At 42.3% G+C, this 144179-nt stretch overlaps 4 protein-coding genes across 4 annotated transcripts; 2 read left to right on the forward strand and 2 right to left on the reverse strand.

Annotated features, from left to right (window-relative positions):
• Nucleotides 1-25949: 25949 nt before the first annotated feature.
• lingo3a (leucine rich repeat and Ig domain containing 3a) lies at nt 25950-57992 on the forward strand. The gene is made up of 2 exons (XM_062394723.1): nt 25950-26130; nt 55831-57992. The coding sequence occupies exon 2, from the start codon at nt 55892-55894 to the stop codon at nt 57716-57718; it is 1827 nt and encodes a 608-aa protein (XP_062250707.1). The 5' UTR covers nt 25950-26130; nt 55831-55891; the 3' UTR covers nt 57719-57992.
• A 14954-nt stretch (nt 57993-72946) lies between these two features.
• si:dkey-172o19.2 (NFIL3 like protein) lies at nt 72947-75471 on the reverse strand. The gene is made up of 2 exons (XM_062395938.1): nt 75349-75471; nt 72947-74705 (listed from the first exon to the last, which is right to left on the reverse strand). The coding sequence occupies exon 2, from the start codon at nt 74699-74701 to the stop codon at nt 73700-73702; it is 1002 nt and encodes a 333-aa protein (XP_062251922.1). The 5' UTR covers nt 74702-74705; nt 75349-75471; the 3' UTR covers nt 72947-73699.
• A 7691-nt stretch (nt 75472-83162) lies between these two features.
• Nucleotides 83163-103005, forward strand: atp8b3 (ATPase phospholipid transporting 8B3). Its single transcript, XM_062395673.1, has 27 exons — nt 83163-83187; nt 83538-83623; nt 83773-83886; nt 85587-85685; nt 86317-86378; nt 87340-87412; nt 87515-87585; nt 88259-88350; nt 88438-88596; nt 90222-90310; nt 90404-90588; nt 91089-91297; nt 93168-93199; nt 93297-93453; nt 94521-94709; nt 94849-94961; nt 96165-96332; nt 96555-96666; nt 96752-96827; nt 96914-97037; nt 97799-97985; nt 98103-98326; nt 98416-98499; nt 98584-98808; nt 100114-100252; nt 100531-100661; nt 101687-103005. The coding sequence occupies exons 1-27, from the start codon at nt 83163-83165 to the stop codon at nt 101921-101923; spliced, it is 3462 nt and encodes a 1153-aa protein (XP_062251657.1). The 3' UTR covers nt 101924-103005.
• Nucleotides 103006-109218: 6213 nt separating this feature from the next.
• onecut3a (one cut homeobox 3a) lies at nt 109219-126170 on the reverse strand. Its single transcript, XM_062396001.1, has 2 exons — nt 125138-126170; nt 109219-109511 (listed from the first exon to the last, which is right to left on the reverse strand). Exons 1-2 carry the CDS (start codon nt 126168-126170, stop codon nt 109219-109221), a joined length of 1326 nt encoding a protein of 441 aa, XP_062251985.1.
• Nucleotides 126171-144179: the final 18009 nt, after the last annotated feature.

Below are 144179 nucleotides of genomic sequence, written 5' to 3' on the forward strand. Positions count from 1 at the left end.
TGTACAATTAAAACATGTGGATCACTAAGTTTTTAATATCCCTGATGTGTATACATAACTCTTCATATATAATCTGCATAATGGGGATGCTCTTCATATATAATCTGCATAATGGGGATGTAGTGTGACAGTGGATAAACTGGAGCTATTTTTGACTTGAATCATGTGACCTTCACTTCATCCGCGCTTGCGTTACATTGGTGTGAAGCTGCTGCTTGTGTTTAATGTCCATGAGTTGCGTCTCCTGGTCATCTGCACTCACTGACTTCCCTGTTCACTGCCCAACCAGAGCTGTTTGAAAGAAGGTGGCAGGATAGTGAAGAGCCCCAACATCCTCTTGAATAGAAGTGAACCTGCACCCACTCTCCCACACAGATGAGAAGCATGAGCAACCTGATGGAAAATGTTCCAATTGTCTATTGTTCTCCAGTCGTGTTGGTCTTTCTCCATCCCTGCAGCCCATTCCTCTTTCACTTCATCAGCATCCTCCCTGGCTACTGTCAGCCCTATGAAGTAGATTACACACAGGATGTTGCACCAGGTCTGCTCTGTGGTGGTGATTTGTGATGAGACTATAATCTGCTGGCCTACATCCATCAGTATTACCCAGTCTCGGACAGGATATAAAGATATATGCAGTTAATGGATGTTAGTCAAGATGTTTAAAGTCTGCTTTTCAGGGGAACTCGGCCTGGAGTAATTAGCTCTTTTTATTTATGTATCTTTGGAGTAAAAAAAAATATATTTTAAATATATAAAACATCTCGACCTGAGCTTTAAAATAGGAAAATCCAAATCCAACACATGTTTTCAACGTACACTTGATCTTTGTTTCATAGCCTGTTCATTTGTCCACTCTATATTTGATGCAGTGATAATCAAATGACAATGTTTACTTCAAAATCCATTCTACAGTAAATGGGAAGTGTTTCAGTGTTCTGCACCAACATCCCGCTGCCTTCAATTACTTACTGAAAACACTGAAGGATGTTTTCCAGTGAACGTTGTGACTTCCTTTTTTCTTTACCTCCCAGATGTTTTCCACCTCCTGATGTTTGGGTGCAGATCCAGCTGACACCTCACTGAACAAGTGGAGCACACTGCTATGAATTTAATGCTTGATGATTTCTCTGTGTTTGTGTGTGTGTTTGTGGAAGGGGCAGCAGCAGTGAGAGCTGGATACAGAACAGGACCTGGTGGTCTCTGGGTTCTCGTGGCTGTCTGATGATTTAAAGGGTAGATTTCTCAATGGAGGCGGTGATAGAGAGCATCGACCTCTATCTCTGGCGTTGGGAAGCAGCTCGAGACTGCTTTCAAACCAGGAGCTCTGTCTTTGACTTTCAGCTGAAAGGTGAAAACGCACTGTCTGGAGTGGGTTATAAATTTCATGAGCAGTCCCAGGCGTGATGGAGAACAAAAGCGGCCTGCCTCATGCTGTGAGTAGTGGTGAGCTGCATGCAGAGTGGTTTGTTGAGGTGATCAGTGAAGATGCAGGGTGGTTGTGTTTAGACAAAATGGCGAGGGCACTGATATTAGGGAGTGTGCAATTTGGTGCAGATCCTATTAAAATCTGAATGTTGTGAATTTAAATGTGGTTCCATAAGGGGACTGTTTGGCCTTAGAGGAGGTATTTGCCAGTTTCTTATTGTTTTTTTTTACCTGATTCACAGGAGCAGGTTTAGTGCTAATGCAGAACAGATTGTAACAAAACCTCACACACACACAGACACAGACTTCCTGCCAGAGGCGCAACTCTCTGCAGAGCCACAGCTATAGGACTGGGTGACATCGTCTTATTTTCACCTTGAATGACTGGCAGCAGGTGCCGGCTGCTCCCCAGGCACCACAGTCCGACCTGCTGGCTATTATCTGCTGCATTCAAATGTGGCTCTCTAATGTCAGCCGACGAAAGTGCTCCAACCCCTCTCCCCTGCCTCCTCTCACCTTCTTCTCCGCCTCTGCTGCAGCCTCCCACCACAGAGCTATGCAGCTGCAGTTTCACTTTTACCCCCGGTCTAATGACCAGCTGTCCCCACAGATTTCAAGAGCATCCGTCATCTCCAGAGAAGCAGAGCAGAAAAAGAGGCGTGACAAATTAAGCAGACAGATGCAGCCCTCAGACGGCGAGGGTTCCTCAAAAACTTTCAGAGGGAAGAGAAACTGAAAGGGAGACAGATTTTGCGTAATCAATGTTGATCTCAGCCCTCTTGAGCGAAAAGAGGACCAACTGTTGGTGGATGAGCAGCTGCTTCCTCTGGGCACTGCCGCAACATACATCATTTTTTAGAAACATAACAAACGTTTTTACATTTCCTTAATCTTGGTGCATATTCTCCTCAGATAGTTTGCATGATGTCCTGAGGTATCACATCTTTATAGTTCCTCCCTGAGCTGCAGGCCAGCGTCACCTCAGCGCCTCTCCTGGATGAGTGTATGTTACATCTCGCTGTGCTCTTTGATCAATCCAGCAGGATGTAAAGGATTTCCCGCTCTCTGTGAGTGAGTTTGTCCTTGTCCGTCCCCAGGTCAGCAACACCTCCGACTCACAGCTGAGACGACCAATAAAACGCGTGCAGGTCAGCCCCTGCCGAGGCCGGTAGGCAAATCCGTTCACACATCCAGGATCGTCTGAGGACAAAGAGCGGAGAGATACGACATTCAGACAGAGAGAGGGACAGTGAGAGTGCTGAGCTCGTGTTATTTCATGACAAGATATCACATTGTAAATCTTATCACTATCCTGATTGGAGTTTCTGGCCATATGTTTGGCCAAGATTACACAATCTTAACTGAACAGATTTCCAAGAGGCTTGGTGGAACAACGAGACATAGGCAAGGGACAAATCCAGTCAATTTGCTGCTGATCCAGACAAAAGGACAATTTTATTAAATTTTTTACACATTTTCATTTCTCAGAGAATAACTTGATCTTGATATAAAAATCTATTTATGAGTGTGTGAAATTAGCTGCAGATTCAAATATAAATATGGATTTGGAGAATTAAAATGTCATAATGGTGGAGGTATAAGCTTTACCGAGCGTCATTCTAATTTTTTTTCTGCATTTTTCAAAACCCAAAGGCCAATGTGAGACTAGTCTTGACAGGCGGGGTCAGAATAATCCGGATTAAATGAAACGAAGCCCGTTTTGAAGACTATTATCTATTTGTCATGTTCGGTTGGATACAAGCTTACATGTTGAATATATATCCCTAATGAAATAAATGTAGTTTCTTTCTCTCTCTTCTCTCTCTTTCTGACATATTAGTTCAATTCATTAATACGTGCTGGAGGTTTCCTGCCTCGTCTTGTTAACAGCAGGTTTGTCTTATTGTGATAGTTTGACAGGTCAAGTGTCAAATGTGTGGTGACACCAAAACGTTGTTACTCCTTTACTAGAGTCATGATTGTTGATGTAAGGATCAGGAGAGGGAAACACGTTTATTTATAATCAAGATAATTGGTGTTCTAAATCTAAAGTTTTTTAGCAAAAGGTTTGTTCAAAAACTGATGCCACTATTTAAACTTTGAGCTCATTCTTGCCCTCTAGTGGAGGTTTGGATGATAGTTCGGACACTTGCTGTTTTTAACCCTTAGTTTTTGTAATTGAGTGATTCTGCTGCATCTCTAAGAATTCAATATCTGTCTGTATGTTCTGGCATTTGATGAACAACATAGATAAATACAAATAAATTAGGAATACAGACCTATACAAAGTTAATTAGCTAATAAAGCCAAAGCCAAGACTCATGTTCACTTGATCTTAATCAGGAATACTTTGCAGAACTATAAGCTGCTTTAGAACATCTGCCAATTGCTGCCAATGTATAGTTTGTTAATATTTAATGTTTGTGTTGTACCTATCACCAGAGAATAGGAGCTTTTCTACTAAAATAGAGGATTTTATTTCTACAGTTTTAGCTTAATCTCAATAAAGTCATTCCGTGATGTGTTTTTTTAGCACTGATTATAATTAACAATGGGAATTATTGTTTATTGACTAAATCTTGGTGATTTATATAAATAAATCGTTTCAAAATTGGAGTTGCCATAGACTGAGGTGAATTGTGAAGTTAATCACAGAAAAATGTTAGTATTAAAATGGAAATATAAGTACTGCGACAGGTAGTTCAACGGCCTAAGTATATGATATAGTGCAATATCATCTAAACTTTGAGTGAGAAAAAGTGGCAAAGTCAAAGAGTTCTTGTAGCTTGAAATGAAATCCCAGTATCAGCACATCTAAACTGTACTGACAGTAGCTACAGCAGTGGAATAAAAACACTGAGAGGTTCCACCTCCTGTTATCTTGAGCCGCAGCAGAGGTCGTGTCTGCGTACACGCTCCTCACTTCTAGATTTCAATTCCCCAGCAATATTTTAATCCAAAATATCACTTCACCTGCTCCGTTTGCTGAGAAGAGGGGAGAAGAGATTGTGGGCGAATCTGTTCGGTTAACAGTTTGTATTGCGATATTTTTTGTTCACAGCAGAAATTGTCCGCTTGACATTAAACTGCTGCTCTGAAAGGATCTGGTCAAAAAAAACAACATGTCACTTTGTGTTTGGGGCAGTGAAGTGAGTGGACCCTCACAGTTGTCACAGTGCATCCATGGTCCCCAGTGTGACCCTCAGTGAACCCAGCACCGTGGAGCCAGTCGACCGTGTACAAACGAGCACGAGGGACTTATTCCTCAAGTGAAGACGTCTGCTTCCTCTGATGCTGCCATCTCAGCAGCCACCTGTTCACACATACTGCACACAGACTCTTCAACAGTCACTTATAGCTTGATTCATGACACTACCACGTTAAAAACAAACAGCAGATTTTGTGGGTTTATTAACATTAGTGGCTTTTAGCTGCCATTCAAATGTGCTGCTTTTAGAACACGCTGCATTACATTACAGTATGTGATACTTTGAGGAACAAATATTTGGTCTGACAGGTTTAAACTCTTAATTCCTTCTGACAGACCTCACTTACACAACAGGTTATGTTGTATTACTACAGTGTAAAAATATACACATACATACTTTCTCGGGAGTACTATATAAACACATAGTGAATAGTTGCGGGGTTAGCTAGTTTTGTTTTTAAGCAGACACGTGTTTATGAATCTACTTTTTAACAACTGTATCCTACTGAAGCAGCCATAAGTGGAGGCAATGTATAAATACAACTGTTCGTCTCAGTTACAACATATTTGTCAAACAACAACAACGTAGCAATGATCGCAGAATGTTCACATTTAAAACGTTAGACTCTTGTTAAATCTTACGGCTGCTGCACAGTGTTGTCACTGGTGTTGTCTCTTCTCAGGACAGTGTGTGTGTGTGTGTGTAGCAGACTGAGCTCGGTTGACATTTCTCCTCACACACCTGCAAATATTTGTTTACAGACATTTGTCAGCAAAGCAGAAGAAAGCACAGGGATAGATGTTGACATTTCAAATTTCCGGATTCTATTTATTTAAAGGTCGATTGTGTAGGATGAAGCAGACCAACCAGCAGAAATATAATATGAGTGTCCTCATGTTTTCATTAGTGTATAATTAACTCAAACAAACAATCTTTGTGTTTTCATTAGCTAAGAATCAGCACATTATATCTTTCTACAGTAGCCCAGAATGGACAAACGCTTTCTTGAGAGTAAGACTTTTGCATTTTTATTTGACCTTAAAGCCGATGTTGGTTCATCTCCATGCTTGGAAGCAGAGTGTGAGGCGATATGCACCCTTACCACTAGATGCCACTAAATCCTACAAAGTGAACCATTAGGCTAGTTTCTGGCCCTGGTATTGTACAGATTACCTGTCATGTCTTAGTGTGACTCTTTATAATATCTGATCTCACATCTGACAGTGATTTAATCACTCCAGAATGACCTGAAACACTTGTGTGGGGCTGTGATTACTATATTAGCTAAATCTCTGTTTGATTTTTGTCTCGAATTTGTGAGAATCGAAAAGTTAAAACATATCTGCTTTTGATGTTGATGGAAAACATTAAGAAGTCAAAGAATTCAAAAGAAAGTTGTAGTGCAAAGAAAATCCAACTTACAATAGACTTATGTGACGCAGATGTTATTGATGTGGATCACTTTAAATGTTGTTGCTGCAGGGAATTATGGGATGGCATAAAACGTGGTCCAGTAAAGCTTCCTCAGCATTAAGCGAACCTGACGAGCTCATCTTGGCTGCCTGCATTAGAAACTCTATCCTCATCTAAGTCCTCTGTACTTAGCATGCTTGCTAACCTCAGCCAATAGTCAAGAAGCCAGTATTAGATTTTGAGTGTGAACCCTGTCACTTACTGTGAGGACACTGGTTCTGATGGAGAACTGCAGCTAATGTTAAACCTGCAATAACAGATCTTTATTGACACTTCTACTACAGTAGGAACTGTTTTCTCAAATTGATATTATTTTCATTAATCAGGTCATGAGTCAAGTTTATATTTATTAAATAAAATTTGATTGACAAATGCTGTAAATTGTCCATGGAGCCATTTATATTGGATTTATTTTTGAAAGTATTCAATTTTAGAATAAGACTTGACTCCAAAATAATAATACAAATAATAAAATAAAAATACTAGTTCAAGGTTTCACAAGTGACTTCCTTAGTGCAGAGGGTTTGGTGCAGAGGTGACACATACTAGTTTATCAACCTGAATAGATAAAACAATAACTTTAAACAAACAACATGATCATTAATAAATCCAATATAAGTAGCCTCATATACAGTGTGTTATACAACCACTTCAGATTTTAAATGTGGCATCCTTATCCTTGCAATTGCGACTTATTTTGTGTGCACATGAAGAATCGGATGGTTACCTCACCGCAAATTCTCTATTGTGGATTGTTTTGTGAGTGATATCTTGTTGCCTGGTTTCAGAGATTTGTGGTATTTACACAGTGTTGTGGCTCCATGTTACACACGGGTTTGCTTCCGTGCAGCTCTTCACAGTCTTCATGATTTTTAAATCTGAAGTGCGAGCACTCATCTGCCTTTAGGCTCGGTGGTGCCTTCAGTGGAGGAGCAGTGGTTTTAATCTCTCACATGGTAAAATCTCTTAATGGGAGAACACTGGTAACTTAGCCTTTAAGATGGAAATTATTAAAAGATCAATAACTGCATTTAATAAATCATTATTATTAATTCTGACTTAAAGTCAAATGGGAAATCACTCATTTTAAAACTAACCCGAGCAAAAAAAAACAGCTGTAAACACAATATCTTTCACCTTTTAGCTGATAAGGCAAACAGCTGCTTATTTACACATGCAGCATTTAGTAAGCAGCCTCCTCATTGATGTGGAGCGGTGTTCCTCATCACTCTTCTAACCTTGGGTTCGGTCCGTGCCAGCTCCTCAGGGAGACATCTGGCTCTTTAGCTGCCAAACGCTCCGCTGTGTTTACCAGCTGGAAAACATGCCTCTATCCCAGGTGTGAAAGACAACATGTAACCACGTCTCTGCCTCTGCATTTCAACAGAAACATCCGTTAGTATGACGCATGGTATCGTGTGAGGACTGGCCTTTTTTAGTTTTAATATTACAGCATCGTTTTAAAGGTCACACTTACTAACATAGTTTACTCCTCATCACACCGGAGCGTTTTTAGGCCACGAGCATCCAGCGATTCTCCCAAATCCCCCACAGCAAAGAGAATAATGTGATCCAATTACCATCTGCCCAATTAACTCATGTTCATGTAGTTGTGGTCAAACATTTTTGTTATATGAGTGGAGTCAGTACTGATGATGCTGTTTGTGGAATATAACACTGATAAATAAAAGCAGGGACCGGCTGTGATGGTAAAGACTTCTGCTGGGGGAGGCTGAACATCCACGGTAGAGGATTTAGCTGGAGCCTCAGAATTCCTTGTTTATGAGAACAGCATTTATTTTTTGTGGTGAGATGTATCCTGCAGATATTACACATTTTTTTAAGCTGCGTGTCTCCTCGATGTCAGGGTTGTTCGGGGACGTTGTTCCCTGTGGTTCGCTGTCTGCTGTCGTTTTGTTTGTTATTATATTTTCCCCTGAAGCGCCGTGTCGTCCTGCACTTTTTGAGAATGTGCCAGAACATCTGAGTGACAGTGGAGATAATATGCAGAGTGATTGTTAAAGCTCCCTCTTAGTCACAGGGAGACCTCGCCGAGGAACACGCACACAAACACACTCACACATACACACACTCACACACACTCACACACACACGCACACACACACACACGCACGCACACACACACACGCACACACACACACACAAAACACAAGGAGAGAGTAAAATCCTGAAAACTGTGTGTTTGATGTGCCCACTGGCACTAATGATATTTGTCTTCTTTTCAAACCGAATTACTGCACTTCTTGTTCACACACACACACACACACACACACACACACACACACACACACGCACACACAAACACAAACACACAGACACACACACACACACACAGACACACAGACACACTATAACATTAAGGAGATGATGCACACTTAAATGTATTTTTGAGCTGTGTAGTATTGTATAGTAGTTTTTCATAACTCTTGAGGGTTAAAAGCAGAGGATGTCACAACTTGTTAAAGCCCTATGAGAAAAATTGTGATTTGTGAATACGATCTTTACAAGTACAATTTAATTGATTGATTGAAACTAAACCATATGACTATGTCACAATGAAACTATTAATGGTGGTGTTTATATACAAACTGTGGTTTGATCTAATTCCACTAGTGTGGTGTTACCTTTGCGGGCTCCCTAAAGGTAGACAGGCGACTGCATTGCCCGCACACACCTGGGTAAAGAACGTTATCTGGATTATTCAACAATTATGGTAATTACATAGTTTTACAATTTATTCAAACATTTACTGTCATTAACTTTCTAACCAACATGTCATTACCCTTCTGCCCCATCCCTCTCTCCCACTTGCATATCCTCGACGCTGGCTTTGGAAATAACTGACCTGGGTCCAATCCACCTCACTGTAGCCCTCTATAGCCGATTTGGGATGGGAAAAGTCCTCCACTTCAGAAAAGCCCTGTGAGGCAGAGGTGCCTTGCAATTCTGTGTCACGTTGAATTTTTTATGGCCTGAAAATCTCCAACAGTGATACTGTCACTCTCACATTCAGGCTCTCAGTCCACTTCCCAGTCATTAGCATGTTTCAAAAGTTACGTTTTTTGCAAAACATTTTGAGTTTTGTTTTCAAAAAAATAAATCCAAAAAGTGGACATGGTAAGGCCGAAAGCTGGATGTGAAGCTACTTCAACCATGACCAATTCATGCCGAACCCTACCCTTGAGCTAACCACATTTCACATGTTACCACTAACCTTAATAGGACCTTAGATATGATGATTTGTCTCATTCAGACCAGCTCTTGGTCCCCATGAGGTCTACTGGTCATGACAAGGTCAGTGTTTGTGCTCAAAAAAGTCCCACAGAGGTAACAAAATGAGCGTGCAAACACACGCACACACACGCACGCACACACATGCACACACCCACACAAACACACACACACACATACACAGAAAAGGAGACTCAACTTGTTTCATAAATGAATTTCCGTCAAAGCATTGGACACCATTTTCTTGAAAGAACAGATGGTGATATGTGGACAGAAAGGTGTGTGTGTGTGTGCGTTTGTGTGCTATCGATTTTAAGCACCATAATAATGTAACTCCTCGGGCTCCTGCTGGTGTAGATGACATGTGTGATTGGTGAGTGAGCAAGAAATTTTAAAGGGGGGGGGGGGGGGGGTGACACCTCCCAGTGCTTCTAGGTTGGGACAACTCAAAGGACCTGAGGTGAGATGTGCTGATTTCACCGACACATCTCTGTAGAGAATCCTTGCATGTCTAGCTTCTGGTTATGGCAACAATGAGTTTATACCACAGATCTTTCAAAAGGTTTTTCAGTGATGTGATTGATTTGACTGTGGAAGGCCATGAAGGGCAATAGCCCATTTGAACCCTTCACGGCTGTGTGCACCCACACTGATGGAGCTTTAGAAAAGGGTGTCAGTCTTGCCTAAGTGTTTATTATTTGAATTTGAATATTTTGTGGAAATGAGGAACACACAAAAGAGGAAAGGATTAAGGGTGACCTGGAACCTGTAAGGTAGCAAGCGTGTGTTTTAAAATACCGTCCCAAAGAGGGAGAGTGTGATGGAGAGATTTGCGTCAGATCAGCTTTTCAGTATTAGCAGCAGGAAGAGAACCTGGCAACTGAGGATGAGCTGCTTGGCTCCAGCCTCCTTACATAACAGACACAGCACGGAGAGAGTAGCCAGAGGCAGGGGAGCAGGACTGAGGAGCTGTCGGGGCACGGAGCTACTCCTGGAGGCAACAAAGCAGAGGCCATTCTACTCGTCTAAAAATAAGCCAGACATGAGAACAATGTGGTGACAGAGTGAGTGAGTGAGTGGGAGGACAATGGGAACACGTTTGCTTTCTTTTCTCCCATCTCCCTGAAATGTATCAGGGGATATCAGCAGTCTTTTGTTTGGCTTTGATAGTAGCTGGAAATAATCTGATACCAGAGTGGCTCCAGGTGACTCACCACGCTGAGTTTAGTTTGCTGCAGCCTCCCTGTTTCCAATTTACCTGTGGCGATTGCTTTACTTTTTGTTTACAGGCGTGGATCTCCTCCCATCTCTTTTCCACTCTTGAATCCCCCGCTCCTCTCCCTGAGCACCCTCTACCTCCCCCTCACACTTCCTGACATTTGTAGCAATGTTTATGTGAACTGTGAGCATTATAGCGCTCTGCTTAACTCAGCTGGCCACCCATACTAATCGGCTCTCCTGGCCTGAGCACTAACAAGCTTAAAGCAAAAAAACGAGCAGTGGTGTCATGCAAATGAGAAGCCTCGCGGACTCCTACTTATCCATAGGAATATTTCTCCTGCTGCATATAAGTAATGTAATGTAAGTACATGTACATGTCATATATATATATATGAGATGTAGGAGTACATTGTGTGAGCCAGGAGTAAAATAGCAGAGGCCAATGGAAGAACTATGATCCCTCAAAGTAAATTTTAAAAATCCAATTTCTGAAATGTACTCTCACTGAACATTTCTTTTCCCACGTTGGCAAAGCCCGAGCATGGGAGATGTGTCCTTTTGTGTCCATCTAATTGGTTTTTATTGTATCTAACGTGGCACATTCGCTTGTATCATCCACTGCAATTTTGGATTCCTCTTGTGTGAGCTGCTAAAATGGGCTTGAAACCACAGCAAAGAGACACATAACCAGAGAGCTTTCTAATCCTCCCACTATCCTCTGCTCTGCTGGGATCTGCATATGATGTGGGAGGCTATTGTGTGAACTCACTGATCTGATGCCACAGAAAATATAGACAACACACACCGACAGGTTTCAGCTAGCCTTGTTAAGACTTTGCATAGAATTCAATTCATTGTGGACAGTCTAACCAAAACCTTAACCCTAACCCTCACCATGACAAATGTATGCCTAACCCTTACTTTGAAAAGGGCCTCAGACAGAATGTTTTGCTCTGGCAGGCTTATCGTTCTGTGGTTGGACCTACTTTAAAAACATGCTTACAGGAAATGAAAAGTATTTCTTTTCATTTAATATGTTAAGCAAATAAGACCAGATTCATATAATTATAATAATAATAATTCATGGATCCTGATGAAAAAAAAAAATCAAAAAATTATTGATAGGATCACATTTTAAAGACATCAGCAAAAAATATTGGCGAATATTTAACTTTTTAATAAAAGTTCCAAAGGTTCTGAACTTTCTTAATGTGGTACCCATGTTTGCCCATTCATCACCGTTTAGAGAAGTGAAAATATAGTCGGTAACAGAAAGAACACATCTCATGTGTACCTTCAAAAGGGATATTTTGATTATGATTTTTTGGGGTTAAAAAAATCCCAACATGTTTAGGACTGATATTTATGATTGTGCGCAATTTGGTACATTTACAAATACAAATTAGGATGTAATGAATTTAAATATTGTTTCATCAGGGGACTGTTGGGCCCTTGCAGAGTTATACACTCTATTGAGCGACCCTCCCTTTCTGTTTTGTTTTATTTTGACATGTGGTGCTTTTCTCCACAGGCTTAAATGGAAGCGATGGAAAGCTCAGAGTAGGGTCTAAAAGCTGTTGTTGCCTCCAGCTGCATGTGAGCTCTACATCCGATTTTGTGTGTGCATTTACATATCACGCTCGACCACACGCATTTAAATATGAGACCACAAAATGCTAATAGTGAAAAAAATACAGTCTCTCATACCCAAGCTTCCCCTTTTTTCTCTCCCCCCTCCCTTTGCTAACTTACTGCTCAATATCACTATGACCAAGCTCCCATAATCCCCGCTGACACTTTCCACAGGCAGCATATTTTTCATCCGAGCTCAAGTTATTTTAGTCTTGGCTGAGAAGTTGCGCAGGGTGACATCACATCACATCTGCGGCTGATTCTCTGAAAGAGGAAACGCAAATGCACGAGCTGGAAGAAGATGCAGGTGTCTCCGCATAATAATCCATGTACAGCCCATCGGTTTCCATGGCAGAGTCTCACGTACCGAACGTGTATATTTTTGGTGGCTTATCCTTCCTCTTGCTGGCATTAAGCACTTTAAAGTCTTTCACTCTGGGTTGTCCTCCAGTAAAGGTGGAAATTAGCTGCAGCGGAGCGGGGCTCAGTAATCCTGCCCTCTGCTTCTCCGCCACATACTCCTTATTTACTCCTGACAGCTTCAAATTGAAACTGTGATCACATTTTTCACAGTGTTCCCTCAGCCACGGTCGCTTTCAGAGCCGACCAGCTTTACACAGTGAAGTGAGTTTACTTTTTTCTCTCTCTTCCTCCTGATATAACTCATTCCCCCCGTCTCTCTGCAGGCCTAGCTTTGCCAGCTGCCATCGGGATTCATCAATAGCCGACCCTGACATTGTTTAGTTTCTTTTTTTGTATCTGCGAGTTCCCCAGCCTCTCTCCCTCTCTCTCTATCTCTGCAGATTGGACTTTCCATTTGTTAGGATGAAGGGTTAATCAAGGCCGGCGTGTCTCTGTGGGGGACAGCTACAGACACTTCTGTCATTATAGTCTGACTGGATGAGAGCAAAAAAGCTCCTGAGCTGCTGAGTAAATTTACGCTCTCTCCTTGAAAAACTTCTTCTTTGTACACTGACGATAAAGCCGTGTAGATTTATCTAAGGATGCCTCTAGGAGGAGATTATAATATTTCAAAAATGCATCCATACATTCCCTCATTTCAATTTATACATTCCATGCAGTTAGTTTACTGGCGCGGTTGAACATAATTTCCCTGTGGAAAGGCAGATGTTTTAAGAGTAGATCATTTATTAAATCTATAGACCTGAACCAATGACTCTGTCAGAGGACACACAGTGACACACACACACACACACACACTGAAAGGGCGGCAAGATCTAAATCCAATCAGTTTTATCTGCGTTAAACACACAACAGATTGTCTCATGACACTCCGAACACACACTTCACTAGGCAGGATTTGTCTCGCTGCTGTTTCTTAACACACCGTTCAAAGCTCAGAGAGCGAGAGATGACCGGTGGTCGAGGGAGCCGGAGAGAATTAAGAGACGCAGCTGAACAAAGAGATGAATCAAAGAAACACAACAATATTTACTGTAGTTTCTCCTCAGGTACTTTCTAGAGCACTGAAACGCATGCCAGCATTTCCACACAACCCGACAAGAAGTGCTTCTTCCTGTTCACTGTGGCTTTTGCGTGTGTGAGTGTGTGCGCAGATAGCGGAGGATAGATACTAACACAGATTTAAGCTGGTTGGAAAGTTTTTCTGTCCCACCTTCAGACGTCACCGCACCCACTGCCCAAAGGTTCTTGCCCAGAAATGTCCCAGAAAATAAAAGATAATTAATTAAAACCCACTCTATTGGGAATGTGAACCCTTAGACATACATCATTGTGATAAGAACTATATTAAATGACAGAAACCATCTTGATCGTTTGTTTGGTCAATGACCCATCGGCAGGATTTATGTTTCAGCCAGCGACCAGGGGGCAGCTGCAAAGTTTTAGCTTTACTTTTGGGGAACTGTCATGTCGTCCATCTTTATATACAGTCAATGGTCCAAAGTCAATGGTGCAATCATTTTAAGTTTGCATTTTCAAGATAATATACACTTGCATGCTTGTGTGCAGAGTTAAATGTTTTTCTCTGTAGTGAAGCGTTCTAACTAACTGGTAATTACACAAGGGGGCAAGCACAGAGACTGGGAGATGGCACTCTGATTGGTTAATTGAATGTTACACCCTAAACAAACTCATCATTAATGATAAAACAAATTACAACCAATCAAAACCATGCTAACGGCTTAGTTAGCTTTAATCTTGCTGTCAAAATAGCGGATTGTGGATTTGGACTCATGAACTTTCACCACGTGCTTTCGACCAGGCCCCAAATGTTTCCTGTGTCTATTCACATACTTGGTCTTAAAGGGTTTAACAGAGAGCCCACCTACACAGAGGTGGCCGTGACAGACAGCCACTGTCTGAGTCCTGGCATTGTGCCCAGACTGGCTCTGCCGTGGTGTTGTGGGCAGCAGATTGAGCTCCTGGCCGGGCTTCACATTGCTCATTAGCTGCCCCAGTAGCACACAGGCCGGAAAAACAAGAGATGAACGTGGGAAGTCATGCTCGCACCCAAATGAACAACATGACTCCTCAACCGCTCATGCGCTCAGCGTGTCCATATGTCCTTGTTAAAGTGTCCTTCAGCAAAATCTTGAATCCCCCATTGATTTCCGAATCGGAACAAAATAATAAAACAGACCTCTGGTTTAACATAGTTTAGTAAGACACAAACAAATGGTGTCTGCCAGTAAAGTTCATCCCATCAGGGTGTGGATAAAATGGTGGATCTAGGATTTTTCCACATCAGGGGCCATAAGGTGGCCACAATTTACACAGAGGGGCCAATTATATGTGCAACATCCATGCCCAATCTTGATTCATTCCTAGTTTTCTGTTATCTCTATAGCTTTGAGCAAAGCCACATCATGTCATTGTTCCAGAACATTTTGATCTTCAAAAAGGCTTACAAAATGAGAATGTCTTTAAAATTTGTTTGTAAGTGACTATTTTAACAATTGACAGGACAGGGGCGCTTTAAGGGCCAATCAGATTTCAGTGAATCACTTTGACCTCATTCTTTATGCAGGTAAACATATACAATACGTTTTTCAAACTCATATGAGAAAGATAAATAAGAAGAAAAATAATCCAGCAATTACTGGTCCGGTCAGCCTCTTTAGCAGTATTACACAGGTTTACGGATATATATATATATATATATATATAATTGGTGTTTTTCTCCCCTAAACCTCAGAAGCCATCTGTTCCTTTTTCATGGTGCTTATCACTCTGTGTATGTATAATCACCATGCCATCCTCCCCTCTCATACTTGTGCTCGTTGGATCCAAGGAATCTCTGTCTCTCCTCTGATTTCATATCATCCTTGATTTCACGTAGCTCATAAATACCCAGCTGTGCATTGTTGACGGGACCTGTCTAACTGAGTCAGCCTAATCCAGTTTCCTGTGCAGATAAAGAGTCATATTTGCTCAGCGTTGTTGTGCAATAATCGGAGCCATTTTCAATAGAAATAAATGCCCGAGCTGCGGCTCTGGCATGTTTTGTGTGAGCGTGCGTGTGTGTTTTTGTGCGTGTGTGTTGTGTGTGTGTGTGTGTATGAGAGAGAGACACAGGGATGATTATGACCTGGAGCTGTCGGCCCGTTGCAGCAGTGGACAAATAGTTTTTGACATGAAAGTGACCTTGTATAATTAAGTGTAATTCAATGTTCTCTGTACTATGGCTGTTTATTCTGTTGCTTCTACTGCCTTCATGTTTCTACAGCTCACTATGTGTCTTCCTCCTCCTCGGGTGCAGCCGCATTTCTGCCAACCTCAGCTTTATTGAGGCCCAAATCCATGACTGAATTTCACTTGCATCTTTTATTTGCTGCCTCAGCTCGGTGGAGACTAAAAGCTTTTATTTGATGTATGATCTCAGCTGTTGTGTATCATCCTTGAGTTATGGCCATGTTCGTCCTTTCGTGTATCTCATTTATGTTGCCATCATGCACAACTGTACTGCCCTTCACTGGTGATATTTTCTTGTTTCAGTGTGATAACTTTATAGCTCCCTCACTCCAGTACTTTTCCTCACTTTTTCTCTTACATACATGCACCCCTTTGAAATTAAACATTAATTTGACTTTATGAAATAATTGCTGTGATTTAATTAGTGAACCTACCAAGGGAATATACTCACATCCAGAGGGTTTGGACTAGTCCTGAAGCCTCGACTTAATTAATGAATTCATATGCTGCTGCAGTCAGAGTCATACTGTTAGCAGCGTGCAAACACACACACACAGAAACACACACACAGACCTAGACACACACACAGGGACACCCACACAGAGAGAGTTGTCCTTATTTGGACTATGCATTGACTTCCATTCATGGTGGACAGCCTAAAAGCAAAACCTTAACCCTAACCTTAGAGAGATGCTGCACGCTTAAATATATTTGCTGCTACTTTCTTATTGCCAGGCGACAATCAATTATTTATGGTTCTATTGAAGCTGCCTGCATGACTCTGGATCTGTGGAGCTCAGCTCAGCGTCCCACCGTCTGCTCCACAGACTCACTGAAAAATTCAGCAGTCTAATTGTATGTCTGTGTTCACCAGGGATCTGTCACAAATGTGTCCTCGTGCGTCTCTTGGTTCCTCTCTCAGCAGTTGCTGTGGGTGTTTATATGCCCCGTGTGTCCCTGACATTGGCAGGGAGCTGCCGGGATTATTCATGTGATGCAGCGATGTATGCAGGGAGATGTCCCACATTCTGTTTTGGGCAGCACTGACCCTCAATACCAACGCCAATGGGATGTTAAGTGCAACCTCTCACTGTAATAGGACGGACATTGACCCAGAAACACAGCTCACAGTCGATTTTATTTCACAGTTTTTTGTCTGTGTGTGTGTGTGTGTGTATGTGTGTGTACATGTTGGCAAAGTGTGGGCAGGTCAAATTTCCTCCTTGAAGGGTTGGGCCTTTTTATTTTCAATCCCTTCAGGCTGATCTGAAGCTGTGACGTGATGGACAGAAAATCTAGAGGAGGAGAAACTAGGTTAGGCAAATATACTGCATGGAGTAATATTTATTGCTGACTTGAGTTTGAGAAATTTGGGCTCACATCGTTTAATTATTTTTTTTCCAAACAGCCTCATTTGCACAGCTTTGTACACAGTGCTCAAGTCATGTAAACAGTAAGATCTATTTTGATGTATACAGCGTGAGACTGTAGTTGAATTAGTTTCTTATTTTAATCAATGCAAACAATTAATACTGTGTTAGTTCTCTGTTGATGACTTCTAGCTCATATATTAAGATTTTTTTTTAGCTGTGCTTCAGGAATGGAACATTTATTGTGGCAGGTTTTATTTTTATTTTTAGTAGAAAAGGCAAAATATTCATACATGAAATATAATACACATATTGGACACTGTGTATGACACAAAAATAGAAATAGAAAGATGAAAATAGAAAGAAAAACTGTTGTTCACAGTAGTTTTCTGAACCCACATCCTATGTCTTTAAACTAATTATTGCATTATTGCACCGATTATTAAAGTCTCTTTCACTATTTTTTTTAAAACTATTAGAAGCTGACATTTGAAGTTGGGTGCTGGAGCCACATGGTTACAGTGCAACAAAATAAAAATATATCTCTGCCATTCACAGCGTTCCAAGACAGTTTTTTGTTAAGAAGCCTTTTACAGGAATTGTGAGTGCTGTATTTCTACCATCTACCTATAATCATGTCGAATTCAATAAACACTTCATAAAACATTTGTAAAACCTGTTGTGCAGTGTTTTATAAAATGTTAGGCTTCTGATCTTTTTTTCCTTGTTCTTCATCTTCATCCCAACCACTAACTGTTGGTTAACATGACTGCCACAGAAATCCACTCATCCGAGCTCCGCACCGGAGGTTAAAAAAGAAACAAACCCACAGGGGGCTTTTCAGAGGGTGTTAAGACCTCACACCACAGAAGGAAAGGGAAGTCAGTCTGTTTAATCATCTGGTTATTCTCTACGGAAACAGTTAGGCTACGTATTTTTCTACTTCTGGCTGCAATCATTTGGAAAGGAGCCTGACATAATGCAAGCCGTCAGAAGCTCAAAGTCTGTAGCCTCTGCAGTCCCTGATTTCTGTTTAGATATAAAAAGCCTCCTATCATCGCTGTAATACATACACACAAATACTTGAATTTATATCTTTGTGAGGACGCTTTTGGACATCCCTCCCTACCGATCGTGAACGATACAAAGGCAGTACAATGTCATGGTATGGGGCAATTGGAGATTTTCTGGACTGTCACACTAGAATAATATTGCCCCCTGAAAAATATTTTGCACAGCTCTCCTTGTTAAGATATTGCACTGACTTCTATTCATTGTGAACCTGTAACCATAAGCTATTCACACCCTGAACCAAGACCTCACACGGATTGTCTGATCAGGACCAGGCTTTTGTTTTCATGAGGACTTGTCTCCACAAGGACCTAAAAAGGAAAATAAAATACATTCTTGCACACAAGTGCTTTTGGGCAAGAGGCTGTATTTGCTCGATTAAATAGAGAAACGACCGGGAAAGAGAGTGTGCATGTGTGTATTGTTGTGTCTATGTGTGGGTATATGCCTTTAGTCTCCAGAGTTCCTCACAAGCTGTCTCCTCTCTTCCTCCTAGCTGCTTTCCTCAAAGCCCCCTTGGGTGGTGCTTAGCCTCCCCTTTGGTCTCTCTCCGTCAATTATTTATTTACTTCTTCAACCTTCCTTCACTCCACATAGAGGAGTCTTCAGGGAGAAGCAGACGTCTCCTCTTTGCTCCTCCGCCTCCTTCTAGTATTTACTCACACATTTCTTCTATCCCTTGGGTCTTTGGCCTCCCTGCAGACATCCATCCATCCCTCCAAACATGATCCCCTCTCCTCTCCTCTTCTCTCCTCTCCTCTCCTCTCATCTCCTCTCTCTCCACTCCTCTCCTCTCCATCACTGATCCAGTCCCATGCCTTCTCTATATCACTTTATTTCTTCCCCCTGCTTCGTCTGAGTGTTGGTGAGTCACCAACCTTTGTCCAAGGTACTTGTTGTTTGTCCATTCAGCCTACACTTACACACACACAGACACACACACACACACACCAGTTACTCAGCCTGCCTCTGCCTGGAACACTTCACTTCAAGTCATCACATTACAGAAAAGTTTAAAAAGTCAGTTCAAATCCAGTTGCAGTCTACAGTTTATCAGAACCCACAGTGAGTTGGTTGTTTACTGCCACCATATTTGATTGCATCATATTCCTTGCTTGTACATAAAATGTCTTTCATATCTCGTTTGATACCGTCTCGTTTTCTGATGTGTCTTGAGTAATTTCCCAATCGCACCACAGATATCACAGAGGAGAAATGAGCAGCTCACAAAACCATCAGAGACCGATGCCTCTTGTCTCGTGTCTCTTTGTGTTTGTGTACATTCAGGCTGTGGCGTGAAGAATGTCGTCGTTGCCTGAATGTGTATTGCACTGTTGTTGAAGTGCATGTGCCACCTCTGAGCTCGCGTCACCCGGAGGGAGTCTGAGACGAGCTGAGCAGCAACGATTACTCACGCAGCCTTTTTCACGGCTGCAGCGAGAATCTAAGATTGAGCTTGCATGTCATCTCTCTCATGTGCACACGCAAACACACAAACACACACACACACACACACACACACACACACACACACACACACACACACACACACACACACAGCTTCCGTGAGATAGGTGGTTCAGTGCTTCAGCTGGGACTCTCCTGCCATGTCTGGTCCAGCAGCAGCCAAAGGCCAAATGTGCACAAAAAGCAGGTATGACACACATGAGTGCACAAAAATGCCTCATGTACTGTGATATAATGTAGTGTTGATGCTCAGTGAGTGAAAACATGAAGACACAGAAACAAAACAAAACAAACAAATTCGTGCAAGTTAACGCCTCAAGGTCCAGTGCAGGGTCCAAACCCAGCTTCATGTGTTGGTTACTGTCGTATATTCAGCTAACAGATCTTTTGGAATGATCTGTGACTTAGGGAATGATCTCTGACCTGCTAATGGATGATGTGCAGAAGGAATCTACTTTAGGATACACCTTCATCTTTAGGTACAAACATGTCTTTAGTTAGTTACTTAAGTCATGGGTGGAACCAATCTCTCTATATATATTGTGTGTTCGACCCCTGCACGTTAGACTTTCACTATCTGGCTTGTGTTGTCTCCGTGTATACCATGGTGCTCATCTGACCTGTAACTTCTGTGTAATAAACATATTACACAAACAAGAAAGAGGTCCGCGGAGATTTCTTCATCAGCATCGACTTCATCAACAACATCGACATCTCGGCTGCATAGAATATACCATATTACATTGTTTACATTTGATGTGGTTAGTTTTCACATTTCACTATTGTTTGACAAACGTACGTCCTTTCATCATCTGACAATGATTTGTACATAAATAAAACAGACAAAACTGCTAGCATGGCTGTTTATAGAGGTACTGAAGAGTTTATGTCTTCAACTCAGTGAAACAGTTTGTTCATGGAGCAGTTTCTGAACTTCTCCCTTCTCATACACATTATGGTCATAAATTAATTCATTTTAAGGTCACAAACCAAAACGTTTAGAAACCCATGAATGAGCACTCCCTGACCTTGATGTTAAATGTGAATGTTAGTTCTCAGAGTCACTGAAAGCACTTGAACACAAATACTGTACAACATAATGAAATCCTTTGTGCTCCATGTTTTCGTCTATTTGGATACTCTCAAACCATCTCACTCACACACTCTGCAGAAGCCTATCGTCGGCGTGCACCACATCCCTCTGCTGTGCTTCTCTTTGTCTTCCATTCACTAAATTCTGCACCTTCGCTTATTGCTTTGTGTTTATTTTTCTAGCGAGTTGCTAGAACTGCTCTAAGATGTTCATTGCCACGAGCCTGTTATTTGTGTGTATGTGTGGGCAGGTTTTAGAAAAGTCAATAGGCAGAAGAATGTGGTGAGTGTTTACTAATGGATGTAGTCGATGTGAGCTGTGGCTGTATCTGATAAAGGGTAGGAGCGACAATTTTATAGTAAAAAAAGGTCTGTGGATATCTACTTGAAGTCAAGTAGATATCCTTGTTATCACTTTGCTCTAACTTTTTTGTCACACCTGTTCTGAGCGCCCCAGGGTTATTCCCCCTTTCCATGTTCAGAATCAGAATCAGAATTCTTTTAGTTTATATAAGTATATTTTCACATACAGGAAATTTACTTTGTGTGATTGGTGCATAGGACATAAAACAACAATATAGATTTATACATGTAGAAAAAGCATTAACTGAAAATTGGCAAAAGAGCAAATATTAACTAATAGCAAAACATTTTAATAGGAGACCAATGTTTTATGAAATAGAAAGATAAATTATAGAACACTAAGTTATTTGGGCACGTTTGGTACTAAGGTGCAGTGATTTGGAAGTAGTTTTTCTCCTTTCCACCGGTGTGTGCCACCTTTCTACGAACCAGCCATTGTGAGAAGCAGTTTCATTTCTATATTTCTTTCTACATGTGGAAGCTGCATTGTATTGGGTCTAAACCTACTTTAGAGGATGATTGTCAGTTGCTCACGAAAGCTTTGTGTTTGTGATTTACTTTGGTCACTGCCTGAAGTCCTTGTGCATCCTGCTGCAAGTTTGCTGTGGTAAATAGAAACAAATTTAATCCACATTACAAACTGTGGCCTATAACATTTATTGACAGTTCATATCCATTGGGTTGACCAGGGTCTCTTTGTGTGGAGTTTGCATGTTGTCCCTGTATCTGTCAGTTTGGGGTTTGGTGAAATTTGAGACTCCATATGTGGGAATGGGAGTGTGAATGGTTGTGTCTGTATGTTGGCCCTGTGATATGTTGGCGACCTTTCCAGTGTGTGCTCCACCTTTCGCCCAGTGTCGGCTGGGATTGATTTCACCTCCCCCGTGACCCACAAAGTATAAAGCCCCATTACCAATGGTTAAAACGCCCACTTCAGGTTTTTGTCCGCAACTAATGAATCTGCAGTTGACACAGGGTTTTATCGGTTACGGTTGAAATCTGGTTCTCAGATCCTTTAAATTGAAAGTGATCAAGACTGCAGGTACATAGATTTCATTGAAAGTAAGTGAATATAAAGTTTTATCAGTATTATGCTTCTACAACAAAGCTCCCGAACATTACAAAGACTTATTGGCAGGTGGAAGTAAACAACACCTGACCTGCATAAAATTACAGTCACATAATCGAGCTGTAAATCCTGCTGGTGCTCGACAATATGTTTTTTTGTGTCTGAGGACTGAACATTTTTTACACACTCTCTACAGCTCCTCGCACGGACACTGCAAATGTGAGGGTATAAGCAGCAGCATTTTTAAATTGACAAATGAGTGTAGAGTCCTGGAATTGATGTAGCGCCTTTTCAACCCGCACAGTAGGCAGGAACATTGCCTTCATGTTTTATGTATAACATATTTATCAACACCCCCCCCCCCCCTCCCAATGGCTGAACATTTACAAAAATGTTCAGCCAGAAAAGCTCCTGGATGCCAGATGGTCTTCATTTCACCGCTGCCCTCAGGTATGAACCACAGGAGGGGAGGTATGGTGATTATTACAATTCTACCTTGTGGTATTATTATAAAGCTGCCACAGAGCACACTCAGCTAAGTGACACAGTATTGTCAACCTCACATCAAAGCTTCCCCCATAAGCCTCTCAAGGAAATGGTTGAGGGGAGAAAAATGACATTCATGAAGGTCGGTGTAACTGGAGGCGATTGCAGTGCTGCAGTTTGGGCTCAACAATGCAACAACCAGCAGCCGTTTTCACATCGTGAACAGCAACTCACTTGTGTAATAACCCCATTAAAATTTGTCTCACTCTACCGCGTGGAGAGTGACAGCGTAGCGTTCGGAGACCGCACATGCACAGAGGCCGCAGCACAGATGGAACCAGCACCGGGAAAACCTGTGTCTTTTGAGGACAGCGACGCAGACTGCAGATAGAACGAAACATGCCACAGCCTCCATTTTCACCGGGATGTGACACTCCTGCAGCGCCTCGGGGCTCAGATTTATGCTCAGTTAAAAAGCGGCAGTGAAATGTAAAAGATGTGTGATAATGCCTGGAGGAAGAGCGCCAGCTCAACCCCTACTCCTCCTCCTCTTCTTCTTCGGCATCTGAGTCACAGTTAACTGGACTTAGAGCACTGTAGTTAAGAATGAATGGAGAGGGAGTAGTGCCCAGTCGGCTTAAAAGAACATATCTATATCTTTTGAGTTCAGAGCCACACGATATGGTAATGTGATCTTGTGTGCTGTTTTCGATGCTGTGATGGAGAATGCATCACCAGCGCGTACAATTAGTTCCTTCCTGAATATTTATCCGTGAGGAACATGTTTGCTCATTGAGTTACTTAACAAATATTTTTTCATTTATCTAAGATAGGTCACGAAATGAAATTAACCTTTGAAAAGAAAAATGACTTGGTTAAAAACACCCATCCATAGAAATGTTTTCCAGCTCCTCCTCAGGGATCCGAGAGGCTTCTCCTGACGTTGGTGTTCATATAAATATCTTGCCATGTTTACAAGTTGCAGCCTGTGATGGCATTTCATCTCACTGGCCTAAATACAATATATTACATAATATTTTCTGGTGCACCTACAGTACTGTGCAGTTTGATCTGTCTTGTTTTTTAGAGCTATACAACGTCAGTGGTTAAACATCAGGTTTCGGCTTCAGCAGTGATGAGATTTAAAGAGCAGTAGCCTCTTTCTATCCTCACTGTGAAATGAAATACCCTGCTTCACTTAATGCTGTATTATAGCTTCAACTTCTTGGCACAGCTTCTCTCTCTATCCACTCTACATACAGGAGGATGAAATGAGACAGACGAGAGAATAAAAATAGAAGGTTCACCCAACTGAGCTGGATAGAGGGGTCCAGCCTTTAGTTGTTATGTGGCTTGATCCCTGGCTCCTCCTGTAGGCTTGTGTTGTTGAACATGACAACAGGAGTATTGCAGTAAAAGCTATTATTTTACCCTGGCTACAACAAAAGTCAAATCCTTCTAAAGCATCCAAGGATCTTTCCTTTTAAAAGTATTATCAATGTTTTATTTAAACCCTTTTTGTCTTTTTACCTTACAAAAGGGCAGTTAAAGAAGCGAGAACATCCTTCTTTTCCAATTGATTTTAACAAATCAATCTAAACCCAGAAGGTTATTTAAGGTCATAGATTCTATCAGATCTCGACATTTTTATCAAAAGTCTTAGAGAATGTGGTTTCAACCCGACGTTCTGCTTGTATGTGTCATAATAACCTCTTTGAGAAATTTCAATCATGTTTTTTAGCATTACACAGAACAGAAACTGCTGCCTTCAAAATAACCAATGATCTCCTTATAGCAGCTGACAAATAAAAAATTGAAAGCGCAAATTTTAATCTCTCTAGACCCAAGGCTTTGATACAGTAGATCATACCGTTCTAATTGATCATCTTAGAATATGGGTTGGCATCATGGACACTGATTCAGATTTTTGGTCCAATTTTATTTTCCATTTATATGCTTGATCTTGGCCAATTCATCGGACGCCACAATGTCTCCTTCCCCAGCAATGCAGATAACACACAGATATCCCTTCAGCCTAGCTGTCTAAATTATTTCAACTGTTGGATGGCACCAAACTAACAACTCATATCATGGCCCCATCAACCACATTGAAGGTAACCTATAGGGCCCTGGTCTATCAATGTGAAGCCTGCAAATTGGCCGGAGACACACATACAGCCACTCTGGAGAATCTCCAGACATTCACTGGAGTTTAGTGCATGTCTGAAAGCAGCTTATTAGAGTCACATTCACACCAATTATGTCTTATTGTGATAATAAAGCTAGTTTTTGCTGCCTGCAAGTGGCTAAAATCCACCTATGAAGGCATAAATTCCATTAATCATTAAACCGAACCATACGCAGGGAGTTTTGTCAATACCTGTATATTTGATGTCAAACATGAAATAGCCCTCCATTCTGAAACGAGATCGGGAAATTGAGATAAACTTTTATATTCAGAATTAACTTCTATAGTAAATCTGTACATGTAATATTTTATTATAATTATCCATCTGCTTCTGTATTCAGTTCCCTGTGTTTATTTATTTTACGCTCCACGTGGATCTGTCCCTGCAGAGTACTTTTGAGTATCCACCACCTGAGAGCTAAAGCGAGGCGGAATTTTAGAGCAGGCAACTCGTCTTTCCTTTTCTCCCACAGGACGTGAAGGCAGCGCACCACAGTCAGAGTACGAGGGAGAGAGAGTGAGAGAGAGATATATAGAGAGAGAGAGAGAGAGAGAGAGAGAGAGAGAGAGAGAGATGAGCCCCAATGAGCAGCAGCCGGGTCTGCTTTGAAACAAACACACTCGCACACAAACACATACATAATCGCACACACACACACACATACATACACAAATGCCTGGACACTTCTACACGCACACACAATCCAGCACCAACAGCATCATCAGCAGAGCTGCCTGCCGCTGCCACTGGTTCCCCTCATGCAGAGACACGGAGCCGGGAGCCCGCCCGGAGACGATCTACTGCTGCTGCTGCTTCCACAGCACAAAGGAGGAGAGTGGAGGAGAGGAGCCAGGCTGGAGAGGCACATATAGATAAACTGGGAAGGAGGAGGGGGGGAAACAGAGGGGAGGGAAGGTGAGTGAATGCAGCCCAGTCAAGTTGCTGTTGCTGCTGCCTTCCCTGCTGGAAGAGGAGGAAGAGGAGGAGGTGCAGAGGCTGAAGAGGCTGGAGCAGCAACAAAAAACAAAAAAAATCAGCCGGCAAAGATCCAGAGATCCAGGCAGAGCAGCAGAGACCAGAGAGACTCCAGGGTTGCAGATGTGGATGGAGCGGTGTGCACGGTCTAGTCCTGGGTGAGCCAACTTCCCTTATTTTACGCACACACGCGTAATGGTCCATCTGATCCCCATCTGATGACACCTCTGTCATGCACATGATTTTAGGGGTGTTGTTGTTTTTCCTCTCCTTTGCTTCTTCTTTCACGCCCACTTCCCTGTGGTCAGCTCTCACCGGCAACGATGACCCGGTGAGCGCAGGATTCACCTGTGGTCCGTGTCCATCCTCTCATGGTGCAGTCCCGTCTGATCCGTTTGGAGCTTTGCTTACACGGACCTCTGGTCTCATTATTTCACACTGCCTGTGCTTTCCTGTTGTCACCCTTGAAATGTACAGTCCTTGTGTATCCATCCAAGCACGGCCACTGTTTTTGTGTGACTGTGTCTGTGTGTGTGTGCGCGCGTGTGTGTATCGTCTGTTACCAGTCCTCAATTAGGTTTTAATGGTTTAAACGTGGGGTAGAAAGGGGGGATGCATTTCCCGATCGATCCGTGCTGTCGTCCTCAGTGTGAGGGGCCCGGTGCCTGATGTCTGTGTGACACATCTGAAGCTTCTGCCTTGTGTTTGCTCAGCCTTCTCCGCTCTCCTCCTGCATTTATTGTGCCTCTATTCACTTTCCAAAGTGCAGCTGTGGAAATCCCATGTTTTTATTCATAAGGAAGGTCGGTTTGCTTTTTTATTTGTTTCTCAACTGACACTTTGTACATTTAAATATGGAGCAAGCTGCATATTATAATTGTTATTGCATATTCATCCGGTATTTACAAGATTATTGAAAAGTAGGTATTTATTTATGATATGATATTTACCAGAGTGTGCCCCCCCCCCCCCCCCACACACACACACACACTATAAACCTAATTATTTGTTGGGCCTTAAGCAGAGTTGGCAAGAAAGTATAGGGGAGACTGAAATGTGGAATGACATCAGTCAAAAGACCATTGCACAACACATAATCATTTTTCGAGACCTATATACCTGAGCTAAAACCCCCCAAATCTCACAGTATTGCAGACTTGTTATGTCTTTAGTGAGTTTGACCATCCAATTAGACAGATCAGACTTTTATCCTGTGAAACTGTCCAGCAGAGAGGTAAAGGACACTGCAGCTGCAGGTACACATAGTTCCAGTAAGTTGGCGTGCAAAACCTCACGGGGACAGGGTCAATACTTTTGGACAGCTGTGCCTGTGTTGGAACAGAAGGTTACTCAATAATTGTTTGGGGGGTTTTCAGTCCTCATTAACTTGAACTGTGCTTGAGCAAACTAATAAGCCCCAAAGAGCACATGATGCCCCGCACAGCCTTTACTGGTGTGTGGGAGAGGGGGTGAATGAGAGGCACAGTCTAAAATACTTTGTCCTCCAAGGGAGAACGGGTCTAAACAAGTGCAGTGTCTCATCCAATCGATATATATGGAGTTGTATTTTTCTTGACCTACATCATGTGTCACTCGTCCTGTGAATTTCGATCATGTGGATCCGCCATCGGCCAATATAGAGAACAAAAGCCAAGATATCCTCGATATAAACACAGTAGGGATCAAGGGAAGGAGCTGCTGTAGTAAGAAAATGGCTCGACCAGTTCAAGTCAGATTCAGCTGTTGTATATCATAACATTTCAACCCATTGTTATACCATCAAATAACCAATTAAAACCAAGCTTACTGGAAAAACTTTAAGGGGACGCGGAGGAAACATACCTCCGCCAATCCCACCATGTTACTGAAAGCGAATAACAAAATCCTGGATCCATCCATTTATGCAGATCTGCTCCATTGAATGGGTCCTTCTTTGGGTCAAGCCCAGTCCATCCACAACATTTCATAGAAAACTGTTAAGAAAAAAAACTCCCTGGCAGAGATAACAAGCTCTTAAATCCACACTGGCGTGATAAGAACTACCTGGAATGAGAGAGACCATTTTTGAGAACTCTGTACTCTTTAATTTGATCCATGTCCCATCCAATAACATGGCAGAGGCAGGATTTAAAACCTTTAGTGTAGCCAACCACCACAGGCGAACAAGGTACTCTGGCTCTACCTTCGGGGAGCAGTCATGTCGTCCATCTTTAAATACAGTCTATGGTTTCATCCTGCTTGTACAGTAGCCATAGAAGCGGCATCAAAGTGAACATAATTATGTAACAGCTCTTGATGGTACTCGAGGTGCCACTTAGCCCCCCCCCTGTTTGACGGATTTGTGAGTCAGTAATGAAATGTGTGCTGACAGGTCCGTGCGCTCCTCGCAGGGCATTGTAGATTCAGGCCTGTTGGCCCCGTCCATTACTACGCCTACACTTACCTTCTCATTTTGTCGCTTTCTGTCGCACATAAAACTGTCAGCCGCGCTCAATATTGACACTACCTACTGCCAAAGCCCGGCCTGATTGTTTCCAACTCCTAAGTATTTATGGGGGCTGTAATGGGATGCATCGGCTGTCTGTGTGATGAGTGCATTGCTGCTCTTGCAGAGAGGGCCGTGCAGAGCGAGGTGGAGGGAAAGAAAGGGGGGAGGGATGAAGTGGTGGAGGAATGCAGGAGGAAAAGTAGAGTAGTGCCCCTATGAGAAGCTGTCAGCTCCCCGCAGGAGCATGTCAGCTGTGACATGGAACGATGACGGGCATGTGTGTGCTGTTCTCGACTCCCTGACTACTTTAATGCAATTTTTATTGTTCAGACAGGGCTTTAACCTTGATGCAGAGCTTAGAGGGACTCAGGGATTTACAAATCTTTTATTTCAAAACATTATTGCTTCATGTGTCGCAACAGCAAAGCCTCGCTGACCCTGTTACCTCAGGTTCAGTAGAACCACAGCCCTGTCAACTGTAAACAGTACCTCTCTGTCCACTCCACCATGCTCTGTATGTTCATCTGAACAGATTTCATGTACGATAAAAACACAAATGAATACAATTATAGATGATACAGACATTTGTATGCATTTTGTCTAAAAAAATTTAGGTCAGGTTATTTCTTTGATGGCGCCATATGCTCATATTTTTTTATTTTATTAGGGTTATTACTGGAAAAGGTGCACATGCTCTAATGTTCAGAAAACACATCACTTTCCTCATTCTGTCCATTGCTGCAGCTCCTCTCTTCAGCCTCTGTTTGAAACGCTTAATTTTGGCTCCTGTATCTTTAAGACCCCCCTCCTGATAATGCGCAGACTCCCCTGATTGGCCGGCTGGCTCGCTCTGTTTTGACTGTTCAACCAATTGCAGAGCCTGGTGGAAATGTCGGCCTATGCTCTTGCTTTAGCTGGCTTTGTTGGACTGTGCAAGACGAGCCGGTCTCAGTATCTTGCGGGCAAGATACTGAATCCCTGAACCCCATAGTGCTGCCCACTGGGTGAATGGCATCCCCTGTAATGTAAAGCACTTTGAGTGGTCATCAAGTCTAGAAAAGCGCTATATAAATACACACCATTTACCACCACAATACCCAGGAAGTAACGGCCGGACTACTGATGAGGTGTCTCAAGGGCAGTGTCTTTTGTTGGGATTGAGGAGCTCCCTCTGCAACAGACTTTTGAATTTCCTCTCTACTATTAAAACAACAACTTTTTACACTGTTGAAGTTTTAACTTTTTCAATCATTTATCCATTAGCCATCTGACAGATATTTATTATTCATCATACCTGTAGCGGTTCCAACAATGTTTTCATTATTTGTACTTAATGTCAAGCATTTATCAACCCCTTTCTTGTCAACTTAATGAGCTGGGGGAGTAATGAAGCCCTGCACATGGCACTTTGTCACTGTAATGCCAATTATTTCATTGACTGTAATGGAACCCTTTGTAACTAAAGGGCTCTTTTGTTTTTGAAGCCAACATGATAAAAGCCAAAACAATAGGTCAACCCACTACAATGCAGCAGAGTAATAATAGTGCTCTGACATCTGGTGGGCAATTTGTCGTCAGAGAATTTTTGGAGGGGGATGCAAATTATGCCCATGGCCAATTAGTAAATGTATTTTTCTATAATTTAAAACTGTATCGCATCATTTTATTTGACATGATATCTTTATAATACCATCCAGGCACTCATCCAAGCAGTGCCCATTTATGTAGACAACAACAGCTGTCACACACGTTTGGAATGTAGTTTTTTAATTTATGAATTATTTTTCCCAGTCGTCTCTTCATCTCTTCACAAAACTGTCTCATTTACAACGACAGTGCCTGTGCGACTTCACTGGACCAGCTCAGGAAGATTGGTACAACAGTGCAGACGAGATAACGGGAGGAAGGGATGTTGTGAAGAGAAGGCTTTCAGCTCTTACTATGCTGCATATTTCATATTATCTTGAGGTCTCTGGATGAAAGAACGTGTGATGAAAAGGCTGTGGCGTTTCATGCTTAAAGGGAGGCCAAGGAATCTCATGAGTGTTGGTAGACAGTGCTTTCACACTTTAACAGGAGCTCAGAGACTTCGCTACGGCTAAGGCTTTGGGCATGGAGTTATTTCTCCCGACTAATGTTATTGTCTTTCAGCAGATGGTGGTTTTTAACTCTAAACTTTATATCTCACTGAACTGATCTGCAAACATGAGACACTGTTTATGTTAATTTCAGCTCAAGCCGACCTGAATGTTCTTTAATTCAAACCTTGGGCGTAAGCGAGCTGATATTTGAATTCTTGTGTCTTTGAATGTAACCAAAAGCAACATGGCTCCAGCTCTGAGTTGTGTTATGGGATGAAGAGCAGGTATTTGGGGAGTTTATATACTTGTCGTCTCTCTGGCTCATTTCTTTTTATGTATTTCTATTGCCCCTGGCAGCGTGAAATGCTGCGACTGGCCAGCCATAAAACAATGTTCTCCGAGGTGCATCGACCATCATGACGGGAGATTGAAGGAGAAAATGGAGTTCAAAGCTCCTGAGCTCTGATAGACTGGAACGTTGAGTCATTGTAAGAAAAGGAGTCTGAGGATTACATATAGATAGCATTGTTAGTGGTCGGAAAATTGGTCGAGTGATTGATTGATTGATTGATTGAGTGATCATTTGTCAAGTAGAATTAACATTTCCTTATAACTGTAACTCAGACAGCATCTTCCGCTCACTCTGAGCTGTGGGTAATACATGGGCACCACTTTCTCATAAACAATCTCTTTTAGGCTACATCCACTTTAATATAGTTAACTTTTAAAGCACATCAATTGGCAACATTTGGCATCCACACTCCAACTTAAATGTAGATTTTTTTTAAATGCACAGGCCTAGTCTTATTTTAAAAGCTTTGGGCTTGTATTTAAGTCTGCACCGCCTGAAACGGAGACTTGACAATTGCGCATATTCATCACACTCCTATCATGTGACCCATTGGTGAAAGCAATATGGATAATACTGTGTATATTACAAGCATTGCTAACATTTACCGCCAGTAAAACTTAAGACAATTACTGCTCCTCGTTCATAGAAAGTGTTGAATTAATAAACAGAATAATTGATGCAGCTAGGTGTCCACTTCAGTCTGATGGTTAGTGTTGGTTTCTCTTAAGGCTATTTCTTGCTCCCTTTACTTATGAAAATGGATGCGTGCATTTTAAATGATGTAGCTTCCCAAAGAATCCCTTTCAAACTTTCCAAAGGCATGAATGTTAAGCAATGATATTCACTAGAGGGCGGCTCAGAGTCAAAATGTTCTGGCTGCTACAAACGAGTGACGAGACAAAAATGGAGCAGCTTTGTAGACAGCAGTTAAAAATGTCTGTCCGTGTAGATATCCGTACCTTTCATATCATATAGTTGAGTCTTGAGCTATTGTTTATACTGGCCCCATGATTTTCATTTATGCAGTTCTGATTTGTTTGTATCAGCTCAATCAATAATGTATGTGCATCTTGAGTCGTACATAAATGGCCTCAAAAACAGAAAAAAAGCTTTAGAAAACACAAAAATACTGTTGGAAAGACATACATCTGGAAATATGCTTCCTTTGTTCAATAGCCTGATCAAACCTTCCTGATGTGTCAGTACTATGCACTCTGCTTTGTCCCTAAATGTCCTCTTCAGCCTGAGATGAACTGTGAGCTTGAGGAGGCAGATAATCGGGACAAAGGGCATTTATTATACTGCAGTGTATCCGGTACATGCAGCCCAGAGTTCCTCCAGTGATTCGAGATGCATTCAGAATTATCTACAACAATACACTGCATACATCTATACCACAATAACAACATTTGATCCAAAGCTAAATCGTCCCCAGGCAAACTGTGGCTGCATCAGCAAATCCATATAATATGCTTCAATTATATATAACCTTACCTCGCCTCTGTATCGCATAACAGTTGGAAACACAGAGCACTGAAGGGCACTAGGCTGTTTTCGTCCTCGCAGGGAAATCTGCAAGAGTTTGTCAAAAGAGAGACAAGAGTGTGTTCTTCTTTTGCAGACTGCTTTCAGAAATGTTTCACTCCCCCTGATGAAAATGTGAACAGACTGTGAGAGATGCTGACATGTGAAGACAGCTTTCTGAGCACCTCTAATCTATTTGACTCATGAATCTAATGCAGGCAAATGTCAAAAGCCTTAACTGCCGAAAGTGAGATACCTCACTTGATGAATGATCACTTGTGGATAAAAGTGTAATTTTGTTGTCGTTATGTGCCTTGTTTAGGTTGACTAATCAATAGTTAGATTATTGTGATATTTTTTCTTTAAGCTTGACGTGGAATCAGTCCAATTCCCTGTGTAATCAACCACACGTGAAGCAGCCAAGCCGGACAAACATGGAGGTCTTACTTTGTTTTGAGCTGCTGCATCGAACCAGCTGTGTCCCGTGCACTGACTCGGGTTACATCTTTCATAACGTCTCTCCACGGACCTCGCACACGAGACTGCTCTTTAATCAGCTCTCTTCAATTATGTAGTTATGAACAAGATTAGATCAAGATTAGATCAACAGAAGTTAAATTCTGTCTGCCACCAACACACACACAATTCTCCATTTTTCTTTGCTTTAGTCCTCATATTCCTTAGTGCCACTTAAAAAAAAAACATTGTGTCATTAGATTGATATAGCAAATTAAATTCTGATGCCTCTTGCTCCACCTACACACACACACACACACACACACACACACACACACACACACACACACTCATTATCTCACCAGCTTTTCCTAAATAGATTTTTAAGTGCCTGAAAAGTAGCATTTTTTTGTCATCTTCTCCCCACAGTCCTGAACGGACTAATGACTTCACCTCTAATGAGATCCAAACGTATTGTGGTCAGGCACACTTAACACTCTGCAAGGGTATTAAGCAGTGGATTAATTCATCATTCTTCAAATGGGTCCTGTCGTCAACAGTGTGTCTGACTCAGCTGGGCCCTGAACTATCGGCTGTTTGCAACCTGATGATCATGATGCATTTAGATCCAGATTAATGTGATTAGTTGTGCAAAAATAGAATTTCCTGAACCTGAGATCTACTCTGGGTTTGTGTTTGTGCAGCCGTTTGTCTGTCTGCCTCGCTCTTCCTGCACTCGCCCTCGTCAAGATATTGGCGTTTAAACCTGCTGAACCTGTTTTAAATGTCCCAGTGAGCCGTCGGAATAGATGAAGATTAAAGATTCATGCCTCTTTGCACCTTCACATCGGTCCATAACCCCCAGCGCTCTGTTCGCTCTCTTGATCACACCGTCAGCTAAAGCAAACCTTGATCTTTGTCTCTGTCTTGAACATGAATCAGATTATCGGCTGATCGTCACTTTCCTCAAGTGAGGATCAGTGGAACAGAGGTGTGAGCTGGAGCCGCTCAGTGAGGCTGTCTTCTCCGTTTGTGTTGGTGTGTTGCTTTATGTGTTGTGTCCTTGGTCACTTTGGTTTGATTCTTGAGAGAGGAGAGGCATGAAGTGTGAAAGTATAAACTGGGATTATAAACCTCTCGATGGGTGGTTCTAAGTTATTTCATTGTTTAAATGTGCAGTTCGCTATTAAAGGAGAGTAAAATCAGAGGAATGTTTTTAATCTCATGCCATGTTAGAAGCTACACCCAGCAGCCAGTTAACTTAGCATAGCATACATAATAGCTAAGCTAACCTGCTTAGCATGAAGACATGAAACAAAGAGAAACATCTAGCCTGGCGTATGTATTTATTGTGTGTTTTTAATGAATAATTTGAAGCTACCAAAAAAAGGTAACATTATCAGCTACATTTTTCTTTCCTTTTATCAATCTTTACATCAACATAATTTCAAATTTTTGGACAATCAGCTGACAGGTTGCTATACACAAAAATAACTTCTGCTCCCTGAATGCATAACATCATCAATGGAGAATTGGATCACCAGAGGGATTACACTTGATGTTAGTTGTACAGCGAGGTCGGACATGTCCTGTTGAACTCACTTTGTTCATTAGTGCTTTTGAGCTTGTAGCTTGGAGGTGTTAAGACCATCTGCCAGCAGACAAAAAAATGTAACACATGACTTCATTATGAGGATGTTAATTTAAGCTGAGCTGCTATTTCCAAGTGACCTTTTTAGTTTGACAAGAAACGTAAGTGTTTTCTCTCTGGTTATTCCACCTTTATAGAACCTGTGGGAAAAAGGTGTCAGGTTTGGGTTCTTTTTAAGAGTGGAAATGATATTGGTTATAGGTCATTTCATAATTGCAACCGGTGCAATTTTAACAGACCCCAAGTGATTTTAATGATATGACAATTACAAGCTAATAAAATGGCATACAGTTAATTTGGTTGTTCAGAAGTAAAAGCCATAAGGAAATTGATGTGCATGTAGTGTCTGAGTTCGTCTCTTCAGCCCTTTTTATGCCCGGGAAGAAAATCTCTCCCTTGTTTGGTCTCTGCATCATTTGAACAAATAAATCTGCAGCTGTATGGGTCCATGTGCAGCCGTGACAGATGGGTGTGATGGGGTTGTGCTTAACAGACCTTGGCTGCTCGTCCTCCCTCGCCTCCTTCCTCTCGTCTTCTTGTCTTTTCTTTGGGAACATATGGATTCAGCTCGCCTGTCAGAAGTGTTTGATCAAAAGGAGTCTGCTGAGGATCCCTGCTTTGAACTGAATCGCAGCTGTGGCAAGTTTCTCCTCAGTTGTTTGGGGGCATTATAGAGTCTATACCCGTCTGGTGAAATAGCTGGAGCACTGTGTGTGTGTGTACTCGGCCCATTTTTGTATGTGGAGGCGGGCGACATGCTGCTTCTGAGAAGTAAGGGGTTATATTTGTCAGTGTAGATCACAATCTGTGGATGTGTGCATCTATGAATATCTCCTGTCGCCACTGTGCACATATATATGTACACAAACAAGTCTGTGTCTATTAAATGTCTTCCTGTCACATTCCTTCAGTTTGACTGGCGTACCTTGTTAGGTGTACGGTTGGCCACAGTTTGAGGTGAAGAGGACAAGCTGCTTCTCGACACCAGCGGGGACCCTATGAATTTATCATGGGAGCCAGAGGAGCAACAGTGGGACAGTGGCGCATTGAGCCGACGCTTTAGTCGTCCTCACAAGCCTGTCATCAGTAAGGGAGGAATTATTCATCGTTCCTTATTTCTTTCTCAGAAAAGAAAAAGACAGCGATCAGTGAATCAGCAACTGGGCCACTTCCATGACGGCCTGTATGACAGTACGCTGTCAAAGCTTGCCTCATCCCTTTCAAAGACAGACGCGCTTTCCTCTTCCTGCATCCGTTGCTTTCTTTCAAAGAATTTTCCGTTCATCTTGCCTCTTTTCTCTTGCCTTTGTCTCACGTTGAAAATTTCATCAGAGCCACTTGCGATGGATCTCTCAGCTGTCTCCGTGCGAGGAAGCCAGCGCCTGCTTGTCAGACTAAACATTTTCAAAAGAGCCAGTGAATAATTCGTATGTCGGGATGGAGCTGTTTGCATGGATGGGGCTTCTTGTTGTTTTTGGTGCGGTGGAGCGTACTTCTACCTCCATCCCACAAGCTGTTTTTTCCTTGCATATCCAATGCTGAGTTTTTCCTTTGTGATCTTTGGACGGATCAATGTTCGATGCACAGGCAGGTCACCATTTACTAGGTGCCCATAGCCGTACCTAGAGACCCTAAAGACGGCCCCTTGCACGCCAGACAAAAAGGCCATGATGTCATAATCCACCACAGAGTTGGTTGGGGAGATAGCGTGGCATGGTGATCCCCTCTACGGACAGATTGCTCATATCCCTTGCACTGGCATCACAGACATTTGTTGTTTGCCTTGGGGAAGAATTTCCCACTGAAGGGTTAAGCCCCCCGACTTGACTTCTCTTTCATTTCCCGAAAAATTTTGACAAATCTGTGTCTAGCAGAGGTAGCGTTAGCACCCCTCCTCTTCAGCGCCTCTCCATCCCTCTTTTCCTTCTCTTTTCTCCTTCGGGGAGGACAGCTGAGTCACTCTCTCCTCCCTCTCCTCATCGTCAATCTGCTCCTGCTCGTCTTCCTCCACCTTCCTGCTGTTCTCTTGCAGTAAGCCCCCGTCACAGGAGCTGACAACCTGTGTCAATTGCCAAGGTTTCACGGTTAACTTCCTGCAGAGTCTCAGATGAGAGTGTGTGTGGTTCTTTTTTAGCATTTAGCTGGATTCATGGATGCATATTTGTGGTTTTAATGTCAGTGTGCATTTCCCCGTATTAGGCCCTGCTGTTAGAGTTGTAGAACAGACCAGAGCAGCAGCAGCGGCAGAAACACTGTGGTGGAATCTGTCTCCTGTTGAGATTTAAGCCAAAGAGATAAGAGAGTGTGGCTGTCATCCGTCCATCCAATAACACACACGGTTACAGTCTGTTTCTCTGAAGTGCCTCATTTTTGACAAATACATTTCAGGCTCTCCTCCATCCATGGTTCCTACACGATGTGAAATCACCTTCCCTAAACCATCTCACTTGTCTGCTTCCTGTTTTTCATCTCTCATTCCCTGTTCCCTCTTATTTCATGTTGCACCAGGCCCAGTTCTTTCATGTGTAACGTATGTTTGAAGATATTCTTTTCTTTATTTTCCTATTTTGCTGACTCCTTTTCGTTGCCATTTGGTGAACTCCTTCTCGCCTGCTCCTCTCTCCCTCTCTTCGGATGCTTGACTTCGTGCCACCCTTTAATAAGAAGCTCATTGTTGCATTAGCTAATCCCTCAGAAGACGTGGCACAGATACAGGATCTACTACTTCTCCGACTTCAGCTCGTAGCTATAAACAGGCGCTGCTTTCCAGACAAGCATCGCCTCATTATTCAACTGAGGCAACCAGGGAAAGCAGGGGAGAACTAATACATTTGTGATTTAACAAATGAACGATTATCTCCATGGATTTTGTGCAGTCATTTTTTTTGGGGGGGTGTGAATGCTGGGTGTTGACAGTGATATCAACGTTAGAAGATTAATCCACAATTAGCTGCTGTGGTGTGATGGTGCTGGGAGACTCTTTTCTGTCTCTCTGTGTCGTCAGCGCCGATCAGTAATTGCCTCAGAATTCTTCCTGTAATTAACACTCTTGGATAATTACCATCGGATCCCAGACCTCGCTACTCTGACATTATTAGACTCAGCCTGGTCGGAAGTGTGTCACTGAGGCTGTATCCACATTCCTATGTGAACACTTGAAAAACATATGAACTCATCAACTGCTACGGGTACGCCTGTCCACACGACTCAAGTGTGGCACTTTCAGAGCCGCTAAAACTGAAATGCTGCCGGCTCAATTATAGTTTGAAAACTCCAGGGCAGTGTTTTTGTCTGGACGGGCAGAAACAGAGATGTTTATAAGTAATGAGGTAGACACTGTGCTTGCTTATTGAGTCTTCATGGTCATGATTTGTCAGGCTCATATCACATGATCCCTTTTTGTAGGAAAAACAAATGACACCAACCTCAGCTATCAGTGTAGAATGCAACATTGATGATCAATTACAAGCATTATTGTTTTTAAAGTTATAATTCCTCATATTACAAAGCTGCAACTAACTTGCTGTTATTTGAGTAATCGCTGATAATTTTGATTAAAGAATGAACGGGGGATTAAAGTCTTGTGCACAGAGATCGTTTTAGTAGTACGGATGGATAATGTCTTGAAGGCCATAAGTAATATGCTAAATAAAAGGTCACTTGCACATAAGCATTTCTGTTCATCACGTACAAATTCACATTTCGGCCGAGGCTGATTCCGTCTCTCAGCTGTCCCAAATTCAGATCGCTCTCTCTGTCTCTCTCTCTATCTTGGCTGGGGCGAGATTAAAGCTGAGTGGAGGAGAGCTGGAAAGTGGACCGGGCAGCGTGGCAGATCGTGGCGGCACAGGATTAGAGGTCAGGACAGTGAAGTAGGCCATACAAACATGCTCAGCTGAAATATGGACAAGAGACCATATATAGACAGGTCGTGATGTCCCAGTTCATTTCATCAGCATGTTGTTATTATGCTGTAATCCATGGACTACATGTGTGTCAGCCAGGGATAATTACTGGTCAAGGACACTTGTGGATGTTTCTTTTTCCACCTTGACGCAGAATCACAAGTCAGAAATTGTATTTTGGTGTGAGATTAATGTCCTCATGTCAGATATGTGAATCTGTTTGGACGTTTGTCTGCATTTAAGGAAACAAGGACATGACACATTAGAGCAACAAAAAAGAAAATTTATACATATTCTCCTTTTTTTAGTTTTTGTTTTTGTAACTTTACTTTATATGGATATGTTTATTAGAGAAATGCAAAAAAGCTGGGCGAGAAAGTTGTTCTTCGGGCCCTGAAGATGCAGGAGGGATATAATGAGATGACCACCATGAAATTACATGATACACAAAAAACGGCAATGCACTGTGATTCCCTCGTTTCCCTGTGCAAAGTGTTGAGCCAGTGCGGTTTGGTTCAGTCAGCAAAGATGGATGAAGATGAGAGGGGTGAAGGAGAGGTCAGGAATGCCAGCCAGCGTCGTGTTACAGCGATGAGGCACAGAGGAAGCCAGCTTCAAATTTCTGCTCATCAAGGGCTTCAGTTCTTTATTTTACATTGAGCTATTTTTGACTCAATACCAACTGAGAAAGAATGTAATTAGCACGTCCACACGGAGCTGACGAGGCACATGTTTCAGTGAACAAGTGAACTGGAGGTAGCATGCAGCGTCTGGGTAACCACAGTGAAACCTCCTCTCATATCTTTGACGGACTCTTCCCTATTACTTAAGCTTCAACGAACCCTATAAATATTTTAACTTCTCTTTTTACCATTTCGGAAAATACACTTGACTTTCTTGCCAAGATTTGCTACTGATCTCGAGCAAGCCAAGAAATGTTCCGGCAAATAACCACTTGCATGTAAAATCGGAACATGTTGATTCTACCTTTCATTTGTAAATAAGATTACACAAAAAATAGATTGAATTGAAGGAGACCGTGAAGGAGGGCCTGGGTGGAATCTGTGAATTTTTAATGTATTAAACAAACGGTATATACAGCGTGTAGAGAACTTTTGAGGTGATAGGGCAGGTTTGTGTTATCAGGCTTCTCATCTGTGTGTTTCACAAACTGTCCAGCTGTTCCTCTCTGCTAAAGTTTAGAGGAACAGATGACATTTTTCAGTCCAAACTTCTAAAGGCAAAATATGAGGTAAAGGTTGATGGATGACATTTGTGCTTCCATGACAACGTCCCCTCCCTTGCTTACTCTTCCTCACCTCCACTGCTTCCTCCTCGCCTTCGTCACTGTGGTGACATCCTTTCCGTGGCCGTTCTGTCGCAACACCACAGACAACCAAAGTCACCTCCATGGTGTTTGTGTTGTCACCGGACAAGCTGTGCATGTTTCACATTTTAACATGAGGAGGTTTCACTGAACTCGTGCTTTGGAGATGAAACGTCTCACCTTGAATTTGTCTACTCAGGCATAATGAGGCATAACCGTGTGAAGTTGTCTTTAACTTTCAGGAGTCACTTTTCCTAAACTTGTGTATTTCTAGTTGAGTGAGTGGGTTCGTATAAGCTGTCTCTGTGTCTTCAAGTCTGTCAATGTGAGTGACTGTAGCTATCCTTCCGAAAATGTCCGAATCACCCTGCTAAAGGACGACTGGTCCCTGTGTCCCATCTAATTTTAAATCTGATAATTGAATCGACTTGTTTCAAACTCTGTCACAGATGCAGCTACAGCCAAAGTGACATTTAGTGGATATTACTGAGATGATTCTGTCCTCCTGAGTGAACAGGGATTAAAGTGTCTGAATCTGCAGTTTGAAGTTTTCTAATAAATTGTTGCCAACAATTTCACCACCTCAACTTAGAAGGGAAACATGCCAATTTTTCGTTTGTTTTGCATTGACCCTAAATGTTCACTTACTGCAGGTTTAAGCTTGAATAGACTTTCACTTATCTTTCAATTGGTGTGGAGAGTGCAGTTCCCCAGAGGAGAAGCAGTTTCACTCCCTAATAGTCACGAGAGTAAAATCTTAAATGCCTTCAAATGGAGTAAAATCAGATCTAATCTTGTGTTTCAGTTTTAAAAGTCTCAGTTAGTGATACTTGAAATGTTCCTTATTAGGCTTTTGACAGTGGCTCATTCAGCTAATCTCTTGAACACTGTGGACAGACAACTGTAGCATCTAGTATATTGTGAAATACGCACTCCCAGCTATCTGCTCCATCTGTCCTCTTGCTAGAAGCAAGTGCAGCTCTCACGTGGGACCTTCAGCGGTGGAGTGGTTGAGCTGCCCAATTCCGTCAGGGCCTTACAGCGACGTCTCTTCCTGTTTCATTCCATTGACAAAACTTTCTCCACCCCACTGCTGTCGACTGTTGAATTATGAATAGATGTGACTCCAGCCGCACCGCCCGGCCAGGCCTGAGGATTACTTTCAATTTGCACAGCGCTCCTGCTGCTTACCCGCTGGCGCGCATCGCCAGTCAGACTTCTTTCTCAAGGGACCTGGAGGGCAGTATTAGATTGCCTCCCGAAACTCTAACCCCACCAATCATGTAAAAAGTTAGAGAAATAATTTGCTATGGATGCTCAGTGCAGTGTATTTTGTTACACAATATGGGGTCCAGTTGCTGCCCCTGTGTTTGACTCTTCCCTAACGGCATCGATTCTAACACATAGATAACACTTCTCACTTTCCTTCTGGTAGGAAGGGGAAACTGCGGTGCATGTTTGACCCCCTCTCAGAAATTCGTTGACACCGGATAATTGGTTGCAATTGGCCCAGATGATGAGCAGGCAGCAGGCAGTGAAAGGGAAGTAGAAAGGACGAGGATACTTTTAATGAAGCTAACGAGAAGGACATAGAGAGCCTGAAGGCTTCAACCAGGATTAGAGCCGACTCCAGTAGATTTAGGCTTATGATACTTCCAGGGGTCGCTCAACCTTGACGGGCGAAAAAGGGACGAAGGAAGAGTCGGAGATGGAACGAGATTTTATGTTGTTTCCAGTTATGTAGATATCCGTTTTATCTGTTATACTTACGATCTTTAGTTGCTCTCAAACCAGAGCTGTTGGTAAACAAAGAGTTTTCTAAAGGTCAGTGTCCTCAAGACACTAACCTTTTAAAGGGCAACTCACATACTCGCACTGTGTGGGTGTGTACGTGTAGTTGTTTCTGTGTGTGTGTATGTATGTGTGTGTTATTATGCATGCATGTCTGTTTCTGTGTGCATTCATCCGTTTTCAAGTGTAAATTTGAACACATAAAAGACTTGGTGACTCTTTGTTTGTGTGTGTGTGTGATTCTGTGTGTGTGTGTGAGTGTGTGTTTGTGTATGTGTTTGTGTGTGTGTGTGTGTGCTTGTGCGTGAGAAAGATGATGGGAAGTGCAAAGGAAGAACTATGAGCGTGTGATGTGTGATGTTGGCCTAATATGCCCCGTCTCTGCCTCTCTGGATGTTGCAGAGAGTGTGGGAGCGACGAGGAGTCGAGCCAATTGGCATGGAAGCAGCCTGGGTTGGAGTGATGGCTGGTGACACAGCGGACAGGCAGGCGAGGCAGGAAATACACTGCGGCAGGGAGACTACCACTTCATGCCATCATCTCAGTGCCATTTAGAAAGTCCATTGGCAACTGATAGACACCTGTATGTTTTCATTCATGGGAGAAATTAGTTCAGATTAAGTCAACCCTGAATTTAGGGCTCCACTTGTTTACTGGAATTAATGTTGGCTGCGAACACGGCAGCTATTCATTCAAGCCTGTGCCAAGGATTCTCATTAACCTCAGTCCCTCTTTGGGTAATGGAGGCTGGAGCCTGCTTCTTTATTTATTACTTTCTAACTTAATGCTATATAGGAGAACTGTGCTGAAATCACCTGGTATTTGTTTATTTGTCAGAAGCACTGGGGCCCCATGATTAATTGCTACTGTTTGTAGAAATATACGAGCGTTGGGGCCCTGGGTATCTTTTGTATGTAATTAATTAGAAAAGGTGGGAAAACAACCGGATTGTTAAATTAGCCCCAGTTCTATATTTCATCTACATAATGGAGACAAAAGAGAGTATTATACAGTGATGCTGTTAGGATTCAGGGAAATGTCTGGACTCTAATTGCAGAACATAGGGGCAGAGACAGGAAGTGGATTTAAAAGTTTTAAAGCACAAGTCGTTAAACACAATGCATCAATCAACACTTGGAATCTTCAGAGACTCTGGTTCAGATGGATTTCAGAAAATTTGATCGGGAAACTTGACACCAATTTAAATGGCACCTGATGTCTAGTTGGATATATTGCGATTGTTCTATTCTATCAACTTCTCAGTAATTGCCAGATAACATTTTTGAAACAAAAGTGCCCAAAAAGGATTTGGACAAGGCACAGTGAATGTTTTGATCTGTTCACTGAGCACAACCAATCTGTCCTTCCTCCTAATTCTCTCCAGTATGTTCTCCCTTTTCTGGTGGTCTGTCACATCTCATCCCTGCTGAAGTCGTTTAAATCGCCTGAGAAGCTTCCACAGGGGAAGGGGACCGTGAGTTGATTGACACACACTGATCACAGGGGCTTAAAGTTAGGGTGGTCATTTGATAGGCTAGCTGCCAGTGGCTACATTTCCACGTGACAAGCTGACTGAACAGTGACTGACAGGGTGTCGCTGTTCCACCTTTGTGTTCACAAGGAAAGGACAGTGAATACTCCCCTATACTGCCATCCGTATTTTATTATTATTATATAGTTTTATCCTATGTATTTACCATACAGACATGAGTCATATCAAACCCTTGTTAGAACATCTTCAATTTCTCTTTAAGCCTCCTGACAGGTAACAGGAACCATTGTTTATTTCGCACATAACAGTTTTTTTTTTCCAAATGAATAATGAGTAAAAATAAAAAGAGTAATGAAAGAATTTACTGCTTAAACAGGAAATATTTATACTATTCATAATTAACGACTTTAATTAGGTGCTTTTTAAATTATCCTTAGTCTTTTCAGTGAAAGCTCTCGAGTCTCATGAGGCTGTGAAACAAACAAACAGAGGATAAATGAGTCTGCCACCCCTGTAATAGTCCCACGTTACAAATAACTGTTACAGAATGTCTCTAATGAAAGTGTGTAGGGTTGTGTGTGTGTTGATAGGAAGGCAAAGCAGAGGGTTTTTATAAGGCGCGTCTTGCATCACGGAGTGTGTGTATGCGACCAGGGTAAGATGTGTCACCCTGCATTACAGTGACGGCCTGTGGCCCATCAGAGAGTGGCGCCGAACTTAATGTTCTTTTGAGCCGCGGATCCCTTTGTGTTAACTCAAACTGACTGTGCTCGGAGGCTCTGTGTTTGTGTGGGAGTGTTTGTGTAGCAAGCCCAATATTCGTTTCAACCTTCAGCATTGAAAAAAAAAAATGAAACAACGTCAGACCAATGAAATCCTAGCAGTAATTTATTTATCTCCAACAGTATGAATGCGGTAGACATTGATTTTTTGAACTCTAGATGAACTCTATGGATTCAAAAGGTCTGGTCTCATCCAATTTTTGTTTAAAAGAGAGAATCAGATGAATATCCCATAGACTGTCTCTCTTCAGACCTGCTGTCTAATAATTGTGACCGTGAACATTTCAACTCCAAGTTCACATTGAGGAGCAGCTGATCTAATTATATTTTAAAGCACCGTTGCTACTTACAACTCTAAATGAATGAGTATTAAAACTAACCTTTTATGACTCTATCGTCTCAGTGCTTAAAAGACGGGACTTTCATATCAACATTGCCCTTGTATAACACATTCACATTAATGAGTGATAAATGGCCTCATTAGAAGGGATGTTATTTTTAGAACGTCATGCTGATAAGATGAAAATGGGAGACATTGGGCAGCCCACTGCTTTCTTTTGCATAATGTTTTAGGATATGGATTTATTTTAAGTTGCATCGTGTCCAAAAGAGAATGAAGACATCACATGGATAAAGAGACAAGGTGTTATCCTGTTATTTTTCAGACATTTGTTGAATCTAAAGTCACATAGGTAGAACACAGAAGGAGATGATCCTGGTCAGACATGTTCACAACAACTGTAAAATGTCCTGAACCTTCAGGTGCAGGGTAAGACACTGCTCAGATTTGAATTCATTCTGTACCAGTACCTGGAATTCAGTATCGGAAAAGAAAAGGGCCTTTTTTCCCGCTACTTTGCTCTCTCAGTAATTCCAGGAAATGTAGGTTCACCTCCTGGAGTTAAATATGTAGTGAGAAACAGGTACAATATGTGGCAGTTTGCACGGTTTGCTGTTCTCCATTGCCTCCAGCTACAGACACCATAGCCAGATGCACCTTCTCAGAAATGAAGCATTGCTCATATGCAGATTGTAGTGTATCTGCATATGAGCAATGCACACAAGTACAAATGTGTAGGCCACTTGCGAAGACTCTTCATACATTTCACTTGCTCTCACACCAAGAGGATTTCTTTCTTACAGATGGATTTATGGTTGGTACTAAAAAGTTTTTTTTTGGGTGTGGTTCCATGGCGTGTTAGAAATATCATCAGCTCAACCACTTGCTTGTTAACTGTATTCTCACATGGGCTTTTCTAGACATTTTACTTGGAGGGGGGGTTGACAGGAAACGTTCTGGAAAATGTCCACAACAACCAACTCAGACATTGTTCTTCTCACATACAGCGCCTCCAGAAACTTTCAGGAAAATGTCCCCAAGCTGTAAAACATATTGACGACTGTTCATGTGTCACTGCAGGACCAAGGAGCGTATACACCACCAGTCATGCTGCTGTCAGTGCAGTTGTTGATGATGTGGAGGTGTCATGTTTGTCCCTCTGTCTTTGAATATAATATGTGGCCATTGCAGTTCCAGTTAAGGTCAAAGTTTCCATGTCAGTGGGTCACCACCATGTAGCATAACATCGTCAATTATTTAGCTTCTCTTCGTAGACAGCTTTAGGTCAATAAGCCCTGAAACAGTTCTCTGCTATTAAAGATTCATGACACATGGCAAGATGCTTTATCCCCTCATTGTGTCCTTTGGTTTCACTGTTCATGCTTTGCATAGGACAGTAGTGCAATTTAAGAAACTCGGTGTGATTCATTATTATAATGAAAATCCTATTTGACTTCTTTCAGATAGTGTCTTATATCAATCTGGCATTAGGTGCAGAGGTGGAATGTAAATTTCCGATATATATAAGATCATTTAACTGCACAATTATTATAATGCGTGGCATGAGGACTACACCACATTAGACTATAGCACTGTGTGCACATCATCCATCTTCTTCTGACTTCTCCTGTCACCTCAGTGTCTGCTGCTGCTCGATGGACCCCGGTGTGGTCAAATACTCCTACTGTGCCTGCTCACATGTATACATAGAGAACAGGTGCTCATACTCCACACCAGCACCCACAGCTTTCTTCTCTCCACTCAGCCACTGTTGTCCTTGCCTGTGGTGGGTGACCCGACCCTGCCAGTAATAACAATCCATCACCGCACTGCAAGGTGGAAGTGTCAGGGACATAAATGGGAACAAGCAAGTCTAGCTTTTTTTTTCTCTCTCCTGATTCTTTCTTTCTCATCAGGTGAATGTGAGTGTGTGTGTGTGTGTGTGTGTGCGTGTGTGCGTGTGTGCGTGTGTTTGTGTGCGTGCGCTTCCTGGATCGTGCACTGCCAGGGGCATCAGGGTTTCCCTTCACAGACTGAAGGACACGGACGAAGGTTTCTCTCAGTGCAAATGAGTAATGTGTTTTCTCCCCGGGACACTAAACAAATAGTACAATCCCACACACATACACACACAAGCACACGCGCACACACACACAGTGAGTTGTGCTTATGTAAAGCATGATGAGTGGGCACAGAAATCAGTGCGAGCGCAGCCATTTCGGGAGCTTTTGTGGATGTTATGCATGGGCCGGTGTTCCGCAGAGCGCTCGGCTACACCTACACACTCTCCAACACGCTTCCTGCTCATTTGTCGGCTGTGTGTTACACCTGCAGCAGGATTATTGGTGGAACAGTTTTCTCTCTCCTTAGATTTTGCTATTTGCCTTTCTATAGACATGTATAACATAATAACAGCTCTTGTAGAGCTGTACCGGGACATCATGGGGATTTTTTAGATTAAGCAACTCTTTCAATGGTGTCAAAAGATGTGGTGATCTCACACTCATCTTATATTATCTGGTGATGAAATATTACTAGACATGAGAGATTCACACCATTGCATTGTGTGACAGGTTCTGTTTGAGATGAACATGGCCACCGTTTATTTTGGGTGAATCCCATGGGCATAAATGTTGCAGCAAATACTCACTGCAAATACTCAGCATCAAATGAGTATTAATCTGTGGCTGACAATAGTCCATCCATACTGCCTATCCTTTGAGGGTGGTGGGGGGAGCTGGAGCCGATCCCAGCTGGGACATGTCCAGTGCATCGAAGTGCCGACACAATGAGACAAACAACCATTCACACTCACATTCACCCTTATGGACAATTAATTCATTAGCCTCCAAATAATCTTACCCCAATCTGCACGTCTAGGACTGTGGGAGGGTGCTGGAGCAAACCCATGCAAACACAAAGAGAACATGCAAACTCCTCAAAGAAATACCCGCAAACAGGGATCCAAACTGGGAACCTTGTTGAGGCGACAGTGCTAAGGACCACAACATGGTTGCACCCCTAACAATAGTCCCTTTTCCTATAGCTACACTTTTTTTTTGCTGTTTTGGGAAATGAGTTAGCCCTGAAAATGAATGAATGAAAGAGTGAAACGTGTAGGAACAGAGGTGCAAACTGCTGAGGTTGAATAATGAGACAGGAGTACATCCACACTAATATGTTTGAAATGCCTCACATATGCTCCGTGCGGCTTTTTGGGGATGATGCTGGTCCCATTTTTAATTTGAAAACCTCGTGGCTGCATTTTAGTTCGGAAAAGCAGAAACTGGGACATTTGGAAACAATTATGCAGTCGCTTCCTTACTAAGTCTTGACAGTCACGACTTGACTGTTCAGTGGGGAACTTTTTAGGAAACAATTTGAAAGCAGTTTAGATTTATTTTTATATATAAATATATATATCTCTTTTAACATCTCACATCTTAAAATGGTATTGGCAATGACACATAGAGCGCTGCATATGCTTATACATGCCCAGGCTGCATTTTCTCTTGTCTCACTGTTACACACGCACGCACGCACGCACACACACACACGCACACACACACGCACACATACAGTCGTTTTTGGCTGGCTATATAGGCTTTGCACATACAGTAATGGAGTGTGATCGTGTTTAATGTGCGTGATTTAGCCGAGCATCAGCAGTGCCCTCTGTCTGATCCCGTCCTAATGTCCTCATGTTGAAACATGTGGGGCCGTCCCCATCTATTATTTTCAAGAGCAGAGAAGGACAGCGTTTGCATAAGAACCATTAGCTTAATTTGCTGTCTGTCAAGCCCCAATTGCTTCAGTTTAAACAAATCGAGACAGGAGAGGATGTGAGGCTGCAGTAAAGGTGTAGTCCCGAAAATAAATCATGCAGCTGTTTTGCACAGGAAGCGGGGGTGAGAAGAGGAGGAGGATGAGGAGGAGGGGGGTAGAGTGGTGGCAGAACATCTCCCGGAGTCCCCCTGCCCCTGCAGTTTCACAGCCCACCTCAATGTCTAAATCTGGCTCTGTTGCTAGCTAACCTGCACTTGATTTCTTTTTTCTTTCTTTTTTTTTACTTAAAAGCCACTCGTCTCACTCCCTCTCTCACTGGGCATGTAGCTGCAGTGTTCAGATGGTAATTGGCCTCTGGTCAGAGAACACATGAGCTCTGAGGCAGCTGAGAGAGAAAGAGAGAGGGGCTACACGGAGACCTGAGGAGCTGTAATTATATAGTGTAATACTTGAGCTGAATACACTTACAGCTTTATTTTAAAAGACTTCAATATCACAGATTTGTACACAAGTATGTCAACAAAAACAAGAAAATACTGATACAAATTAAGTTTATCTTAGAGATATGATATGTAAATGTTTATGTTAACAGTATTCAAGCTAGTTAGTTAGACGGATGTCAGTTTTTTTCCTTCCTCTGTTTGTATTGGTCCAAATGTGAACACTTTAATAAATAAACAACTCTGGATCCACTCTACTTAACTATATAGATTTTTTCTTTTTTGTCAAATTCTCTGAGTTTATTTATTGTAATCCTGCTGACAAACAAACAAACAAACAAATAGTAAAACATAAACCACCTTGACGCAGGTAATAAAATACATTTTCTGTTTTAGATGATCATTTGCAAACTTGGAGCACCTGTCTGTGCCTCTAGGTGAAATCACTCTGAAGTTCTGAAGTAAATAGATATTGACTCTGAGCTGCCTAACAAATGACTAAGGTCAGTTCCATGATTAACAAAGGGGAGCTCAGGAATGTCCTCTTGGCTCCACTGAACGTGATGTGTACAAGAATGGACAGATGTGATACAGATTCTGGCTATGACAACCAATCAGCTGCTCTGTTTTCATCAGACGCCACCGAACTGTTAGTTACTTTTGGAAAGATCATGAAAGTGACGGGCGGCTCCTCTTCAGAAGACTTTTAATACAATTTTATTAACTTCATATTCCCAGTTGCTTTTGCCAGCTCCTGACTTAATGCTGCTTACAGCTGATGGCATAACTGTCTGTATGTGACTGCCATCACACACACGTTAACTGACTATTGAAGTGAGGTTGCATGACTGTTTCATGAGGTGGTGTTTTACCTGTGAACGTAAGCAATTGGGAAAATGGAAATGAGACCCGGAGTCTGTTTGTAAAAGCATGAAAGAATGTTTGACTGAAGCCGTATTTCAGCAGACAGGGACATCTTAGTGGCTTTCATTGAGTCAGGAACATAACCTTTGTTATCATGTGGATGATTCAGGTCACACAAAGGTCTTTTTGGCATCACAATCCGAGCCTGAGCTGCAGTTTAATGCTTCAGTTTGAGGGGTAGGACAGGATTAGGACATCTCTAGGAGGATCCAGGCATTTTATCCCCAGAGGGACACTAAAACAGAGACTGGGGTTGTAAAATGTGGTCAATGTGCTTGGAATGCATAATCAGGCAGATTTGCTGCCACAGACTCTGTTTTGGGATCGGATTTTCCTACAAGGTCACGGTATAAAAAGCACAGGTATAATACAAAGATTACCAACGCTCAAATACTCCGGATACAGACGGCGCCATCTTGTTCTTTGTGACATATTTCAGAGCCAAAATCGGTGCATTTGTGAGCATGTATTGGAGCCGTGGTATCAAGGTCCTGTCGATACAATCACAAGTGAGTCTTAGCTGTCAATTATATTTCTCTTTGTAAGCAAATCACTATTTAAACACAAACTTATTGCAAAATTCCCATCAAAGATAACATTCTAACAATACTTGGACATTTTAGTTCTGATTCATGTCCCATCTACGAGCAGAGGTCAGTTAGTTATTTTTTGTCCCTTGAGGGGCAAGAGGCATCGACAAGCTGCCTCCATCTACTCCTGTCCTGGGCTACATGTACCTATGTCAGCCTTATCTCTTTCTGCTTGGCCATCAAATATTGCCAAGGTGGTGTCATCGGGAGGTCTTTGGTTTGCGGTTCTGATCCATTCTGAGGACATGCCTAAGACAATGTATGTGTTGGATCTCAAGCACCACACTCTGGCTCTTAATCTTCTTAAAGTTCTTAAATTTAGATATTTTTAGGGCAGCTTTTCCGTTGTGAAAGGAGTTGATCTTGTTCATGTCCCTTTTCACTAGGGGCCAGCATTCTGAGCCGTAAGAGAGCATTATTAGAGTGAGTAGTAACATCTCAATAAGAATACATTATTTGACTTTGAAAGGAAAAATTTGCTAAACACTTCCAGGCCACAGCAAACTCACTAGTGATGATGACCATGTCTCTATATGTCCTTGGCCTACTAGAGTTATTTCATAGGGTTTTACAGTCTGATGACAAATATGTAAAGCTGGTACAGCCGACAGAAACAAAAAATAGATTTTCACTCCCCTCGTGTATAAATATTGAACCATTTCCAGAATAGAACATCACTTCAGGCAGTGAAGTTGGTTCTAATATATAATAATACTGGATTAGTAAACGTTGCCTGGCAACAAACATAGTAAGATAAAGAAACTGTGCTGATGTTGTTGCATGAAAAACTTCTACTGATAATGATTTCGTATTTTATTCATATATATAGCAGTGACATACAACTGCTATGATTGTGTTTCAAATAACAAGCAACAAGCACTAATCACAGACACAGCAGGTAACACAGAAAATCATCTGTAGTTTAGAGGAAGTAAAGAAAGCCTCGATGCAGAAATAGAATATATTCACTGGAAACTAACAAGAAGTTGCACAAGCAGGTGGTCGAGACGTTCAGGTGAGGTCAGCAGCACACAGAGGCAGGAACCTCGCTGAGGACGTCTGGATGACAGGTATACTTCAATCAGGTTTAAAAACTAGCAGCCATAGGAAGAGAATTTAAAGCAGGAAGGGTAGATGGAGATGGTGCAACCGTTACCATGGCAACGTTAAACACCTACAGCGTTGTCCGTTGGAAGCCGACGGGAGCACTGCAGTTTGTCTCAGAGCTGCATATTGATTCTGCTTTGTGTAGTTCAGTTTGGTGAACATCCCCTGACTTTACAGACTGAACATCCTGTTTATCTGATCCAGGCATTTTATTCACGATATGACATACAACTGGGAGAGTTCCGGGGTGCCTTCAAATAGTCCATTTTGCTATTGAAGGTTACCTAACTTGGGTTTCCGACTGCAGCCCCTGTCTTTTGGTTCTGCTCGGGGCCAGTATGTGCTCCCTGTGCCGCCGAAGCAAATAACTGGGATTTGAGGCTACAGGCAGGAGCCTGTGAAATAGGCTTGAACTCTCCCTGAGTATGTTAGAGAGGCCGTCCCATTCTTGTGAACGCAATATCTCAAGAATGCCTGATGGGAGTTTCTCGGACTCAAAAATTAACTAATACGATTTCAGTGGGCAAAGGTAAAGGTCACAGTGATCTTATTTTGGGGGGAAAAAAATATGTAGACGGAAACTGCATTGGTTGGTATAGTGCAGTATTTCTACCATCACTTTTCCAGCCAGGTGGTAAACGAGGTAGTTGAGATTTTTATCTAAAAAAAGCAGTTGAAAAATAAAGTCTGAGTGAAAGTGGATGTGAGTCACTCCTCTGTCAGTAAAACCAACATATAAACATTTTTATCTGAGTTGTTTGTTTTTTATCATTTATCAGCACAATAAAGACAGGAAATAAAATTAAATAAAAAATAAGGAAGGGGGGGGATCATATTAATTACGTATGAATGTTGAATAAATGGATAAGTAGGTGGAGGAGGGAGTGGGATTAAGGGGTGCGCAGCTACCACAGTAGTGCAGGAGTGTGTGGTGTAGTAGGAGTGAGTGAGAGGCAAGGAAATGGCTCCATGTATCTTGGAATACCTAGGAAGATCTTGAAAGTGAAAATTGAAGTTTTTTGAGTTTTGAATTACAGAGAACTTCCTTAATTCAGTGGTCGTTTGTGGGGGGACAGGTGAGCTTCCAATTGAGTACGATCAGTAGCATCACACTTTGAACTTTGCTTTGAAAAGGAAATACATGATAAACACACTTTAAACCGGCAGCGCCTCAGCTCTGCCCTCTGTCACCAGCATATGCTGTAGGTCAGCACTGGAGTCCTCCTGCTGCGTAATCAAAGAGATGTGGCACTCAAGGTTATTTTTGACTGGGCTTACTCCAGGTAACAGTAGCCTCTCGGACTCCCAGCTCTGTGTGGAGATGAGTGAATGCTGCTCTGTCCACCTGCTGTTGACCCTTGGGGCATTAGCTGCCTCTGGGGCCTCCGGGCTTATTAGTTAGTGACTGCCACCAGATATGGGTTTGGAAAACTGACAATGTGACGGACAGGGAAACTAGAGACGTTTTTCATATGTGGGGAGGGGGCGGCGTTTGGGGTTTAGAGGAGGAGGTTTGTGGTCAGTGCTGCAAGGGTCGACACATACCTGCTTGTTTAGAGTTTCATATACCACTAAAGTTGTAGTTATCCTCTAATGAGAGCAGCCAGATTTGAACTGATCCTCTGTCAGTGACTAAGTTTACATTGACACCAGTAGTCTGACTATTCATCTTGTTCTGATTATTATTATTATTATTATTATTATTATTATTAACTCAAGTTGCTAATAGAATATTATGTTTAATAGTTATGTTTACATGTTGCAGAGCCTAGTCTGCTACGATAACATTATGTCCACTATGTCATTTGTCCCACGCTCTCGTTAGAATTTTCCAACCACGACCTGAATTGATCCCACGCTTGGGAAATTAACTTGTTACAGAAGCACATAGAGATGATTTAATGCACAATGCTACTGCGTGCTACAGAGCCCCTAAAGTCCTACAAGTGATTTGTATGCCTCTGCACCGGCGACAGCCAGTGGTCAGAGGCATAAAAATCACTTATGTTTTTACCGGTGGTCGGTCCCATTCCTGTGAACATGATATATTGAGAATGCCTACAGGGAATTTCGAATTAGGCACAAACATTCACTCGGACTCAAGGATGAACTGATCAGATACTTCAGGTCAAAGGTCACGGTGACCTCACAATCCACAGTTTGGGCTTTGAGGGTGATAAGGCATTAAGTGTCCATAAAGCAGAAAGGAAAAAAGCAGGACAGTTTATACACTGAGAGAGAGTAAAAAACACTGTAAATAGTGCGTTCTGTTTGCAGCATCAACCAATATAATGCAGATGATTTCCTCTCTGGTGGTTATGAACAGAAAAGTCTGCTGAAGACTGATCATCAGCTCACAAAAATAACCTGGATTCCATTTTAAATCCATTAAATCCAACTGCTAGGAACAGGAAGGGTAAAAAAAGGGTTTAGATAATGATGTTAATGAGCAGTTCTGTATTTAACATGTAGACCATCTTACTCTTCATCTCTCAACTCCTGAACCTTTTCATTTTTAAGTAATGAAAGTGTTTATTTGAAAGGATAAAGTCATTTTAACAGATTTATTAATCTTTTAATTTCCATGATACTCAAGGTGAGATCTGTCGAGGGATCCAGATTAGCTGCCGTGTTTGGTTTCAGTCACCGAAACGAAATCTCAGCTCCATCCTTGGCTGCAGAAAAGACTTTAGCTTCAGTGTCTTCTTAGATCACAGTGAATGACACACACTCTGTGGGCTGTGGACTGTGTCAGGCCGCTGTGTCTGATTAATGCATATGTGCGGTGTCAGCAGCTTCCATCGTCTCACTTTTTAATTCCAGTAATTGCTTCTCAGATGTCTGAAATCTTCATATTTATTTTTTTCAGAGGATCTTTTTTTAACAATGTTCTGCTCATTTAAGCCTATCGGCCGTCAGACAGTCCTGCTGGCATTTTCAGACAGTTACATTTATTCAGTGGCAGGTTGGCTGATATTCAATATTCATGTCTGAACCAGGGTGAATTGAAAATGAGAACATGTGTAGAGGTGAGGGACATGAAATGAGCTATTAAGCCGTATGTTACAGCAGCAGGAGGGAATTAAAAACCCATTCAGCAGTGTTAGTTCTCGTCCAAATCCCAAAACGCCTCCTGTCTTATGACACAGGTGCATTTTTTGGTATTTCACTTTAGATTCTATAAACTGGTAGATTCTCTAACTTTGCCAAACATGAGCATTTAACAGTCACATTTTCCTCTGTGGTGGTCGTTTTTCAGTTAGCAGGATTATGCATAAACTACCAAACCGATTTACATTCACTTTTGTGGACGGGTCGGACATGGCTCAATAGAGAACCGGTTAGATTTTGGAGCGATTCTGAATAAATGGGCAGATGTAGGATTTTTATTTGAACTGTCTTTGCAGTGTTTCCAACAAAATGAACAAGAATAGCAAACGGTAGGGCACCTCCACCTCGGTTCGATACCCCTTTTCCACCAAACTAAACAGTGTGCTAGTGATGGTTTGGAGCTGGGAGCCTTTTAATAACCAGTTTACTTTTACAGGGACTGGAGTCACCTCAGAGCCACATCATTGTGTTCCCATATACGTCACTTTCTACGTCTCTACTCCTCAACCATTTAAATATACCCTGAACTTGGACCTATTATATATTATATTGAATTATTCATATCCAGTCCAACCTTGCTCCACCTGCTCTCTTCTCTCTTTCTCTCTCTCTCATTATTTGCACACACCGTCTATGATCCGCCACATTATCAACACCGATCAAATGATTGATTGATTGATATTTGAATTTAAACAGAATTTTGGGTCGTTATCTGATCAGATGTTTTTCCCAAATTTTGCTCCCCAAAATAATGTGTATGTTTTGTTTGCATGTCTTTGTCAGCAATCGGTTAAGAAAGCTAATTAACGGATTTCTTAAACAGGCTGATTCTTTAACCTTGTGGAGGTATGCCCTCTCCAAGTGGCCATATAGTTATGGATGTGTCTTATATCTAGTTCCAGGGGGTTAAGGACAATGATATTTCAGTGTTTTTCTGAATATGTTGGTGTAATTGTAGCAGCACAACCAGCACATATTACAGGATGGGACCCTCATAGTGTGTGAACCAGTGAGAGTGAAGCAGCACTGGCCTTTCAATATGTTTTAACACATTATTGGCCGCAACGTTTCATTATTATGTTGTGATGGAACATGTTTTCCAGTGCTACCTCCGTCCCACTGGTTGGTATTTCACGTTGGGTTTATAAAGGGATTGCCAGTCTGCTGCAAACATCGGGTGGATGAGGGAGAGGGGAATTTTGTGTGTGTGTGTGTGTTTGTGTGTGTGTGTGTGTGTGTGTGTATGTGTGTGTGTATGTGTGTGTCCATCTGTGAGTGTGTGTTTCATATAAAAGCCATAAAGCCGTACGCAGGTCAGGCTGTAGCGAGCTCCTCTCATGATAAGCCTCACGCCTCGGAGACTTACACAGATGATGTTATTGACTGCGTTATTGTGACATATGATTTTAATGGGGTGCCTGCAGAGCTCAGTGGAACATTGTGAACCGGACTGCTTTCGGCTGAACACAGGACTCGCTCCTTTGAGGATTATCTCTGCGCTCTGTCTTTAATTTCACTGCTGTTCCGGGTCAATTAGAGTTTGTAATTGTAATTCCCCTCATTTGGAGTGTCTGATCACTGCTGTTGAAGGGGACTGAAGTGTAATTAATTTGTCTCACTGTCTCTCTCTTTGTCCCTCCCTCTCATTCACATCCCCACCTCCCGCCCCACCATCCTCTTCCCCTTTTCTTCCTCCGATTCTACCCCTCAGGTGTCTGGCCCAGTGATTCATCCCCCGACAGGAGCAGGAGGAAGCAGTGGAGAAGAGGGACATGGGGCTGAGCCTGAACCAGCACTGGCTCCTGCCTCTCCTATTCTTGCTGCTGATGATCACTGTGTCACCGGCTCACAGCCAGGGATGTCCTCAACGTTGCGACTGCATGGCAAAGCTCAAGACCGTATCCTGTTTCGGCAAACGCCTGTCTGCACTGCCAGAAGGCATCCCACAGGACTCTAAGATCCTGGATCTAAGTGGAAACAAACTCCGCTGGGTAGAGCACGGAGACCTGCTTTCGTATCCCCGCCTTGAAAAGCTGGACTTGAGTGACAACATGATTAGTGTCCTAGAGCCGAATGCTTTTTCTAGTCTCCAGAACCTGCAGTCGCTGTCGCTGAGGGGCAACCAGCTGAAACTGGTCCCGATGGGGGCTTTCTCACGTCTCTCCAACCTGACGTCACTGGACCTCAGTGGGAATAAGATTGTGATTCTTTTGGACTTTACTTTCCAGGACCTGAAAAGCCTAAAAAACTTAGAAGTTGGAGACAATGATCTGGTTTATATCTCCAACAAGGCCTTCCTGGGTCTCGTGGGGCTGAGGGAGCTAACCATCGAGAGGTGCAACCTGACGTCTGTGTCAAGCCAGTCTCTCTCTTATCTGCATAATCTGGTGACTCTGCGGCTCCGCTACCTCAGCATCTCTGCCTTAGAAGACCAGAACTTCCGCAAGCTAGGAAACCTGAGGGGGCTTGAGATCAACCACTGGCCCTTTCTGGAGCACATTTCCCCTCACAGCCTGCAGGGGCTTAACTTGTCCTGGTTGTCTATCACACACACTAACATCACGTCTGTGCCCACCTCCGCCCTGCGCAGTCTGGCTCACCTCACCAGCCTCAACCTCTCCTACAACCCCATCTCTGTGTTGGAGTCCTGGGCGCTGCGCGACCTTGTCAGGCTGAAAGAGCTGCATATGGTCAACACAAACCTGGTAGTAGTGCAGCCATACGCACTGGGCGGTCTGAGGCAGATCCGCCTTCTTAACCTCTCCACTAACAGCCTGGTGACCCTGGAGGAGGGAGCGTTTCAATCTGTCAACACTCTGGAGACACTGCGTTTGGATGGAAACCCTCTTGCCTGCGACTGCCGCCTGCTCTGGATCCTCCAGCGCAGGAAGACCCTTAATTTTGACGGCGCCTCCCCGGTGTGTATGATGCCTGTCGAGGTGCAAGGGCGAGCACTCAACGCATTCTCCGACTCGGCCCTCTTTGACCACTTCACTTGCCAGAAGCCCAAAATCCGCAACAGGAAGCTGCAGCAGATAACTGCCCGCGAGGGACAGGTGGTGTCGTTCATATGCAGAGCTGAAGGCGAGCCTATACCGGTGGTATTCTGGATCTCCCCTCAGCGCCGTCGCATCACCACAAAGAGCAGCGGGCGCTTAACGGTGTTACCAGAAGGCACGCTGGAAATACGGTATGCCCAGGTGACAGACAGTGGAACCTACATATGCATAGCCAGTAACGCTGGTGGAAATGACACCTATTTTGCCACTCTTACAGTGAGCGGGCTGCCTCTAGACGCAGCCCTCATGGCCAACCGCACTTACTATGCCGGCGATCTTAATGACACTAATCTAAACGACACCAGAGTCTTCTTGAAGTTTACTCTGGACCTCAAGACCATCCTCATATCCACAGCTATGGGCTGCATCATGTTCCTGGGTGTGGTCCTGTTCTGCTTCATCCTGCTGTTTGTGTGGAGTCGAGGGAAGGGGCAGCACAAGAACAATTTCTCGGTGGAGTACTCCTTCAGGAAAGTGGAAGGACCTGCCGCGAGCGGAGGACAGGGCGGGGCGCGCAAGTTCAACATGAAGATGATTTGATCATGTGGGACGGATTTTTCTTTTTAGTATTCTGTACCTGATGCTGTTTACAAGCAGAAGCAAGCTAGCACATAAAATCACCGGCGTGGGCGCCTGCTTGCAAAACATTAGAATTATTTATAGGATGTTTTATCGACAAGGTTTTGTTTTTAAATGACGTATGGGGAAAAAAGGCAATCGGTATGGATTTGAGATAATGTATTTCTACTGCTCTTTATTGCGTGTCCTTATTATTGTGTAAGGAAATCTGGATCATATTTAAAGATGTCTTCAAAAGACTAAGCAACAATAGCACTCAGAGTCCCAGCAGTCTTTAACCTCCGCAGAGCTCTTTGCCAACTCCATCTCTCTTCTCCACCAGGATCCCTGTCTCTCTTCATCTGTAAAGGACATCAGCTCTCTGCTCCGTCTGTGGCGACTCGAGCTCTCTGTCTCTGAACTCATGAATGCATAACAGCTGGGTGGTGCTCAATGATTGCCATGGTTTTGCCAACATGTATTTGACTATTTTGAGCTATAATACTGCATATTTACACTGCAATCGAAACTTTAGAGCATTGATATGTAGAGGTTCTGCTTTCTGAGCTGCTGATGGGTTCGTAATTGTACAAAACGACTACTACTCTGCAACACTGCCAATTTGATCACAAAGCACCATCTAATATCACCGTCAGTGCAAAGATGGGGGAGAGAGACGTTTTCATTGGGTGTAAGTTGGTCGAGGGTGATTTGAAAACAAAAGTGGGACTCTTGCCCTGTTAATCTGAAACTCCTGTGTAAAGCTGAACGTTGGCTTCTTTCTTTGAATAATGTGAATTATTTGTAAATTGAACATTTGCCGGGATGCGTTTGTCCCAATGTTGAATAGATGATACTGTATGAGATTGTATAATATATTTTGTAATCACTGACATCCCTGTCGTTGTTTATAGTAATGTTGACTGATCAGATTTTACCGTCCTACTGTAATTGTACTGTTAACGTCTCTTTTTTCAAAATAATTGATATCTAGTCCGGTCATGAACAGAAATTGTACTCCCTCATTGTATCACATCATCAGATCTGCTCGCTCCTTGAGCTCACAACACAAATCAGAAGTATCGAGTTTTCGTTCGTCGGCCTATTCCTGACCGCGTCAGTGTGATACGAGAGGCGTTTGGCTGACCACCAGGGGAAGGAGTTAAGTGGACTCTCATCGGGAACTCGATCTGTTTTTAGACGCGTAGAGAAATTTGCTAATGCAATGTAGACCTTGGGAACTGGAACAGAGGTCATAATGAAACAGAGCCAGTGAGGAGGGGGAGTTTGGGTATTTTAGGAAGACAGACACTAACAACAAAGGGGTCACAACAACAGGCCACAAAAGGGAGATGTGCAAGTTTGAATAGATTCGGTTCTAAAGGTGAAATTCAATAAGATGTCATTATTAACTGCTAGTTGCCCTCACATATAAATCACAGGTATTATTTATACACGAGGAATACGGTTTGTATTTGAAAATATGAAACATTGTTGTTTCACATGAATTTGCAGTCATGTCCATGGACAATGAAAATGTGTAGTACTTTCTAAAGCACACTTCAGTATATGTAGAAACCCAGAAACTGGAGTCATTAAATCCACTTTTCCTCATCACCTCAGACATTATTTTGAGAGCGTGAAAACACAGATTAGCTGCATATATAATTCAAAAATGCTTTTGATCTTTTGTCCTATAAACCAAAAGCATCAGTTGTGAGATCAGCTGCTTAGGTTCTGCCTTTCCACTTTTAAAACTGTTACTCTGCTGCCCTCTGTTGGCAAAAATGGCAATAATAATACACTTTATTTACTAATTCGATTTTTCAAACTTTACGTTACAAATTGCTTTACAATCTCATTAAATCGAACATACTAGTCATACAATCATCAGCAAAAGACTGAATAATGACTTTCTCAACCTGTGCATTTGTTTATTTAATTTCCCATAAAGCAATTATGACCGTTTTGGACGGCTGACCAGCTTCCAGAAGTATTGAAAGAGAAAATTCATTTTGTAGAATAACCTACGTAACATTCCTCACGCAGCAAACAAAGCGTAGAAACTGGAAACAGAGTGGTGGAGCGTGATTCCATGTTTCGCTCACATATACTGCACAAGACGTTATTATTAACCAACTGTGAATATGTTCCTGGACTGATCTGACATCAGTTAAGCTTCCTCTCTGTGATTAACAACTCTGATGTATTTTTAATTGTTCTAATGATGAACTCCTTATATAAATATGGAAGCCATTGTGTCTGGAAGTGCTAGACTGTTTTGTATTGTACTGTTTTATAAAAAGGAAGCACACTGTTTATAAAGCATGCTATATTATATGCTATGATGATGTCCTGTCCCATTTCTTTTACAGCTGCTGTCTGATCTCTCCACCCTCATGGTAAACCTCTCACTGTGACATTCTGTGTTGCAGATTATTATGGTATGTTTTTCCCCAGGTTTGTCATATTTAAAACATTTAAAAAAAAAACCTGTTGATTCAGACGAATGAAGGATGTGTTATCTACACCACACATAATTATGAACTGCTCAAAAGAACAAGTTCCTGCCCTGATACACAACAATGTTAGAGAGGAATTATTATTGCTCATTTTGTGTATTCCTCAAAACACAAAATATTTAACATTTAACAACTAGTAAAAAATATTTAGAATTAAATTTCATGTGTTTGTTGTTGGCTTTTTGCATCACAACCATTTTTAACCATTTTGCTGTTATGAAATATTCAGTGATTCTCAAATGGAGGTCCCTGACCTCCTTCACTCATTAATATGATCATGAAATGGGTTTTCTATCATTGCTGACATGGTGAGAATATTTTCAATACAGTTCAAATATCTTTCTCAACTATTTATCCAGTTTTGTTTTTTACATTACTCAGAAGAAAAGTAAAACAAAATAAAGGCTATTTCTAGTTATCCCAAGGGACCTGTGTTGGGGGGTCCCCTGGATATTTTCTATCAAAAGGGAGTCATTGACTGTTTTAATTCATTGTAACTTGTTAAACTAAACTGAGCCTCATCACTGGGTAACTGAATTTATACTTAACTTATGACTTGTAACTGCTGAAGTCACAGACAAATAAGAAATGGTGTGCACTTCAGGGACACCTTAAGGAGGAAGTAGAGCCTGCGGCAGGAAGATATTCAGCACCCAGTATATTTATGTATATTTATAAAAATATATCTTCTTCATTAGGCCGCTTCTTTGACTCCAGGTGGCTGTTTTTATATGTATTTTTTAAATACGCAATGATATTGGAGTTTGATTTATTTATATATATATATATATATATATATATATATACACACACACACACACACAAACACACACTGACACATTCACACACATAAACTAATCTTTTGGGTAATGCAAAAATCAAAGTGTGACTTAGACACCTGAAACCTCTAGTTTACATAAGCTGAAAACAGACATTGAAATAGGTGACGTGATGAGTTGAGCACATAAAGAGCTATTCGTGAACTTGTGATGCATTTTCTAAAAAGAAAACAACGTGCCAAACTTTTCTGTAAAAGTATTGAGTATTCTTATATGTTTTAAAACTGTCTGCATTAAATCTTTATTTTTCTATTGTTCAAACAGGCCATGAAGTCCTGCACTCTAAAAATACATGTTAGTAGAGAAAGATAAAAAAGGTGTGTGAAGCAATCCCGTAGGGTCCTCTGGTGCTGGAGGAATACATTTTGATACAAAAAAGAAAGACACTCCTGCTGTGGAAAAATGAAAAAGCCTGTATTAGTGTGGCGAAAGCAGGGCAAAGATATTTTAAAAATGCCCCTGGCCCTCAACAGGGTGACTAACCTGAAGTAAAGACAAATATAGGCCTGGGAGATACAGATCTACACAGCAGATTAAAGACACAAGAAGACATTAACACATCCTCACAATAACTATCAAATTACCAAGCAAACCTAAGAACAAGAAAAACAACAAGAAAAACATGACCTAAAGTAGATAGTTTGAATACCACAAGTCTTCAATACAGCGTATGTGCTCTTATAACACAGATCAGAAAATGACATGAACACCATTCCTTTAAATGCAAAAACAAAAAAGATAATGTTTAAACATATGAGTTGAGTGGGGAATAAGTAAGAGTACCAAAGTAACAGGGCTCAAGGATTTACACCTGTTAAAAACAAGTCTGACTCATCTGACCACATCAGGGGTGGGGGACTTCTGGGGTCGCCAGACTGGAGGAGGGCCTCAAGACAGTCTGATCTGGCAGAGGAGACAAATGCAAATACGCAACTCAGAAACACAAACACACACAAAATTCTCCTGACAGCAAATACTGTATCATAAGAAAATGGTGGACCTCAGGATGGTGTCATTGCCTGTAAGGTCACACTCAAGGTGAACAAAAAAAATGAAACCAAGATTTGGAAGAAGAAATAATAAAAACTAGCGAATGGGCTTGTGGGTTGATGAAAAAGACGAGCGTCATTACAGCTGGAAAAACTGAAATGTTTGGAAACAATGAGATGCACACTCACGATCGCTTGCGGATTGTTTTTTTTTCAGTCTCAACCTCGTCTTCCCCGATTTATAACATGTCAATCTGTTTTGAAGCACTATCACTGAGCAGATTATTCATATAGAATGAGGTATTGAAAGGACACTTCAGGACACTGCAAAAGAAATTCCAATTCCCTCTCTGGTCTGTGATTATACAGACAACATCACCTCCGGACTCATCATTTTTATGCATGGATCACTTCTGACGTTGGAGAAATTGTCTGTGCTAACCACGCATGCTATGACAAGAGCACCTGTGTGACCTCCTGGTACTCCTCCAGGAACTTAATGAATAATTTGACGACGTGACAAGCAAACAAAAAGAGCGGCCCATAATAGCTTTAGCTAGTTAAATGGGACCAGTTTAAGTGCTACAACACTAACCTGAGGTTAGAATTTGTTTGGAAAAGCCTACAACTGTGAGCAGGACTCTTGCAAAGCGAGTATTTTCTGCAACTGAGCAAATGAAAGTAGACGCTCTGATTACTGTTGATACCTGCAGGCGGAATGGTCTTGTGAAATGGGTTCTCCAGGTTTTTGTTGTTAGGGGTAGTAGAGCTGAACGACCATCGGAGCTGAACGACCATCGGATCATTTTTAAAATGATCTTCAAGACTTTCAAGACTGACTGATCGCAATGCAGGAAACCATCTGGAAGTAGCAGCGCCATCCCTACCATGTGACATCAGAAGCCACACCAAAGAGGAGTGAACATAACATTAAATAGGTTTGTGTGACATGTGTCTCAGAAGAATATTATAGTGAGCCTCGATATGAAATGGGCTCCAAACTCTTCAACACGTTTCTTTTTTTACACTTCTGTTGCTATTTACTTTACTTATGGCTTTTTTATCTTATTCACACATGTTGGTTTTATAATAAGTCACTAAGCTGTTTCACTTCTTGCTGTCTTGATCCAAAATCTAAATCACTCGCTCCTGCTCAGCATTTTTATCTGATGGAATGATAAGATGAGGCGTCTGCGTTCTCATGCTTCCACTCATTCCTTCAGGTTTTCTTCTTCTTTTCACAGCTCATATCCTCATAAATTTTACTCATTTAAATTTCTAGTAGTTCTGAAATCGGAGAAGAAAAGGATAGTGACAAGAATGTCTTGAAAGCTACTTTGAAACAACACGATGTGACTCAGACCGAGATTCTTTCGAATAACCCTGCTCACAGCTTTTCCTCTTAATGTTTCACTTAAATGAATGAAAGGCATATTTCCTCGTGTACATCAAAATACCAGTAGCAAGACTAAAGAATTAAAAATTGTTTTGCATAACGATGTTTATCAAACAATAATTTTAATGTTACCACCATTAAACTTTACTTACTGAAATTGAAATAGACCTTTAGCAAAACAAATGTTACAGGGAAATGACTCTCTATTCCCTTTTTCTTTGTTCTGTGTATCAGAGGTGACTGTGTGACCTATGCATTTCACATGAGGTGTCATCAGTCAAGCATGACACACTGACTAACACTGTCAAACTGTGAAATTAGGATATTAATCACATGGGCCTGCCCTACATGTTATACATTTCATTTATTGAAATGTATTTATACTTAAAAATATAGATAGCAGTGGTAAAATGCACAGTACTCTGAAACCCTCCTTTAAAGGAGCTCTTATATTTGCCTGAGAGACTAAATGTACTGACACTTACTTCTTCTTTAACAAAGGTATTTCCATCTACATGATGTAGGGTCTGATAAGATGTCAATGGGGTTGTGTGTGTGTTTATTATTGTACTCATATCATTGTGAGGACCAATTTGAGCCTACAACCTACGAATGAGGACATTTTGGCTGGAACTCACTTTCTGAACCACTCTTCAGGACTGTCCGGGGGTTAAGACTTGGTTTTAGGGTAAGGTTTCGAATGAGGTGTACGTTAGGGCTTTGGTTAGGCATTTAGTGTCCTCATAAGATAGTATAAACAGTATGTGTGTGTGTATGATGACACATAGCGTGCCACACCAGTGTTGAGACGAGGTGGTCTATTTGGAATTACAGTGGTTAGTAGGTGTTGAACAAACAATTGACCGGCAGATCAGAAGATAAGATGAAATAAAGCATTTACCAAGAATTAAGGTACCTTATATCACTAGGAAAAATATAGTAACATTACTGTAAAGTCAGTTTCTGTGTTGCTTTTTGTGAAACCGCTAACTTTGAACGGGCTGATAATTTAAACCCCTTGAGAGCTGATGATCATTTTAATGTTGCTACAGCAACCGAGACCTGTAAAGCACTTGTGCAGTGGTGGAGGAAGAACTCAAACATTTAACTTAATTGAAAATATACATAAATAGAAATTAAGTTGCTCAAGTAAGAGTTACAGTCATGCATAAACATGAGTGAAAGTAAGTTAGTACTTGCTTTTAAATGTATTAAAAGTCAAAGTTCTTGCTAGGTCTAGCAGGTAATACAAGAAAAGTACAGACTTATTATATTAACAAAGAATGCTGCCGATTATGCTGCTGAAAATACTATTCATTATTACTATTCATGATTTTTGATGATTTATAACCCTAACCCTTACCCGCTTCATTAATCTAATTGAATCTTATTGTAATGTTACCTTCCCACCCTGATTGGATCCTAATTCTCTCTAAACTTGTACTTCCTTCTGTAGCCCTCCTGTGTATGACCATTACCCTGTATGTTTGGATCACTAGTTCTGGTTTTTGACTGGTTTGATTCTGTGTAACCTTATCCTTCCTGTGTGTTAGACCTCTGTATGAGTTTTTCCTGATTCCTCCGTTGTCCAGTCATCAGTACAGAACATACTGACAGATATTTGCTGACATATGTAGTTTAGTAAAATGTGAAATGTAAATATATCCACTTAAGTAAATGACAGCTACATGACACAAATAAATAATGTATTGTTTTAAAGCTTTATTGGCTATACTTCATAGTCAAACCCTCATCAGCTGATAAGTTATTGCATTTCTGTAAAAAGTAGTGTTAAAAAAATGTAGTTAGTACTGGGAGGCTTTGACTTTGACCCAGGAGGACTGGCTGTTACCCTGAAGGCTATGTTACTGTCCAACCCATGTCAAGTTAAAACAATGCAAACTACACAAATAGACTAGTTGGCTGCTGCTTCTGTAATGTTTTACTTTGGATCTCTCTGTAGTCTGAAGCTTCAGCTCTGTAGGAGTCGGTGTCTGTACAGTGTCTGTTGTTCGGGGTGTTTTTGTTAGCAAGATTACATAAATGAAGGAATAAATGATTCCATGAAACTTGGTGGGAGGCTGAAGTAAAAGTCAGGGACAAAGCCATTAAATAAATACAAATTTAGACACATTTAGGTAACTATGTGTGCAGCCTAAATCTAAGGGGCCAGTCTGTGCCTCTAGCATATTGAACGATTCAACACACTGTTGTCACATTATGATAGAAGCTGACTATATCTGCCCACACAGGAAAAGGACATCATGCTTCAGTGTTTCCATTTAAAGGAAGGTTGCAACAACATCCCAGGTGAAGGCTTATAAAGGTCAATAGATACAAATTTAAAAATAATTGAGCGAACATTTTTTCAATATTGCTTTTCAGTATATGAAATATTTCATTCTACAGCAAAAGTTTTGTAAATTCATGGTAAAATCCTCTTACTGGTCAGGTGTTAAATGATTCCAGACGCTAAGACACAATATCTCTTTGAAAGTTTATTGTACACATTACATATCTACATATATCTGTGTTGGGTGACAGAGTGAGATGAGATGTCAGAAGGTAAAGGCATCTATAGCAGCCTCTCACACATAACATATTGGTCATCAGGGGTGATCCATGGTATTTTTTGGGCCCCGTGGTAAAAGAGACCTGGGGGGGGGGGGGGCAATACCGATTGCTGTGGACTAATGTAACTAGTTGTTCTTTGACTTGAGAGCTCAGACCAATTGCCAACCTTGTTGCAACAACCCTGTTGGTCAGAATCAGTTTTCTAAAGAGGGAGACGAGCACAGTGTCTCCATGGTCCATCTGGGCCAGAAATGAATCATTCAAGGAGTGTCTGTGGGAGGGGGGTGGGGAATCTGTTTTCCCATCAGAAAAGCAGATCAAATCAACTAATTGTGTTATAAAAACTTTATATATAAAGTCACACAGTAAATAAAAAACTTCTCTCACATTAACATTAACGTCAGGACTGACTTTTTAAAAAAAACTTCATTACTGTAATTAAGTTTTTCATGTATCTTTACTTTACTTAAGGAGATTTATTTTCAACTAACTTTCACTTATATTCCACAACATATATCATATACTGTATATATATTTATATATATAAATGTATATTTCTAAAAGTAATTGATAAAGAGAGATGAGTTGATCCACTGATCCAATCAGATCGGACAAGTAACATTAGACCCCGCCTCCTGCTGCAGCATCATCATTGGCTGAGGAGAAGCCTCATAATGATCTAGAAGACTTAATTATTACTCAGGTAGAAAAGTTAATGTGACACTTTTACTTCAGTACATTATGTCCATTTACTTGAGTACAATGTTTGAGTGCTTGCTGCACAACTGGGCATGAGGCTTGTTTTTCTGCTTGATGTGGCTTGATTATTTGCAGTCCTCCGAAGTAAGAAGGTTGAGCTGAGATCTGTGGTTACTGTGAACTCATTTTAGGGGACGTAGGACAGCGTGCTGTAAATGCTTACTGACTTTTCGGGGGGTTAATATATTGTTTGTTTGGTTGTAGTGTGAATGATCAGAATGTAGAACTGTGAACTTCAGAGGTCGATCAGATCACAGTTTGGCCTCAATGCGTCCTGGGTGCATGTGCTCCTGTCCGACTGCAGTCGAATCATCTGAATTTGTGTTTTAATGCCAGTTGTTTATGTTTGCTAAGACACAAAACAAGGATTGTGTGGAGGTTAAACCGATTTTTTTTGGTGCTTCTTTAAACACAGCATACATGTGCCATCAATTTACAAAAATAAATGGGGGAATAAAGACAAATTCACTTTCTCTCACCCCATCAATCCAACAAACAGCAGATTGGACAGTCAGTCAGTCAGAGATGTTTATATGTTTCCTGACGATTTTTCGTGGCGGAGTGGAGCATGACATGGACAGCACCCCCCAGGGACCTGCTGCTCCTCTTCATCTGAGGTGACTCTCCTAGCGATGGGTTTCAGCAGAGAGGCTCCCAGCTCGGTTGAATGGGTAGGCGAGAGAACGAGGGGAGAGACAAGGCCGGAGCTGCTACCACCGCCACATGTGTTTAAGAATGGATAACCTCTCATGGTATGGAGGGCATATGCAGGACTGAAAAGGGGGTGAGAAGGCAGAAAGGTAGAGTCTCTGACACCCCTGTAGTGGTCCCTCTGCAGGGGCACGTGGTGCTGCAGTGGGTTGTTCTGGTGAACAGTGTGTGCTGCAGGGCGAACCAGGCCAAAGTGGAGCTTGATGGCCATTAATTCAGCACTGAGTCTGGCATTTTGTTCTTTCAGGGCCAGGAAATGAGACTCCAGCTTGTAGTCGCGTATCCTTCTCTTCACCCGGGACCGCTTGGCTGCCTCGTTGTTCTTTTGACGTTTCTCCCAGTAGAGGGCATCCTTCTTCTCCTCAGGTATGAACTCCCTTTTGCGACGGGGCCCTTTCTGCAACAGGTCATTTTCCACTTGTAAAACATGGCTGTCATGGCCTCTGTTAAAAGCTAGCGAGAGATGCTCCATGGTGGATGAAATATTAGTAACAAACAACAGTGACCTGAAATCAAAAAGAACAGAGGAAGCTTTTTAGTCTGGTGTCGGAGCCTGAGGGATACAGCCACTGCGTTCTTGTGTAACCTTATCTGATGTTTTACCTCATCTTGCCGTTGGTTTGTTTGTTCTTCACTGAAGTGTATTAGTAGAATTGGTTACTTTGATGTTGAGGTTTATTCATTATGAGAACAACAAAAAGCCACAGGCAGTGAGGCGGAACCAGGCTCTGTACTCCCCAAGGGCCCCAGGATCCCGCCCATAACTCAATTATTTATCTTTTCAAATGAATGTCTTTTCACTATCACAGTTGTATTGTCTAAACATATAAAATTCTACTGTTTTCCTTAGACCTCTAACAGTATTTCTGAAGTGTCGTCTGTCTGATCCCCCTCGAAAGGCCCTTTGACCTTTAGTTATTGGTGGCAGAATTATCTAATGTAGACCTGTGACCTGCTGTGAATTTAATTGGTTGGTTTCACTGTGATAAAGTCTTCACTCCCAAAGAAAACAAAAATCTGTTGTATGGATATGTTTGAAGTGAAGCATTTTGAATTTGAAAATCCAGCAGGTTTGCCGGCTTGAGAGGAACATTGACATTGACATTTACTTGTCACGTTCACCAAGAGGGTTATGTTTTTACATCTGTCTGTTTGTTGTTTAGTAGTTTGTGAGCAAGATTATACAAAGAACTGCCTGACGGATTGCCACTAAACTTGGTGGAAGGATGCAGTCCGATTATGAAAGAACTCTGAAACTGAAAGTCTCGACTTGGTGGATTTAACTGTTGCTTCGTACGTGTGAAGGCTTTTCTCAGCCACTTTATGGTAACAAAAAGAGCTAGAAATGAGTAACTAGCACCAATGTGTGTCTGAGAATTTAATGTGGCCTCAGCTTAACACAATTACTGACAACAGACTCTTTTGTGTGCAGCTCTGTCTCACTCCAACATTCAAACCCACCACCCAACCTCGCCTCCCACCTAACTCGACCACATGAGATCAGGTGTCAGGAAACATCTGGTCGACTAAAGAAATTCGAATGCGTCTGAGCATCAGTCTGCAACTGTCTAATAAGAGTTCATATAGGAGCAATTATATAATTTATATTTCCAACATCAGCCACTGTGATGGTCTGATTCACACATTGTTTAGAGTTCGGTATAATTTGTATGGATAATCTGACATAATAGATGTTTTCTAAATTACATATTAATGATATTGTGTCAAATTCAAATAAGCAAAACATAACCCTAACCCTAGATCTGTTTATTCGACTGTGAGACTGACAGTGTTGTGTGTCTCTGTCTCCCCCACCATCATCTTTGATCTAAGTATCCACCCTGTCATCACTTCCCCTTTCCACCTCTTCTATCAACTTGCTTCACTTCATATACATTCTAGGGACGTAAAGGCAACCATACAGGGTTGGTCCATTTTGTTATCCTGACTCTCTTTCTTTTTTAAACAAGACAGAGAGAATTAAATGCAGCTTTAAATTGATTATTTCACTTCGGTTTGTGGGTTGTTTGGTTGAACATTGAAATAAAACCACAGCGGCCTCCTGACAGAAACGCACACAGACTGACTCACACATGGGCCCCTTGCTCCTTATATCATGCAGAGGAGGTGATGGCTGATATGTTTGTCTCTAGTCAGACATCACAAACTACTTGATGCATGTCACACCTCGTGATTGAGCTGCAAAATAAAGTGTCACTTACGATTTCCCACATTAGAATTTTGGCAGAAACCAGAACCTCACAGGCCATTACCTCATTAATGTTCACATCCTGTGTGATCTTCTGAAAGTATCTTTCCACTCACTGATCATCTATTGTCATACTTTGATGTGCCAGTGAGACTCAGCCACAGGCATCAAAACAGAAGTTTCAAAGAGAGCGTGCGGCCTGTGTGCTGTGGTGTGTACGTACACAAGGTTAAAAATATTCAGGCCTGTGCCCAGCGAGGACCAAACTCCTGTAAGACCACTAATTTGTATCTCTGTGTGAGAACGTGCACATTGCATGTACCAGTGTTTGATTCACTGGTAGATGCAGCAACAGCAGGAAGAGAGAACAATAATCACTACTCTGCTGCTGCACATATGCACCTGTTTCACAGTGACTAATTTAAGTCTGTTAGCCTTTAGTAATGAACTTCTTCTTTTCTCAAACACAGTGCTGTGCACTCTGTCCCCCATTGTAAAAAAAGTGGTATTTCCTAAACTGCCATCGGGGGAAATTCAAATGAATGAATGCCCTCTTGGGGGAACTGGCACAGTTCTCTGTAAATACATCCCTGAAGGACAGAGTAAATAACCAATTCAATAAAAGTATGTACAGCATTGACCACAATATTCTCACTGTTCTTGCAAAGCAACAGATGTGGTGTTATAGATGAACACAGGATAAATGAGCAATATTATGATCAATTCTGTCTTTTACCATGATAAAATAGATATGGGGTTTTACTACCGAGAGCACACACAAGATGAATCCTAAAAATCGTAATAGCCGTTCTGCTTATAATGCAGGGTAATTTACAAGTTTTTAATCCTGACCCAACGAAAACTCTTGATATGAACTTTTTTCTAAAGGGCTGAGAGGTTTCATATAGAACAGCAACTTATAGTTCTCTGTTTTCTCATCTCATCTCATCATCTCTCATAAAGTAAAAGTAATGTGTAAACTAACTAACTTAAATCAATCAATCCATTAAACACGATCTAATCCCATTGCACACTGATGACAGTCTCACATATTTCTCATATATTTACAACTCTAGTAAAATGTTCCTTTTGAAAAAAAAAAAAATATATATTTCTTATGAATATGACCGTGAGATTATTTTACAATTAACATTGAAACTGTTGAAAGGTTCGGTCAATTACACCGAGCCTAAGTGAGTTTGTGAAAAATGACCAACACCCTATTGTGAGGTGGACTCACAAAAGAAACCCACAAGAAATACATACAGACAAATCTGTAATATTTCAGATTTGACTTTTCACAAGTAACTCTTCCTCTTTCTCAAACATTTTCTTGCCAGATAACACATTGTCAGGTAATAGGCTACAAATAAATACATTTTAGTTGATAGCATATATTTATGTGTCGATATATACACATGCATACTGATAGTGCATGTATAAAAGCCTTCAGTCATTAACCCTGCCTATACACACATACTCTTACATACATGGTCCAAAATCCCTTCAGAAAGAGCAGGTGGCCTTACCTTCAACTGCTGCGTGCAGAAAGTCCACTGCTGCTGAGGTGCCTGCGAACTGACGCCCTCACCCACGACTCATATACAACTGATACACACTGAACTGTGTGTCATGCGATTGATGCACTTGAAAGCAGAAGGTGGCTCCTCACCTTTTAGTCTTACCTTCTCTCTCTTCTTTTCTCTCCCCCTCTTTTCTGTGTGCTTTTCTGTTACTCTGGCTGTTCGTCTCCTTTGTCAATTTAAGTAAATCAGTGCTGTTGAATTGAATTGTACTAGCGGTTTCGTTGTGTTGTGTTTGGTGTGCGATATGTGCCCGATCAGTGTGTGTAGTTTTACCTGCTGCAACGGCACACACATTTTAAAGTTTAGACATTTTACAAATAGTCTTTCCAGGAAAAAAATGGATCTAGTAACAGCCGTACTAGAGGTAATAGCCATAGTAGCCTAGTAATAGTAGAAGAAGCAGTAGTATAAAAGACAAAGCCACAACCCCCAGATGTGATCTGAGTATACAGAGCAGAAAAGTGAAGTGACTAAAGTGTTTCCCTCTGGAACCTCAGATTCACAGAAAAATTAGAGAAGTGTTAGTCATCAGTGTCAAAGTGCCCACGATTTGTTCCCACGTCCTATATCTTAATATTCTCTCATAAATCGGAGACTGTGATAACTACAGAACCACAATTTGTCATAAACAAACAAATTAAAGCCAACTTTTGGAATTTCAACACGTGCTGTGGTCATTTTACTCCAACCCCCATTTCTATGTATAGAAGCTGAAGACAAGTACGATTTTTGCTTCCTGTTCTGATGTACTAAGGACGTTAATATCCACCAGAGGCCCATGAGATCATGTTACTGTCCTCATACATTTCAGCCGAGGCACATCTGAAACTTAAATCGTTGGGTTCCAGTTTTAAGACGAAACGTGTGTATGTTCAGATGTCTTTTCAATCTGAATGTCTGTCACAGTTTTATCATCACAACGACACAACACAGTTCACTGATCAGACACAACATTGAAACCAGTTGTAGGCTTCTTATACTTTTTTTTATGTTGTTGCTGATTGGATAATATTAGATATATGATTTTTTTTTAACCAGAGTTGTTGAATTAATTGGATTCCCGATTTTGCAAACAGTAAAAAAAATGCTTGTGCAGAAAACATATCAAATGTGATGCAAAATCGTTTTTTTTTAAAAGGTTGATTGATTTTTAAAATCGGTCAGAAATATATGGAAGTCTCATCAATGCGCCTATAAAATAATACCTCGGTTCTATGGCATTTATTTTATTTAAAATCAAATGATTAATACAAATCAATTGTTTACATAATTTACTCTTACAAAGTTGCATAGTCCTCTTACTAGAGTCAGAAATCATTTTAAAACATATTCTTCATTTGAATTGAGCGTCAAGCGTTTGAAATCGGCCACATTGTTTGTCTTCTAGCGCCCTCTGTCGGTGTCTTCAGGTACAAACACTTCTGCTGTCATGCTTTTATCAGTGTATAGTTGGATGGATGTGGCTTTCCTTAATTTAAACTACCACCAGTTTTACTTGATTATTTTTAGAAGCCTTTTCAGAATCATAACTAGAGATTTTGATTCATAACTAGATATATTATAAAATTATGTTATTGTTGTAAATTTTACTAAAACACATATGATGTAAAAATTGTATCTATTATTATTATTATTAGTATTAGTAGTATTTAATTACATTTTTTATCCTGTGGGGACGTAAACTGTATTTTTATTGATACACATCATACGGACAAGCGATCTCTTTATTCTGCATTTGTCTTTCTATTCACTTTCCCCCTTTTATTTTTCCCGTTTGATATTAAGTTTGTTGAACCTCCTGATATATATATATATATATATATATATATATATACGATCAGTGACCAATTACATTTTTCATCAAGGTGACAAAATATCTAACATGCACTTTTTTATTTCAAAAGTAGAAACAGGTTCATCCATATCCACGCACTTTGCTATAGTTTGTTTAATATTGCTGCCTTTTAAAAAAAATGTGCACAACAACAAGATGCAGTAAAGAGAGATGTCTAAAAAGTGAAATAAACTTTCAAGCATTCAGTGGAGATGTGCTGGTAAATCACACAGTGTGAATAAAGGGAAATATCAACAAACCGCCAGTTTCACTGCGTGGCTCAGCTAAATGGTAGAAATCCAGCTGTGATTAGATTTATCTTCTAAATATCACTGAACAATCATGACAGGGGAAAGATCATTTATTGTCAAAATATCATTATAAAAGTCCCGTTGTTGTGAATGGAGTAAATGTACAACGTAATTAACTCGTGTTGGTTTCTTTACTTGTTTTCATTATGGCAAGTGAACAGGTTTGCATCCGTTCGTATCAAAATATAAATCCTCTTTGATTTTAGTTGATAATACTAAATATTACTTCGATATCAATAATAGTGTCTCTCAGGACTGAGGTGCATTACGACTTGAGACAGCCCCGCTGCAGCGATGCTGACCCGGCTCTTAAAGTCCGCCTCCACCCCGGCGCCCTGGCCCTGTCCCTGCTGGAGGTAGAGAGGGGGCCGTGGCCCGCAGAAGGACCACCAGGGCAGCAGCAGAGGATCACACTTTTCAGAGGGACTCGGGTGGGGCAGTGGCCTGTTGACAGGTGCGTGTGACGGGGTGGAGGCTCGGTGCAGGACGCCATGCGCGCGGATGGCGGAGACGTGGCTGGAGGTGGGGATGTCTTCGCTGGAAGAGACCTGACCCTGATGCCGGGCATCCATCTCTGCCTCAGCTGACCCCGGTGGACTGAAAGCAGCAGCACCTTTATTGGAACCGAAACAAGGGAAGGGGTGACTGGCTGTTTCCAGATGCCTCGCACCCAGGACAGGAAACCCAGGGGTGCTCATGCAAAGTCCTGGCGGGAGGAGAGCAGGGGGGAAAGCGGGCGAGGAGGACCAGGTGGAGGCTGCAGCTGCTGCAGCTTCGGCCTCCCCTGCTCTCAGACTCTGGTACTGCAGACTGAGCACATGGGCGCGCAGCTGTGCGTTCTCCCGGCTCAGGGTCAGCAGCCGGTCCTCCAGCACCAGGTCGCTCAGCCTCCTCCTGTCCCTGGACCGCTTCGCCGCCTCGTTGTTCTTCCGTCGCTTGTCCCAGTAGTTGGAGTCCTTCATGTCGTCCGGGGTCATCTCCCTCCTCCGGCGTCTCACGGAGCAGCTGAAGGTCCGTAAGCGCAGGAGCGGCAGCTGCCGGGGACGTCGAGCCTGGAGGGAGGCGGAGCTGGACACCGAGAACAGATGCTGATGACCAGGATCTTCTGCAGCAGGGTGCGTGGAGGAGGAGGAGGAGGAGGAGGAGGAGGAGGAGGAGGAGGACGAGGAGGACGAGGAGGGCGAGCATGAGGAAGAACCTGCCCTTGCAGCACCAGGGCTCCTTAATGTGGACATGGCACTATAGTGGTGAAGAATCAATCAGTCAATCTCTGCTCAATCTCAAAGTTGACCTTCTACCTCGCTTAGTGGTGAGGGAGGTATCAAACAATTCCCTATGTTAAAGTACAACGGGTTTCAGTTGACCGATTCCTCTTTAGTTGTTGATGACCTAAAAACAACAACAATTTAACGTAAGGCTTCGTTCAATGTCGTGGAGTGACCGATATTTGATATATGTGATGGTGAAAATAAGTAACTTACTTAACGAATACAAAATGTATCTCAGCCACAGCATTAAATGGACGCAATAATAATCATAATAATAATAACAAAATAATTATAATAATAATAATATATTTGCAATTCTGCAGGCACTTTTTAAACCCAAATTATCCCATTTCGCTAACAGTTTGCAGCCCAGGTTGCTCGTGATGAAATGTTTGACACGGTGGTAAGATGAACTGGATCTGAACACTTCCACCATGTATACACGTATTCTAGAACAGCAAACATCAGTGAAGTGTTAGGTTTGTCTTTGATATTTGTCTCTGAAGTATTTTAAGATTTATTTTAGATGAAAAAGAGCGAATGACTTAATAGAGCCATTGTTTTCCATTGTCTACAAACGTATTCAAACCTGAAGCTTACAAAGAGAAACTTACCTGCAGTGAAAAGTCGACACCTGTGAGATGATCGGTTTAGTTGAGCAGTGAACTCCCAGCAGCGCTCAGGCTCCGTCACACAGCTCAGATCTTCACTCAGTGAGTTCCTCTGTCAGGTCTCTTGATGTTACGCATCTGCTGCTCTGACCTGTCAATCACAGCCAATCACGTCGCTTCCTCGTGTCTGTGTACAGAGACCGATGAGCCAACTTCAGAGAGCGAGGCAGTGAAATGAGTCACCAGCTGCCATACGTTTCAAACGTATGTGGAACTGTTTCAAATTGCATAACAACAGTTTTCATATAGAATTGCATTAAAGTCAGAGTCAAAGTGAACTTTATTGTCATTCAGAATATACAACAACAATTGCAAAGCAGAAAGAAATTGTGTTTCTCCTGCAGCTCCATGAGCAAACAAAAAAAAGCAAGTACACTTAACACAACAGAAACATCATACACAGACGTTTAGAGACGTACAGATAAACTAAGCCATAAACAATACAAAATGCACGTAGACACGTGATTATTAATATGTATCGATGGAGGATTATTGCGATAAGATGGATAAATCACACAAAGAGGCTGTCTTCAAGTTTGCGGTGCTGTTTGATTTCTAATGGGACCTTAAAGAGGAATGAACCTGTTGCACTATAACACTGACACCCCCTAGATATACAGTAGATCCCATCTAAGGCACTCTCCTGCTGAACTCTCTGCAGTCGCCTGAAGCTGTCTCCATGTCTTCTTCTCATTTAATGTGATCCCAGACTGACTCCGGCTGTGTTTCTAGGGTTGTTATGTTGCTTCAGAATGAATTTGAGAACAATCTCTTTGGAGAGTATTGCGAGATGAGTAGGAATCCAAACTCTGAAGTCCCTAAAACCTTTGTAGAGTTCACTATGTGTTGTGCTCTTGGTTTTTCAACATCGTGAACATTCGTCAAATCCCATAGGTCATTGTTTGGAGACACCGTTAGGTTTTTGGTGACACTTTCCCAATTTTGTGAAAGTCCCTCAGGGCATTTGGAAAACACCTGTTCCGATGGATCATAGGAACTTCACATGACCCGCACTTGTAGTTTTTTGGTACTTACAGTCAGCTACACCAACATTTTGTAAGTAGAAAAATTATACGTTTATACAGAGACATTGCAATATGGTAAAGGCCCCGAGCCCCTGAGAACAGCTGATTACATAAGGTCCACAGCAACGAAACTCCTTAAATGGAGAATTTACAGGATTCTGAAACATCACGATGGTCAGAGATCCTCTAATGAGACCCCACATTTCTGCCCAAACCTTTGTCATTTGACAGATTTGGTTGTAGACTCGAATGTAGGGCCCCCAGTTCCCTTTTAGCTGAGGCCACCAATGTCACTTGAAATGGGGCTCTGTTTGTATGAAGTGTGATCTGACCACATCAAAAGGCAAAAGACGTATCGTTTTCTGAAAGACCAAAATCGAAAGCAATGTGAAAAGCCAACAGTCTCTTTATCATCTTGACACAGGGAGACAATGGAGCACATTTTCAGACAGTCTCTCATGTAAAACTGATAAGTGCATGTCTTTGGCTTGTTTGGAGAGAGTTCATTCTGAAACCTCGGCAGTGTGATGTGATCTATAAACGGAGCATCTGCACAGTCACTGTCAGAGTGGGTGTGCATGCTGGTATTGGAAAGTGATAGAAGCATTAAGCCAGTGTCTGACGGGTGTATTTAATGGACGCAGCCCCTCAAAGCCAATGTTGGAGAGGTTTTGGGTGGAGCTGAAACTTTTTGGGCATCGGAAGCTGCCACCTTCATGCCAACATGTTACAATTTAGCAGGTTGCATGCCCTCACAAGGCAGTGGGCCGACAGGTGAAGCTACATGAAATGTTTTATTTTGTCTGTATCTTGTCACAGTATCATCTCTGCAATGCATATCACCTGCGATGCGTCGTCCTCTGAGCTATCACCTCCGCTTGTAAACCTCCCCCTCAATACAACTCAGACTGATGTTTGTTTCTGACTCACGGTGACCACAGCGGCCACAGTGTGCAATGTTCCAACAGACAGGTTAGTCTTTCGGTAAGAAGATGGTCTCCAGATAACGACAATACACAGGATAAAACCCAAAGCAGTTCGAATTATGGAAATGATCATGATGTAATAAGGGTTAGGGAACGTATTGATTTCTGCTGCTCAATCTGACAGCTTTGATTTGCAATTAGACATGTGCATGTGCACAAACACGCACACACGGTCACAAAGAGCCCCCAACTCAACTTGTAGCACCAAATGCTAAAATGTTTCTGAAGGCCATCCAGTCCAGTATAATTGTAAAATTCAAGTCGATGTACATCAAAAAATCCAATACATTCATAACAGATAAAATAGTTACTTTTAGATAGAAGTCATGTCTGTACTGCACTGATGACGAGCACGCTCCGGAAGCGGGTCCATCGTAGTGGGCATGCATCATTTGTTCGTCACCACTGCCACTTTCTCATGGTGTGGTAACACCCACATCCTGACTGCAGAGCTGCAGATGAGTCCTCTTCATGTCGACGATCTGTTTACAACAGGATACGTCTTGAATGTGTTTGACAGCGACACAGTTCTGACAGGGAGTCGTTTAAAATCCCATAAAAGCCACAACCAGCTGATTGGAGCGCAGCGCTGATCGCAGCTGTTCCTGTTTCCCAGAATACGGAGACAGTGGGCCTTCCTCACCGTCACAGGATGACGTGGATGTTATTCAATTTCAACAAAGACACACAAAAACGTCTACGCTAAGATTTCTTTCCATTAACACCTTAATGTATAATTTAAACAATGACAGTTATCTGCTTTTTAAACCTGCATTTAATCTGGATCTATTGTACTGTCAGCACCTAGTGTAAACCCTATGTGTTTGCGTTTTAGGTTTTTTTTTGTTCATAGAGTTTTCAGACACATTTTCTGATAAAACCCCACAGTGAACAGTTTATTAATTTAATAAATTAGCAGTTTCTTTGAGTTTCGTATTTGCGTTCTGTATATTCGCAAACAAGTTGCTTCATTCTGATCATAAGTGGTATCAATATATTATCATGTGTTCCTTTTAATGGTGTTGTAGGCACTGTATGCAGCAAGTCTTTTAATGAGGTTGAAGTTGTTGTGATCATGTGATCAATTGTACTAGCACTCCGCCACAGAGGTGGTTTTCATCTTTACTTATTTGTTGGTTAGTTAGCAGAATTACATTAAAATACTGCATGGATTACCACAAAACTTGGTGGAACCATGTGGTATGGGTCCGGCAAATCCCATTCGATATGTCAGAGAATTATGTGTGTATCTTGAGGGAAAAAATCTGGTATCGATGAGTGTGGGCAACTTTGTGTGGATTTCAATATGGTTGTATCGGGGTGTAGGGGACTAGTTGCCTTGGTGGAGGTATAAATGTGCACTAGTTGCAACCTGTGATTGGGGTGCGTGGTTTGTTTGGTCTGGTCTTGCTCACGGGTTCTGTAGTGAACCCAAACTACATTGTGTCTACAATGAAAGATAATACGTACATTTTTCTATCATATAATATAAAGAGCAAACACTGTTCTCAGATCTAAAACTGGGGCGATAATATATTGTTCACATTTCACATTTCAGGTAAAGTTACTGTTCAACTTTGACACCCACATTTGAGGGTTTGTGTCTCCACAGCTCTCTGCAGTCTTACAAATAGCCTCTAAACCACAGTTTATCTAGACACTGACGACTTTGAGTCTGCACCCACACATGTCTCTGACGCCAAACAGGTGACTCATTATTTGGGGATTTAATCTAATCAATTTATTCCTGTAAACAACCCCCCCCCACACACACACACACGATCTTCCTCAACAGGCTGCTGACCTCTGTGCACTGAAAGCCCTTATCACTGAAAACACCTCCACTTTGTTTTTGGCTTCCCCCTCAACCTGCGTGTGCGTCCCGTCGAACATGCTTTCTCTCAAATGGAGGCCTTTTGTGTGATCTATTGTTGTCTGCTGGCCTGACTCCTTCTCCTCGCCTCATGGCTGAGCTGCTAACCACTTTTTACAGGAAGCTGAGCCCCAGTGAGCACGGAGGGCACATCGCCTCTCTCATTGCTGCTGCTGTGTGACTTTTGCACAGACTTACATGAAGAGTTTACAGTAGTAATGTATGAGGTGAGATATAAGGCACAGGCAGAAAGCAATGAGAAGCTCCCCTCAGTCCAGGGTTTCCTCACAGGAGACGGAAGACACATTCAGAGATAAGAACATGCTCACATTAAACAGGAAGGCCGGGCTACTTCATTTATAAAGCACACTTCATTACAAACACATTCAGTCTGCCTTATGAATACATTCAGCATATGCCACACACAGGCATAGTCAAATGACAATAACAAAGCAGCATAGAGTATACACACACAAACACACACACACACACAAACGCACACACACACACACACACACCATAACTGTTAACCTAACCAAAATGTCCTCAATCTGTGTAGTCTTTACTCTAAAGGTTTGTCACAATGATATAAGATCGAGTACACACACACACACACACATACACATACACACACACGTACCCACACGGTCACACTGCTCATAGGCTTGAGAAAGGAGCCCCAGGTCTTATTCCTGGTACAACCAAGAAAGCCCTGTCTAAACACCTGAGAGGTCTGAACTGGAAACTATATTTTTGACAGTGTGATAATGTGTGAAGAATTACTTTTGTGTGGTTTCCATTGTCTGTGTTAAGTTTTTATGAAGCAATAGCGGTCATACGTTTTTAAACATCACTGACACGTAGCATCTTTGTTTCTGCAGAGTTTGATCCAGTTTTTATCAACAAGAAAAAAAGGAAGTGCCATTTATTGTCTCCACTTCTTCACTCTGTGATGAGAATGTTATATGATCTCAGCTCTATATCCATTTGTCAGCTGGTCAGTTCCAAGAACATTAAAGCTGTAGAAGTAAATTAGAAGTGGCAATAATGATGGCAGGTCATGGTTTATTTTTAATTTTTTTTATTTTGTGAGGCTACATGAATTCAGGTTACCAAGAAATTTGATTGAAAACGATAGAGCAATAGAATAATATAAATAATATACAAACAAATAGAGTTGAAACAAATTAATCAAACAAGGTGCCAGGTTGTTCGGCCCTTCTTTAAAATCTTCACCTTATAGGTGATGAAGGTTATTGCTGAGCGTGACATGTACCAGCTGATACAAGCGAAAGTAAGAACAGATTTAATAAAACAAGAATAAATAATTTTTATAAAACTACTATTGGCATAAAAACGTTCTGCAAAAATAAAAATAAAATACACGTGGCATCAGGGAGATGTGCAGAGATACTGTATTTAACAGCCTGATCATATATCAGAACAGGAGACATGGCCATCATCTCTTGAGTCGTGGACACATTGATGTGACTGTGATGAAGTCAATAGATTCTATATAAATATAATTAAAATAATTATATAAAAAAAATTGCAACTTGCAAAGTTAGCTCTATAGTTCCTCATTATATTTATTACCAAACGTTGACTTTCTTATTCCTATTCCCCTAAATAACTTGATACATCTGAAGGTTAGAATTTTCATGGGCATTCCTGAGTAGAAATCATTAAATCTCAGGGTATAAAACTTAAAATAGTAAAAAGAGTGTTAGTTGGACCAGAAAACCAGATGGACAGACTTATGGCTTCCTCCTTTTTGTGTTTGACCATACTAGCACACAATAGATGATGTCTGGAGGTAAATGTAATGCATTTAGATTTAGGGTACCTTTAGTTTTGTGTAATATTTAGATTTTAGACAGTTTTGTAACACTGACAATAATTTGTGACAACCTACCATTTCTCTATAGCTCGCTGCTCTTACCCACATATTTGAAGAATGAGAATTTGACTCGTCTTTCTGGTTGTGAGGTCGGCCGAGCAACGGTTAAACTGTGGTGGAGAAAGGAGCCTGGCCTGTTGTCATCGTTGGTGGAGGCCTTTAGGAGCGTCTATGCCACATCGGCCTAACCACTCTCAAGTTTAGCCCAGCTGTGAAAATAGATAGGAATCAAACACACACACACACACACACACTCACATACACACATGTAAGACGTAAGATTAACACACGTTCAGGCGCTGGCGTGTGGCCTCTGTGGGGACGTGCTCACGTACACAGGGGAAGAGATATGAGACAAAGAGATATGAAACCACATATGTACAGGTAACTGACACTGAGTGGAAATATAAATGCAGGGAACTGGCTTTTGTTCAGAGGTGCCATTGTTTACAATCTCAACCTTATTGACCCTCCTGAGGAGGATAGACTGCAGTGGGAGCGTACCTCCACCAGGTGGCATGAGATACATAAAAGACACAATGATTATCTTGAAGACTTCTATATAATTGATGCAGAGATCGACTGATGTTAATCCCAAATCTATACATAGAGATTTGTGTTTTTCTTTTAACTAACTTCTGCACATTCATTTCCTCTTTATAGAAACACTGATAATATATAAATGAAAACTGCGGTGATTTAAAATAAATTGTGTTAAATGTTTAATTTGAATGATTTATTTATCATAATAGGTCAAGACTCTATTCTACTACTTTATTTTTATATTGCATATAATACTATTATATATATATAAACATACAAATATAGATATAAATGCAAAAACAATTGTATAACATTAACTTTAACTTAAATTTTATTTCTATTTAGGACAAAACACAAATAATGATTTTATATTTGTGTATATGTCACGAGAGTACGTGAGAAACCAAACAAGAAGGAGTGCAGTGAATGAGTACTGGAGTACTGGGGGTGTTGGCCCGGTGTGAATGCAAAGTCCTACTGCCTTCACATTCCTGTAAACCAATACTCCCACTGTTGTCATGGCACAAAAGTACCATTACCATACAGTCACAAAGACTTCCTGTTTAGATTACTTCCTAAATCATCCAGTTGTTATATATCTTTATTTCTGGGTCTGGATTGTCATATTTTATCCCCAAATACTAGAATCATTTACATTCTTACTGTTTAAACAGCTGCAAGAACAAGTCAAACCAAACAGTGATTTGTTATGCCAGTACTCCAATGGATCTGGTGCCCCTCCTCCATTCCTCTGTCTCTCCTCAGGTAAGGTGCATGGGGAGTAGGCTGTGACACCGGAGCCTTTACCTGGGAGGAGGAGGAGGAGGAGGAGGAGTGAGGCGGGGCCAGGCTGGACAAAGAGAGAGGAGGGTGATGGATGAAACAGGTCTGTGTGTGTGTGTGTGTGTGTGTGCTTGTGTGTTGTGAATAGTGGTTATGAAAACAAACATGTTAATGTTTAGTTAGGTCAGTGGAGCTCCTTGATTGATTGGCCAGCTCTGTCGCCTGGATATGCAGAAGTGGAAAACACTGCAGGTAAATGTATTCCTCCCTGAATTGAACAGGTAATTCATATGTTGCTTCTTGTGATTTATTACAGAAACAAGAATGGTTAGTATACAGAACAGGCTTGTTTACTGTCTTGCTAATAATTTGGTGAGAGACATGGTTGAGGTTTCGACTAATAAGCAACAGGCAAAGTAGTCATTGCAGTTCTTTGTGTTTGAATTGTCGCAGGTTTGATGCCGACACTCGGAATCCGAGCAGTTTAGATCAGCAGTGTTTTGTAGCCTCCTGTCTGTGTTTAACGATGCCACAGGTGAGCATGGTAACACAATTCTCACATGTTAGAATGGGACACAAGAAGCTGATTTACTGTGCTGTCTCCCTCCAGTAGTGTTATAGGAGTCTGCAAACATCCGCACGTCGTCATGGCCAAGGAGAGTTTTGAATCAGGTACGTCACTTTCTATCATGCATCCTTAATTTTCGCTTTATTTCTTCATCTGCGGTTTCACACTGCTGCTCCATCTCACCGAATCTACTGAGATGTAAGTGTAAGAGAGACAGAAGCTCAATATTTTTAATATGAAATGAAACATGTCTTATAATTATATTCATAAAAACAGAGAATTTCACTGTCGCAGGTTGTGGCCTTCACATCCAGATTAAAAGTGGTCAGAATCAGTTTTACCTTCTCAATGCTGCACACCCACAGAACCTCACAAACATCCATCTGTTGTCTGTTGAGGAAAATGATACATGAAATCACTGTGTGCAATTGGAGATATTCTGACTCCCTCACAGGCCTCTCATGGGAGGTGAGGGCAAACAGCCGCCACTTTCACAACCAGAAGAAATCCTTGTTGTGCTTCGGCTGGGGACGCTACGCGGTGAGTCAGAGCTGCACGGGCTTTCCTCTCCTCCACATGGCACCCTAACAACTGTTGACAGGATGGTTAGATGCGGGTAAATGTGTTGATGTGTATGTTGTGTTTCCCTTGTGCTTCTCTCTGTCCGTTGCTCTATCCATGGTCGTCAGGACAATGTACTGCGCAGCTACAAGTACTCCCCCCTGACCTTTCTGCCCCTGACGCTGTTTGAACAGTTCCAGCGGGCGGCCAATCTTTATTTCCTTCTCATGGTGGTGATGCAGGTCAGACTCAGATTGCATCAGATATATATAAACATATATGTACACAGAAATTTTCTTCAAAATGTTTACATGGGCAACACATCCATTCTCTGATATAGTTGAAATATTTTGATACTGTACAGTAACCTAAAAATACATGAAAACCGGATCAATCTTTTGCAAAAATATTTGCACCAGATGTTGGATTATTTTCTGAACCAACTCTGCATTATTGCTTGATAAATTCACAAAATTAGAAAATCTAAAGATTTTAAGAATTTAAATAAACCCTGAATCAGGCCCCTGATCTGGTTTTGCACCAAACATAGAGGCTTCTCCACTGACCCAGATCAAATCCTTCCAGCAGGTTTCCTGGAAAACAAGTAATTTGTGTGCAATCCTGGTAACAATCAAACAAACACAGATGAATACATACTCCCTGGTGGAGGTAAAAAAACAAACATGGAAAGCAAATCTAAGTTGTACCGTGTCTGGATTTTTTATAGATAACAGGATTTCCTCTGAGTTCCCAGACAAAGCTATGTCAAAGGAGTAATGCTGTGGCCTCATCCTTACACATGCTCTGTTCATTGAGATTAAATTATGATGTGATACTTGCAGCTGGCTAAATACTGATTCAGGGAACAAAGTGCAAGGAGAACACCTCAAAAGACCATTAGAACAAATCGGTATAAAGTGAAAAAACAGTTACGTATGAGAATATGTGCAAGGACAGACTTACAAGAAAAAAGGAACAATATTAAATTGATAAATATGAATGTGCAGTAAGAAAGTGCAGCACCTAAACATATAACTGTAGCAATCGGCCAAGACGGGGCCTCTATTATATATATATATATAATATAATAAGATCATAAAGTTAATTCATAAAATGTAAGATGAGATAAAGGCGATGAGTTTGGTTTTGCACGTACAGACCATCTGAAGCTGCTCATCCACAGCCCACATCAAGTCTCTGTGCTGCAGCCTCAGGGCTTCATCTGGAAGGATAAACATTCTTGACCAAATACATGTCTCCCACAGGATGGATTCACCACCCTGCTATAGTAACTTAAACCGAACAACTGTTAAGAGACCACATTAGTCCTTTCCGGCGTTCATGACATTTGTTTGAAAAAGAATAGAATAACAATAACAATAATAATGAAAATATAATGTTTAATACCAGTTTCAGGGAGGGGAAATTTATGTAAGGCGCTTTTAAAATAAAAAAAGACACAATAAAAAAGCTAAAGAGTGCTATTGCTAATCAGTGACATATCCCAAGCTGTGTTAAGAAACTTTCATTCTCCTTTAGTAAACAGAAAATTGTTCCTTTTAAGTGTTGTTTTTTAAACAATAAACTGTGGAATTATGTTTAAAGACTGGAATCAGTTTTTTACCAAACAAATACATTGAAATGTAATGAAATGTTACAATCTTGCTTATCAGTGACAAATCCTGGGCTGTGTCAACCCTCCCATCACCTCATTACCATGTACGATACAGAACAAAATCGACTTTGTGTTTTTTACTATAACAAAATGGTGGCATTACATTTAAAGGGTTATAATGGAAATACATGTATATTTGGTATTTATAATCACAGCTGATGTTGTGTGTGTGTGTGTGTGAATGTGTGTGTGTGGTTTATACAATGTGTGTGTTTACTTTTTTTCTCTGTCCTCCTCTGCGTGTTTGTGCCTACACATCGTGTGCAGTGTGTCCCTGTCATAGCATCCGTGCCGTGGTACATCTCCATGATCCCACTGCTCCTCGTGCTGACCGTGCGAGGCAGCAAAGACCTCATCAATGACATGGTGAGCACGCCACTCACTTTTTCGGTTGGGGGTGGGTGGGGGGGGGGGGTACTGGGAGATGGACTATCCCTCCACGATGAATGCACATGCTCACACACACAAGTGCGTGATCTTAAACACATACATACGATCGGCCGCAAGCAGCCATTTATGCACCTGGCACTTACGTGCACTCTTTTCTCTCCTTCATTGTCCTCATTGACTCCTTGTCCTCTCCGCATTGACAAAACCAGTCATCCCAGCAGCATTAATTTTCCCTGCTATCATTAAAGCTTTTCCTTTTAAATGCAGGCGTGATGTTTTGCATGGAGAATTCTCTGGTTAAGTGCATCACTGAGTTACGGTCGTTAACAGCTCTGGGTGAAACGCTTGCTTGACCCCTCTCTATTGACTAATCATTTAGGTGAGGGTGTAAATCTCCCAGCTGGTGTCACTGTAGAGCCCCGTAATGGCGTTACTCCTCTCTCCTCTCTCCTGTCCAACCTTTCACGGCCACCCTCTCTCCCTCTCCCACGCTCCCTGTCTACCACTCTCATTCCTCCTCGACACACTGCTTAATCCATCTCCTTCTCTCCTTCTCCCTCCTGCCGTGGGTCTGTCTCCCTCTCTTCTCCCTCCATCCCTGGTCCAGGCAAGGAGACGCAGCGACTCTCAGATTAACACCCGACCTTGTGACATACTCATCTCCCAGAGGTGAGGACAAAGACAGTGTTTTATTCTCTCAGGACTCGGTGCAGTTTCTGTTTGAAACGGCCCTCTAATGAAGCTCTAATGAAGTGTGAATGAGAGAATCCCTAGATGGTCCCTTTGTGCAATAAAGCAGGACAATAACACACTGTTTCGGATTGTCTGCACAATGACCAATTTCTTGATGACATATTTAGATATATTTACTCCATTGTGTTTCTGACTGTGCTTGATTTCTGATGTTTTCCTTTGAGCTGAAATTTACAGAGAGGAATTTATACGCTAACCTCCACTGTGCTGTAACTGCACTGGAAGTGGATAGTTTTCAAAATATCAGACAAAGAGAGTTTGCTTGTATATTGAAAAGAAAGATATGTATCTTTCTGCACTTTCATGATTTAAACTCAGTAAATCACAGACTTTTTCCAACGCAAATCAGTCGTCCTAATGGGCCAGTTTTTTAATCCAGATCCATGAATTATTCTGTGTCAGAGTATTAGTGAAAAACTAAAACAAAAAAAAAAAAAATGACAATGTTAAAGAAAGTGCTAAAATAAAAACTAAAACCAACTTATCAACGGACAGGGGCGGAAACATCAGCTCTTTGAATATAGGTAAATATAGGTCTGCTTTGCCTTTGTCATTACAACCAGGTTTTTGTTATGGTTGTAATGCCTCTGTCATTACTGATGAAATCAAACCTTCCACATCACATCATCTCATTTATAACTTGTGATTTACACAGACATTGAATAGTGTTGGTCCATTTTATGGAACGTTTAGTCCACCATTTTAAATTCTGGTGGTGGAGATATTTTATTTGTGTCATTGTCTCAAATAAATTGATAAATCGGATCAATTTCAAGTCGAGCGTGTTGTGCTTGTAGAGTAATTATGCTTTTAGAGACAAGCAAATATTACCTTTTATTTTCAAATGTAAATACTGCTCATCTGTTCTATGCATCAGTTTCCAGTCGGCACAGTGGAAGGACCTGTGTGTGGGAGACGTGCTGCGAATCCACAGAGACCAAGTCATCCCAGTAAGACGCTTAATTTACAAAGACAAGAAGGAAAACAAAGTGTCTGATCAATTAACTGTTAGTTTGTCCTACACGGCTCCGATTTACTTTCTTTCCTCACAGGCAGACCTTCTCCTCCTGTACAGCTCAGAGCCTCACAGTTTGTGTTATGTGGAGACAGCCGACATCGACGGGTAAGCATCACAGTCGGCTGTATCAGTCTGTTCACTCGGATTAATGCCTCATTCTGCTGACATTTTTTTGACTATCAATTTTGAATTTGATTAATCTTATAAAGAATATAAGTTATTTATATGATTGTATTAACTATACATTGCATGTCATTTTGGCAATAAAACAGATAAAAAAGATTATACAATAAATGTTAATGCAGTCTTGTTAATTTTATTGTCATATAAAATATTATAGTTAAAAATGATAGCACAAAAAATGTATATGTTTTAAGAAGTGATTATATTGGTGATACTGTGTTGGCTGCCTGAGGTCTATAGTTCTTGGGTCTCAATGCAAAAACCTGATCAGTGTAATCCTCAAAGGAACAAACGTGATTAGTCAAAGATTGGTGTCAGTTTGTGAAATGTTCATTTTGTCTTTTTACCGTAACGATGATTTGGTTTGTTGCACGGTCAAGACAGTTATATGAGCCTTTATTTAAAAGGTGAAAGGTCTTAATTAATTATTTCTCTGGATTGTTTAACTTGATAGAAAACTACTAATTTTGCTTCTTAAACCGTAAATTAAGAATACAAGACTCTTAGTGTGATTATTCAAACTTGCCTTGTCTTTTCAGTGCTGTACCTGTTTTTTGGTGTTGATTGAACTGACAGTTGTTTCTTCCCTGCACAGTGAGACCAACCTCAAGTACCGGCAGGCGGCCGGCGCCACACACTCTGAGCTGACCGCTCACCCCGTGGAGGAGACCCTTGCCGCATTCGACGGTGGTGTTTTCTATCAAGAATGCAGATTCCACATAGGCTAATTTTAAAGTACAATAGAAATAGAAGAAATAACCTGTGATTTCACAGGTGTCGTGCTGTGTGAGGAGCCCAACAATCGCCTGTACACCTTCAGAGGAGAGCTGCACTGGCGGGGAGAGTGTCATCTGCTGGAGAGCGAGCACATCCTCCTGCGGGGAACAGTCCTACGCAACACAGAGGTCGCTTATGGCCTGACCATATATACTGGTACATATAGAATCATTTATTGGGTGTAAATATGATCGAGAAATGCTGGATAGTGGAAGGATGAGACCATTTTTGTTCATAAAGTGAATACAAGCCACACTTGATCTGGCCTCTTGGGTTCAAGACTAAGACTCTCTGTGGTTATATAACACTGCAGTCTCTCAACATAAAAATGATTTCTACACACATATGGGGGCAGCGTGACCTTTGACCACCTTAATCTAATCAATTAATCTTTGAGTCCAAATGACAACTGGTCAGAATTCCAGCAGACTTGAGATTTCTTGTTCAAGAGGCCAAAAACATTTCTTTTGACTTGAAGGGATTCAAGACTCTTGGTTCATGGTAAGGTTAAAACGTTCATGAGGAAAAACAAGTTTTTTTGAGGTCACAGTTACCTTGACCTTTGACCATCAAATTCTAATCTGGTCATCCTTGAGTCTGAGTGAATGTTTGTGCCAGATTTCCTTGGGTGTTCCAAAAATGCAATGTTTACAACATCATGAGGTCACTGTGAACTTGACATTTGACCATTAAAACATAATCAGTTCATCTTTGAGTCCAATTGGAAAATTTGAAGAAATACCCTCAAGACGTTCTTGAGCTATCGCGTTCACAAGAACATTGGTTCAGTGAGACCTTGACCTTCGACTCTCAACCACTAAAATCAAATCAGTTCTTCTCTGAGTCCAAGTGAACATTTGAACTAAATTTGAAGAAATTCCCTCTAGACGTTCTTAAGACCATGTTCCAAAGAATTGGACGAACGTACCTACAACCCCAAAACATAATCCCTCCGACCGCCAACGCTCCAGAGACGTGTGTATTAAAGAAATAAAATACTCTGTTTCCACCATCCTTTCACCTCCTACTCTGGCCTCCACCCCCTTCAATGACACATTTTATTATGTGGAATACATTATACTGCTAATTATGGACAGTACTTCACTCTTGCAGGAGTGGACCTGCTTACGTCTGGCTGATTACAGGCCCCTCCCCTCCTTTAAGTGATCATTGATCGGATATTACCGAACCAGGCTGAGGTGTCACTGCTGTGACCCTTTCCGTTCTGGTGAAGCAGATCAATAGATCAAATTCCAGCGATGGGTTAGACCATTCATAAGAGAAACGTCTGACCCCAGTTTAGCCTGATTATAACTCTTCACCTTCCTCACACACACACACGCGCGCATGCACACACAACAATCACACACACACACACACACACACTTGACTGAGCTTACTTTAAATGATGTTTGAACGAGGTTGACATGTTATCATCAGTTTGAGTCAGTTTTCAGTCCTTGAACAGTTTGACGATGTGACACATTCTCAGTTTTGTCATTTTCACACCTTCAGCTTGTTCTCTTCTGGCAGCCTACGAGATACAGAGACAACACCACTAGAAAACCTATTGTAGTACTTTATTGATTCCCGCAAGGGAGACTCTCTCTTTCCTCTGACCTCTCAGCAGCGGGGTCACACACCCCCAGAGCTGATATAGGGATTCAGCATCCTGCTCAAGGGCACATGTGCAGATGCACGCTGACACTGGAACACGAACTCTCGCCCTCTGGCTGCAGGATGGCCTCCCCACATCTAATAGCAATCTTGTTCTGTACCAGGCACGGACACCAAAATCCTAAAGAACAGCGGAAAACTTCGAGTGAAGACGACGCAAACTGAGAAAGTTTTCAACTTCGTGGTGATCGGGGTGAGTGAGTGAAAGACGAGAGGGATGACGGCCGTGAAGCGCTGCAGTGAGCTGTTCATATACACTGTGTTGGTCTTTATTCTGGGTTTTCAGATAGTCGTGACTTTGCTGCTGGCAGCTCTGCTTCTCGCCATCGGCAGTGGTGTGTTTTCAAGTCGGGTCACGGGCCACTCAAATGTTCTGGTGGCTAACGGCAATCCTGTCTACACCGGCTTCCTCGCCTACTGGAGCTACATCATCCTGCTCAGCCCAGCTATGCCCATAGCCCTCTACATCTCGTTAGTTACATATTTAATACTCCACAATCCGCTATGCATGCAAAGGGTGGGGATCGCAGTGTAACTTATGATACGATACACAATACATTACGATAGAATACCTTTTGCGATTAGGATCAAATCGCGATACAGCCATTCTGCGATAATAGATATCGTATCACGATACATCACAACATCGGTCTAAGTGTTTGGTGCAGGATTTGTGAATTAGTTCATTGCAATTTGGTGTCAGTTTCACAGTCACAAACACACTGTTACTCGTCAATGTCCACATGTGCCATCGTTCCAATGTAAAATAACCATAAACTGGCAAAACATACACTAGATATGTATATAAAAATATAAAAATGATTAGTAAATATAAAAATTTGCCAGTGGCATATCGATAGTCGAATGAGTCAGGATGATGATATATTGCCATATTGATATTTTGTCCTAACCTAATGCACGCACGTGTTTTCGTGTTCACTGCCTTGTTTTCCATGGCCGTGTGTCCACAGGTTTGAGCTGATCCACACAGTCCACAGCTACTTTATTGGCTGGGATATAGAGATGTACTGGCAGCAGGCGGACAGACCGGCCCAGGCCAGGAACACCTCGCTGAACGAGGAGCTCGGCCAAGTGGAATACCTGCTGAGCGACAAAACCGGGACGCTAACTCAGAACCGTCTGCTCTTCAGACAGTGCTTCGTAGCTGGGCAGATCTACGGTAACAACGACATAATGGTCGTTACAATACTCATTTACATACAGAAGTAAATTTTCTATAAGAAATTTAAATGTAAGTAAACACCCACCTATAATCAGCTCAAAACAAAGTGCCTGACCTCAACAGTGTACAGGCTGGCAGAGATAGAAGTTTCAACCACCACGGTTTTTCAACAACTTCACCCTCTCATAAAAAAACAAATACCTTTTTTCTCCTCGTCGCTCTGCTCTTTTATTACATCCGCCAACAAGATGTGCAGGGTTACACAAAAACTACTGAACCGATTTTATGGAAACTTAAAAGGGTCTCTTTCTTTCATATGGTGAGATAGGGTGTTATACTTGCCCTCCGAGTGCCTCTTTAGATTTACACAAGAATACTGTTTCAACAGGATGTACATAAAGTTAAGAATGAAGCATGCACTCAAAATGCCTCTTTTCGTAATGTATTTAATTGTTATGTCAAGAAATAGCCATGGTTGACTGTAAAGTTGAAACAGATAACAACACTTCACTCTTCCTACTTTGAAAACTAGAAGGGCACTCAGAGAGAGCATACCTCCGCTAAGGCTGATTGGCCAATTTAATACCACGTTAAATAAACAAGTATGAGGACATCAGGATAACTATCCGGATCTGCTTCAAATTACACCCGTTCGCAGATTTTAGCACGGTTCATGTGACTGAAGTGTTTTCATAACGATCTCTGTGTTATAACATGAGAAAATCACAAGCATGTTGAGAGAGAGGAAACAAATATTCTCTTCCCCTTAATGGAATCCTCTCCATTTTTGCCGAACCTTCCAATGAGTTTCAAGAAAATCTTACCCTAACCCTCCAGCAATCGAATGAACAAACAGCAATTAAAACATAAGCAACTTGGCCGAGTGGAAAACCTTCGAATTAGAAACCCTGTGTCAGTTATTATAACATTTATTTCTTTTCATTTATTATAATTTACTTTCATATTTCAGGGACAGTGTATATCAATACAAACACTATAAATATGGCAGTAAGCCAATAGGCAAATTTCCCTCTGTTGTCCCAGGCCAGATGTAATCAAATCAGAAGTTATATATGTATATAACTTCAATATATATGTATGTTTAAAACAGTCATATTAATAAGAGATATATAATAATATAACAGTTATTATACTATTATGCTCAATTCAATAGAAAAACATTTTTCTTTATAATTCCTTAATACTGCAGATCGAAACTCTGACAGGGAAAAGAATGACAGAAGCTGAACATTTTGCTCAAGTGATAAAAAAAAGAATTCCTTTACTTGATAACAACAAAAGTTTTAAAGCTCTAATGAAAGGGTCCTTTTCAAAAACAACACAAGTGTCAGTGAGACACTCAGATATTTGTTAACTCAAGTCTATGTTTGGCACCTGATTGTGTCTAATCAAGAATGTGTGAAGTTCAAAGATTTCCTCCTGTTGAACACGCATGTGATTTTCTTCATGCAGTATTAATTCATGAAGCATTGCAGAGTTTCCCCACCGGCTGACAGTGGATCAAAGATCCCTCTGGGGTTGTGGCCTGACACAAACCACAGATGAAACTCTTTCCTCAAGAGAGGGACAACAGGAGACACTTAACGTGTTCAGATTCAACAGACACGAGTCTGTCTACTAAATATTTAACAGCAGCCCACAGAAGACCAACTGTAACTGAAACCATGTCTGAATCAGTTCAACCATATGTCGTGTGTCTGAGCCATTTCCTGCTTTAGACCCCCTGTCTGTCTGTCTGTCTGTCTGTCTGTCTGTCACTCTGTCTGTCTGTCCCTCTGTCTTTCTTTTCTTTGCGTTTCATGTTAAATCCTTTTTCACCAGTACAATAATTTCCCTACGTTCACAGGTGATGCATCAGTCAGAGCAGAGGATGTGGAGGTACAATATTTCCTCTCAAATTTGCGCCTTTCTTCATCTAATCTTCCTTCAGATTTGAGATGTTCATGCTTATGTGCCTGTTGTCATTCTTTTACAGCCCATGGACTTGAGCTGGAACCCGTACTCGTGCGGTGGTCTGTACATGTCCGCTCCGAGCCTGGTGGAGAAGCTCAGATTTGAGCAGTGTCCGCTCAGTAGACAGTTCCTCACTGCACTGTCTCTGTGTCACACTGTCATGACAGAGTGGAAGGAAGGTGAGTTAGATAGTTAGTTAGTGTGTGTGTGTGTGTGTGTGTGTGTGTGTGTGTGTGTGTGTGTGTGTGTGTGTGTGTACTCAATCTTATATCATTGTGACAAACCTTTAGAGTAAAGACTACACAGATTGAGGACATTTTCGGTTAGGTTAACAGTTATGGTTGGGCATTTAGTTGTGATGGTTAAGGTTAGAGTTCAGGGGCTATGGAACACATTATTTCGATGAAGGTCCTCACAATGTTTCAAAGTACAAGCAAGTGTTGTGTTGTGTGTTATAAAAACATTTAGTAAACTTTGAATATATAGCTAACATCCACTGTTAACACGTTGCATATTTTTTCCCGGACTCTGACATTTGGGGTCGACGTCTGAACTCAATTTAACAAGTTGTGGACCTGCGATAAATAATGAATTTACTATCATTATTTTGATTGAATATATATATATTATGTCATTATAAAACTATATTGTACATGAGTAATTGTTTAACACTTACAGCACATTTTAACAACACTGCCATAATACTGCGATAACTGATGATCATTGTTTTCACTATTATCCTGACACTAAATTTATATACCGTTTCATCTCTAGCATCCTTCCCTCAAAATGTTGTATAAATTCAGTAGTTTTTGAATAATCCTGCAAACTAACTAACAAATGCAGACAAAAACATTGAATCCCCAGTGGAGGTCACTGAGTTGTTGTCCTCATTCGATGAAATAATCAAAACCTCAGGCGATAGCCGACACCACCGGTCAGATAATTCATGAAATCTCTATTGCATGTGACTCTTGTTTCCATTGTGTTCTTGTGTTATACTGACTGATCTGCTGGGACATCTACAGTTACAGGTCAAAATATTATAAATCCCTGTAATCTCACACACCACGTGGCCCAGGTTCAACTATATTTGAAAGGAGAATATTTAGTTAGAATTATTTTTCTCCCACCAAGCCACTGGCCTGAATCTGATGCAGGAATTAAGTTACTGACAGAAACAATGGATCCTTCCTGCCGGACAAAGTGTTCAGTTCCACCTGGTGTCCCGACTTTATTCCTGCAGTGCCTCCGGTTTACCAGTCTGCATCCCCGGACGAGGAGACTCTTGTCGGTGCAGCCAGGGAGCTGGGCTGGGTCTTTCTCTCTCGGACCAGAGACTTCGTGAAAGTCTCTGAGCTCGGGGTCACTCGACAGTATCAGCTGCTGGCGCTGTTGGACTTCACCAGCAAGAGGAGATGCATGTCTGTACTGGGTGAGAGTTGCCCTCTAAACACAGTCCACCAAAATATCCTCAACCTTCCAATGTTTTGTTTTATACTTGCACTATCTTCTACTTTGTCACTTTCTTCCCTGAATAAATCAATCCATACTGGTTTTGTCTTGCTTTCCAGTTCGGGAGCCAGAGGGTGGGTTAAAGCTGTACTGTAAAGGGGCGGACATAGTGATCTTGGAGAGACTGCAGAAGGACTCGCCGTATCAAGAATGGACTGAAAGAGCGCTTGAGGTGAACTGGAGTTGCCTCTGAACCAGTAGTGTGGGCTGCACAGTACACCTACTGAGCCTTACTATTTCTATGGCACAATGTCAGGGTATTTTTGGTCCACATTTGAGTGTTAAGCAGTTCAACATTACAGTTCTTGTGAAACTAAAGTCTTGTTGATGGATGTGCACTGCCCTTTGGCCTGGTCAAGACATAGCCCTGCACACAGTAGTTTACCATTTTTACAGTCTTTCTTTAAGGGTTTAGCATACAAGATAAAGTGTTTAAATCAGTAAACTTTTAAGGTGCTGGTAGGAGCAGGACGGTTGTTACCTTTCAACTAAGCTGATTCCCCTGTTTCCGCTCATTGAACAAAGCTAAGTGGCTGCTGGCTGGAGCTTGACATACAGGCTTTCTGAAGGTTTCAAGTTAATTTCAAGACTTTTAAAAGTCATATTGAAAGACATTTAGGACCCATGTCAAGTACAACAGTTATGAAGGAATGTCAGAGTCCCAGAGTTACTTACAGTTCCCCATAACTGAAATAAAGGTGAAGTAGCTGAGTAGATAATAACCCTCGAAACACAACATTATCTCACAAACTACAGACAGAGACAGTATAGGTGCCTATTGTCTTTCTCACAGTCAAGTCTATTGTACACTGAGTTTCATTTTCATGTTGGTCTTGTTCATAGTTTATTAATATTGAGCTAATCAGTTAAACAAACACTAATTAAAATCATTAAAACAGATGATTTATGATTATGACTTTTTAAGGCCTGAAATTCCTTTAATTGAATTTGAAACATTTTAAGGATAGGTGTATATAGGGTCATGAAAAGTTGAATATTCAATTATTGCGTGGTAAAATATTATGATCCAGGTCTTAAATATGTGTATTTATATAAAAATATATGTTAAGGCTACCTGACATATTGATATTTAATTTGGTCTTAAAAAGTCTTGAATTTAATTTGAAGCTACAGAAATCCAATGTAAACTCTCTGATCATAGTTTTGAGGGAAGCCAAAGATCAGTTGAAAGAAAATATTAGACTAGTTATCTCCACATCAGTCCTTCCCTTCTGAGTCTATAGTTGAGGCGCGCATGCATGTACTAAAATGCATATCCTGTGTTTTCTCTGTCGATGCTTCACTTGTGCCTGACAGACCACTCAGTAAATAATGTGCAGCCAATCAAATAACCAGTTAACGTATCTCCTGTCAGCTGTTTTCTCAGGCCTGTCTGAGGACGTTGTGTGTTGCGGTTCGATCTGTTCCCGAGGCGTTGTGGATGCAATGGAGTAAAACTCTGGCCCGGTCTGCTGCCATGGCGACCTGTGACCGTGACGCCGTGCTGGAAAAGCTGTATGATGAGATGGAGCAGGAGATGCAGGTGGGTTGCTCCTCTCTGTGATTTTATATGTTTATTGTCAATCCTCTGTTTAGCGTGGGATAGCCTATCATTGACAGGGCACGGCCTGCGTAGATAACCATTTTAAATCAAGCTTGTGTCTAAGGATTTCTGTCCTTTACGCTTCCCTGATTTAAGTTTCTTAAAAAGAGAGAAAGTTGTTCTTGAAGAGAATAGAATCCTGTTAACTGTCATGTTTCGTAGCTCCTGGGGGTGACAGCTATCGAGGACCGACTCCAGGAGGGCGTCCCTGAGACTATTGCTCTTCTCCGACAGGCTGGGCTCAAAGTATGGGTACTAACTGGGGACAAAAAAGGTATTGTTACATACTGTAGCAGGAGGAGGAGGAATGGCAGCTACATGAAAACTAAGTACCGCTGTGGTTTCTCCATATCCTTCAGAGACTGCTGTGAATATCGCATATTCTTGCAAACTACTAGATCCTGATACCAGATTACTGGAATGGCAGGAGCTGAGGTCAGCGATGATAAAAAAATACACAAACACGCACACTCACCCAGTAACACACCCTCTCATTGATCTGTGTGTGTTTTCCCCTGCAGGCAGATACTCCAGGCCCCAGACCCAGGGGCCAATTTCTTCAAGAGCAGGCAGATGGAGCTGTGGGCTGTAGACACGAACACGGCTGGGGCGAAGACTGCTGTGGTCCTCACTGGACCTGAGCTGGTAAACACAGATCACCTATGTTTGCAAATTGCCAAATAGCTGTCATCATATTTGTGTCGGAGTCATGAAAAATGTGTTGTTGGTGAGCCTTGGTGAGGTCGGCTGAACCAGAAATACAAGCCTCCACTGCTTAGTTTGTAGTAGTTTATTGTACATGAAGCGTTCAGACATGTACTGGTGTTTCTTTAAAAGTATCTGGTATACACTATGCAAGATGCCTTTCTCCAGGCTTTTCTCATTGGTTTGAAGTTACTGGCTCTGCTGGAAAAAGTTGACAGTTAACAGCTCCCTGCACCAATTGGAACTGAGCAAGTTATTGGTCTCAAATTCTGATGACGTTTGTGCGTTACTTTTCCTTTTAGTTTTATCTCTGATGATCCAATCCGATGCAACAGCCCTCATGAGGCAAAGTGTATATTACCTGTGTCGGTTTATTGGTTTGTAAGCAAGATTACACGGACAGATTACAGTGACGCTTGGTTGAAGGATGCGGTATGGGTCAGGGAAGAATCCATTAAAAAGTGACCCTGTTGGAGGCATGCATTCTCTAAATGCCATTCTAGTTTTAAAAGTTTGATAATGATATTTTCTGAAAATGGCTTTATGTTTAAGAAAATGAAAAAGCATTACAGGATCTGTCTTTTTATCCGGATCCGCTCCGCAAATGAAACAAAATGAATCGCAGTGAAAACAGAGCCTCCAGGGCTTGTTTAATGCAAATATAACCAGGACTGAGCTGATTGATGATGTTTCCCTTCTAGGCAGAGTTCGATCAGAGACCAGAATGGGGGTCCACGTTCATGAGTGTGGCAGAACAGTGCCAGTCGGTGCTGTGCTGCCGTGTGACCCCCGGACAGAAGGCGGACATCGTCACGTTGGTCAGGAAACACACCAGCTCAGTCACCATGGCCATCGGGGACGGTGCCAATGACGTAAACATGATCAAGAGTAAGTCAGTCAACACGGAACGATGACAGAGAACACGTTTACTGCAGACAAAACCTAACGATCAGTGTCGTCTGTTCACTTTTGTACTTTTCTCTTCTGTCTTGTACCATCCACCAGCGGCTCATGTGGGTGTGGGACTGGCAGGAGTGGAAGGAGGTCAGGCAGTGCAGAGCGCAGACTTTGCTTTGTCCCAGTTCCGGTTCCTGCAGAGACTGCTACTGATCCACGGGCGCTGGTCGTACAAGCGCATTTCCATCTTCCTGCGCTACTTCCTGTTCAAGACCTGTAGCTTTGCTCTTGTGCACATATGGTTTGGCTTCTTCAATGGCTTCAGTGCTCAGGTTAGTCAAACATAGATTGCAGAGCCTTACAGTCTAATGAATTGAAATGATTACTTGCTTTTATTGAACTGTCTGTTCCTCTCTTGTAGACTCTGTATGAGATATGGTTCATCGCAATGTACACAGTCTTGTACACAGCTAGCCCAATTATGTGTCTGGCCTTCTTTGAGCAGGTGAGAATGAGGTTGTTTTCAGCGGATTACTCAAATAAAGATTTCTGTCCTAATATTTCCGCTGCCTCTCCATGTGCGTCACAGGACGTGACGGCAGAGATCAGCCTGAAATGGCCGGAGGTGTACAAGTCAGGACAGAGACAGGAGCTCTCCAGCCCTCTGGTCATTTGCTTGACGCTCCTCCATGCCGTCTACTCTTCGTTTGTTCTCTTCTTCATCCCGCTTGGAGTTTTCCACAACACAGCCTTTGACTACCAGACCATGTCTGTCACTGTCTCTATGGCAGCCACGTTCACTGCCACAATTGAGGTCAGGATCAAGTCAAACAAAAGTATCGTGTCATATACAGTATATCACCACAGCATGGTTGTGTTAACCTGAACAGTGAATACAAGGTATACTTGAAGTAATCAGAATGGACTCTGGGGAAGGACTTAACTGTTTCTCTGGGAGGTTTAAATTCTGGTAGGTGGCACATCTGATAATAAAGAGCAGTCACTGACTCAGGCAGGTGGCTTGCTCACTCTCTTTTAACCACCCCCCCCCCCCCCTCCTTCTTGAGATGACCAAGTGGAGTAACATTGGAGGGGTGTTGCTTAGGTTTCACAACAAGCAAAGCTGTTTTCATTTCCTTTTAAATGCGTTCTTGCTTAAAATGTTTTTTTGAACTTGTTTTGTAATTCAAAAGTTTGGATGTTTTGTGGACCAGGTGTTTATCCCCTGTTGGACAATTGATAATCAAATTCTAAACAATGTCAATCGGTATGACCCAGGTATGATAAAATAAGAGACAAATCAGTAATCGGTTTAGTTGAATTTGAAAAGAAGGGAAGGACGGGTGGTGAAAACTGCAAGAGCACAAGAGTTCTTTCTTTAATTATTTATATGGCCCAACTTGTGCTCAGGAATGTTACATAGCTTTTCTCTCCATTTTTGGGCCTCAGCCCTACAGTTTTCTTAAGACAATTTCCACACAGGAAATATTCAAATGTACGATTTACATTAACTGTTATTATTACAATAGACTGTGTATAAAGATGGACATCGTATCTCAAATTTTTTTCCCCAATCCTGAAATAATTCCAAAATATCTGAGATACAAGCATTGCCCTCTTGCATGGTAGCGATCGAGGGATGGAGCCAAGGTGTTGAGGACCAATTGCAAATCAGTCTCAGCTCTCATCATGACGTTTCACCCTGTTTTTATAGCATCCAATAAGTAATTAAAACTAAAGTTATTGGTAGACATTACATTAGATACTTTTATTTATTCTGAACGTTGACATTTTCCTTTAGGCCATGTTCCATCTGCTAACGTGGAGGAGGTAGTGTTTATGAGCTGTACTGCAGAAGCGTTGGCATTACCTTTTGGTAGCAGTCATGTCGTCCATCTGTCTACATTCTACAGTTAAACCAGGAGCTCTACGGGAAACTGTTAAAAAATTGTAGAAAGTTTCACCAACACTGAAAAGTATATTTAAGTTTTTTTAATTCTAGAAAATATTGTTCAATCAAACTGTCCCATAATCACATCCGACCCTTTCTTCCTGATTGTCACTGTGCAGATATATCCACATGTACCATGCTCTTGTAATTCAGGTTTCTGTTTCTCAGATCATGCTGGTGACCAGATACTGGACGAAGATCAGTGTCGCATCTTTGGGTGTCTCTGTGGTGCTGTACTTCATCGTCTCCAGGATCACCCAGAGCAGATTCCTGTTTGAGAGATCGCCCAAAGACTATTTTTTTATTGGTACACGTCTCTTCATATCATAGCTCTGCTCTTTAATTATATCGAATTCATGCCTCTCCTGGCTGTGGCCATTTGAGAATCCCATTACCGCAGCAAGTGCTGGATTTGATTCAAATGGAGACGACCAATATTTGAAGAACATGGATAAAAACACAGGGCACAGCATGAAATGTTGTTTTCACTGATAATTTAATGTGGTTTTCCTTTGATCTGACGAGGTGAGTGATCTGACATGTCTGCGAACAAGTTTAATTTGCTCTGCGTGTGATTTTCATCAGGCACGTCTGATAAGGCCTTCATCGATCCGGTTGTGTGGCTCACAGCTCTGCTCACTGCCTGGACGGCTGTTTTGCCCTCGTTTACCGCTCACGCTCTCTCTGTCATCCAAACGGCCCATGATAAACATAAGGTGAGAGATCAGCATGGAGGGAGGAAAAACACAACTGAGACAAGAAGAAAAGGGGTTGAAAGGTTATAGTATGCCTTGATGTTAATAGAAATATCAATCTGTATGATACATCAGCACTCAACAGGTCATTCATCCCTCTAAGACTATTTTCAAACTATTTAAGGTTCTTATAATTCTGTCTGGCCATGTCACTCGGCTGTTCTCATTGGTTACATAACATTTTCAGTATTTTTGTCAGTGATAATTTTCAGGTTGAGTCCATTCTGACAGAAGTCATTGCTTGCTGCTGTATCTTGTTGTTGACACTGCTGGAGGCATTGTGGCACGAACAGATGCAAATCATACAGAAATATTCTAGAGTGGCCCAAAAATGGAGCCACTCTGGGATGGGTTTAATTCCATGTTGAAGGAGAGATATGTAAACCTTCCATATCGATTCATTCTTTGTTTTGATGTTTAACATATACATATAAAAAAGAAGACGAATTTGAACCAATGGACGATGCAGCTACACGTCCTCCCGTTATACAAACATATCCTGGACACTTGTGCTGCCATCTTGTGCTTCTGATGTCATTTGGAGCCGGAGTCTGAGTAGCTGTGTTTGTAGTGGGGGGGGCTGTCGTATTGTGTTGCCGCTGATACAAGTGTTCGACCAACGTGTTGGTAGCTGTCAGCTGTCAATCAAGATGTTTCACCCTGTTTTTATAACATCGAATAACTATTTAAAACCAAACTGACCAGGAATAGAACATTTGAAAAAAAATGTGTGTGTGAGATAAGAACTACATAAAATGACAGAAACCATCTTATTTGACACGCACTACGCAGCCAGTCACCAGGGGGCAATGAATATGATTTGGCTGTCATGTCGTCCATCTTTATAAACATACTATGCTCTATATGATATCATTTTTTGGATGTTGTTTCCAATACACCAACTTATTCAGACCCTATTTAGTGCTGTATAAACGTTCTACTGGGTTCATGGTCACTGATGTCCCTCTCTCCTGGTTGTGGTGCAGGTCCACAGTGTGTCCCTCCAGCCGACGCAGCTGAAGACAAATTTCAGGAGGGCCACGTCCCTCCGCCGCTCCTCTTACGCCCTCTCTCAGGGAGCCGGGCCTGGACGCCTCATCAGCTCCGGGACCTGCATCCGCAGCACAGCACCGCCAGTGGATGAGAAGATGACTTGCAGTAATAACCTGCCCTTATCACAAGGCCAAACTCACACAAAGGACTATAACAGCACTTCAATGTAACTTTTCATTGGGAAAATATGTGACTTTATAGATTGTCTGTGGAACATATAATTGAAGATGTTTTGTACCTTTCATACTTATCCTTTTTTTGTGGCAAATATGTACAGCTACTGCTATCCAATAAAGTAAATAATATAAACATATCCATTATGTACCACATATCTAGTTTATTACCTTTACATACAGGCAGTATGTACAGACACCTTACCTCTGTATGAATATCATTCTTATTGATCTATAAGGCTATTGTGGTAAAAATCAAATTTCCATCTGGGGTCACAGGGGATTCTTTTATTAAAGATCGAAGTCAACACAATAAACCGACTGCACCGCTTTGTTTTACAATTGTTTTATTTGTTAATTTATTTCAAAACACGCAATTTTACCCATATTATCCTTTTAAGTTTTTATTTTTCTGTAACAGTTATTACTCAGATTTTTTTCCTTCTCAAAAAGTCTCAGCTAGTGTGAAACTAAAAGTCCTCCACAGGCTCTCCGGCGTCTGTAGTGGGAGGAGGGAAAAGAGGCTCTCTGACCTGACGTCGTGAGTGGGCTCATCCCTCAATTCTGCGTGGGCGGCGGTGTGTGTGTGCGTGCGTGAGAATGTATGTCATGTTACGTGTGTGTTTAAGTGCAATAGGCAGAATGTCCACAGGGCCGTTAAAAAAACCGCAGCACCCGTAGAGCAGCAGCCCAGAAAGCTGAACATTGTCTTCCAGGTTTGGTAGCCAGATTGTCATACCTCTGATTTCATCTTTGGTTTCAGCAAACACTCTCAAAAGGCAGACTCACCCTCTCCAGCATGTGCCTGTGTCTGTTTGTGTGTGTCTGTCTGTCTGTCCGAGTGCAATATAAGCCACCATCTCCAGACGACTTTGTAAACTTAAGCAATTACAATGTAAGCGTCTTTGCATTGATTGTGGCCCTTCCTTGGCTCTGGGGACAAAGACGGTCAAACATTGTAGAGCAATGGAGCCATGAGCGGGGGGGAGGAGCAGCTTGCAAACGTCAACATGGACTCCATTTTGATGTTAGTGGCAGTTTGGGGCATTCGTGTAAAGCTGTATGTGTCTAGTGAAACATGTGTGGGGGGGGGTGGGGGGGGGGGGGGGTTGCTGTAGTGATCTTCTTCCCCCGCAGTCGCTCTCTATTGTACCCTGAGTGACTGGAGGTTTGTCTGCCGGATCTGGGATCATGGAAAAGGGAGTTTGAGGGTGGGGTGGGGTGGGATGGGCGGTTGGGGGGCAAAGGTCCATGAACCATGAGGTTGACTTATGAGTGTCTAACTGTTGAGGGGAGGTGTAGGGGGTTGAGGGGTTGTACACTCTGACCCAGCAGCAACGATTAAGATTGGGGGGGCCAGGTGTTTGCATAGTTCTCTGTGCAAAAGCCACCAACCGGAGCCATTTTTTTTTTTATTCCTCGCGGCTGGTTACATCATCAGTAGATTAAGCAGGAAAGTCATGGCGGGTTGATGAAAAAAGTGGTCTTTGCACCACACGTTGTTTTTTTTTTTTGGGGGGGGGGGGGGTGGTTGCACTACATGGTGGCAGGAGAGGTGAACAGGGACAGGATGAGGTGAGGAGGGAGTGAGTTTAAAATGTGTAATGAGTTTCATGTTGGAGTGTGGTCCGATTTGGACGTGATGGAGCGACACATGGACGTGTCGGAGGGGGAGAAGGAGGGGTGGTGGGGGGGCAGTGGTTCGGCAGTCAGGCACTACAGCTCGTCGCGGTTCAGAAAGCCTCTTTTCCCTTGATTTTTTTTTTCTTTTCTTCTGTCTGTTCTTCCGTCCTCCCCATCCTCCTCCCCACTGGCCTGCCCTCTCTTTCTACCTTTTTTCTTGTTTTGAAACTGATTGTCTTCTACCATCACAAAGACACTTGGTTCTGATTGATTAACAGGTAACAGAAGAGGGAGAGCACAGTGTGACTGGGGGTCGTCTACATCAGCCCCACCGGCGACCCGTTTCCACCCCGCGTGCGAAATGACACTCACACACACATACGCTGTTTGACAGTAAATGCTGACGACATTTCTGCATGGCGGGACGATCGGTTTGCCGAGTGGCACTGTGGTCGCTTGGTCGGTCAGTCAGTAAGAAATGGTTTCAAATTTTTTAGCATGACAAATATTGCAACCCATAGTAAAGGAGCATTGAAAAAAAAGAAGAAAGAAAACACTTGTCTTCCACATTGGTACAAATGAACACACATACACAGATTGAAGAAAAGCATGTAGACAGACACAGGTATATTCAAGGCCGCTCGGGTCTGTGTGTGTCCCTCTGATTAACTCCAAGTAAACAGCCTGTCTTTGGAAAAGCAAGACACACAGTTCAGGACCCGAGTGAGGACCTCAAGCCGAGGAATGAAGATTGGATGCTATTGATTGGGAGGAGAGGAGTTTGACCTCCCCCAGCACACACTGCCCCCTACTGTCTGGATTTATATACATCAAAGAAACATGGGGGGGGGGGGAGGGGAAGGGTTGCAACAACACATGCACACAACCAGTGAATCCAACAGTGACGGAAAAAATCTAAAAACAAGGACCCCGCCAACGCCTAAAACCCGAGTCCTCCCACCCCAGTTTTTTTGTTTTTGTTTCGATAACCAAAATATCCTCCACCCTTTCTCCACCCACTCCCGAGTCTCTCCATCCTTTTCCTCCTCCCCACAAAAATCACAGGTCATTCCTGTTGGTTTCTATACAGTTATACAATATCCATGCACAAAAGAAAAAAAAAGCGCACCTTCTTTTCAACAGGAGGCGCTGGTCTTTAATATTCTAAGAACATCAGGAGCACTTGAACACACCCAGGAACCTTCAAAAGTAACAGTGAAATATTATTTTTTTTCAGAGAAAAGACAACTTAAAGGCAGAAGAAAGCTAACGATGAGTAAAAGGTCATCCCTCCTTTGGTTTAACATCAATTTTTGGTTTTAAATCCAGCCCAAATAATATTTTTATCATTAATTTCCCTTTTTTTTCTACTTTTTCCCTTGAAATGAACCTGCCTATGAAAGAGCTCTTGAAGGAAACTAAAGTGAGTAGCTCTCATCCCTCTCTCTCTACTCTAGCCTTCTCTTCTTGCTCTTTTCTCTTGTAACCCCTCCACAGAAACATTCACAATGTCTTTTTTCCTTTATGAAAAAACAGTAAGTACATGCCGTAGCAAAAAACGAACGAAAGAGAAACGTACGAGAGAAAATGAGCGAACGAATAAAAAGGAATTTTAACAGTATAAAGCTTCAAGTCACAAGTTCCAAAACTAACTATCATAGTATCGTAGTTTCATAATCATCGTTTATCATTAGCAGTTATTATTTTTCAGTTTTAAATTACATAAAGTTTACATGAAAGGTTTTTGAGGTATTTCAGAATTAATTGTCAACACACGCCTACCGGGTCTTAGCACTAGCCAGGGGGAGAGGTCGACTGGACAGAAGGTGTGTGGGGGGGGGGGGAGATTGTGTCTATATATACTGTCAGTGAGTCTTCCACACTTTTTCTAGTGCAGCGAGAGAAAGAGATATTCAGTGGTGTGTTGTTGTTTGTTTTTTTGTTATTTTTAGTTTTTTTTTACAACTACAGCCCTCTGAGCGCTTTGAGCCTCTGCCTTTTTACCCCCCTCTTTCTCTGTTACACAAAAATATCTCTGATGTGAGGGAGGCAAAGTGGCCGAGAGTAAAAGCGCACGAGGCGGAGTGAGGAAAAGGAAAAGTAAAAAATAAAGTACACACAAAGGCCGTGAGCTCCTAGAAGATCAACGATACAGTAACAAAGACTCTGACAGATTCAGGAGTAAACATATAATTTTGTTTCAAATAAATAGTGTATAGAAAATGTTTTATAGACTTTCTACATGATAAAGTGCTTGTATTCTAGTGTATCAAGATGGAAAGTCAATATGGAAGAAAACGCTGACACAGCCCCCACTCTGTGTCCCTCTCGTTGTGCCCCCCACACACACCCAGCCTCCTTTCTGTCCATCCAATTATGGGTGCATTGTCTGTGTGTGAGTGCATGTTTGTAAATGGGTGTGCAGCTTTATGCATGCATTTGTGTGTGTGTGTCCAGTGCAGTCCCACCCAAGGTTGAAGGGAAAAGGCACTCAACTCTGTCTGCAAGGCGGCCACCTCCTCCTATGTGGCACGATGCAGTCCGACTGCGCTGTTACTACTGACATGTATGTAAATGCATGTGTGTGTGTATAATGTGTGCAAGTGTGATGGTGTTGGGCAAAGATGGGACGAGGGGGGGAGCTCTCCTAGTTATTTCGTTTTTGTATGTGTCCCCCTAGGCAGCTTGGGACCGGTAGGCTGCAGTATCTTTGGTATTAGTGGCGGTTTCACAAACCACTCAGCTTAGTGAGGTAGCCACATTGGTTCTCACTACAAACAAATGCCATTTTGTCGGCCTTAACACCTAGAGCTGAATCTAGCTATAGGCTCACCGAACTGTATACCACAAACTTGATTTTAGCTCATCTTCCTTTGGCGTCTTTTAACCCACTGCTTACAGCAACGTGAAGTTAGGTGGTACGTCCCGACCGGCTCCTCTTCAATGACCCATCTCTTATCTAATCTGCACCGCTAATCTGACTACATTGTTGGAAATGCTACAGTTGCATCTTAAGACCATACAGATAACTATTGAGTCCTGGGCTTTGACCCCCGCACACCCACCCTCCAATAAAACACATTGAATCAGCCAGGACGTTTGGAGGTCGTTGTTTCATCTCCCCCCCCCCCTCTCTGTTTTACCCCGTTCTTGGGGCTCAGCTTGAAGGGGGCTGAGAGTACAGTTCTGACAGAAATGCCAGAAGAGGAGAAAGCGTCCCGTCATTTATTCTTCTCTTCAGCAGCTCCCTGTTTTTCTTTTTTTTCTCTTTCTCACGGTAAATGTCTTCTCCGAGTCCATATTCACACAGAAGGCAAAAAACATACGTCCTTCGTCCAGTCCTTGCATCCCTCCTTTTTTTCCTTTTGAAAAGTCCTTCATTTTTTTGTTTTTGATTTATCAACAAGGTGCCTTACTTATGCACAACAGAGCACAATAGTAACAAGAAATAGAAACTTTGTGTCTATGGTACTAATTAAATACCCGCATCAATATAGAGAGGAAGAGAGAGAGAGAGAGAGGGAGAGAGATAGAGAGAGAGGGGGCAATGGGGGTAAGAGGGGAGAGGAGGTAGAGAACCAAAGATAGAATGAGTCATCTTTACTTCTGCTTCAAAATGTGTCCAGTGTATGTGTTGGAGACATTTTGTTTGTAACACATACTATGTGTGTGGTATCTTTGTCGTTTGAGGTTTGGTTATTGTATGCCTTAAAATCTGATTCTTTTTTTTCTTTCTTTTACTAAAAAAGTATATTTTGATTCAGATAAAAGCTGATTGTTGGTTGGCTACGGCACACACCTCCCGTCATCCACGGGGCGCATTGTATAGCCGTGTGTGAACCCTAGTACCATATTCTCTGATTTGCATTAAGGCAGTAAAGCATTGGCACTAATTATTGTAGCATTTTGTCAGCGGAGTGTGGTGGTTACAGCGACTGACCGTGAGTAACCAGGACATTTGGTTTGGATCACTTTTTGTTGAGAGCCTCCTTTTTTTTGCAAACAGATGAGATTGAAGTGGAAGAATGAACAAGCAAATAATGTAAATTTAACCTCCACTCGATGAGCCTTTCATCACTGCTCCTGTTGTACTTCTCTATCCCCTCTTTGTGTAATTTGTGTTTGTGTTGTGTAGACGATTCTGTACGATTTGGATTGGTTTAATAAATCCCTGCCTTTTTTGCTAAATCCTTGTGATTTCAGCGTCCGGTTTTAACCATCCCCCTCCTCCGGCTTCGCCAGTGCTGGTCGGATGAGGAACAACAATAGGATAATGGTTAGCTATTGATCTGCCTTCAAAGAGCTGTGAGGGCCTGAATGTGTTGTGCCATGACTTCTCCTCAGCATCTAGTGGCTCGTCCCTCCCACCCTCTCCTCCACTGTGAACCCCCCTCGCTCTGCCGGACACAGGTGTCTGCTACCGACAGCAGGGGGCACTGTTGCACTGTTGCAGGACCTGGGGAGGGAGAGGTGTGCTGCTGCTGCTGCTGCTGCTGCTGCTGCTGCTGTAGTAGTTGTAGTAGTACTGAGGTCTTTGTGTCCCCATCTCCACTGGGTTCCATGTGCTCCTCTTACATTCTGCTTTATCGTATGCAGCTGTAATGCAGTTGGCTGGAATCCCGATCGTGTTGTGGTCGTCGCTGGGTTCTCAGTTATTGATCAGAGGAAGAGCTCCCAGCAGAACAAAAAAAGCGTGTCCAGACATCTCACTCGCCTCTGCTGTTTGGTCAGAGAGACACAGAATCTCAGGCTCAGGCTGAGAGGAACAACGACACGTCTCCCCACAGGCCTCCAACATCTGTGCAAAAAAATATAGACCTGGGCCCGGAAGACCTGAGTATCTACTGCCGAGCATCTTGAGTTTCACCTTCAGGAGGGGTCAAGGCCCCGCTCCCTCTGTCTGCATCGATTCATTTTTCAATTCATTAGTTCGCTGTATGATCAGGCTGAGCTGCTCTCTGAAATGGCTGGCCATCAGGGAATACCTTTGGCCAAGGAATGAAGGAGACTACAGCAGGAGGAGAGGAGAGGGGGGAGGTAGAGGCGGAGAATTGGAAAGCCTTGTTGTTTTTTTTTCATAGGCTGCGTTGTTTTCTTTATGACGGCCTTGTGTGTGCAGGATGGGGCTCGGATAATAAGGCTATGTGCTGTTCTGTTGTCAGATTTATTGCCGTTCTTTCGCCCTTGTTGCTTCCGTGTGCCGGCGTAGAGGGGATGTAACGGAGAGTAAGAGAGGCTGACGCAAAGGAGGTGAGTTTGGAGAAGAAAAAAAATCAGAATCTGTGGCTACTTGGGTGGTGAAGCATAATTCAGATACCGTCCGACAAAAAAAACATCAAATCTTTGGTGTCTCTTTACTTTGACAGATGCCATAAAAATGATTTTCTTTACAAAAGAAGACAGAATCAATGATTGTCCTTTTGTGAGAAATGCAGAGTGAACCTGACTTCACTGTTCACCTTCAGACTATGCTTGTTTCAGGTGAGAGCTTTAAATTCTGACTGACGAAAAAGATGATTGCATGGCACAAAGGATTTTCAGGCAGAGGACACATTCAGACGGTCCAGGCCAGGTGTGGGTTGTTGTCGACAGGCTTCATAGCTAAATTTCCCATGATGCCTGTTGTTCCAACCTGTTCCCCCTGGCCCTCTGAAGGCCCTCTCCTCCTCTCAGGCCTTAGAGAAAGTGGTGGCGGATGGGCCTGGCTGCCCGGGGCTGGTGCCATGGTCGTCGTGCCAGCGGTCCACGCAGCGGCGGCGGGCGTTCATGAAGAAGTTGCTGACGGTGCTGAGCTCCAGGCCGAGCTGCTGGGAGATGGTGATCTGCATTTCCTTGGATGGGCGCTTGTTCTCCTTAAAGATGGCGATGAGCGTGCGGCGCTGCAGGTCGGTGAAGACCAGGCGCTGCTTCTTGGGCGCCGTGTTGCGGTCCTTGTGTTGCTCCTGTTCTTTGCGCTTGCAGGCTTGGTGTGGATGGCAGCGGTGGGAGGGATGGGGATGAGAGTGGGAGGCAGAGAGAGGAAAGAGAACACAAAGCAAGGTAAATATACAAAAGTGATTAGAATCTCGTGGCTAAATAACACAGACAAGATGTGGAGGGAATTAAGTCGCTAAATGTATCATTAGCCAGGACTTAAAGCACATAAAACTTAGTTTATACATCAGCAGAGATTCTACAGCTCCATCTCTGTTGCCATATTAAAGTTGATTTAAAGCTAATCCATGCCTCCTGCCCAGTGGGAATATTCCTTCCATCCTGCAGAGTGCAGACAGGGAGCCAGCCTGCGGTGAGAGAAAGATGGGGTGGGGTGTGTGGAGGGTGGTAGGGGGAGACTGGCTGTTGCCTGCTAGCTGGAGACACTGCTGTTTGATTCAATATTAATGCAGTTTGAGTCGCAATGGGGGACTGAGTGACTGTTGCACAAAAGTAAGCATTTTGTGAGTGTGTGTTGAAATGAGAGAGACGGAGGAGGGGCCGACGCAGGCAAAGAAAAGGTTGGAGAGAAAAGAACAGAGAAAGTGGAGGAGTAAGACAAAGTGTGTGCGTGTGTGAGAGTGTGCGCGTGTGTGTGTGTGTGAGGGTGTATAAGAACCAAAGAGAAGAGCAGAGGAGAGGAGGGAGGGGCTGCGAGTGGAGGAGAATGAGAGAGAGAGAGAGATATTGACCGACTTTGCTGTAGGAATTGGGGGGGTTCTCTGTGGGGACTGAGGTCAGAATTCTCCCCCCCAGCAGGTCTACAGTCTGCTACTTCAAACGGAGCCCACTGGAGCCCCCTTCTATTGAGCTCTGAGAGTGTATTTATAACACTTTCTACACTCCCAGCCCCCCCCCCCCCCCCCTTCTCCAAATACAAACACTCAAGAGGTGCATTAACCGGCTGCTATGAGCCCCCTTCCCATAAGCAGAGCAATTTTCAAAAGAAAACTCGGCGAATATAGTTTTTTCTACAGGTTTGGGAGGGGGGTTGGTGGTGGGGTTGCAAGCAGTGAACACAGAAATGAATAGTTAATAGCATGCTGTATTGTGGGTAAGTGTGCTGTAACTCAGAAGTATTTGTAGGAGACAGGTGGAGAGCAGCAGACATCAGGCGTAGGGTAAAAGGCAGAATCGGCGCCCAGTGTATAGGAGGAGTTGTGTGTGTGTGTCTGTGTGAGAGAGAGTGTGTGTGTGTGTGTGTGTGTGTGTGCAAGGTTAAGGCACCACCTCTGCAGCCACACGTTCCCCTGCTGGCTGAGGATCGAATCCTGCCAGAACAAGACTGTGTGTCCCTCTCAGCCTCCCTACTGTCTCTATAAAACGAGGGCAAATTGGAGAGAAAGAGGGAGAGAGAGATGCCGTCCCTGTGGGGTCTCCACCTGCTGCCTTCACTATTGTCTCATACTTTCATACTCGCCCTCAATAATGTCTCACTCCCATGCTGTGGGTGTGTGTGTGTCCTGATGCATGTAAGGACATTTTTTTTCCACCTTCTCTGACTTTAATTGTGTGCGTGTGTGTGTGTGTGTGTGTGTGTGTGCGTGTGTGTGTGCGTGTGTGTGTGCGCGCGCACGCTTTGGGTTGGGGGGGGGGTGGGGGTGGGGTGTGATTATGCTGAAGTGGCTGGAGCCAAGCAGTGGCGCTGTGTGTCTAATTACAGCGGAACAGAGCCCATTGATCAGCCATTGCAGTCCAATCTGTTTACTACAGATGTCTAACCTGCACACAGGCCAATCCATCATATTCATATTTCACATCAACACTGAAGCTGTATAAATATATATCACACGGGTGCGCATATATTAATATGCCACGTTCAGAATCGTCCGAATGCATGCTTGTATGTACAGTATGTACACTCATCCCACTTTGATTTATAACAGGATTAAGGGTAGTCATGACAATGAGGAGTATAGGAAGAGAAGGAGCAGGAGGACGAGGAGGACGAGGAAAGTGATGTCATTTTATGGTTTGCTGAAATTATTCAGTGTCATGGTGAGTTAAGTCTCCGCAGGTCAGATGCCACAGGACGACCATTAAAGCTGCAAGAAGTCACATAAAGCTTTTGTGAGGGAATCGTTGACAGTGGCGCGGGCCTCTAACGAAGTCGCTCCAAGTGTAATGACACGAGAGACACTTTTAAACCCTCAGAATCCATGGGTTCTGTTGGAGCCGCAGCCACAGACCAAGCTAAATATCAACCCAGTAATCCACAGACTAACGCTGGCAGGCCCTACTCCTTCGATGGATTTAGCGGCAAATTGATTTATTTGTCGTTCATCAATATGACAACAGCCTCACTGAAAACACCACCAAGAACTGTTGATAACTCATTTTTATAGATGCAGTTCGTTTACACACCTCGTGCTTACATCCTGTGTGACTGATGGACGTTAAACTATTGAGCAACGCTTGTATGAAATTAGATATATCTGACTTGCATACATCTCTTTGCATTCATGGCATTGTTGTTGTGATGAGTTGTTTTGATCATATCACCATTTATCAGCCAGAGTCTATTGTCGTGCATGTGATATAATGTAGGTGCAAATATATGAGTGTGTTATATTTGTACATTAGTTTGTGTTTTTCCAATGTAAGGAGAGATGAATGAAATATTCAGGTGCAAGGATGATTAGAGAATCTTTCATTGGATCAGCTACGTGGTGATCATAGGGATTCACTCAGTGAAGACATGCTCTCTCTAGAAGAGGATTCGTTTCCCAGCGGGACGATGAGCCTGCACATGCACTGAGGCTCCACCAGGCCTGTTTGAAGTCTGAGAAGGAGCAGCAGGTACAGTCCTCACGTGCATGACATGTCCTTCCCTGCTCAGTCACTACTAATCTCTATACATTACTGAACAAATCCAAATGTGGGCCACTCAAAGAGAGATGTCTTATCCCAAAATCCAGATAGTGAACTCTAATTCTGTTTCTTTTATATATATCTATATATTGGTTAACATATATTGAACACATTCCTTTGCGTTTCAGGCTAGATTACTACAGTCAGAATTATCGAAATAGGTCTAGTTATATAGGCAATAATGATAATATGATAATCTTGTATTTCAATCTTTAAGTCTAATTATCTGTATTTTCTGCAGATACTTAAAAACCCCATTTCCCTCTATTGTGTGCTTTCTTATCTTATTTGGCTCACCCACATGTGTGACCTCACACATTTCAGCAGAAATAAAACTCAAGCTTCCACACATCAGGTGTTATACCATCAAATGGAGTATTTTGCAGAAATTGCTGCCGTTTTTTTAAACCTTGTTATTAATGCATATATTGAGTGATTTTGTTATTTTGCTAATTTTATCTCTATCTTTCTCCAAAATGAAAAATGTTATACTTTTCATTAAATTGCAGAAAGTAAATCAACTTATACGTATTACAGAAAGACGCATCTTACAAAATGTGTTGAATGGGTTTTTAAGATGTCAATAATCACGTAGGGGAAATTCATGTGAGATTATTTTTGATCAGTGGTCTTTATTACAAATTCATGATTTTATTCCCTTGGAATTTAGGATTAAAGTTATAAATTATTTGTTGGTCGGTGGTTGAAATAAAAAAATCTATGACTTGATTCCCTTGGAATGAAGGATTGAAGTCCCCAAAATCTGAAAACATAGATCCATAAATGTGTTTATACAATAAGAACATAAAACACGTAGCCAGGGGACTTGTTGGTTCTGTCTCAATGTCCCTGCACAACAATGTCCCAGCTTCTATGTCCACATCTCTCCGCCGGCGAGTCACGTCCTGCCCACCTCGATCGACTAACTTGCTTTGTGCCGCTTCGATCGGCAGGTGTCGCTCTCGCCGTGGCCCCGGCTGCACAGGGGGCGCTGCCTTTGCTACAGGCGCTGGATTTACTAATCAATATCGATCGATCGGTGAGGAAGGGGGCCCTGATTACTGAACCAAGCTCGGCGTAGAAAAGAAAAAAATCGATCATTGCAGCTTTTAGAGCTACAGTAGGCACCGAGCAGAGAGACGGACATGAAGTCGTGCACAGGAGCAGAAATCCTGTTTTTTTTTGGTGTTGGGAGTTGTTTTGTGAGGCGAACGCACCCCGCGGACACACGCACGGACACAGACAGATGTGACTTCTCTCACCTGGTGTGTGTGAACAAGAGCTGACCCACTTTGAAAACATCCTAACACAGAGACCGATAAACAAATACATGTGCGTCCTGGGGTTTATTTTGGCACATTTGCAATAGACGCAGCTTTGACTCCGGAGCTGCAGGATCCACATCTGGCAATACTCGTCTACTGTTATTTTGATTATTTATTGTTATATTGTAATATGATTTATTATTCTAAATTAATGAAGCAGATCGTGTCACTGAATATACCTTCCCTGGATCGGATTCTGCTCATGCACCTTGACCAGAGCTGCAGCATCCACATCTGACAAAACTCAGTTATTATCATTTTTATATTGTTATATTGTAAAATGTTTTTGCTATCATTCCCTATGAATGAATCAGATCATGCCATTGAATATATTTTACCTGATTGCACCTTTTCCTCCATCAGATTCCTCAATGAGTGATTCGTTTCCCCCCTTTCCTTTATGCTCGGCTGAAAACTCCATAACTTGGGCCTATTTCCTTTCCCCGCTGATGACATTAATATTCTTTGCTTCACGACAGACCAAGCGAGGTTAAGAGAAAGGCCCTGGGTGTTCAATATCGATCGATAGATTCGTGAATAATTCGTGTGTGAAATTCAGTTCGTCCAATTAATTATGCCTCGGAGAGGGGGGAGCGCATGCTTGGGCCCGGGGAGGAGATTCATGGAGTGTGTGTGTGTGCGTGTGGGGAGGTGGGGTGGGGGTGGACGGAAACGTGGAAACCCCACCACCTCCACTATGAACGAAGCAGGGGATGTGATGATCCAGCTTTCTGAAAACACGGTGTGGAAGAGGAGGAGGAGGAAGGGGAAAAAAAAGGCGAGTCAATGATCATCTGCTGTTTTACCTGTGTGGACTGACTGTATGATCCAGCAGCTGCCTCCTGCCCCGAGTCCACCGTGAGCATTAATCATTTATTGATCATCACTGCCCTTCCTGCTCATGATGAGAAAGTCAAAGCTCCACTAATATTGTGCCCATGAAACCACGAGCGCACATCTGCATCTTAAATGTTGCTGCTGCCTTTCTGTTGTTTTTTTTGTTGGTTCGTTTGTATTACTTTATTCCAAAGTCTCCCGCGGTGTGAAATCCAATCACGGAGCCCTGTTTGTGATCCCTGTACAGCAGCCCAGGTCAAATTTAATTCATTTACCAATAAACATGTTTACCGGTTATGGTTCGGCGCGTTCCTCTCTCTCTTTCACACACACACACACACACACCCTAACGCACATATGCACACACTCCGCAGGCCGTTCATCACTGGAAGGCAATCTGCTCCTCACTGATAATCTATGTGCGTTTATTTGCAAGAAGCCTCGCGTTTGAGCTTCAGTCTGTTTATTAAGTAACGTCTCTGTTGTTTCGCACGGGCTGTTGCCCTAAAGATTGATGGCTGCGTGTACGCGCACGGCCCCTCTCTCTGAACACTGTGGCATCAATTGTGTCCAGGCTGCAGGGCAGTGCCAAGCTCTCTCTCTCTCTCTCTCTCTCTCTCTCTCTCTCTCCCTCGCCTCTCGCCAGGGCCCAAAACACTCGCAGCTCAATATTCCTTAATGTAATGAGTGAGAATTGGTGTTAATATACTGATAAAGCGACACAGTGTGTTTGTTTGCCACCTCCCGAGACTCGGCTGCGAGGCATTTCTTCTCTGGCCCTTCAATAACACTCAGCCCTGAACCCGGTGACACATCGCACCTCAGTGCTGCAACACTCGTGTCTGCAACATTTTTCTCAGCGTTGATTATTTTTTCAAATTTGCAGGATCATCTATCGTGATTGCATGAAATATATGTTTTGATGAAGAGTATATACATATATGGATACATCGAAAATATTTTGTATTTGTGTAACCCCAGAGCTACAGGATCCAGATATTGTATTATATAACTATAAGTAGTAGTAGTACCCTGCTGTATATATCAGCATGTATAGCATTACTACTAATTCTACTAATCTTAATTTTACTACTGCTATTGAACTGTGCTTCCATCCCTAATAACATCATTATATCTCGAAGTATCACTATTGTTATTTCCATAATACCAACCAATCTGACAGTGCTTATATGACGGTTACACAACTGTTCGTGTTCTCTCTCTCCCCCTCTCGCTCTTCCCTCTCCCCCGTCTTTTTCTGCTCACCCGAACCTGTCGACGCAGATTGTGTCCGGATCTCCTTGGAGGTTTCTTCCCGTCCACAGTCTCCAACACTCGCTCCTTGTGGGAACTGACTCTGACTATGCAAATAGCCTGGAGACAACGTATGTTGCGACTCGGTGCGAGAATTGAACTGAATTGAAAAATGCACCTGAGAAATAGAATTCCAATCCTTGTTTTTGCCCCCACGTGTTATTTGCAACCCAGTGGTAAACCTGCGAAATTGCACAGTGCTAAGTGCAAAATGCATTAATCAGGGGCGGCTGCTGCCTGTGGTGATCACCCTCCTTGTAAGGTTTTATATAATTAAATGCACTGAGCCATTTAAGCGCATGATTGAATGAACAGTGCGACTGAATTTAAACTTGCGTTATTATCATCTCTCTCTCTTTTGGCCAGTTTAATAGCAGCCTCGGTCCGCCATTTATTTGTGTGAGTGGATCCATTGTTAGTGTGATACTCTTACCCGCGATTATCATTGATTTCATTCATAATTGCTTTGACCAGTTATGCGTGATGGCAGTAATGATCACGAGCCTTCATTTTGAAGACTGCGATGAAAGGCCTGTACTTTGTCATGCCCCAGAACAACAGGTGTGTGTAGGTCCGACACATAGCAACGTGTGTCTATGAGTGTGAAAGTGTCTTTTCGGTAATTAATGAATTTATTAGATTTTTTCTTTACATCGAGAAATTTGGAAAAATATGCTTGAATGTTGTTATAGATGTGTATACGTTATTAGTTAACTCGTTATGTTCTGCACAAAATCTGAATGAAATAAAATAAAAACACTTTCACGTTAAAAAAAAACAATAGAAACAGAGATAAACCATCAAATCCACCGCATAAGGAATTAACAGCAATGAATTAACATTGCAACGGTTGTGTGTCTCTGTGGGCTCTTGTGGATTTGGAGGGTGAGCGGTGGGTGGAGAAGCTCTGTGGCCGCTCAATAGGCTCTCAGCTCTGGCATCCATGCGGATGTGAGGCCGGTGCCAGCACCCAAACTCCCCTTAAGCTCCTTTTCATTTACTGAGCAGAGTTTACACGCGTTTTTAAAGCTGCGTAAATCTGCCCGAAGCTCTGGAATAGTGGGAAAGCAAAGAAAATGTCCGATATGCGAAGGAAAATTGAAAGAAAGTAAGCCCGAACTATTGTGCTCCCGGTAATAATCAACCTTTAAATCCTGCAGGGCTATATTCAGGTTTACACAGGTCAAGCAGGTCAACGTTTCCCTTCTCCTGTCCATGTTACCACTGGTAATGGTGAGGTGCGCATATTTAGAAAAGATAAATGAATTCCCTCAAATGTCAGCAGCGCTCCTGGCTGTCACCTCTCTGCTCAAGTCTTCTCTGTCGCACAGTCAGAGGACTCGCTTCAGTCTGTCGGGAGACGGACAGCTTTTCAACATGTACGAATTTTCCACATTCAATTCAACGTAATCATGTGACAGGAGGAGAGTGAAATACGTGTAACCCTGCGCTTATGGACTTCACTGCTAATCCTTTAATGCAACCAACCCCCGAGATATTACATCGAATAAAATAAAATCTTAATCATTTTATTTTAAATTCCATTTGTCACCGTTGGCAAATCGAATGAGTCGAAATTGTGTAGTATAGTAATTTTTATCCTGCATTTTACAACATTTTAATTTTTACAGTTGCTTAGTAAAATACCTTTTCATTACAGGGTTTTGCCAAAATACTTGATGATTGATAACATAGAATATGTTAAAAAATAGATAATGATCATAATAACAAAGATATATATAGACCATCGTTATCATCATTAATAATAGTAGTAGTATTGTTATAATTATAATTGGTGTTGTTGTTTATCGTATTATTTATTTCTTATTTATATATTTGATGGTATTTAAAACTGCTGTCTTTTAATATAAAACGTAAAGAAAACGAAAAATATTAAAGTACACACACACACACACTTGCAGTGTTCTCCTCACACAGTAGAAATAATAAGTCAGCATTTTATTGTCGGCTCAGTAAAGACGAATTAAAAGTTAAATTAATAATTTTAGAATAACCCGCAGCCAGTTCGTTATATTTAATAACATGTAATACAAAGGCTTTATGGGCTGACATCGATTCATCCATCAATTGATTTCACAGTCGTTTTGTTCCTTTGTTGATCTGTGTGGGGTTGCCCAACCGGAGTTTCGAGTTGCATCTGTGGGTACGATACACACCAACGTGTGTATGTGCGTTTGTGCATGTGCGTTTGCGTACGTGCGTGTGTGTATGTGTGTTTGTGTGTGTTTGCGGCTTTGTTGTGATCGACCCTGAGACTCAGAGGTTCTGTACAAACCATCTGCAGGGTCTCATTTCAAAAAAGGCCGAGGCACATTTGTCAGCAGCAGAATCCGAACCACCACGTCTCTGTTTCCCTTTCGCATTATCACTCGTACAGACATATTTATAAAAAAATATAAGACTGAACGCACTGCGTTTCTAAAATGTCAAGTTCAACACTTCATTCCATATTTTACTGGCTCTGAAAATATGTTTCTTCCTTCAGTGTAGCAGATTTACGAGACATCATTTAATTTGTGATATGACTGAGGAAAATATGTTGCTTATATTTTCTTCTTATCAACTCCCAAATACATCAAATTCCTTTTATCGATATGTATCAGGAAGATATAAGTAGAATCTGATTTATTTGATCTCAAATCTTTAATATATCTATTGTAGAGTATCTACTGAATGTCATATGTTCCAGCTATTGTGAAATGAAACAACTCCCATCTGTTATTTTAAACCTTACAGTGGACTCCGGCCTCTCCTCACAGTAATTGCGTGGACAGTGTCCTTGCCTCGTGTTTTTAGCCTGCGCATTAAACAAGCCATTATCGGGCCTTTAATAAGCGATGGGCTGACGGGAAGTCAGATAAGCAGCCAATGTGTGGACACGTCGCTGCCTCCTCACTGCTGCTGCTTCAGCGGCGCTGCACGGACACAGATTTACGACCTATCCACCCGAAAAGTAGTCCGTTACTTATTTACCCCACATATCAGACTTCCCACTCAGTGGGAGCAGAAACACCAGATCTCACAGTTATGTATATCTCAGGTGTTTCCTCAGTGATATATTACAGTGTGAGGCCGGTGGGGTCATTGGGCCAGTGTTTGTTTGGATCAGGTTGAAGGAGGAGGTTGCAGGAGCTGCAGGGAAGCCTTGCATGCGTCAGATTTTGGGGGGTAGTCCACCGGTGTTACATAACAACAGGGGTTAGCTGCACGGTGAGCTCCGTATAACCGTCACTGGCCTTGGGTCTTATGTAACCCCCCCCACCCACACACTCACACACGCGCGCGCACACACACACACACACACACACATACACACACACACACACACACACACACACACACTGGAAGGTCAAAAGCCGCAGTTTGATTTGTTTGACATCAGCCATCACCACAAACAGATCCACACACAACCTTTATCTTGGAAATCCTTTTTTTGCGCAGCCACTTGACTCCTATGCCTAAAAGACGAATAATCAGATTTAATTATGATTATCTGCGATCTGGGGGCCCTTTTGTATTTCTGCCTATAAGGGTAGGAGGGATGGAGTTTGTATGTGCGTGTGAGCGCGAGCGCGTGCGTGTGCGTGTGTGGAGGGGGGGCGGGGGGCTCAGTGCCATTAACCCTTTGATGCTAGCCGCGTGCATTCAGTCGACTCTGCCAGCAATTTGATTTAAAGGTCATTCTCTCCTATCGATCCGGCTTGGCGAGGGGGCGACGGAGTAGCGTAGGAATTGATCATCTAAAATAGAAGAGACGGTATTCGAGACTGTACAGACCTCTGCTGCATTTCTAATTACTAAGTGCCCCCCCGTCCCCGTCCCCCACCCCCACCCGTGTGAATTGGAATTGGACTCATCTGATTTCTATTAAATTTACCTTATCTTAAATAATTCGTTTGGCATGGTCAACGTGTGTGCGGAGGACGGAGCAGTGTGGGAGGGATGTATAATCAGAGACGAAGAGGTTAAACGACTGTTAACTTTGCGTGGTTTCCATCACAGAAATATAAACGTGTATATATTTATACCTCTCAGATTTTAACGTCAGCATTTGACCGTTTTTGACCGGAGCAGTCGGGAGGTGAGCAACAAGCCTGCCTGAGAGCGCGTGTGCCTTCATTAGTCATTCTGTTGTGTATTATGAAGGCTGAGCTGTTAATGGGAGAAATGGTGTTGCATGGTGGAGATGGAGGGATGTGTGTGAGGGAAGTGTGTGTGTGTGGGGGGGGGGGTTGCATGGCTGCATGGCGCAGCTCCAGAGATGGAGAGGAGAGGCCGGGGGAATGGAAATCGATACAGATTCAGGGCTCGCCAGATCGGCCTTAACAATGTGGCGCAGACGCACTCTACATCCCGATCACATACACACAGGAGAGAAGGAGGCGACACGTATGCAGGGAAGACTGGAGCTGGTGCTATATAATATTGTCCTGTGTTATAGATAGGCCTACAGTAATGCAGGCTGGGGAGCTGTGGACTCTATAGTTGCAAACAGTCCAAATCTAGCTAAAATCAATCATATTTTAGACTATATGTGTGTGTGATAAATATTAATATCATCCTACAACATGAAGATTTATAGGCTACTAATTTAAAGTTGAATTAATTGGGTTTTGCCTCCACCACACACACACACACATGGACCATGCTTCCTCACTCAGGGCTGCAGATAATGATGCACGGCGTGAGATGTCATCTCATCTGCCACGAGCTGCGCTGAACCCCGGGATTTAAGCAAAATAGCCCGGAGGTATAACCTCAAGAAAATGACTGTTGCTCTCCCACCAGAGGATTTCAAAGGCGATGCTCGTACATGCGCGTCTCGGTACTTACAGCTCATGCGCTTAACGAACAACGAGGCTCTGAAAACCGCAGCTGCACTGTTTACTCCCCTATCTTTCCCTCACACATCAATTATTAACGTATCAATCGATCATTTCGCAGGCTAACATCAAGCCGAGTCTTCATGCAGGGAAAAAAAATCCTGTTTTAGATTAGCCTATCCGGCATCAATCACATCTTAATGCTCAATCCAATTAAACCCATTATCCATGGCTCAAATGACCTCCCCAAAAAAGAGCATCACTCGTGACTGTTTATGGGTTATTTTTTTTCGCATGAGGGTCCAAATTTATTCCGCAGCTCCAATGCATACAACAAACAAAAGCCAGGGATGTGATTTAAATGGAAACCCCCGCGTTGCTTCGCACTGGACAGGAAAGTAGGATGCTGTGATTGACACGATTGTGGATTGTAATATTGATCGATGAGTGGAAGCTGTTGGATGAAATAATGGTGTTTAGGGCCTATACAAGAATGCTATTAACTATGTAATGGTAAAAAACCCTCGCTCACCACATTGGACTGTCCTCAAAACAGAGACAATATGCTGCAGGTCAGTTTTTAGGGCGCACGCTTCAGCACCATGGACAGCACCACAAGCCCACCAAATCTATATTTGCCTTTATTGTGAAGGGAAATAGTAAAAACCTGTAACCAACTGTTTGCATCTACCGGTGAAATATACAGCAAATTAATAATATAATAACGTAGTTGATTTTTAGTCAAGCACTTTGTTCTAAAATATGCTTATAGAATCTATTTTCGGCATCCAGTTAAGAAAAATGCCCAGGAAATAACCTAGGAGCTGCTGGTCATCCCTATGAAAATATTTTTACTCAACCAAATAAAAAGATGGAGGGCTTTACGCAGGAAAATGTGCGCAGTGTGACAGGGATGGGGGGTGGGAGTTGCTCCAGGACTGCAGGGCCTGCCTGCATTCACTGCACAGACTGCGTGTGTAGTCCATTGTAATGTGTGATGTGAATGGCGGCCTCTCTGCACCCTCATTCGGAACAATGTTTTCCCTCCATGTCCTGTGGGTCTTGACCTGTGCACCCCTGGCACGTGTCTCCGGCCATTCAGATGGTAATGAGACAAGTGCGCCTTTTTGTGAGTCGGATCTTGGTATGTCATGGCACAGAGGAATCAAGGTCTTAGAGGATATATCTGGTGAGAAATACGTCTATAATTCATGCTACTGGGAATTACAATGTGTTGTTTATGGGATTTTAACACAAACATACATTATTTTCTGTTGTGCAGCATCTGTGTGGAAAGATGTGTTAAAGGTGTGAGGCTAACCAATGGCTGTATAACCCAAACCCCAAAGGGCAGATGAGTGAGAGGGTGTACATGATTACAGTATAGGAAAAGGCCTCTGCAGTAGCTTTCTTCCTTTCTTTCTCTCTCTTTTAAAACAGCTGTCCCTTTTCCTCCCCCTTTTGTCCGGATCCAGCCTCCCCCCTCTCTCACTCTCACTCTCCCCTTCTCTGCTCCAGGGGAGAGACCAATGGGAGAGAGTGCTGAGGCGGGATAATTGATAGATGCACTGGCTATCCTTATCGATCAGGGCTGTATTGACCCGACCAAATACATTGAGATGGAGTGTGGAATTCAACACAGATGCAAAGACGAATTGTTTTCATCGTTTATACGATCTTTAAACGCCTCCCAAACCTCACGTCGCCCGGAGTCTCTCTCACTCGCAGAGCTTTAACAATGAAGCTGCCCCATTTATTTAACACTGTAGTGGACTGATGCATGTGCCTTAAAGTGCAGAGGATATGTAGCATATAATAAAAAGCCTCGCTGTTTGCCTGGCCGTGGTGTTATTGCCCTTACACAATAGATGGGGAAGCATGTGGGTCTGTGCCCTCGTTGCATTGGGAGATGTTGAGCGTGAAGGACACACAATCCCGCCAAACAGGGCTGTATGTCTGTGTGTGGGTTTTTTTCGTTTCAGGGCTAGATTGTCATGTGTGTGTGTGTGTGCAGACACTGGCATTTTCACATTAGCTAAGCAGGGCAGCTGCATTGATTTGTGTGACTGTGATGAATTTGGAATAGTAATTTGAATTTATTGATTGATGTGGCCGACCGAGTATGGCCCAGCCTGACTTTCAGCATCACCCCCCACCCAGCCAGCACCCCCCATATACTCTCAGCCCACATGCGGACCTGAGGATAATGGCGATTTTAAATGCAATAAGTAAAAATGTTGCCCGTGCATTTACATACAAAGTCATTTGTCATTTCAGCCAAATGAATTCAGGGAGAGCAATACAGGCTGAAAACCTACTGTTTCAACACGAGGAAATAAACAGATTTTGTAGAAATATTATATTTAGAAGAACCATGTAATGTTTTATTATACATTTAGAAATTTGACTATTTATAACATCTATATAGGCTGGGTTAAATAAAGAGTGTTGTGCAGCCTAACAAAACACACACACACACAATTTGTGTTTGATTAATACAGATTCAGATTAATAGAACGTGGATAAGATTAACTTTTTGGAATTTTAGGTATTTAACGGTAATAATTGTAATTGTAGTGACATATCTATACACACATATTGTATGTATTGTAATACATACAAACACATTTTTGTTAGATGAAAACAGATACAAATTAATACAATGTGGATTGAAAATATTATAAAGTTTGCTATTGTAGAGTTAATATGGTAATTTCCTCTTCTACCTTTTTGTAATTGTAATTGTTTGATTGAATTAATTGTATGTAGAGTTACATGCATATACACACATATACATTGTATGTATTGTATTACACGCATATTCAAACACAAACACACACACACACACACACAATCACGCGTGCGCGCACCTTATACACCTGTACACGCTGTCCTGAGCCCAAACCACATTACAAAACGCGGTAGGTGCTCAGTGCGCACAAGACTGTGCCACACTCCAACACGTCAGTTGGACTGGGGGGTTTTTATCCTGACTCCGGGTGTGGAAGATATAAAACCCCACAGCCTAATTAGCTTTAACAGCAGTGGCACTTAAAGAGACAATTGTGGGAGTGTTTAAATCTTTATTTACCAGAACCCCACTAAATGCGCAAAGGAACAATTTACATGCCATTAAGTGCTTTTCAATAGGGCATCGACTGGAACTAAAATATGCCACTATATCTGCTTAATTGAACTGTTCTCTGAAATACGGCGCAGAGGAGCTGATTGACGTTTGGGAGCGCATGCACGTCTGAAAAGGGCCTTTACACAAACATCAATGACAGGGGACCTCTCACTCACATCTCTGTTTTAACCCCGCTGCGACGTCTCTCGGTTTCATTACGTCCTGTTTAGCAGGTTGTAAGTGTTACAGGGGTTTTAAAGGAAGGGGGCGGTGGTGTTGGATCAAATCACAGCGTTTAGTGGGATAATCTCGGAGCAAAACAAATCAGAGCAATGCATCAAGGATATTAAACATCCAGGTAGAGGCAGTAAGGATCTGGGTTACAAATCGTCTCTTATATTGAACAGTGGGAGTGACTAGTCGTTTTTGCTACAGTGTCCCACTCATACGTCGACAGCTGCGGGAATATCTACAACGGGCCCTAAACCAACTTTGGAGACAAGATATCTCTTTATATCTGCACATCGCGACCACAGAGGCCAGAGAAAGACGCATCTGTTTGTGTCTCTGTCTTTCTGATCCGAATCGATCATTTATTATTATCTGCCACTCTGAAAGGGGACCCCTGGACCTGAAATATTGATCCTTTGGGGGTCACGCTGCCCCTGACTCTTTGGCCAGGCCTCAGACGATCCTCGTTTGCAACGATTTGACAGATGAAGAGCCAAAGTGTTAAATCAAGTGCGTTTGGTGAACTGTAACTGGGTTGTTTGAGCTGCAGTTATCTTAGGCTGTATGTTTGTTTTGTTTTTTTAGTGCGTTTTAAGTAATAGCTGCGAGATGTGATCAATTCTGGTCTCAGCTTTGATTTCCTTTGTTTGACTTCGTCCTCTGTGTGTTTTTGTTTGTGTGAGGGAGAGAAAAAGAAGGTGAGACAGGGGGAGGGGGGAGGGGGGGTGTACACGTAAAAACCAAACACGTCTGTACGGGCTGTGTTTGTACCCGTTCTGCTTTGGAGAGATGCCACCTCTCTTTTGTTTATCACCCCCCCCCCCCCCCCAACCACCCACCCAGGTGCTGCACAAACAGCTGTACTATCATGGATCGTAGCATCAATCAAAATATAGATCCCCCCCAAAACATTTAACACCCCAACTGTCATGATGAAGTTTTCCTCGATACAATCGACTAATAACTTCTAGTAATGTCTGTTTGAGCAGGTATTGACAGTCTCGCCACATTGACTTCTAATTGATCCCTCCACATCACTCAGGTTGGGAGCTGTCTCCTCACTCACCTGCAAGCCTGAGCGCCGACATCCGCTGGAACTCAGGCTCCTGCAGCCACTTCCACATCCTCCTGAACGTCTCCCGGCCAGACTTGAGTTTACTCCACGGTTTAGGATTCCGCAGCAGATCGGACAGAGTTCCCTGGGACCGGCACAAGATCCTCTGAGCAAAGATGGCCTGGGGAATGCTGTAGCGCTTGAGCTCCGCCGTTATTCGCTGCGCCACCTCCTTGGTGTTTATCTCCTCCACCTGCCCCGACCCAGCTCCCTGCCCGCCTCCCACCACCGTCTGCCTGTCCCGGTCTGAGAGCATGGACCCGTTTGCCTGAGAGTGCGGATGGCTGTGATGGTGGATGCCGTTCAAGGATGTCATGAGCCCGCCTCCGTGGCCCCCGAGACCCCGGGCCAGGTGCTCCTCTCCCCGGGACAGCATGGCTGCGTGGGACTCAAAGCCCCCAGAGGAGAGCATCTTGTCGTTGGACAGGTGAGCTCCGGGACCGTAGGCGCTGAGAGTCTGTTGGGAGCTGTGCAAAGACCCCAGACCGTTGGACAGAGGGGACAGGGACTGACCCATGCCGGACATGTCTTTGGGGTAGTGGCCGTAGAGGTTACTCATGGAAGCGAGGCTTCGGTCGTCCCTCATCAGGGTGAAGCTGCCACTGACGTTCCCGGCCGCGAGTCGCTGATGCGCCGGGTGATGGTGAGAGTGCGGGTGCGGATGGTGAAATTTCTCGGAGACGGTGGATATGGGGGGCAGGTGCTGCAGCGGCGTCAGCGTGGTGTAGGTGCTGCTCAGGCTCATCCCGGAGTCGCACGACATGGTCATCGCCGGATGCAGGGGGCCGGACAGAGCATGGTCCGTGCGGTAGTCCCCCGCTCCCTCCAGTATCGAGGCCATGCTGGACACCATGGCTGACCGTCCGTGCGACACCAAGTTCCGATGCGACGACGACTGGCGCGCGTGTGCAGAGTTCATTAAGTCGCTTTGATGGGAGTGAGGCACACCGTGCAGATTTCCAATGTTTTCCATTGTAAGCTCCATCGTTGAAAGGATCTTTATTTCCACCCCTCTCGCCACTCTCGCTCTCTCCCTCGCGCTCCTCTCTCCCGCTCTCTCTCACTGTGGCTCTATCTCACGCTCTTTTCCAATAAATGTTGAACGATTTCAAATCCAAGCCATTGATTGTAGTTGCCTCTCTTCAGTCAATCCAGCATGGTTTAAAAAGATCGGGTCCCCGGCCGCCACGCAAACTGCGCCGCAATCAAACCTCTGCGCTCGGTGCGTGAAGGTGTCTAGCTGTGCCTGCCTGGATTTCTCTCCGCTGTGGAGCACCACTGTACCCAAAGCGCCGCTCCGCTCTCTGTGTGTATATTGACGCGCCCGCGCTCATGTCAGGGATGAGACTGAGCCTGTGTGCGCATGTGCGCGCCCCCGCGGTGCATCCTCGTACTCGCGCCCTCTGTCTGGGGCCAGTCTGACGTCACTGCCCCCCCTCCCCATGTCATGGGGTTGTTCACGTTGCACACTGAACCCCGAATTCCGGCAAAAAGATTACATTAGACACTTGTTAAGATAAAAACACAGAAGTGCAATCCTCTGCAATCCTGTTCGTGCGCAACATTTACACTCCGATGGATAAGAGAGACTCGCTGCTTGTTTTCTCTGATAAAACCTTTTTACGTGGCGCCAGCAGCGCATGTGATGTCTCTGTGCCGGGTTAAATATTAATTGACATGTGTCACATCAGTGTACCAAGAAAAACACTTGATTTTCAGCTGGAGGTCTTGGCTTTTATTTTTTTTAATTGTTGTTGATCATTATTCTCAGGTCTAATTAAATCCAAAGATTTCATATCAAAATAGTTTTGGCCCATATTTTGCCCACATCCAGTCTACATACCAGCTTGAATGGCACTTGGGCGGTCGGCTGCTGTCACCAGATCTGAGCCACAAGTAAGTCCTACTGCAGGTCAGCAAACATGTCAAGGTGCCAATGGTGGCTGGAATTTATTTTGTATTATTTGGGCCATAATTATCATTTTACCAAACAGGCCACTATAGGTTAAAATCCAGATTACAGCTCACCCAGATCGCATGTTTGCTTTAAAAAGGCTCACAATTGTTTTGGGATATTTGGGCCACATTTGGTATTTCAAAGTGGGCCACTTTAGGCTTACATCCATTTTGTCCAGCCACAAGAAGAGCAGGAGTGCCACATCATTGCCTGAAGCTATCTGTGCAAGAACCTAACCAGTCCTTTACGACAACTCACTGTGTGGATGACTTTTGACACGTTTCAATTCGGATCAGATTACCAATAAATATATATCTCCCTCTCTTTCCAAAATCTGAAAAGTAAACGATCAAATAAACCCGTCCAATATCTTCCATCAGGCTTTCGCTCTGCTCGCCCTAAGAAAATGTGTCTGAATATATCTGTTAAGTTTCATTTCATCATATAGCCTCGAGGCTTCGACCCCTCTCGCATCTTTGCTCCTCTGCCTGCTAAAATCAGAACTCTCAGACCCAGCAGCCCTCACACATTGTACGCTTTACAAACTTCTGTTTATGAAACTTGCTGCTCACTGACGTCAATCCAGGTCAGCAATCCATCAATGTCAGAGTGTGTATGTATGTATGTATGGATCAGGAGATGCATTGATGGGCTGGTGCCTATAGCTCGTTGAGATCCAGACGCTGGGTTTTTGTGAAGGGGTTAATGAATATTTGTTTTTTTGGTGGAAGCAGACAAGAAGATTAACTGAAGTTGTGAGTCTGCCATCTCCTATAAACACACGATTCAATTTATATTTTATTTCAGGCTTTGTTTCCTCATGGGTGGACACACAATATCACGAAAACCTGTACAATGTTGTGCAGTAATTCAAGCAACACAGCTAATATCCCAACGTTCAATGTGTGTGTTAATTGATAAGGTTGCAATGTGCACCCTATGGTTCAGCAGACTGATACCATTGAAGGTGGGTTTTTATAGTTTGCCTATATATGGTAAGATGTTCATGATCTTTTGTTTAGACAACTTTAGGATCTAATCTTATTGTGCCAAGTCGAAACATAGGTTCATCAGGGCTTTTCCCACAGATAGCACATATAGACCATACTTGACAGTGTTGTTTACAACAGGTCCAACCATGAGAAATCACCAGGTGACCATAGTGTTTCCAACATTGATCTCCGGGTGGCCAGCAGCTGTTCATAAATGCCCCTTTAAACTACAAATGACCACTGATTTGAATCACTCATTTGAATACAATCAAATGGTGAAACTGTGTCTGTGTGTGTGTGTGTGTGTGTGTGCGTTTGTGCATGTGAGTGTGTGTGTGTGTGTGTGTGTGCACATTTCTTCTCAGTACGGTTGCAGAATTGAAATTATGGCAGCAAAATTCTCTGAATTTTACCCATATGTTTATTTATTTAGGGAGAGCGTGGCCTAGGGGATAGAGCGGGTGCTCTGCAACAAGAAGGTCGCCGGTTCAAATCCCACTCTATCCCATCTGCATGCCTAAGTATCCTTGGCAAGATACTGAACCCCTAGATGGCCCCTCATAAAATAATGAGTGTTCTAAAAATGTAAGTCGCTTTGGATAAAAGCGTCAGCTAAATGACATGTAATGTAATGTAATATTTATATTTGTGTTAATGTAGCAGTGTGTGTGTGGGTGGGTGTGTATATATACATATATGTATATATAAACATACAAAAAAATGTATATCTTCTCTGTGAGTGCAGTTATAGGGTGACATGTTGAAGTCATTTCAACACCTCTGTGCTATGTCTAAGACATGACAAACTCTGAGTGGGTGACTGTAAGTGTGATATGTGTGATGTCTGACATGAGTGTGTGTGTGTTATCAGTTACAGCTCCACAGCAGTCCTATAGGGTGTGTGTGTGTGTGTGAAGGCCTTTGTAGTTGTTGTGTAAACTCTGTGAACACTGTTACCAAGTGAGAAATCTTGGCATTTGCACCGATGTTATGTAAAAATGAGCCCATAGGATTTCGACCTGGAACTTGGAAAAAAAAGTCTAACAATCGAGGAAGTGGCATAACTAATCATTTGCAAATTGCATGAAATAATTCGCCTGACCAGTGTTTACTAACAGAGAGGTCACGGCCATCCATAACTCCACTGATGAATTGTGATATCAGGGGCCCTGGCACTGCAGCGCCTCTTCCAACCCAAAATAATGACCCTAAAAACTGTGTCTCTGCTGATTGCCAACGAGGGATTGTGGCTTTTGGCTTGTGCCATCAGGAGAACAGCAGTGTCCGCTTGGGTTAATGTCCCTGTATTGATCCCAGCAACCACTGCTATCGAAAATGAATTACCGAAGCCCGCACGGCAGCGAATCCGTCATCTGTGCTCAGCCAGCCGGCCAGAGCAGCTTATTGGTCGCGGTGGTGATGGATGTAAACTTTCATTGCTGGCTGCTTGCTCCTAATTCACCAGGGTTTACAACCCAAAACAAGCCGCAGCGGAAAGTTTTATACTCTCACCAAGAACTTGTAAACTTCATATCAGACCCCCACCCCTCTATTTGTCTCTTTCGTGCCGTTCGTTTTGAATTGGGCTGCAGCACCGAGAGCATGTTTAACTCTACAGATTAAAAACCGCTGGGTCAACACGTTGTGGGGAACTGATCAGCGCACTTTCCCCCATATTTAATCAATGATGTTTTCCTCTGTTGTATGCAGCTGTTTCAAAGGAGAAGCCAAAATAGAATTTGAATACAAAGTAAACTCAGCTCTTTTACCCCCAAATCCCAGAAACAAAAAATCCATGCGCCTAGAGCTCAGTTTTAATTTGTATTTTAATGTACTGTTTTGGAATACTTAAATAAGCATATCCTATGGCAAATACAATATGAAATATTAACTGTGTCGATATCTGCGGTGTGACTGAGGCGATGCAGCAGAGAGCCGGTGATTTATTTCATTTTAATCGCCCAGGAGCGGGCGAGGGGGCGAGGGGGTGGCCTCGGCACCACGTTGGCATCGACTTAACGCACGCCCGCAGACACACGAACACACACACCCACAAACACGTTGTGGGAATTGTGTATCATTAATCTATATTTATAAAATAATTTTACAATAAATAATCATTTTACATATAGGACTAACGGTGGTACTGTTTGTCTTTTAGAGTGACCACAAAATGGACCTCTCTCTCTTTCTCTCTTTCTCTCTCTCTCTCTCTCTCTCCCTCTCTCTCTCTCTCTCCCTCTCTCTCTTCCTCTCTCTCTCTCTCCCTCTCACCCTCTCACCACTCAAGTCTTTTATGAGGCGCAGAGCATTTAGTTTTTATCTTTAAGCACTGCTGTCGTTTACTGATCAAATAATCAATACTGAACCCGGAGCTGAGCTCAATGCATTTCTGAAGGATCAATAGGGCCAAAAAAAAAAAAAAATCTAAATGCATTCTCCTAAAATGGTTTAAGTTCTTGCTATGTGTGTGTGTGTGTGTGTGTGTGTGGCTGTGGCCTGTCTCAGCAGTTTCATTACAGGAAATGACCACAGAGCACTCTGCTTTCAAAGTGAAACCTGCAGCTTTTCATTTGGCTTAGTGCTGAACACAGACACATGACATTTAATTTGGATGATTCTCTTTTATTCTGCTATTCTACCACATGTTTATAGTATTATGTCTATTAATATACATTCATAGATTAAACATTTTTTTATAAGTAACAGGTAATAGACAATCGTTGTTTCATCCTTCATAATTGTACACAGGAACTATTACATTGCAGAAAGAGCCCAACATACTTTTTTTCACTTCCATTAATACTTTTACATTTTATCAAATTTTTATCAGGCATTTTTATATGAATTAGACTCACTCCCTCGACGAGACACGTAGGCTGTATTTCTGTTTGGCCAGGTCTCGCTCACGCTTGTCTATTTCCCCGAGAACGACTCGATAGAGACAGACTAATCTTTTCATGACTTCTTGAATGACTCCGTGCCTGATGCATCACGCTTAATGTATTCTAAAGTATATTTACTTGAATCTGGCTATTGGCAAAAGTTAAGTAGCAGTGTTTAGTAATGTCGCATTGATCAGGCCTCTGAGCAAGTCAGCGGGACGGTACACGCACACACACACACTCAAACACAAACACACACACACACTGATGTGTTGGGAGAAATATACTCCAACATCTATACCTTGTTTGCCAATGGCTCTTCTTTAAGTAACCTTGTGTGTGTGTGTGTGTGTGTGTGTGTGTGTGTGTGTGTACGTGCCTGGGTAGGTGTGTGTGTTTGTGTTAGAGAGAGATTCTATTTGACAAATACACCCTCATTTTTTTTAATAATCCTTTTATTTGACTCTCTTTAAGACCATTTGTTTTTTTTAGTAGGTAAGTTAATTCTTCTCTTCTGAAGCATCGCTGGACCTTTAACCTATCGCTTTACCTTCAAACATTTGCTACAAAGTTTCAAAAGGCTACAGGCCAAATCAATGTCGGCCTGCCTTTTGACTGTTACGTGGTTGACCTGTTAAATATTTAGCCTTTTATAACGGACAGAGACCTGCAGCCGAAATCTGAGTAAAAGGCCTAAATGGCTGAAGTGTTTGTAAAGCGTTTGGCTGCAGTTTGTTGAGGAATTAGTGTGTTTCCATAGATTATTATTTTGGTACATTTGCATTTGAAAGCGTCCGGCAATAGAGGACCGCGTTGATCAATAGCCCTGGTTGCCTTATCGATCTATCCGCAGCCTGATCGATTGGCAGAAAGAATTGGACGCACATCTCTCCTCTGTGCTTTGCTCGTGGTTTCACTCCACGTGAAAGTCAACTTATTTAGAAATAGACACTTTAATACAGCGGCCGTGACAGAGCAGCGGCTGTAAGAATACGAAGGAGGAGTGCCAATACAGGCCTCCACAGGACTAATCAATAATCGACACGGTAGGATATCTTTTGTATATTTTTTATATAAAAAATGTATCGTAAATAAATGTATATGTTTTATATAGATACATTTATATTTATACTTTATTTATTTTAAAGCCAGCCATTGGGTTTTGTCTATTCTACATAATATTTTAAAGGCAGGGCTTCTAAAACGTGTGATTCTTTTTGAAAGAACAACGTGATTGGGAAATTATTATACAAACATAAACAATCAATATACTATTTTATTGTATAGATTTTAATTTTAGTTTTACTGGGATATTTTAAGGTCATATTTCCGTTTAGATGGACAGACGAGTCATTTTCTTTCTGTTTTAATCTAAAATGAATACAATCTGAAACAATAACTATTTAGAATAAATGCGTATATATATGTTTTTGTCCTAAATGTGATCGAAGCTCCACATATTTATCTGTATAGTCTGACAAGCTGTTAGCGAAATAACCATCAGTCAGGTGCCGTCACATGATGTCACGTCAATCAATAGAGCTACTAATCACAAACACATTCAATAGACTATCGATCTGATTGGGCTGCATCACTAAATGTTATACGGATTAACTTTAGCTTTTTTAGGTTTTTCCCTCTCGCACACATCCAACTTCAGCCGTCAAGGCCTCCGTACACTGCGCTGATGATACCACTGGACTGTTGTTGTGTTGTCCACAGAAAAAGTAAAGAAGAGACAACAGGCCCAAGAAGCTCCGAGCTTTTCATTATAATATTTCCTCCTGCTGAGGTTAAAATACTATACAACTATTTATATAAGAAGTTGTACATTTATTTTCCTTTGATTGTTTATTTGTTATGTATGTCATATTTTTATTTTGTTTTATTTGTACACCTACACCCACCCACACACACACACACACACACACACACACACATTCACACAATAATAATACATACAGTACAATACTATACACACAATGTGTGTGTGTGTGCGTGCGTACGTATACACAGTAATACTAAAACTAAATGTGTGAATATGTATGTACAAATAAACACTCTATAAAACTGATTGAAAATACAATTAACTACCATTTAACAACCAGTATAAAAACTGAGAAGAGCAATAAATATCTAAAGATAAACCTTTCTGTGTTTTATCCAAATTGTATTAATCTGTACTAGTGTTAATGTAGAGCTGTGTGTGTGTTTTGTGCGACTGACAGTAAGCCGTGTGGGTTGTAAATTACTTCATGCTTTGTCATTCCCCATCGTTGACTAGTTGGTACAGAATAATATTTTGCTGACAGTTTGTGTTGTTTCAGAACTAATGTCAATACAATAGACCCCCGGTCAGATATGCAAGTACACAGAGATAATGTACATATTTGATATAACTCCTAGTTTTAAACTGAACTGAAAGTGAATTGACTCGAGTTGTCAACAGATACAAATGAACCGAGAATGCTTTGGATTCGTATTTTACGTTTTATCTTGTGTTTCAATCTATCGACTGCCTGTGTTTGACTGACGCTGTAATTGTTATGTGCCAAAGATGCTAAACGCTGGTGTGTGTGTTTGTGTGTGTGTTAATCTGCAGAACTGCGTGCATTTATCACTTAATATCAATCAAACATCAAAATAATGTTTAGTACGCAATGTCTTGAAAGGTGAGAAATTACACGCACACACACACACACACACACACACACACACTCACATTCTTTCACTTACGATTACGATTCTTTAGAGTCTGGACTTAAGAGATCACAGATTCAAATGCAGATGCATATTTCTCAACACAGCCTACGGGCCTGATATGTATACATTTACTCTGCTTGATAGATTGCAGATTAGAATGATTATAGATTGTAATGTGTATGCGTTATCTCACAAGCTAGTTAAGAGCATTACTCATTGTTCTTCTCCTCCTGCCCTGGTGGTTTTTTAAACCACACAGCTTTTTCGCCTGTTAAGCACTGCTAACGCTGGATTTATTAGGCTTAAAGAATAGCCTACACATCTTCCTCAAAGGGGATCAGACATTAAGTGTAGATCAAAAGGATAAGGTCTTAAAAACAGAACAATGCCTCTTCCACCACACTCATTCTTATTCCCTTATGCATGTTAATACAGGGATTGAACGCAGACAGATTTAAATGGCCTTTTGTTCGAAGTTATATTCATGCTCTCATGCAGAACAATAATTCTCATGACCAGAGGGGTTTAACTCCCCAGATTTTCTTGTATAAATTTTGCGAAACAGCAGAAGAGTTGCCGGGATTGAATATAACACGAAAAGGTTGTCTAAATCATGCATCTTTTCAAGGTGGCAGAGTCCTGGATTATCAAAAAAAAGTGAAGAGTGAGTTGAAATACTGTGGTATTTCTTTATTTATTTTTCAAATTTCTTTATTGTGGAGACAGAAAAGAGGAGGCGTAGATAAATTTAAAGTGCACCAGTATAAGCTTTGGTATTTTTTCAGAGATAGCTCTCAGTATGAAACAGCGACCCAGCTGCAGGGAAAGCACTGGGCCGCTCGGTTGGATGTGGAACATTCAGATCCACAGAACAGAACCAGTGACCTACCACCACTACTACTACTACTAGTCATCCTGGCTCTGATATCAAACAGTTTTTTTTTTTGGTGTGCTACAGCTGCAGCAGATGTGTTATGTCTTCTTCTTTTCTTTTTTCTTAGGTGGATATGGGAATAAGTGGTGAAACATCTCTCTGCCAGCTTCGTTTTGTTAGGTTGTAAATCTTTTTTTTGTTTTGTATTCATCAGCCAAGTAGTGAAAACCCTCAGACGCCCAGTATGAAAGCAAAACATGTATCAGTCAGAATAAATGTGGGATGAAGTACAACTGGATTTTTGCTTCACCAACATCAACCACCCATACATGCCCGCCCCCCCCAACACTACCCCTCTCATACCCCCCTCCCCGAGTGCAACTCCCACCCTCCACACCCGATAGAGCACCCGTTGCTAGGCGACAGAGGGAGAGATGGATTGAGGAGACATAGTCGATCAATTCTACAGAGAGAGGGGGGGAGAGAGAGAGGAAGGGAGGCAGGGAGGAGAGAGGGAGAGGAAGGAGGGAGGGAGAAGGTTAAAGAAAGAGGGAGAGAAGAAGAGAGAGAGGAGAGGAAGGGAGGACAGAATGCAGAGTGATTGCGCTCGTATCCAGGCTCCAGTTGGGGCTGGAGACGCTCCTTTGAAACATCTATCTTTGTTAACTGTATCGTGGCTCCGAAAATAAATCCATCTGCGCGGCTGTCCACCCTTCCATCTCTGTCCAAGTGCTCTGCTTTAATACTTTTATCACCTAAAATTACAGTCCGCACAAGCAGCCTGTGTTTAATATGCCCTCACTCAAAAGAGAGTTAATTGTATATTGCATGCACTCTTTCTCTCCGTCTCTCTGCCGTTCTCCATTTGTCACTGCTGCACACACACAAACATGCAGATGCCTGGCAATACTGCATGCCCCTCTCTCTCTCACTCACTCTCTCTCTCTCGCTCTCTGTGTGTGTGTAAGTGGGTGTGTGTGTGTGTGCAGAGCTGGGTGTTGAGCGTATCGACTGAGTATCGATCCCACCACTCACCTCCCTGCAGTCAGCTCTTGTCCTACATAGCATGCCCTGTCTGATTTCTCCCTTAATGGCTTTTATCCAGCTCCAATCTTTATTTAAACTGAAAAGTAGGAATTAGCATCCACTTCTATCCTGGTCTCTCTTACCTTTTCTTTTCACTGTCATCTTGGAACGAGTGCATCGGAAAGTATCGGTCCATTGACCCCTCTCACTTCCTCCCCTGGCTATGATTGCTTTCCCACAGAATTGTGCACTACAGTGTGTTACTTGTGTTCCTTCTTGTTCCTTACACTTTGCTTTTTTAAATATGCAGTATATACATGTAATATGCTGCACGTTGGGCTGCAACTCATCATTATCACCATTACTAACTAATCTGATGAATATTTTGTTCAATAATTGATTAAGAGTTGAAATGTCAGGAAATAGTGGCCATCATTAGCTCAAGATGACGTCTTCAAATGTCAAAATCCCAAATAATATTCAATATATACAACCATACAAGGAAAAGGAAAGCTTGAGGTCTTCATTTCTGAGAGGTCTTTGGGTATTTATATCTCATATCGATTAAAGGATAGGTTAGCCTTATTTCAAATGTTAAAACAAAATCTACATGCCCACATGTCTGTTGTTATTGGTCACTCTAAAGATCCCTCCTACATAAACTGGATGTGATGAAATCCCTGCCTTGATATATATTTCAATGTAAGCAATGACATACAAAATGTACAGTCGTCTTTCTGTGGAAAAACGGGATGGAAGGGTGGGTGGGTGGATGGATGGATGGATGGAGGACGGATGGATGGAGGGATGGATGGTTGGATAGATGGATGGTTGGATGGTTGTATGGGTGGATGGGTGGATGGGTGGATGGGTGGATGGGTGGATGGATGGAGGGAGGTTGGGATGGATGGAGGTTGGGATGGATAGAGGGATGGAGGGAGGGAGGGAGGGAGGGAGGGATGGCTGGATGGATGTACCTTATTGACCCCAAACTGGGAAATTCCTGTGATAAAGCGGCAGGCACATAACACACTCGATAAAATACAAAAACTAAAGATAGACAAAATATAATAATACAATATGATAGAAACATAAAAGTTCTACATCATTTTTTTTTGAGTGCATTGTACATAGTATATATACATTTATATATATATATATATAAATGTATATATATATATAGAGTGCAACTTGATACACTTGTAAATCTACTCTCTTATTGACTAATAGCTTCAGCTCTAACTGTGTCTCCACTGGATTTGATTTAAAAGTCATTAACAATCATAAACGGGACCAGGAGACAACTCCAGTTATTTGGGATGTTTGTATCCCCCCCCCCCCCCCCACCTTGCATCGTCATGGCAACAGCCCTCAAACGAGCACAATTCATTCTGCACATACTCTTCATATCGATGGCCTTTTCCTTATTGTGATCAGCCAGCCGCAGCCCGGGGAGGAACCCTCCACATGCCGTCATCCCTTTCGATTCTATTTGATTTGTTGCTCATGGAGCGAAGTGAGGGGAGAGACTCTTATCTTGGCCGAGCAGAAACAAGCCGTACCAAATAAGACACATCAGACTATCTGTGCTGGCACACACAATGGGGATTAATTGATCCTCTAATACCACAGATAAATCAATTCCTTCCTCCCCCCCCCCCCCCCCCCCCCTCTCCCCTGAGCTCTCTGGCCAATTGGACGGCCCCATCATTTGATCAACAGAGCATCTCCAGCCAATAGGAGGAGCGCTGGAGGTTGACTGACAGTGGCCCAGAGGTGAGCTCCAAAAGAGGTTAGAGAAAGGGAGTCCATCAGAAAGCCATTGGCAGCAGGAGGGGAAGTGAGGGCTGTGGTGTAGTGTGCATCAATCCTCAGAGAGCGCAAACACGCACAGAGGAAAGCTGCATGAGGAGATATTAATAACATCACTGGTGCTGCACAATGAGAGGGATTCAGGGTTTACCTCTGCAGACTGATAGCGGAGGTGCTACTAGTCACATGTGACTCGTAACTGCAAAATGAAATGTGAGACATTGAGTTTAAAAGAGGGAGATTTCACATCATATCAACGTATTCTTGGGTTTACAGACGAAACGTCCTCAATGTTTACAGCCGCGTCTCCTGCCCCCCCGCGCCGAGCCTCATCCCCCCGGCCAAGACATCAGCCATTTTCTCACAGTTACCCCCCATCTTATCTCCACCTCTGTTTGATCCATCTCCATTAGACGCTCTCTTTGCACGGCCCGGCATCATTCTCACTCTTTCACTTATTTTGCGTGTCCCACCCAATCACTCTCTTATCAGCACCTCTGCATTTCTGTCTTTCCCACAAACGCTGCTTTCCTCATGCAGCTCATATAATAACAGGCTAAAAATATGCCTTCTTTTTTTTCTCTTTCCAGTATTGATTTTGCCTGTAGCATTGTCTATGTGGAGAGAGAGAGAGAGAGAGGAGAGAGACGAAGGGTGGGGGAGAGAAGTAGAAGTAGAAACAACTGGAAAACAAATTACTTTCTACATATGTGGTAATGCTATCACCTTTCCCATATTGCCTAAGCGGAGAGCCAATGCTTTACCTCTGTGCAATACCTTTCAATTAAATAAGTAACTGCATTTGTTGAGGTTCTTCCTCAGCCACTCCACATCACACGGCGCTTAAAGCCCTCACACACACTGTACACGCATCGAATAAGAACCCGCTGAAATGAGAGAAACCTTACCATTGCAAATATGCTCCAGATCAGCTTTTCAGGGAAAATGGTTGGCTCTTTTTGGCACTAGTGTGTAATGGGAATGGAGAGAGTTGATCAATAGGCTATCGATCGCAGCCGGCCAGAGTCTGGGGAATTGAGAGTGAGAATAGAGGGGGAGTTAGGGTGGGGGTTGGCTCCAGGTTGAATTTTTAAAATGCTCTCTTTCAGCGATGACAAATAGTCTATTTGAAAAGAGGGAAACAAAGACAGAGAGAGGGAGCGTCATAAAGAGAGTCTCTGCTTCTCGTGTTCTCCGAGCAGAGAGCTGAGACCTCCCTGTTTCCCACAAGTTACAGTATTTTGGACAGGAGCTGCTCAACTACAAAGACAAAGCGAGCAGGGACTTCTCAGGCTACAGTAGATTGTGTGTGTGTGTGTGTGTGTGTTTGAGAGAGAGAGAGTGTGAGGGTGTGTGTGTGTGTGTGTATTCTGGCTGCAAGGGGGAGGGGTGTAGTTATTACACAAAAAAATCCTTCAGATCCAAAAAAGAGTGCTGTTAAGGCAACAGACGACTGAATAACCTGCCCCAGAACCATACTGTACATCTGGCATTATATCTAGCTGTACAGCATCTTAGCCCAAACTCCATCTATACAGATCGTATATCCTGAATCTGACACAGTCCTGAGTGGTTGCCAATCTGCTTGTAATAGAAATTTGAAATTCTAATCTTTCTGTAATATATTTATTTCTTACTCCTTGTCTGAAAAAAGGTAAATGGTCATTTCTTCTGACACATTACTCTTTACAATTTGTAAATGACTTTACTGCACGTCTAAGGACAGGACACGATAAGAGGACCTGAAGCGTTTGCCACAACCAAAATATTGTTTTTCCACTCAAGGTTTAGACAATGAATGACATCGCGTTAGATAATGTGACTATGTTCCTTCTTCACTTTGCTTATGATTGCAGCTCATGCAAGTGATGTGTTGTGAGTCCATCTGCAGGTGTCAAATTACATCTCAGAAAGACCAGCGTTGGCTTGAGCAGAAATGAGCATCACATCTTTTTAAAGAAAACCTTGTGCAGTCCCAGAGTTAACATTCAGAGTCACTCACTTACAACTCACATGCAAAACTATCATCTGCAACTGAAATTGGATTCAACGCCCCTGCTGCAGGGTAACAACAGGACGCTATGATGGCAGGTTTCCTGTTTGAAGGCAGAGGAAGGGAGTAAAAAGCATATGTACACTACGTAAATATTGAACCTGTCCAAAAAATGTGTTTGTGCATTTAGATTGATTGTGAGATGGTGGGAACCTGCATCACCTCAGAGTTTCTCCAATAATAAACCTCTGTGTACTTTTTCTGTCCAATACGTCTGTTTATGGATAAAACGTCAGAATTAGATAACTTTTTATAGTAGAGTAAACACAGTGTGTCTACACATGCATTCACATTTAGAATTTTGTATCCACATGTTATAAGCAAGAGCTTGGGATGTGCACAGGGAAGTTTACTTTTGTTGTGATGACTGGATCCTCAGGTGACAAACTTAAGATTATTTGAAACCACAAATTCCAGCTGCTTAATTTGCTTATATCACTGTGATGACAGTTGCTATCTTATATCACAAGTGTAAACACAATAGCAGTGAAAATAACAGTCTCTACAGTTATATACAGTCACTTGGGTCGCCTTTACCGCCGTCAAAACAGGAACAAGATTATATCTGGTGTCTTCTTTCAGCTTTTTGCAGGTGTTTGTTGAAGGGTTATGTTGCAAACAAACATGTTAGTCCACATAATATTTTCCAAATATTCTCCCCCCACAAGAACAGCGCTGGTTCATCGCTACACATAGAGGCCTGCAAACACGGCAAAACAAGGTGGAATCATTACCTCTGAAGGCTTCCCAACTCAACTGCAGGCAATGGAAAGCTGTTAGAGCACCAGTCTGTAAACACCCTTGAGAGGAACCTATACCTCAGTAAAAATTCAGCTGTAAATAATGTATTGAATGCAAAGTTAAGGTCCACAGGGTGATATAGATAGGCTCATTACTCTATTAGTTTGCCGGGTCTTTTTACGTAGTCCACACAGCTCTCAAAAAAATCGACCCCAGATGCTCCCTCTCTCTGTTTTGATTTAAAGATGCTTTTACCTGCGGATATTGTTATGGATATAGGCATTGTTTTTTTTTATTTCCTGCACATCGCCTTGAGGTTTGGAGGCTGTTAACTCATGCACCCACCCACATGCTCTGTGCCCTACTAATGTTGGGATGTGTGTATGTGTGCATGTTTTAGTGTGTTATCTGTGCTAGTAGTTGAGGTTAGTGTGCAGCCTGTGTGTGTGTGTGTGTGTGTGTGTGTGTGTGTGTGTCTGTCCGGGATGCATTGATCTCGTCGCAGGATGTCAAACATTTTAGCGCCGATCTCGTCCTTGTTATTGCCTCGAACAGCCGGTCTGTTAATGCATTAAAAATCGTTTGTCCCTATCTTTCCCAAACTTATCTCGCCCTACTGCCCCGAGCAACACAAGAATACCCCTCCGCAGTAACATGCAAACCACTCGCGCCCCTCCTCCCTCCACCCCTCTGTTTTTAACCACGTCCTTCCATCCTCCGTCTCAATCAATCTTTACGACACCCGGTTGCTTCTCTCTAATGTTTCCGGACTTGACCGTATCCCCGTTCAAAAATTCTTAATTAAGCCTGTTCTGTATGTTTACCGTTGGGCAAATTACAATCTGACAGGGCTAATAAAACAACACTGGCGAGGGAGAAGGCCGAGAGGAGCATGTGCTATGACCCTTACCTCTTTCGCCTGTCTCTATCTCCACCTCAGCTTATCTCCCTCCATCCCCACCTCCTCATATCTGCCTATTTTCTACTTCACGGGTTTTGAGGAGGAGAGGGAGGGGACGAGGGAGAAGCGGCGGTCTGGCGCCAGTTGGTCAGGGTCTCATATCCATCGCCGTCGACGTGACTATTTGTTTTAAATACTCACATGTCATTACGCTGACGTATCTTGGTATCACCACTCAACCTACTTGCTTCTCATCTCTGATTATTAAGATTCATGGACCTGCCTGCCTGCATGTCAACTCGTACAGATATGAGTCATATATCTAAGTTCACATCAGCATTTTTCTTCATTTAGGTATTGACTCGTGCAGCGTCTTCACATTCTGCAATCTATATCCCTGCACAGTGTGCGCATTATATCTCTATTTCTGAGCAGTTTTGTCTGGTCACTTGAGAAGTGCTATTTGCTTGATGCTAAAGCATGATGGAGAGGGAGGCGCTGCATGTCATCAGAACCTCTTCAGCTGCCGGGCTCAATGTTCAACACTAAGTAGCACAAAAGAGAAGGTCTGATCCCTGCAGTGCCAAATGAAATGACCTTAGTAAAACACACATGTGCCTGTGTGAAGCGTCATATGAGGGTTAGATGGACATTGGTTTCATAAAGTTTTTATATGATCTTCGAGGTGAGGATTCTTGGTGTCCACCCAGGCTGCACATGAGTTTAATTTGATGGGAAAGTCCATTATTTGTACTGCTTATCCTTTGAGGCTCAACCCCACCTGGGCTAAGATTTGGTACAACCGCCTATCACAGGGCAACCATTCACACACATTAACATCTACGGTCAATTTAGAGTCTCCAATGAACCTAACCCCAGTCTGCGTGTTTTTGGAATGGGAGAGGAAACGGTAGAAAACAGACGTCATTTACATTTAGTTGCTTTCTTTTTCTTTATCCCATGTTGAGTGTCTTTATAGAATTGGTAAAATCTTTACACATATATGTAATGCAGTATTATTTTATTAATTATTAAGGTTGTGTTTGAATGAACCTTTCAGCCAATAATTATAGATTTAAACCCCAGCTTTCTCTTATCGACATAGCAAAGTGTTGACCAAAGTACTGTGCCCAGGAATTCTCCACCGATTTAATCGACACACATACTGTTATGAGGTGCAGGCTCCTAAGACGTAAACCACCATGATGGAGGATGTGGGTGTTGTCTGTGGAGCAGCCGGGCAGGCGGGCCATGCAACAGTAGAATCTGTAATTTTGTAGAATCTGTTCGCAAAATAATAAATAAATGTTTCTGATGAATTATCCAAATATTCTTTAAAGATTAATACTGCGAGCAACATTAATGAAAATCCACTAACCTCCATTATATCAGAATGACAGCAGTTAAGTATAAAAGAACCATGAGCACAGCAACACAATCTCACATGGCTCGAAAAGGGATGAGAGAAAATATATGTTTTTGAATTCCTGTGAGCAAACATAATCCTCTCCTAAATCAATCAGACTGTCAACAATAGTCTTTACTGAATCAAAATCAGACCTAATTACAGAAAATAAACTGTTGCACATCCAGACAGAAGTGTGCACCAATAAAATCTGTCCGATAAGAAAATACTAAAATCTTGCAGTTGTGCAGTTTGTAGGAGGTTAATATGTTTTTACAGGACATTAACTCTGAGGGTGTGAAATGAATAGAATTACTGTGGAGCATGCCTTTGATAAAATGATTATATAGTGTGTGACTTATAGTGACTTCGGACTTTATAAGACTCTAACTGTCTCATAAAGCAGCAATCAGACAAATGAGTGCAGCTATGAACGTGTTCAAGCTAATGGTCCCGTAGACGCAAAGCCTGAATGAAGCCGCGTTTTAGTGCATGTGAGTGACAATGTACTGTATGTTAGTGTGTGTTCTGCTTTCTGTATGTTGCGCTTCACCACCTGACAGGTGCAAAGCCCTGTGGGACGGCACCGCTGCATCTTACACTTGGTTGAACGTATACAACAGATCAGAGGTGTAACAAATCCATTCCTGACGGCCTGAACCTCTCAGAGAGTTTCTGTGGCTGTGAACAACACGTCTTCAGGTTTCCACACCTCACAGCTGATGTGTCTGCCGCACAGTGTACGCGTGGATGAAATGTAGCTGCACGCAGGCGTGTGTGTGACTTGAGGGAAAGGAGTCGTAGAGAGTGCAGTGGATCGGTGTGCGCGCGTCTGCAGGTGCACGTGTGTTTCTGTGTGTCTCAATGGCGTCTTTAGAGTGGTTAATCAGAGGAGAGGTTGAGGAGAGTGTCAGAGTGTCAGGCCGGCGCCAGTGAAGAGTCCTCGAGTCCTCTCTCTTTCTGTGTTGACACCTCTTAACCTCAGTCTATCATCTCTCACACTCACACACTCCACTTCTATTGACACTCGCTACCCTGCAGCTCTCCAAAGACCTGAGGAGAATCCACTACAGCGATTGTCCGTGTGAGGGGAGCCTGCTGAGAAGAAAGGATTATATAATGCGCCGACGCACACGACAAGAGGTGATCAGATTCCCTGGATTGTTTGGTTTCTTTTCATGACATTCCTGTGTGGATAGGGGAGAAGAAAATACAGTGGCAATGACAGATCATCAAGCCAAATCCGTCTGTCAGCCCTTTGACGGTAAAACAAAACATCCTCACATGCATCAATTTGTAAATGAATCTCTTTGTCTCCTCACACCAGGAAGTGTGCTGGATCTGTGTCCGCCGCTGTCACTGGCTAGTGTAAGTGGGGTCAGGAGCCTAGGGTCAACGAAGAAGAGGTCAGAGGTCATAGAGCAGTGGGTCTTGTTAAAATGCCTTTTAGCCTCCTTCAGGGATATTATGTAATGGCTCTGGGAATAGGTAAGTTTCTAGGTTGACTGTTTTGTGCTGGAGACCTGGTGATATATGTGTTCTGCTTTATCTCGGATGTATATTCATTACCCTTTTTTTTAAATCAGGATGCAAAGGAAGTGCTGGGAGGTCAAGAGGGGTCACATGTAAGAGGTCACATTTATGC

The sequence above is a fragment of the Platichthys flesus genome, chromosome 9 (assembly GCF_949316205.1).
Source record: "Platichthys flesus chromosome 9, fPlaFle2.1, whole genome shotgun sequence".
NCBI lineage: Eukaryota > Metazoa > Chordata > Actinopteri > Pleuronectiformes > Pleuronectidae > Platichthys > Platichthys flesus.

Coding starts and splice junctions, on each gene's coding strand:
- si:dkey-172o19.2 (XM_062395938.1), bottom strand. CDS start 74,701: ATGTCCACATTAAGGAGCCCTGGTGCTGCAAGGGCAGGTTCTTCCTCA.
- onecut3a (XM_062396001.1), bottom strand. CDS start 126,170: ATGGAGCTTACAATGGAAAACATTGGAAATCTGCACGGTGTGCCTCAC. Junction 109,512..125,137: donor GTCGGCGCTCAGGCTTGCAG/GTGAGTGAGGAG, acceptor ATCCACACCAAG/CCTGCAAGCGCAAAGAACAG.
- atp8b3 (XM_062395673.1), top strand. CDS start 83,163: ATGGCCAAGGAGAGTTTTGAATCAG. Junction 93,454..94,520: donor CATGACAGAGTGGAAGGAAG/GTGAGTTAGATA, acceptor TTATTCCTGCAG/TGCCTCCGGTTTACCAGTCT. Junction 97,986..98,102: donor TGACGTAAACATGATCAAGA/GTAAGTCAGTCA, acceptor ACCATCCACCAG/CGGCTCATGTGGGTGTGGGA.
- lingo3a (XM_062394723.1), top strand. CDS start 55,892: ATGGGGCTGAGCCTGAACCAGCACTGGCTCCTGCCTCTCCTATTCTTG.